Consider the following 110,523-nt stretch of genomic DNA (forward strand, 5'->3'; position numbering starts at 1 on the left):
ACTATGTGCTTTTCCCCATTGCTATGCAGCAGGCCTGAACTGTTGTGTGGATTTTTTTTTTTTAAAAAACCACCTCTTTTATTGGATTTGTGAGCTCTCTTTGTGGTTTGCCAAATGACCAGCATTAAAAATGACATTCTTTGGCTGTAGGTCTAAAGGTTGTGATAGCAAATCAGAATTTCAGTGTCGGAAATTGGGCCTCATAAGAAGCAGACATATAAATCAAGGCTGAGCTGATTAAATGTGCTCTTTTGCAAAGCTTTGTCGTGGGGCTAAATGCATTCCAGTTCTCAACTAAAGTTCCTGAGGGGTCAGAAAGCGTCGACCGCAAAGGAGGAAAGCATGTACTTAGGAATAGTGTTAAAGTGTTATTTGTCATTTGTATGGGTAAAATAGTATAATGAAGACCATGGAAAATCCACCATGGGTAGTACCAATGACCCTGCTGAACCTCCTGATGAGATGACAAATCTCCTAGCTGTAATTAGGACCAATAAGTCCTTAAGTCAGAGACAAACAAAGCCATTTGTGTTCAGTACTGGCCTCTTAAGATATTTTGCATTTGCATGGCAAGTGTGCACCTATGTTATTTTGGATACATAAGTAATGGGCAGCTGCAATCTCATGGGAGCATGCACGAATCACCGTAGCCTGCTCCGTTGGTGTGGGTTGTGCCGGCATCCAGGATGGGAGAGCCCACCGGCCTCGCTGTGCCTGGGGTGAGGCTGGGTGTGAGGAGCTGGCTTGGAGCATCAGTTCTCACCTGCCGCGTGACCCAGCCTGGCTGTGAACCCGCGAACCTTCTACCTGAGGTTGTGTCCTCTCTCCTCTAACTGCGTTTTTCTCCAAGGACTGTTTAACGCCAGCTCGGCGGTAGCAGCTCTGACTTCAGAGCTTCTGATTGCAGTGTTCTCCACATCAGATGCTTCAACTGAAACTTGCCTAAACAAAAGATTTACTTGTATTTTTGAGACGAAATGCATATCAGTCACTTCTCTCTTTTTTTGTTTCCATTTCCTCATTTCTTTTGGCAATCACTCTTTAGGCATTGAAAATGTTCTCTGTTCCAAAATATTCTTTCCAGTTGGACGGTGAGAATCGAATGAATTGTACTTTCCTCTTGTAGCTGTGAGACCTGTTGAGAGAAACATCGGGGATGTATTTATGAAAACAGAGGAGAAGGAAGCAGCGAAACATGTTTGAAAATGTTTGCAATTACATACTGTCTTGAAGACTCTCAAAAGACTTCCCTGACAGTAGTTCTCCTAAGACAGGGTGGGTTGCTACCCGCCGCAGAGGTGGGGCATCCGAGACGCAGAGCCTTTTACAGACGCACGTCAGTCCTGGTCTCCGGATGCGTTAAAACGATATTGTGTTAGCACAAACCTACACCAGTGACTGTACTTTTAATGAATATGCACTGTGCTCGGCATAAAATCTAGAGAGCTTCCCCAGAGACGTTTTCTTTTTTGACTGTTCCAAAATGCTCTTCGAGCACCTTTGAGTTAGTCATCCAACATCTGCTTGCTTCACGTTCCTCGGGATTCAGTCAGAGGCAAGCTCCTAGGGGTAACCTTTGCCAGTACTTGCCTAAATACTCCGTAGCGTGCAGGGAGCATAAGAGGGTGCACCAAGCCTTATGTTTCTCAAAACATTCAGATTTTTTTTTATATAATCCAGTGACTGCAGATTGACATTCGCAGTTTGATCCAGACTTGCGGGCCGGTCCTGTTCAGCGCGCTGCCGCTTCATGCAGGCTTCTGTAGGAACCCCAAGAAATCCGTTCGCCAAAGCTTCCCCAAATCCGTAGCCTGCAATAATTTGATTTATAGGTTGCTGGGACTGGGGAAACGGAAGGTCTGTGAGGGAAAACCGCTGCATCTAACTAGCCCGTGAGATGTAAGAAGGTGCAGCGGAGCTGCGTGTTGGGAGCAGAGGCCTTGATGTCACCTTCACTCAGGGGCTTGTTTCATTAGATGGAGCGCGGCAGCCATGAGAAAGCAACCGGTTCTGTCATTACGATCATAGTTCACTCTCTGTTCTGCGCCTTCGCCCTTGATGGTATTATTTTTGAGAATTCAGCTTAAGTCGCAGACTTCCTTGCTTCATTAAAACTGTTGTCCCCATTTGCCCTGGTTAGTCACTCTTAAATGAGCTGTTGCATTTGATGCTAACCTTGTGCTAATCTACTACTTCTTTTAATAATAGTAGAGTCGCAGCAAATAAAATGCTCCCTTGTACAAATCGCCCTTCCATCCTGCTACTTTGTACAAGATTTATTAGTAGCCCATCATTTTCCTCCCAGCCCCCTTTCCCGGCATGGGAAAGGACAGGGTTTTGCTGTCAGAAATGTGAGTTTTAGCAGGAGGAAGGAAGCGACTCTGTAGGCGAGGTGGAGGAGAGCACGCGGCCGGGCTTTTCGGGCTGCCCACTGTTTCCAGCTCGTGTGCCTTTTTATTGGGGTTAGACATAAAATTAAAAAAGGGGGAAATATCTCCAGATAGTGGAGACGCTTGGAGTCAAATCAAATCCTACTTTGTTTTGCTTCTTTTTTCAATCTGTCGTTGGTGTTCTGTTGTTTTTTGTTGTTGTTGTTGTTTTGTTTTTGTTTTTAACCAGTTAGGTTATGTGGTGACAAACGCAGCACAGCGATTGCCGTGGCGGATGGTTTCCAGTGCTAGAGCAACGTTCACTGTGCAGCAGAGCAAATTCTTTATTTGTAAAGAGGGTAAAACCAGGCCAGAGCAGAGACTGTTTTCCCCCGTTGCAGCCTGACATCTCCCTCCGTGGTGGCTGGTCTGCATCCCCTCGGCTTCAGTCCTGGGCCGAGTCTGGCAGCAGAGAAGCCGCCTTATACCAACTTGGGCGACAGAAAAGTGAGCATCTCTGTTTCAGCTGGCGCCTGATATCCCTTGGCCTGTGTTGCGGTAGAGGGTGCAGCGTGGCCTGGGTTTTGGTGGTAGTTATATGGAAGTTAATTCTTATTATGTGTACTTTGTTCTTGGTCGTCACCACGTGGTTTTTGCCCTGCAAACTAAACATAAGACATTGGGGGGGTGTTGCAATCTCAGGGGAGTAATTCTGCAATTTCCAGGCTGATGTTCTTTTGTCCTGGAATGAAAATGGTCGTCTTAGGTAACGGCTATTTTTATATAATCATTTGTTCACTAAGAACTGGATTGAGACCTCTAATAGCATATCATTGACTGCCAAACAGCCATCATGCAATTCAAATCACTTCTAAACTTGACTGTGTCATAGGCAAAGAAAGAAAGCCGGGTTTCAAACAAGCAGCTTATCTCTTCTTACTAACCCCTCTCAAGGCCCCACCTTTCCAATTCTGCCTCCTTTGTTTTGGTGTGATTAAGGAAATCTTCATCTTGGCTGACAGGTAGGGATATGTACGTTTTGTATTTTTGTACTGGTACAAAATTGTACAATAGTTGATTTTGTTGGGGGGGGGGGAGAAACCCAAACATTACCGCAATATCTTGTGGTAAGCGAGAAGGTCCAAAACACTCGGATGCACCCAACCTCAGGAAGTTTGCAGTGCAAGGGAGAGCAGGGGTTGCCCTGTTCACCCTGTAGGCAGCGCGTTTTGTGCAAGACGGCGCAGCGTCGGGGTTCAGACAGGGCTGCGGGGGAGAACGTCCGGACTGCGCGCGCCTGGGCTCGGGCTTGGGTTGAGCGCGCCTTGGAATTCGTGCAAGCCAGTAGAGTGAGATGATCTCGGAGCCCGCTGACCAGATCCCCGCTGTGCTGCCCGACGGACAACGCAGTCGCACCGGCAGGTCGGGCTCCCGGGACATCCACGGTGCAGAGGCTTCGCGAGCGTTGCTGGGGGCAATGCTTAGCCTCGGAGGGGCTCACCCATACGGGCAAGGAAACCGAGGCGGAGGTGGGGAGTCGGAGGCTTGGTGGTCGGTCGTGGCCTTGGGTCAGCAGACCGAGCTTCTGCTAAATTCACCGCTAAACGAGCCTTTTGGAGGTAACAGTAAAAGTACTGCAGCAAGCCAAGACCAAAACGCAGTTTGCCGAAAAGGAGCGAAAAGTCGAATGCTGTAAATTATCCGTATGTTTTTCAGTCAGCAGTGGAGATGCTGGAAATTATTGCTCAGGACCAGTGGTCTTTGGGTAACGCTGTTGAACAGACACCACTGTTGCTTTTTCAAGGCCTCTTTTATAGTGGATCCAGCCAAACCCTTTGGACACTGCATTAGCACTGCGCTGGCTTAGGGATCATGACGCTCTGAGGTTTGTATTAATCAGCGCTCCGCAGTCAGCGTATCGTTGCTTCATTAACCTACTTGTTTTTAAGTATCCGTAAATCACGAGGAGGAGAAGTCCTGCTGGCAGCTGAGAAAGCAGCCCCGTCTGTAGCATCTCTCCTCTCCGAATCCCGTTCCTGGTTAGCACTCAGTGATTCTTACCTGCGAGATCTGTGGTGGAGCCTGGAAGGACGTTTCAGAGTGTGTATCCAAAATTGCAAGTGCTGTTGCTTTTAACGTCTGAGATCCCCGGGGATATTTGGTTCTGGAATACATCTATTTTCTAAGTGTTATTTCCCTGCTCACAGTGTCGCTTGTAAGGTCTGTTGTTCAATAGGTAGATTTTATTTGTAAATATGCTGTAGCTTCCTAAAGAGGCAGGGAGCTACAGTAAATGTGATTTTTTTCCCCCCCCTTTAAGAGAATCGTTACTGGAGTTGTTAAAAGACTCTAATAAATATTACTAATAAAAATATTTACAGGATCTATAGGAAGAGAGGAAATTGAAGTCAGACGGTTTGGACTGTACGATCTAGCCGTGTTTACCTATTAATATTTCTGTGGCTCGCAGAGGTTAGTCAGTGGCAGTGCCCTGAACTTCTAAGGAAGACGAGGGGATGGGGAGGGAGAAGAAAGGGTTATTCTTGCCGTTGATAATGAAATTCATACGTTCATGATTGGAAATCACTGAACTCCTTTAGTGGTAGAATAGACTTGATACTCATTGTTACTCATCGTCTTTTTTAATATATCTCATTTTTACGCGGTGGCGCCCAAGGGCCTGTTTGGAAGGTTAGCGTCAAGCGGACCCAGCGTGGGGAGCGAGCTGGCGGCGTTTGCACCGATCTGCACCGCACACCCTGTTCTGGAGTTGGAAGCAAGTAACTCATAAGCTCGTGTTGTTTTTCCATTATTTCTTGGAATTGCAATGTCAAGATAATAGGGAGAAGCGGATGTTTTCTGTTTCATAGCCTTTATCAAATATTCTGTTGGTGCTTGGCTGTTGTTGTAATTGTAAGTGCTGACGAAAACTCTATTGTTTAAACTCTGGCAACTCAGAGTTAGGGCATAAAGCACCTACATATAATCAAACCCCAAACATGACTCATATTGGTAATTTCTAATTACAGGCACTGAGTGTGCAACGTACTTTCCTTTGAAGCACAGTCTATTATGCAACATAAGCTGACAAGTATATTTTTGAACATTTACTCTGACTACACATAAGCATCAGTTCTGAAATTTGGAGAACTTTATAATTGAATGATATTTTTTTAGGGAAATCAATTACGTATTAACAAAATTTTTTAAACATAATAAAGAATAATTGACCTTCAGTAGTATCTGATTACATTTTGTTTAAGTTTCAAAAATCAAATTTTCTTGCAGACTTAAATTGCAATTGCATTTATATATCTGTATTTTTGTGTCTTGTGCAAAGTGCCACATACTTTTTTGGAACCGCGGTGTTTGACTTGTGGATGAAACAATTCTAAATATGCAAAATAAATATGGATGATTTTTGTAAATCAGCAGTGAAGTATATTAATAATTCTTGTCGCCACTTACTAGCCTATTCCACCTGTTGAGAAACGGTCTATAATCTGTAAACATATGCTCCAGGTTATAATCTTCCCCAAACTACTGAAGAGTGTAAAATTTTCTCTAGGTTAATATTTAGACCAAATTTATTAAATGTGTATGACTTTTGCAGCACGGGCTTTAAAAAAATTAACTTATCAATCTTTTGCCTACTGCAGCAAAAAGGTAGAGGCAAGAGCATTTCTAAGGGAAATCTCTCTAGTATTTCGTCTTATTTTGGAGAAAAGTTTTTCCATTTGTTTAACTAAATGGTCATCTTGCATCATCACCATTTTTAGCCTTTCTGTACAGTCTTATTAAGTAGTTTGTCTTTTTTAATCTATAGACCTCAAAGCATCCTATACTTGGGGCTTTTTTTTTTTTTTTAACCCGTTAGTACAGATGAGCTAATGGATGCACCCAAAGATGTTTAACCTGCCCCAGGTAAGCAGAAGGTGCCGGGTGCTGGATGTGCCGCCACCTTTAGCGGGTTCGGAGAGGAGCCCTGAGCGCTAGGAAAGCAGCCGGGAGCGGTACCGGGTCCCCGCAGGGTGACGCCGCGGTTGTCGGCGTGTGCTGGGCCGTTGCTTCTTGCCGGGGACAGCGGCAGGCCGAGAGCCCTCGCGGCAGACGCGGGCTGCCGAGGAAGCCGCGGAGCGGTCCGGGGGCGCGGGCGCTGGCAGACCGGGGGTTCATAACGTGCGCTTCCTGCAGAGGAGCTGCAGCCGGTGCCTCCGAGGGTGCCGGCAATTTATGCGTTGCCTTGCCATTGCTGCCTTAAAAAGAAAGGAGCAATGCCCGCCGCACCCCAAACTCTACCAAATTAGGGGAGGCGGCGTTCAGCGCTTGGGCTCTTCAGCCTGGTCTGCTTGCGTGCAGAACCTGTCGAATCCTCTGCTCCGCAGCAGCGCTTGCGAGGCAGCTCCAAACCCCCTGCGCTGCGCGCGCGGACGCGTGCGGAGCTGCAAGGCTTTGGGGCTTCTTCTGACATATCCGCTTTCAGAAGGCATATGCACTGATTCGTCAGAAAGGTGACAGCTCATCATTAGCCAGTTTGGTCACATATGTTATGGTGGTGAAGGATGTTTGATCAAGTCAAGCCCAAGGTAAGACATGAAGCAATCGGTTGTACAGCATGCTTTGTTAATGCTGAGCATAGAGGTGGCTCCCTGGAATCTAATGCAAACATCTAATAGCTCCGATTTTATCTTCATCTCGCGAAATGTGCTGAGCTTAAGTGGAAGCAGCTGCCTCCTGCACAGAGAAAGAGAGACAGACGCCCCCCCTTACCCTCCCCAAAGCCTGCATTCAATTAGCTGCTGTTTTGCCTCCGAGTGCTGCAGTGTGACCACTCCTACTGTCAGAGACATTAGTAAATATGCAGCACAGTAATGAATTTGTAAATAGGGAGTGGGGCTAACGAGTGGCCTCAGCTCAGGAATGCGGTGGGTATATATTAAGCCAGGTGTATGGGGAAGGGAGAAAAAAAAAAGGCATCTCCAGGCTGGATTTTATAATTAGGGCACATGCTGTAACTCTTTTGTTTTGCAGAAGCCAGCTTTATTAATTGATGTAGAAGGTTGCTGTGTGCTATTCATTGTTTGATTAAAATGCCTGTATAAATAATTAGGCCTCTTCTGTTTGTTTTATTTTTGCACCCAATTTACATTTTCATACAGAATAAAAATGAATTAGTAAATGCATTTATTTTCCAAAATTTTTAACCCGTCGCTGTTCTTTGCTGGTCACCAGGCGCTGCGGTAATTGCGTGACCTTTGAGCAACGCTATTTGAGAGCTCAGTGACTCGCTGCTCTCTTTGGAGAAGCCTCCTTGTTCCTCCTCCCTCCTTTGTGTGGTTCTGGGGGGTTTCGGGCACGTGATCTCACGGTCCTCCTCGGAACAAATAAACACGTACGTCCAGTCACTCCTGGAAACATCGGGTCGGCTCCGTAGCTGGTGGGATTTTGTCGAAGAGGGGAGGCTTCCGCCAGGAATTTGCACCCGTCTGCTTTAAAGGCTACATAAACCAGGGGAAATGCTCCCGTTTTGTGCAGCAGCTGGAGAAACCATTGCACTTGCGGAATTACGGTTGCAAAGGTCCCTTTTGAAAGTGCCAGGAACTGTGTTGTTTATTATATCAGCGTCTGTCTTTCGACGTTAATACATTAAAAGTCTGCCTATTTTTAGTAAATTTGGAGCAGTCTTTAAGTCAAAATGAAATTTTGTCTGAGGCTGGAATTACTTTGAGTTGGTCACCAGTACAGTTAATTTCTTTCTTTATACATTTTTTTGCCCTTTTTTTCCCCCTGAGGAAACTGTCGTGAGGCAAGGCAGAACTTGCTCCGCCGCCGTGTGCTTGGTTGATATTTCCCTGTTATTACGTGGCACGTCGTGGGCGTCCGTGAGCTGCCTCTGCCCGCTCGCCGCCTCCAGCCCCGCGGCTGCAGTTCACACCGCAAAGGCAGCTGCGGGGAAGGTGGTTGTGTTGGTGCCCCCTTGATGCACTTTGAATTTGGGTGTACACACATGACTCCTTGTAACTGCGGAAGGGGCAGGGAAGGTGGCCGGGCTGCTCCGCTTGGGGCGAAGCGAGGAGACGCGCCGTCGCCCACCCGTTTGCGCCGCAGCCTGCGTTTACGCTGGCCAAAGGGTGCTGTGGTCCTTCGGCTGAAGCGTGGGCACGTCCCAGACGCTGCAGCCGTGGGTGGGAGCATCCGCGGAACGGAGATCGACATTCGCACCAGTCTCAGGGGCAAATGGGCTTAGCGAGCAAGGTTGCTCTGTAAATGTGGGAGTTGTGGCTTTTCAAGACCTGGATTTAGGCCTCTTTTTTCCCTCCTAGTCCAAATACATCTGTTTTTCTGCATTATATTGGGCACGTGTCTTTTAGACAAACTTAAGCGTAGCTCTAAAAATGTACTGTGATTTCCGCTATTCTAGACACTCTATGTAATTCGTCTTCCTCTTAATCAAGGCAGTGATTTTGCCATTTTTTTCCTCTTGCAGTTAAGCAGAGAAGTCTGAGTGCTCACCTCCATGGTGCCTACTTTTTCCTTTATACAAGGATAAGCCCTTCATGAATGCTTAAGGGACAGGGTGGACTGGTGGCCCAGGCAGCACTGTGGTCTGCGAAGAGCCGGGGTGGTTCTGGTTCCTGCTAGGCAGAGTAAGCGCTGAGGTTCTTCTGCCTATTCTCCTATTGACAAAGTTTGCAAAGCATGTTGAGGATGGGAATGGCGACATATGAAACAATTAATTTGGATGACTGCCCTGCTTAAAATGTTCTTAGCAAGTTCACATCTGAAAATAAGTGGCCTAAATGTTGATCTCCTATATTCTTCTGTTCGTAAGGACAAAAGTAAGCAGAAAATTTATACAGATTCTTGGTTCTTAAGAGTGAATAGCAGGGTCTTGCATGTCCTGTGCTTCATACCCGGAATCGGCTTTGCACAAAGAGCACTATAGTTAGAAAAGTGGGAGAACTTGGTTTTTTGCTCTTTTTCTTTTCCCTCCGTTTTTCCCTGGCCCACAGGTTGCATGAACTAATTCCTTCGTGTATAAAGAGAGTATCAAAAGAGCTTTTCTTTGGCAGGATGTGGAAGATTCTCCCTCCTGAAAGGGTTTGGCCAGGAGTGCCTGCTTTCTGAAGTTTTTTCAGACATGGATCGATAAGCGAGCACAGTTTAACAGCAGCTGCAACAACAACAACAGAGAAAGCTCGCTCTGTGCACTTGGTCCCTGGGGAGAACTGCAGAATTGTCGTCGTAATAAGAGAGACTCAGTTAGGAGTAAGTATCTCTCCCTGGGAAACGATGAAGCAGAGGTAAGGTAGCAATATAAAGAAGTACTGTTCGTCTCTCTCAACTCTCCAACCAAGCTTTGGTGCAGCCTGCGTCGTTACCTTCTCAGTTTGCCGGTAACGGTGATGGCATCTCGAGGGTTGCACTTACTGACAGAATATGCTGATGTAAAGAAGATAACTGAGTCAGAGCCTCCTGCCTTAAGGTCTGCAGCAGTGGCAACGCTCATATGTCAGTGAGTCACTCTGAAATTGTGCCGCTGTGATTTACACCAGTGTTTCGTGACCTTGCTGTGCAGGGTGAGCAGGTTGATTTGTGGCCCGAGCGGTCGCTGGCTTGGTAGAGTGCATCCTGGCCTGATGTCTTTTTCTCACCTTTCCTCATCCTTTTCAGTCCCTTTTCTCTTCCTCCTTTCGCCTCTCCTCTCCTCCGTTGTGTTTGGTCCTCTGTGCAGTGCGACTGCTGGGGCAACCATGGCCTCGCACCGCATCAGATGTGAACCTGGTTGTGGACACCTTGTAATATACCTAAGGTGGCAGATCCCCTACTTTGTTGGTTCACTCTCCATCTTCTTAGAAAGATAACAAAAATCCCCATACACGTGCGTTATGGAGGTGGAATATCATGATTATGTGACATGTTGAAAGTACACACTGAAGGGCCCCATCCTGGAGCTCTCTACGCACAGCTCTTCTTGACTTTGCTCGGAGTTGTCGGCTTGAGCAACGCAGAGGATTGAGTCCTCGGCCCAGAACACCGTGTCAGACGGTTGTACCGCTGCCCTGCTGGCAATACAAGCTGTGGTAGCCCACGTGAAACAGCTCCATTTCCCATGAGGCTGGAGGCCGAAAGCCAGGCCATGAGCTTTCGAAATCGTGAAGCTGAGCTGTGCGTTCAGGTGCACTCCCTGTGGCACTGGCAGCACCGCGGAGCGGTGTGATCCGAGCAAGGTTCTCTCTGCGGCTGGCGTCTCTGCTCGCGTGCCACTGTGCCCGAATGAGGTGATAACTCAGTTTCTGCTGCCGGCCCTGGTTGATTTAAAGTGGAAAAAGGGCGTCTGGTGCTCTAGTTAAGGTTTGCTGTCCACTGCTAGTTTGCTTGTGCATGTTGTAGAATTGCAGCATGCACAAAAAAATAGCCAGGCGGGAAGGAGAGAGACCCACGGCGCCTTGGCTGAGCGTTGGACGTCTCCTGCTCCCTGCTGTCGGGCTTCTGCCTGTGTGTATGGGGCAGAGCTTGAGCCCAGTCTTCCCTCCCTGCCTCGTTGCTCTAAACTTGCATTTCTTTGCTCAAATTTCTGCGTCGCATGCTGAGAACTCCTTGGGAGGAGTTCATTAGTGGCGCGTTACTCGACCCGTGAGCTGCAGGCAGCGGAGGCGTCCTGGAAGCCTTGGAGGGTAGCTGGTGAAATGATTGCTGGCCTCGCGGTGCTCTGCCGGCCTGCTGGCAGCCAGGGCTAGGAGCTACCTTCAAACTGTTGTCAAAGGCTGGCAAAGGTCAAACGGTTGTTACTATTTTTTAATTATTGATATTTTTAATTTGCAGTATTATAGCTAAAATTATTATTTGGAACAAAGATAGTGTATATATATATGTTTTTCTTTTTTTCCCCTACCTAGATGCTGCATCCCCTATTCGTTCCTTTTGCCTCCGCTGCCCAACGTGGTGTAGTCAATAGATGGATTTTTTTTTCCCCAAAAAATTCAGACTTTTCAATTGTAAAAAAAGAAGTTGGGAACATGGCGTTAAAACGTGTTGTGTACGGGTGTGTGTGCATACGTGTGTTGGTGGGTAAGTTGTAATGCACACAGCCAAATGGGAATGGCCCTGCCTTCACCTTTTCCTATCAGTCACATAAAAAGAGCCGTATGGATTGAGCCCGGCAGCCTGTCTCTAGCAATGGCTAATGGAAGTGCGTAGGGAAAGCGTGTGTAAGATGGTGCCTGTTTACCAGCATTGCAGGGCATGGATCTAGCTGCTGGGAGCTTGGACATCTGCCTTGCAACTCCTTGCTCAGCTGGTCTGCTGTCTTTGGTAAATCGCTTAATTTCCATCTGCAAAATGGAGAGAAGAATACTCATCTGATTTGGGGGCTGAAGGTTTAAAGTCATGTTTATAGTGTATTCGGAGATCCTCACCTTCAAAATCTCTAAGAACGTGGCGTTTGGTATGTAGCAGATGCATGTCCATTGTGGTGAATATGCATGCATCCCGTAAAATTGCACTTAATGTAGAAAGTCAAGTGCTGCAGTTTTATTATGTATGTCGTTATATTCATAAACTTCTCAAATAATTTACTTTGATGCCGCAAGCATTCTTTGTTGGGTCCTAGCTGAGAGGTTTGAGTAAAATATTGTCATTATAATTTGAATAGTAGGAAAACATGTTTTTCTGTTTAAAAGAAAAATTATAACATTTTTGCAGGGTTCTTGAAAAGTCTGAAATATAAAACTTGCAACTGTTCACATCGTTATCTTCACTGGAGAGTACGTTTCAGTTTCCGTGGTGTTTTGCTGCTGAAATGAGTTCTCGGTGAAAACCCGTCCTGCAAACAATTAACAATTTGCTGTAGCACATACAGTGATGTGATACTAGGTTTGGGGCTATTGGGTTGCATAGGTTAATTCTCCTTTTTTGGGACAGAATTACACTTTTGCTGCCTTTATCTTAGGATCATTTTAAGTTCTGGTTTTGCAGAAAAATGAAATGACGTAAACCTCCTCTACTGGAGGTAGGGCGTGAGTATTTTTAGTCCCTGGAAGCTGCAACACAGCATAGTTGGTTTTTGTTTTTTTTTTTCCTTTAAGAAAATTTTAAATGGAAAAGTATACCTTTAAAGGAACAGACGACTCCGTCATCGTCCTCCTGACAGTACCATGCCTGTGTTGTCCATGCAAATGTGTAGTTAGGCTTTAACTGGTGCCTGCCGCTTCCGCTCTGTTCGCGCTGTGCATGTTTCCAGCGTAGCGCTGTTTGGGCTTGCACCCCACAGATGTTAGAGGTGTTGTCTTAGGGCCTTACCAAAAATTGAGGAAAAAATCTAGGGAATTTAACAGTATGTTTAAACGCTTCCGTGCGGCTTTCAGGAGCTTCTAAGGCTGCAATCGCACAGGGCTTTTCTTCTCTGCCATCTAATGCAATCCATTCATATTAGAGAGGGCAAACCCCGGAGAAGCTCAAGTGCGGAGCTACGCTTTACAGCTTGGAGCCAGCTCTAATACAGACCGTATGCACCTAATAGATGGAAAATCTCTGGGCTGGGTGCGTGTGATGCCGCTCAGCGGGAAATTGTAGGGGGAAAGAGTTGGAGTTGCCTGGAAAGATGCTTGTTAATTTTCTTCCTTGTCGGTTCAGACACGGTTCTGTGCTAGTCTTTATGATCTTTAGCCATGCATTAATCTTGGCTCTGCTGAGTTTCACACCACTGCTCTCCCACCATTATGGTGCAAGGTTTCTGTGCATTCCAATTGGAAATAAATTTCTTTATTACAGATTCTTTGACCTTGGCATGTTTGTAACCCTTGTGATTATTAGAGGGAAAAAGGAGGACTTCTGGGAATAATTGCCTTGTTTGTTCTTTATCTCTGAAGCTTTGATACCTGCGGTTCTGTGCGGAGATAATTAAATCTTAGGATCACAATCACACCGAGAGAACCTTGCTGTTTCTGCAGGCATCGCTTCGTTTTTCTGTAGGTATAAAAGTGCATTTTTGATTTGCAAACTATCTACGGTGACTTTTGGAAAGCAGGTTATGCCGAATGTCCAGCTGGAAGCTCTTTGCTTTGAGATAAGAGCTCTGTGAAATAGATGCTCCAGTCACCTTTAAAAATAATTGTCTGAGAACATGTGCACGGGAGAGTAGTCAGGAATCGGGTGGCGCTTCTCAGTATCCATAGTGCAAACAATTTTAGAAACCACTCCTCTCATAAATACTGCATTTTTGGGATAGCTCTTCTTGTATTCTCTATTGCCAAGTGCATTGGCATGAAAGCAGCTTTCCTCAAAAATTAATCCATGCCTGCTGTCTTTTCCCTATGGGGTGACAAGAGCTGTTGTAAGCAGAGCTGATGAAGCTCCATGAGAAATTTAGGAAAAAATTAAGAACTCCAAAAGAAAATGTTCAGATAATTTGAAATTTTTCTTGATCAAACAGAAACTCCCGTTCCTTTTTGGGTTTTTTTTCCTTGTTTTTGTCCCTTTTCCACTTTGTCTTAGCGTGATCCTCCCTCCTTGATATTACACCATTTTAAGTTTTCTTTTTCCATTTAGCGGGAAATGATGAAAAATTAGCCAATTTTAGTTTTGCCTGAATTTTTAGGTGTGCAGGAAATACTGGCTTTATTTGCGAGGCCTCCAGGAGCGTCTAAGGGTGCAGTTCTGTGATTGCCTGAAGCCAGCAGAAAGGCAGGCTGCTGCGGAAAGGGCTGGTTTGCCGCTGTTGCTCGCGCCGGCTGTACGTTCCCGCTGCATCCCTCGTGCTGGCAGTACAGCTGTGCGACGGTGCCGCGAACCGCATTGGGGAACCGATCCGGGTAAAAACCAGCCTGGCAAGGAAAGCAGGGCTGGGTGGAGGATTTGGAGGGGAGGAGAGAGAAGCGGGGAGGGAAAATTGCCTCTTTCCATGTCAGCTGGCATTTATGTTGGGCTAAAGTGGTCGTGTAGCCACAGCCTCAAGCTTCCCGCTCCCGCCACGCACCAGACCGCTCCGTCTTGAGAGCATCTTTACAAAGCTTTTATTCGTCTTGGCGCTCAGTTTCTCTTTTGTAGCTTCGCTGGCAATCTTCTCGAGTAGGAGAGTGGAGCCGTTCTGTGGAGTTACCTCCCTCCCACTGTATTGCACAAAGTTAAAAACAATTTTTGTGCACCGTGTGACAGATTTTCAGAGGAGCCAGCCCATCGCATCCCTTTGTTTCCTCCCCTCTTCCCTTTCCCTAAGGACACAGGAAGATGTTCTTTCAGTGTAAGCCAAGTCATTTCAACATCTTGTTTTCTGGAACCCATGCTTTGTACTAAGAAACCTGTTTGTGCAGCACAGAATATTTAAAAAAAGAAGGAAAATCGGAGGCCTGTTAGTGGATAAGATAGACTTGCCAGGACGTGGGCCATGTTAGTATGGAAGCACACATCTATTTGGGCGGATGAAAAGCCACCCTGAGACATGGGATGGCCAGTGGTGTACTCGGCGTGCTCCTTAGTCTGACCAGAAAAGATCAGTGCTGTCCCACAGCTAAGGTCAGCTTGCGGGAATTAGCGGGCAAGAGCACTCAGCTCATCAAGAGGTTTCTGTCTGCCTTTCGGGTACCTGCCTTCAGGAGCAGGTAGGATCCCAGGCCAGCGGGCTGGTCGCAGAAAGCCACTGTAAAAGGCAGAAGCAAAATCCTCCCTCACAAAGGTAGAAGTTATTGTAGTATCTTGATATAATGCTGGAAAGGAGCATCATTGGACTTAATTGGTGACCCTATAATGGTGAAATGCCATTTTTAGCTCAGCAGCATCTCAGTTATAACCATTGTCTATTGTTTTATTGAGGTGATGAATCGTGGCAGGGAGACTGACCAAGAAAGCCATGGAAGTTGCTCTTGGATTAAGGAGATTGCACTTCCATATCAGAGGAAAAACTCTACTGTAGTGTCAACAGCAGGCATAGCCCCAGCGCACGCTGGGGGTTCAGTTTATGAGCTGTACCTTGTATCTGCATGGGCAAACAGAGGAATACATTGGCCTTGGCTTAGCCCTTGAGCTTAATTCTCAGTGCGACGTGTGAGGAAATTAGGGCCTTTATAAAGAGGCCAACTTGACACACAACCTGTAGCAGAAAGCACAGTGGGGCAGAACGCTTTGTAGAAAGAGAGAGAGCAAGACGCTTTGTCTGGCTGCTCTCATGGTGTTTGCCGAAACCCCACATGGTGAAGGTGTCTCATTACGAACCTAGAGTTTGCGCTTCACTGGCGCTGCACTGAAGGCTGCTCCAAATTGACCCCACGGTAAGTGGCTACCTGGATTTGGGGCTCCGGTTCAAGTCGGGGAGCTGTAATGCTATTTGCATCGCTTAGCTAGGTAGTGGGGGCTGCGGAGGTTGATGTTGAAGCAGGCTAGGCTAACCTGAGAAATGCCTAATGCTCAGGACAGCAGCCTTCCAAGTGTGATCATCTCATGTAGTGTCACCTGCCCATCAAAGGGAAGATCTATTCTCCCCTCTAGCTCAAGTTAACATTAGCGGAAGGATTAGTGAAGGAACACACCCTCCTAAGGTTCCCTGGGTTTTCCTCTTGACACCAGCGCTTGCTTCTTGCTAGCTGTGTCTTTGTATTGGGTGACAATTTCATAGAGTTTCAGTGTTTTTTGAGCTGCAAATGAGAACATCGTGTGTGAATATAACTGCTAAATCCGATTCTTTTTCATAAGGCCTTGCTTATTTGTTATCTCGTTTTCTCACACGTGTATATTGAGTTTCCAGCCGTATTCTTCACAGACTGAAGAATATGGGCCAGTCCTCCAGAAAGTGGCATGCTGCAGAGAGAAGCGAAGTGGGATTTTTCAGTTGACCGTTCTATATAGGGTACTAAATACTTTCTCTGGGAAGCTTTCACAGCTTTGCATCAGCAGTGATTGACATATCTGTGTCTGCTTTATTGCAACTTGTGGGCCATGTTTTCCAGAGGAAAACACTGTTCCCCCTTAAATTTGAAGGTGTGAAACAAGCTGCTTGGCTCACGCTCGCTGTAAATCTGGCCTCGGCAAGCAACAAACAGTGACATTTTCACACTGTAAAAGTTTTCCATCCCTCCTCGTAGCATTTTTGGGAGGGGAATTGCTTAAAAAGTTCACGTCTTTATTGTGATCTACCAAGGGACTGCTACGACCAAGCTACCGAGGATGGACACTACTTCTGCAGTGGTGTGAGGCTGGGAGGAATCATATGGATTAAAAAAAGGAAATTCCATGGAAAACTGCATAAGAACCTCAAACGTTTTTCATCATATTCCTCTGACTGAGTAAATAGGATATCGGGAGCTTGAGAGACTTATTGCCAGATTTTCAGTCGGATGCTAGAAGGGAGCCATGGTGTTTGCTGAAGGATGTTCAAACCTCCCTTTGTCATGATAATGAGGCCTTGCCTGGGCAGCGCACAAACTGCCAGCTACTGCAGTGTTTTTCTCCTGCTCTGATTCAGCCTGTTTGGAGAAAGGGAGAGAGAAAGGCCGCCGCATGTACGGTTGACCCAGTCTGAAGCACATCAATAAGCTATAAACACTGCTTTGTACAGATAGCCGAGAGCGTGCTGCTTTTTGTATTAGATGACCCCTCTTGCAGATTTTTTTTTCTTTTTTTGCAGTTTAATCTTTTATTGAAGTTCCTAGGAATATAAAAAGGGTACATAACTTATAGGGAAATAGGGGGGTGGTTTTATAGCGGAGGACTGGGAGTCGGGGAAGGTGGGTTTGTTCCTGTGTGTGGCTCAGGACGTGAATCCGGGAATCCTGATTCTCAGGTTTGCAATTTGGGTAGCTAAGTTGGGTCTGTTTCTGCCTTGACATTGCTTCCAAACAAAAGGCCGTTCTTTTAAGAGGGACAAATATATCTCATGTTATCACTGCTCTTGACTGCAGAAACGCACACCAAGGACAGCTTGGCAGTGAGTTTGCTGATGCAAAGGTATTGCCTAAATGGCAATTGCTTCTGCAGCATAGCAGGGAGGATTACAGCTGTTTTTTTTTGGTATGGGTCTTCCTAGCAAGTTGATTTTCCCCTGCTTGCCACTCTGGAGGACTCTTCTTTAAAGAAGAAAATCCATGTTTCAGTCCTTCAGATAACAACCTACAGGATGATGCAGCTTCCAAGCGTAGGTCTGACTTTAGTGGCAGCAGCCATTAAAAGATGGGGTAGGCTTGGGTCTGACGTCATTTAAATTTGTAATCATCTCCTTTTAATATAACGTTGACTTAAGTTAGTAGGTTTGCTGTGTAGTAAGTAGAAGGGTAGCAATGTGTCGGTGTTGAGTGTTTCCTGAGGTAAAGGCTGAATCTGACCCGGCAGGGTCTCCTTGGGCCAAGCTTCTCATTGACGAGAAGACTGTTTTCTTGATAAAGGTTTTGGCGCTCACTGGGAGGTGCCAGTGGGGCTTAGGTTGGTTAAAGCAGCAGTATTTAGATGCTGTGATAAATGGCTAAGATGTACCAACTTTCTTTACCTCCTCATACACATGATCTTACATGTTCTCCTGCCCTCCGACCTCCTTTATGGCATTCTTTGCTATTAGAGACCAGCTGGAGTTTGGGGAGAACAAGTGGGGACAGGATTTAATCCTTTGGTTTTAATTTACTTGGTGGTAGCCATGTGTATACACCTTTCCTTTTTTTTTAATTGCTGGTCCTGATCCTTCACATTCAGATACTTAGTGAAAGTCCATGAATGGACTTTCTATCAGTATCAAATAAGAGGAAAAGCAGATGTCAAAAACCAGAAATAGAAGTTCTGGAGTTATCTGTCCCAGTCCTGGTCATCGTGCAGTTATCCTTGTTGCACATTCATTAAGGTTTTGTCCAATCTAGTTTGGTTTCCTAGTGCTGGCATGTTCACCACATCCCTTGAGAATTTACTGTACATAGGGCAAGAAGATTTTCATCTTAAGTTTTCTTTTTTTTAGTAATTTCATTCCATTTTTTCCTACTAATAGCCCCCCATGCTGTTTTTTTTCTTCTTGTTTACACCTTTCAAAAACATATGGATTTCTATCTTGTCCTGCAGTGCTCTGCTCTGGCTTAGAGCTGGACGTAGTCAAATCTTTTGATCTTTCCTTAGAAATTTTTCCCTTCAAACCCTTAAACATTTTTGTTGTTTTCTTTGTACTCTGCTCAATTTGTCAATGTCTTTCTGGTAATGAGGTGTCCAGAAGTGAATACATTATTCCATTTATGGATTAATTACATCTGTAGAGAGAGGAGACTGTAACGTCCTGCTATGTGATACGCGTTTCTGTGTACTCTGCCTCTGAAGCTAAACTGTGCTTTTAGCTGCCACATCTTTGTGTGGTTTCATCTCAAGCTTTGTGCCCTCGGCCTTTCCAAGCCCCTGCTTGGACTGCTCCATTCCCAGCATCTCCTTCCCAGAGCGGGGCTCTGTTCTGGGGGATAGTCTCTTCAAAATTAGTTTTCATTTTTCCAAACAGAAAAATCTTCATGGGATTGTTTCCAACCTGCTTTCAAATCTGGCAGGTTTGGAAGAGTCTCATGAAGAGGACAGGGAAATTTCTCCTTTGAATGATGTCGATAAAGTGGTCCCAAAAGAAGATAGGCATCTTTCTTAAGATGTCCCAAACAACCAAAGCAATGCTTTCTTTGTGAATATTTTTTCCTCTCAAGTGCCGCAATGAATTTCAGTGCATAATAGGTGAAATTTAATAAACCATGTTCTTTCCTCTTCCAGATTGCTAATAAAGCCATTTAGATTAAATCTAACACAGATACATGCAATACCTTGGCAGTTTCTTCCAACTCTTTTATTTTGCAGGTCTTTAATCAGTTTTTAGTTATATAAATACATTGAGATTTGGATAGGTATGAATTCATTTTGGGTCTAATTTGTGTTTAATCCAGTAGAGGGCACGGACAGGGTCCTGTGGCTCTAAGCTGAGTGTCTGGCCTTTGGGGAAAAAACACTGCGGTGAGTTGGCCTCGATTCTTCTGCTGAATCTTCTAAAGGAGGGACAACTGGGGCTGCTCTGATTCTCGCATGATTCTTGCTTTTCATTTCAGGATTGAGTGTCAAAACCACTACCGAAATCCAAGTGGCATTTCCTTTTGTCTTTTAATTAAATAAATTATTTGTTCTAACAAACCAAATGTGCGTAACAAGAGGTGTTCTCTAAATCTGTACCTCTTATAGCTTGTTGATCTATCTGCAACTAATACTTTTTTCTTAATGTTATTTCCATTCTTTTACTAGGAATAGAAGTTAATTGCATCCATACATCTATGTAATTTCCAGAATTAGGTATTGGGACTTATGTTTTGCCAGAATTCGCTAAATTCTCCTTTTAAAAAGGAATTCTTCACAAATAACAACACTTGATTTCTTTGGTTAATTGCACAGATTGAGTGATTTGGCACATGTCTGCATTTTCCAAATACTCCCTTTTTCTCTCCTTCAGCGGTAGCTATTTTTATAAACTCACCATCACTCTCTGATAGTTCAGGCATCTTTTCTTAATTTACTTTTGAAGACGAATTTAATAAAGGAATTCCCTTTCTCAGCCATATTTGACTGATTCTTTTTATCTTGTCTTTTATTAATTCCCCTACTACTTCTTAACCAGGTTTTCATTCGTATGTTTATAAATAAGACCTCCTTCATGCCTTAATCCTTTTGCCTAGCATTAACTCATACTGTATTTTATTGTTAACATTTAATTGACTCTGTAAGAATTAAATGTCCACGTAGTACCTTGTTTGTTTGCTCTCATCTTTATTCACAGCGCTATTCTTTTTAGCACTCCAGCTCTTATGAAGGCATAGTGAATGGTTGGCGTTTTTGTTTTTTTCTGTTTTTGTGTTTGTTTTTAGGAAAGTTGTGTTAATTGTGATGTTCTTTAGAATTTGCCAGCTGTTTTCAGCAGAGGTAGAATTTATTTAATTTATTGCATTGGTATTACTGGCCCTGGAGATGCCAGATTCTGAAAGATATTGAGAAAGTCTTATAGAAATGCAGTTTAAGTTTCCTTTATGACTTTGCTTTGCAAAGGAAGCAAGTAATCTATTTTACCTGAATGATGTAGCTTGTGACTACTGGTCCTAAACTTTAGTAAGGACATGATTTAAAAATATATATATATACAGTTGAATTTTTTAACAGCTAGAATGCAAAATTACATCCTGGATAAATTAGGAATAACTTGGAGCCATCCTTAGTCACTGAAACCCCTCTGCAATGATTGGTCTGGATTTTTTAAATTCTTAATGTTTTTCAGTCCAGCTTTGGGTCTGCAGCAAATGGCTACAGACTCTTTCAGTTGTTTTTTTTTTCAGTGCTGATAACCGAATACAATAATTTAGTCAAACTGATCTTCCCTGTTGAATTTCAGTTTATTGGCACTATAATTAATTTTGACGTGTAACACCACCCCTCCAACTTTCACTCCCAAATCTATTAATGTCTAATGATGAAAAGTATGCTCTATGCATAATATTGTTTTAGAGTTATAGATCTACATCTTTGTTGTCTGAGAGTAAAAGAGCATAAATGCATTAAGTCCTATTAGCTATAGCTCATTGAAGACTGAAAATGATCTTAAGTTTCTTAGTTTGTGATGACAGCCTATCCTAGTTTAAAACATGATGTTAGCTATGTGTTTTATTAAAACTCGAGCTCAAGTGTTTCAGTTCAGTGTCTCTTCACTGTACCTTCTAATGCGCTAATTATAAAATACCGGACTGAATTACATCATGTCAGCTTCATCGCTTTCTAGGATTTATAGGATTGCAGCCTCTTTTTCTTGGTTTTCATCAACTTGGAAAATTTGATTAAGGCAGTCAGTGGCAAAAAAACACAACAAAACAAAACCAAAAAAACCTTGCTAGCATTTGTTACAAAGGCCATTAGCAATTACCTCACTGGCATGTAGTTAGATTTCATTTTGCTTCTGTACTTAGTAAAACTCCAGAAAGAATGCCCATGAGGAATTAAGCTATAAAGACTCTGGCGGAGGAAGTATGTTAAAAGCAATTAGCAGAAATTTAACAAAGCAGATGAAAATCAAATCTACGCTCTCTTAGAATTTTGGAGTCTCTGCGCCGTAATCCAGGCCGTTTGGTTTCCAGGAGGAAGCACGTTGGCTGGAGGGGGAGTTGTGCTGCAAACCGAGGAGGCTCTTCCCGGGAAGCACGTGTTTTCTCCCGGTTCTTCTCCATTTAAAGCGGGCAAGTCCTGCAGCCCAAAGGAGCCCCTGGAAAGTCCAGGGAATGGACGTTTTCTCAGCCAAGAGCCTTTTTGATGCTTTTGGGTTTTATGTTGCTGTCCTGACGGTGTGTTTGATGGAGATGCCAATTTCTGACTGTCTTTGTTTTTCGTTTCCCTCCCCCCTCTCCTTTTTTCTTATTAAAGGCAAAGGAAAATGGGCAGATTGTCCTGCCTGGGGAGCAAAGCCGAACAGCTGGTGTGGTTTGAGATCAGGAGGGGAGAAAGCGAGTGCTTGGAGAGAGCGAGCAAACATGTAGGGGAAAACCCGCTTCTCATTATTCCGCAAATAAAACGGAGCTTTGGCGAAAGCAGAGTGCCTGATCCGCTGAGAATCGGGGTGATGGGCTTAATGCTTTTCAAAATAACCGTTTACAGTGTGCCCTCCTCCTGGTGTGCATGTGAAGCGTAGCTCCAGCATTTGCAGTCTGTGTTATTTCTGTAATGGCAATGCAGTAGAAACCTACTATTGTTGCCACCAGATATGGAACCGGAGCACCCTTGGAAAGGTAACGAAGAGCGAAAAGGAAGAGATCTGACAAAGTGCTTTGGCTCCTGTAAGTTAGGTGTGCCAGTGCCTTGCTTGATCCTAGGAGGAGGATCCAAAGTTGTAGGCAGGTATGATGCTTCCTCCATAAACCTTAAGGAGAACTAGGTAAGGGACCGTTGAGAAAAAAACCCTACAGACTGAGTGGGGAAGAGGAGCTCGCACATAGTCATTGCTGAGGAACCACAGGTTTCTCTTTAAAAGAAGTGAGAAAGATGTGGCTGCTGAGGGAGGAGTTCATACTTCAGGACCGTGATAGTTCAGGGCTAGGGCGTTTGCTCAGGGGGTAGGATGCTCAGGGTTTGAACTGCTCTGGATTTGAAGAAGACCAAATCCAGATCCTCATCTCCAAAGGGAGGGTCTGGGTTGGGCGATCTGCCCCCGTCCGGTCATGGAGGGGCTGGAATACAAGAGGCGTGAGGTCCAGGTGGCTGCGCACCGAAGTGGGATTTTGGTAGTCTGGTGGTTAGGGTACTCGGCTGAGCTGCGGCGACCAGAGCAGTGGTCTTCGCTGGTAGGATTTTGTGGTTTCTGAACCCATCAGCCATTCTGAGGTACGGTTACGTCCCCTCTCAAGTGAGCACACTCAGCATTAGTGACAGGCCCAGTCCTGTCGATCTGTGAGAGCTTTGAGAAAGACTGAGCCCCTTGGATGATTTTAGAGCTCCTCCTCCTCCCCAAATACTAGCGGGTGAGCCAGGCGCCCGGCTGCCCCGGGCATGCACAGCACTGTGGCAGTTTGAAGAAACAATTGCGAGGAGCAGGAGGAAGGAGTGGGAGGAGGTTAGGGCATGTCTTTAGACAACCCTGAAGCTTGAACAGTCATGGTTCATGGCCATCCTTCTTCGCTGTGATGGCACGAGTAGGGTGCTGCTGTGCGACAGGCTGTGTCGGGAACCTGGTCTAGCTGCAGGGTGTCCCGGGAGGGTGGGAGCAGGAACTGTAAGCTGCCACTTCTGCCAAAAAGTTGTTTGAGCTAGGCAAGCGGGGAGGGGCTTCCAGGTGGGATGAACAAACAGGCCAAGCTGTTGTTTTTTTTTTCCCTAGTGCTAAAACAAACGCAAAAGTTCAGAAACACATGAATGTTTGAACCACATCAGCCATTTTACGCTGGCCTTTGGCAGATGTTCAAAAGAGCTAGGTTTAGTAGCACAGTGTTCTTCACAAAGCAACTTTCTGTTTCCTCCCAGCCGTCGCGGTTCAGATCAGCTATGGCCTGGAAACATCTCCAGTTACCAGACTCTCCATTATTCAGAACAATCTGCTGATTGTGTCCTTTGGCACGGTGCTGGAGGCAGAGGAACTGCCGTACCTCCCGCACAGCCGCAGCGTAAGATTTAAAAATTAATGTGGATGCAACTGTTTAGCATCCAGATTTCTGCCACAAACTCTGAAAACTCTCTGCCTTCCTGCGCTCGTGTTCCTGGGTTGTCAGTGAGGGCTAAAGCAGGGAAGAGAGTTCCTCGCTTTATCCGTAGCTGGAGACAGCATTTTGATATCATATGTAATGAAGTTGTCAAGCGTGCGATCTGGCAACAGACTGTTTCCTCTTTCGTGTTCTACTAACCTGAAAGGATGGGTCACTTCAAATGGCTCTTTTGGCCCAGAACTCATTATCCTATTATTAATTACTTTTAAAGCCTGATTCCTTACATTGATAGATGCTAAAGAGCTTGCCAGCGTTAAATAACAAACTCCTCCATCTTCCCTCTCACGTCCAACCTGGCTATTGAAGCAGAGAAGCATTTTATCCCTGTTTTATTTGGGAGCGCAGGGGGACAAAGGAAGGGTAAATGTTGCCCAGGGTCTCGGTTTACAGTGACGGAGTTGCAAAGAAACTCCGAGGATATCCAAGTCCGAAGCACTTGCTAGCACTCCTTGCTGTTGTTATAAACTTTGGGTCTGTAGTGAGAAATCATTTTCAAAAATGTACCTCCTGGCAGACATCATCCTTCTCAACCTTGCTGCAGAGCTATTACTCTTTAGCAGCCATTCTCTCAAAAACTCATGTATTCCATGTATTGTGAGTTTAATGTAAAGGTGTCAGGTATCTCTGAAGAGAAATTAAGAGAATGTCAAAGGTAAAACTAAACAAAAGGGCAGACACAAAAAGGCTGTAAATGAGGTGGAAATTACAGGCAAATAGACAAAAGAAGAAAGTTTAAGTAGCAATTTGTTCTCCTTTGCACAAGGAAATGCACTTCATTTAATATAAAAAAAAAATCTTTGAGGAAGCTGTACTTCTAAATACAGAACTAAATATACCCTGAAAAAGAACCAAACTGATTATTGTGCAACCCCTCCGAACGTGCACACAAGAAAACAAAAGTGAGTGTTGATTGACAGAGTTAATCTGTTCTTAATAGATGTTTTATTTAAATATTCATTTTTCTCATTTGCATAAGTTTTTGCTTCAGACCGTTTCTCACCACATTACCTTTTTCCTGGGTCCTCATCTGTGGGTAGTGTTGGGTGAGAATCGCAGCGGTGCCCTCGGTGGCCTGCAACAGCCGTGGTGACTCACTGAAGGGATCCTTGCAGCAGGCGTGTAAGCTTGGAGAGCCATTGAATTCTCCATGGAAGATCATTTTCTCCTTGAAATAGTAGTACGTGGTTTTTCTTATGACTTCATTTGAGATATAAGCAACAGGACTGGAAACTCATGAGGTGCAGAGCTGCCTCTGTAAGCTAAAGGTGCTTGATAATGATGATAGAAAAGAGAAAGTGAGAGACTGATGTACATTGAGACTAAATTTCTAAAGTGTTTCTCACAGTTCTTCATGGAGGAAAGGGAGGGGGGAGAGACTTTTGCTGCTCACTGTGCAACAGCGATTAAAGGCAAGTTCTCTTCGTGTTAAAAAATTCTGGAATTGGACTGGAGACTGTACACAAACTGGAGCCAAGGCAGGTCATCTCTGCCCCCTGCCCGGGCAGGGGCAGCCAGGTTGGATTCCTGACATCTCAGTATGACTGACAGGTCAAAAAACATCATGAGTGCTCTGTGCATTGACCGAAATCCACCTTAATCAGTAATCATCCAAGTCTGGCCACGGTGGCTGCTTTTTGTACAAATAATTAGTGAATTAAGTAAAAGGTCCGTCAAAATTGCAGCTGTAGGGCATATGGCGGTTGTTACTGACCAAGGGATACTTGAATTTGGTTCACATCCCAGTGGGAGAAGAACCATTTTTCCCTCCTTTTCTCCCTTCTTAATCCTTACTTGAGCCATAGCTTCACATCGGACCATTTCACATCCTCCTGAGGACAGACTCTTGATCATGCATGCTTGCTTAAAGAACAGGATGGCAGCATTTTTCTGTTGTATCTGCTAGGTGGCTGCAGAACAGGACCAAGTCACTTCCCAAGGTGCTGGAGAAACCCAGGCATTGATGGCAGTGGGACATCCTTGTTTTGCCAGCCAAGCAGAAAGGAGCTTTTGGTTTTTCAGGTGGGTTAGAAGAGGGTAAGCAAGATGCAGGCTGTGCCCGTTTCTGTGGCACACTGGTTGAGGTTTTAAGCACACACCAAATAGATATGTGCATCTTGATAGGTGAAGAAACTCACCCACCTTGTTTCCAACATCTTGGAATAGTTCTCTGTGATCTGACCTTGGCCAAGGCCTTTCAAATTTTGCGCTGGCCAACTGTCTTGGGGGCACGGAGTTGATCTGAATCTTACCTTCCCACCAGTGCCCAAATGCGTTGTTCTGTATATGAATATCTTTAACCTCACTGTTCTCAGTGGGAAATTTCTGACTACTTACTCTTCACAGCTCTAGAAATCCATTCACGTAATGTCTGTGACATGATGACTTTCTCTCCCCCGCTCCCATTTCCATGGCTTCCAGACATCCGTACATTTGTCCATGGGACAAGTTCTTCCCTTTGTAGAATAGATTTGGCAGAACCGTAGGGTGCTGGTGGGCACAAAACATTTCCATATAGTAGCGCAGAGGTCTTTGTGATTTTAGGTGAGAAATAAGTATCATAAATAATGCTAACTTGCATTAAAAAGAAGGCCAGGAAGAAGGCCAATATCCCCCTCTCTAAAAGCAACCAAAATGGGGGAACACCCCCCCCCCCCCCCCCACAAAACCTCCACCCGGTCTGATGTACATGTATGAGCTTGAATATCCACAGTTTCTTACATTTCTCTGTAAAGCTTCAGGAGCTCTTTGAAGCTCAGATTGCTTTTTCATATGCGAACTACTGATATGATTTCTGTAAGAAATGATGCAAAATTTGTTTAAAGGATCTAATGAGTCCTGGGTTGTCTGCATCACATAACATCTCCATACTGTGTGGTACATATCAGGCCTTGTTAAGTATGTCTGCATTTTTCTTCAAAAGATGCGATAACCATCAAAGATGCTTACTGTAAATGATTCCAAATGTGTGGATTTTTTCTTTTCAGCCAGATCTCCATGTGCAGTATATTAAAGAAAATGTATTTTTCTTGAAGATGTTTGTGTGATGGAGTTTTTCTTAGAACATTTGCAGAATCCATTTATTTTATCTTTATCTTATTTTACCTGTTAGTCTTTTTTTTTTTTTTTAATGAAGTTTAGTTCTAGGAACCGATTTATGGAACTGGAATAACACAAAGCTTAATCCTTGGTGATAATAAATATTGTGAGGAGATAGGACCGCATGTCGATTTGGCCGTAAGTAGCCCTTCCACATGGAGAAAGTCAGTTGAAACATAGTGCTTGAAGAGCAGTGGCTAACCCTGCTACTGCCTTTTTTTTCCTCCAAACTCTTCTGCACCTCAGATTAAAAATCAGTCTTGTTATTGATGTGCGGATAAAGAACAGATGCGTACAGTAAAATACAGCTTATTAAACTATGATTTTGATTGGTTAATTACTTTCTCTGCATTAATCGAGACTCAGGCCTGCGACTGTCGTTTTTAGAATTCAGCAGGTTCCTTTTTGCTTCTGTAGCAGTGAGTCAGTGCAGTTCCTGCTTTGATTTACAAAATTGGATTTTAATCTCTTTGAAACCATTATGCTAAATCAATTTTTAACATAGCAGAGCATGGAGGTACAAAGCCCCTCTTGTTCTCGAGTTGCTAACTCTTTGGATGAGTGAGCACCATATAAACAAGACTTAAACGACGTCTATGTGGCAGAGCTTTGCCGGTACAGAAATGCAGTATTGCTCTGTTACAGCAACTAGCTGCTCTGGTGTGGACAAAAAAATATAGGGGCAAAGCTGCGTTTGCTTCTCACCCCTTGGAAATACAAGAAGTGCACGAGGAGCCCATGACTGTGTGCTCCTATGTTAGTGGCTGCTGCTGGCTCAGCCTGGTCGACACCAAGGTGCTGGGCTGGGCAGAAAGCCCGTGCTGGGGTGGCTGTTTGGCAGGGCGTGAGAGGACTTGATGACGGGTTTTGTTTTTCTTTTCTTTTCCCCCTTAGCCCAGCTCCAGAGCTGTCAGGGAACGAGATGAATCACCCCTCTGATGTTTTGGATTTCTGGCAATGGTAGCAGCTGGGCGATCGTACAAATCCAGTGAGAGTACTGATAGTAATGAATGGGAAAGTCATATGATTTCATAAGAATAGTCTTAACAAGGCTGCATGTGCACACGCTTCTCCTTTAGCCTCCTCTTTCTTTCCGAAATTCATGGTATCTCTCTACTTAGCTTATAAATCAGACTGACTGCAGGGTGGGAGGGGACACAAACCCGTATGAAATACTAGGAACAGGCCCGAGCTGCAGCATTTTGGACTGCTCAAAATCTCTTAAGTTCAGTTTATTTAGACCCACTCTTCTTGCCCATTTTGAGGTGCAAATGTCACATCCTGTTTGTAATCCTCTCCCAGTGGCTACTCCTCTGCCCCCAGTGCTCCAGGGAAGCAAATCTGGAATAGGTCCTTCTCGTGGTCTTTTTGTATGTCTTCTAATTAAAAATGGAGCCTGAAACCTTTCAGAAAATTTCCCTGGTACTTTGCAACATCCATTGAAGGATGAAGTCATCTTGGAGGCTGCTGAGCCTGACTCCATCATTGTTTTTCTTTTTTTATGAAAATAACCTGGAAGATTCTGGGTTTTTTGTTTGTTTTTTTTTTACTCAGCTCTCAAGTGAAAAATGGTATATGGCAGATTATCCTTGGCCAAATTCTCTTTTGTAACACCCAGTGAAAACCATAAAAGTTAATTGCACAATGAATAGAATTATGCAGGAATATGAAGAGAGGATAAATTTTGTACTCCCTTAAAATCTCCTTTAGACAGAAGAAGGATGTCTGTGTTGCAAGACTTGGGCAATTTGCTACATAATAACTCTCATTGCCTAAAAGCTGAGGATATTAGTGAAACAATGATCCAGAAATGAAGTAGTTGTTTCAGCTGTATGTGATGGGTTAAATCCTTGGAATGCCAACATTAGCTCTCAGTTTTTGCACTGTCAGTGCACGGTGCCTCTTGAGTTACCGCATGACAATCTCTATTGGCTAAAAGCGGAGGGAATGAACAAATAAAGCATCCCTCTGCTCTTGCTTTCCTCTGCTTTGCCACTGCAATTAAAAGGGACATTACATTAATTTTTCTCCGTGGTAACCCACGTGGTGCCATCGTCTTGGGGTGCATGGGGTGCATTCAGGGTGGATGAGGAGAAGCAGCATGGTTAGAGGGGTTGGGGGAAAGGGCGGAGCAGGCTAATATCAGATGTCTGAATTCAAAGCAATAGAGAAGACTCATTTTTCTGGCAGAAATGCTGCCAGCCAAAGTGTGCAGTGGAGGGGTGAGTATAAAAATGAGAATATAATTTGGACTTGTAGAACTATATCATTTATATTTCTTTACCTATGAGCTTAAAGTATCATGTAGGTCTTGCTGAAAGTGCTCTCTTCCATAATGTTGAGGCTCCTCTGTCATGGATTTAGGCTAGTTGGCAGAGTCTGTGCTGTCTTCTGGTTTCAATGGAACAAGCCCCAAGGGGTCAGAGTTGCTGTCTTCAAGGAGAGCATCCAGGCTGACTGCAGCAGAGCTGACTTTGATTGTATATGCATGATTCAATGCTGGTGGTGGTTTCCAAAAGACGTGGCTTGTCTCCTGAAGCCCAGTTGCAATGCTTTCCCTTTAGCACAGCAGTGGACTAGGTCCTGCCAACTATTCTTGAGTTGCTTAAAGAAGTATTAGTATCTCCATACATGGCAGTGACAAGGATGCAGATTTGCCCATGTGTGCAGCTTCCAGCGTTCAAGGATCTTGGCATAAGACCATGCTCAAGGCTGAGGAAGGGCTTCCGAAAAGGTGGGGAACACAATGCAAAGATCTGAGCTCCCCATACGTGGAGTCAGAATTGAGAAGGGTAGGTCCCAACTGCGCTTGAGCGAGGCTGTCATGGTTACACTTCTGTTTTGTGGTGTTATATTTGTTGAAGTTCAAATGAAGAAGCCCTTTTAGTTAAGGAATTAAACCCGGATCCCACAAGGTAGGTTTGTGCTGCCCTTCCAGCTGCAGTGTTGCATCTAAGAGGGAGATGCTAAGTCTTGTGAGGCTGAAGGTACCAAGCAGCACAAGGAGAGACACTCACAGCAGGGTGGGCTCCAGGCTCAAGGCTGCTGCTGATCCAGCAACTGCAGCAGCTGGAGACACTTGGAAGAAAATAGTGGCGGAGTAAATTGAAAAGTGAGGATCATCAGAAGAACGGCCAGGATTGGGGCAGACAGTCTGGGAAGGGATCTTGCCCTAACAAATGAATTTTGGGTACATAACGATTCTGTGGGCCGTGGTGACACTGATGGGAAGGGGAGAGCACACATGGGCAGCTCTGTTCAGTTGTCCTCTCTGCAATATCGTTACAGTGTTAAGCATTTCTAGTTTAAGCTAGATCTCTTGGTTGTTGGACTGTTCCTCTCTCTCCCTCTACGTAAGAACGTTTTCGCGCCATTTGAATAGCAGCATAATTGAGTTCCTGTAGGCTTTTTCTTCATGCTAGAAAACTCAGTTCTGGTCCCCAGTTTAGGACAAAATGGCAACTTCTGTCCCGTTTTAAACTGCATCAGTTTGAGAGTGAACTCATACATTTTCTCATAATCTCTGATTATTCTATCCTACTACTGCAGTTTTAGAGGATGGATGCCATTGACACTCAGCAGATGAGTTATTCATTATTTTCTTTTATAATGTCTGCCCTTCACGCCAAATTTCTCAACAGCTTTTGGTCTACTTTGTTAGCATACTGTTTGACACTGGTTAGTTCTTTATGTTCCACTTTCCATATGTAGGTAATATTGTTAAGGATCAGAAGAAAAAAAAAACAGTTTCATTTACTTAGGCAACAGCTTTACCAGATAACCAGCTGCTGCCTCCTACTTCTTGTCATTCTGCAGGCTCAGGGATGTGCAGTGCCCTCACGATGGGCAGGTGGGCAGCCTAGCTGACTCTGGAGCAGCCCGAGCTAAATCATAGGGTAAGGCATAGTGTAAGACTAGCACAAAAGCTTACGTGACAGGTAAACAGACTAGAATCACTGTAACCTTGCAGTATTGCTGGTACTGGAATATAAAAAATATTCAAAAAGCTGCACTAAACTACTTTGTTTTGAACCAGGATCCCAAAATAACCACCTTTCAGTTGGTAAAATAAATTATGAGAGTCTGTCAGATCCAAAATGTAATGGTTGGGCAAATTAATCCATTGTTGTATTGTTATAGTGCTCTAATCATATTTTTATATATCCCAGGAGCTGGAACTAAGAAGCATTTTGCTGTCATTGCAAACACAATAATAAGAATAGTCTTAACAAAGTGACATGCACTAAGTTGACTTTCTGCAATACGTTTCAGCGGAAATTACAGATGCTTTTTACATTTCATTATCATTAAGGTACAAATAACTTTCTTGTATTGAAAACCAGGCCTACTTTATCTGGTTTAATAATTATACTGAGGCTCATTATGGACACCTTGTTTGTAATTCTCGCTTTTCTTATTGAATTCTAAATGTATTATTACAAAAGTATGTACTTTAACAGATGGAGTATATTATGGCAATGTTTAGTTCAAGTTGATCTTTTCCAAAGAATGTGCTGAATGATCTTGGGCTAAATAGAAACAAGTCAACATCTAGCTTGATTTTTACTACTGGTATTATTTAAGCAGAAAGCTAGAAATGCTGTTGAGTTAAACGCAGCAGGTGAAAGGAGCCGTAAGGTGGAATTATGAAGACCTCACGACTAGGAAGAGGTGCAGAACCTGCATCACAGGCAGCAGAAACTTTTCCAAGAAAATATCTTAGTTGATGTCAAGGTTGTCTCATTTGCCGGTGGGATATTGCTTTAATGGTGTTCTTTTTTCCTCTCCAGTTTACATAATGAGATCAAGCTAATTAAACCATGTCTAGCTCTGGGAAAAGATCAAAATGTGAGCTCTTTTTATTTCTTTTTATTAAAACCTTCACCCTGTAATAGAAGATTATAGGACATACTTTGCTACCAGTGCATCTTGCTCATCTCAAAAAAATTACAGATCTTTCTCTTTACTGGTATGTGTTTGCTTTTAATTGTTTTTTCTTCTAGTTTCTCATGTTTCAGGAACTTGCAGAAAGGTGCGTGCTTGCCATGGTCAGGGGGGCTAGCTAGAGAAGCAATAATAAGTAGATGCATTGAGGCGTGTTATTCAAAAGCCAGCTGTAATAAAACCTACTGAGAAGTGCTCTGTGACATATTGCACAAAGTTTTTGAGTAGTCACTTAGACTGGTTTGTATAACCCATTTCTCGTTATACGTAGCTGACCGTATATTGCCATGCAGTGGACTCAGGCTTCCCTGCTTCCTGGGAACTGAGATGTTTGAAAAAACATTTTTTACCACCTCCCCAAATTTGTAGGCTTTTTCCCTGTCAAATTTTGCTTTCCTGAAAATGCTTTTTTTTTCCTTCTTTTGAGATGAAAATACAGTGATTTTTATTGCTGGCTCCACACTGATTGCCGCGGTTGTGTTCCGGGCGCTGGGTGACCGCTGCAGCCAGCGCTTTGTAGCGCGGCGGCGATTCGGAGGTCGCAGTGCAGCAGTTGGGGTTTGCTTGGCAGCTCTTCCCCGCCTGCAGGTCACGGGTCCGAGCCCGTCGCTTCAGACCCAAGTTTCCCCGGTGTGTGAATACACACGAGCGTCTGTTGGTGTCAGCGGAGTCTTGCGCCGTTCACGCAGTGCTGCGTTGGGGTCCGGACCGGATGGGTGAGCTTCTCTCCGGAGCTCGCGGCGTGAAGCCGTTTCCGGCGGCGCTCGTGAGGCTCGGTTGTGAGAGGCTTCACAGAGCAGTGCTACGGCAAGGAGTTATTGCCAATATTAATATATTACTGTATTAGATCATGCTAATTATATTTTAAGCTAAAATGATTTTGGAAAGATTGAGAGGAAATGAGGGCTCTCCCATGCCTTCTCCCTCCTTAGAAGGAAGCAAGGTTCAAGTAGTATTTTCTGTTCCAGAGGGGAGGAACAGCTGTGTCGGAGCTCTGAAGTAAGTTTATAATGATTGAGTTGAATTGCAGAGTGCATTTTGGGTTGCATTCAAATCATGGCAATTTCCCTTCCCTCTGTGACAGCGCAAGGAGCTCTCCACTTTGATCGTTGATGTAGACTTGGAGAGAGGGGGGAAAAAGAGACGGGAAGCTTTTGTTTCCGGCATGTCGTGTTTTTTCACACATGACAGCGTGTCAGGGGTAGCTGTGCTCTGCCAGTTTTACATACTTTGTGCCGAGCCCCCCACGGAGCCAGAGGAGGAGAGCGGTTAAGGAGGGACGGTGGGGCTCGCAGGGAGACTGAGCTGCCTCTCGTACACCGTCTCGCCGACTCCAGGTGCTTTGTCGGTAATTGTACCATCTTCCGATGAATAAATTGGCTCTGTATGGAGGCAGAGCTTGATCCAAAGCTAGCTGGATTCGACAAGAGCCTCTGTGAACCTTTTGAGTTTTAGATTAGGCCCTGTAAAGACATTATTTGGGAATTTTTTCTGTTTAAGATCCTAAAATGTATTAGGGTTAATGAAAGCAAAAGCCGCGGTTCTTCCACCTCCCATTTGTACAGAGGAATGGAGAAGTACTATCTTTAATGGACTGGTGGCCAAAAGTACTGGGAGCACTGGTGTTGCACCAAGTAAATACTGTGGTTTGTGCATTGTGCAAACGTGCTTGTTGGTGACGAGCGTAGACCTGCATCGGTGACGTATGGCGGCAAAGTGAGCCGAGTTCCCGTGCTGCTCCACTCTAAGCTCAGCGCTGAGCCGAGCCTCCGTAAGCCAGGCCTTTGGCATGGGGAGGCTCTGCCCGTTTGCTCCACCTTAAGCTTCGCCTCCCGCTCTCACCCCATTTTAATAAATTTGATCCATTTCTTGGAGACAGCATCTGAGCTCCCAAAGAAAAAAAACAGCCTTTTTGGCTGTTCATATGATTTTGCTGCAGCAGCCTCAATGTTACAGGCTGTCATCATCCTACGGAGCTATTCCACCTGCCTTAAATCCCTAAAGGAAAACAGGATCCGAACCTGTCACACGGAGCCAGTTAGAGTCAATCATCGTCTCCAAGCTGGATTTGAATACCCTCTTTCGGGGTGTGTGCGAAAGGAGCCTTTCATGCTTGCCGCAGAGCGGATAAATAAATAAATCAATTCTCGTCATAATTAAACATATATGTGTGCTTTCGTTTTCTATACAACTTCAGCAGCTAACCAAATGCACTTAATAATGTTTTTCACTGTATTTCAGTGGTATGAATGTACATGAAAATTACAGCAAAGGCATCATTTTTTTAACAGCTGTGTTTAGTTGAATAACAGATTTAGAAAGTGCAGACTTTAATTAATCTGTGTTTTCTGCTGGGATTTCAGCACCATCTGATTTACTTTTCATGGCTGAAAAGTGTAATTGTAGTTTTTCTCTTTAGCTGCAAGTTTATCCTCCCAAGAAATTGATTTGGTTCTTCTTTTTCTTAAAGAAAACTCAATACCAAACTAATGGTACCTGGTAGGTAATACAGGTAATGTGCTCGCTCTGCCTGCTGAGGGTGGTGTTTGGGAGCGAGAACATGTCAGCCGGCGTGGTTTTGGGGAAATGCTGTCTCTCTTCCCCGTCTCACTGTACGTGGCACCAAGCCGCGCCGCGTCAGCTGCTCCGAAACCAAAGCCTGGATGTTATGGAAGGGCTGTGTTTGCCGCGAACGGTCAAATCCTGTTTCGTGCTTAGGGCTGGGGAACAGTCAGCCGAACAGAAAGCAAGGACAGGTGTTAGTGGAGAAACTCCGAGCAGGGAGTGTTTTCCCTGTGGTCGATGCAATGAAAATCAAGAAGTAATGCAGATATTATTTGGAATTTTTTTAAATTGGGATTAAAGTAAGACGACTCTTCTTTTTCGTGTGCGCTGCCTATTGCAGAATGAAGTTGTGCCAGACCGTTGCCGTAACTCTTCGCCCTCTTTGCAGAAGGTGTTGGTGTGTGTCTGTGTTTTCTGTATAGCAGTGGTGAAGGCTGGGTAATGAGTTGCAGAACCGTGGTGATAAATTGCATTTATCATGCACTGTTGTTCACTCATTACTCCATCTCTGCCGGGATTAACGTAAGCGTTACAAACACGCAAAGAGCTTCAGTGGGGGATTAGTTTGCTTTAAAAATCAACCTGCCACAGAAACGTTTCCTTTTCGCATCCCCACCCTTGCACTGGGATGCGGCTCCCTAAGCTGAGGGGATCGATTTTTGCCTACAGTCTGGCACAGGATGATCCAAATCATCCCAGCTCCTTTCAGTGTTTGCTCGAGATAACTTGCAGTGGAATGGCCTTATCTTGCAAACCCTCGTGTGACTGCATCCCTTCGTCGTTGGTTTTCTGGTGTAAAACCAGGGCCGCTGCGGAGGCCCTGCACCAACAGCGGTTTGCTTCCAGGCGTGCGTGCTCTGCCTTAGGCTAGAGGAAAGGAAGTGTGGGGAAATAAGGGTAGTACTTGTATTTTCAGAGGAAGTCTATGTAATTTCAGTTACTGTTAAATGTATTTTTTCCCCATTTTTATGTTATTAGGTTGGCATGGGTTTTGGTGTCTTAAGGGCTTTATGTGCAAAGCCCGCAACGTCTGAAGAGAAGCAGTACATTTAGATTCAGAGTGTCATCTTAGGATGGCTGCTAATCTGAATAAGATAAAAAATCTTGATGGGTTTTAAAACTTAATTAAGGTCTTTCCTTTCATCTTGCCAAAGCCCTGAATTAGCTCCTTCATTCTCCCACAAATACAAATAGTCCCTGTTGTGTCTAGGCCCTCTCTCCCTCATGGAGCTTCAGCAGAAGGACCAAAGCTGGATTCGGAAACGCAAAGGCTTGAAACGCAGAGGGAATTAAGGCAGGGGTTGGGAAAAGGAAAAAATTCCAGCTAACCAGCCGCCGGGGCGGTAGGCGGGAGGCTGCTGGAGTCCCGGCGGAGGCTCGCGCTCTCCGGTGCAGTTCAGGGCACGGGACGAGTGGCTGTCGTCCCCCCGTCTCTGGGAAGGTGCCTTCAGGGTTCGGTCACACCAGCAAGTCGAGTCAGCTGCTCTGAGGTAGCAAAACCTTGTGCCTCACGTCAAAACCGAGATAATGCAAGTTTTCGTAGCCCCGGGGAGGAGCTCCGCTGCGTCACCCCCCGCTCGCGGTGGCCTCAGCGTTTCAGCCAAGCGAGCTGAGCAGCAGAGCGGCAGCGGCCGGTGGATGCGCAGCAACGTGCCGCCCTGCGCGTGCCTTTGCTCGGCTGGGGGCTGCGCGGGGGCCTTGGATTGACCCATGAGATTTCTAATAAAACCAGCATATTCCTGCAAAACATTTTGGCCTTGCTGAATCGGGGTTTTTTTTGTCAGAAATTTCAGACTTCTGATAGTTCCAGGCTGGAGCCCTCCTGCATTTGCCGTGCTGCGTGAGGTTTTGCTCCGGCATCGTTTGCCTGATGCTAATGAGACCCTCTGGCTGGAAGGGCAGTCGGGATTGCGGTCCCCTCCAGTGCGGGGCGGTTTGGGCACGGTGGCGCGCTCGGGCCCTGGCTTTCCGCTCCCTTTCGGAGGGCGCGCGAGCTGCGAGGCGCTGTTTGGAGAGCCTGTGCGGCGGCGGGGTGACCCGCTCCGTGCAAAGTTTGGCCTCGGCCCGGTGCCAGCGAGAAACAAGCCTGACAAATAATCAGGAATCAAAGGAGCCACCTGCGCGCGGCGGGGAGTTGCTCACCGGGTGGTAAGCGAGCTTTGCCAGCGCTCGTCGCCGAGCCGCCTGCTTCAGCGCCGATCCCTCGCGCGCCGCGGCGGGGAGCCCGCTCGCTCCCGGCGCCCCTCTCCCTGTCGCCGGGCCCTCGCTCGCCCGAGATCGCGGAGGGGAGCGAGCCGGCCCCCCGCGCCGGGAGAGGCCGCCCGCCTCCTCCTCCTCCTCCTCCTCCTCCTCCTCCTCCTCCTCCCGCCGCGTGTTTTGGGGCAGGGGGAGCCGGGCGCGCGGCGGGGCTGGGCTCGAAGCGGCTTTGGCGGTGCTGGTGGCGCGGCAGAGGGACGGGACAGGACGGGACGGGACGAGATGGGACAGCCGGCCGTGCAACGCCGACGTCGTGGCTCCGTCGCTGCTCGCCGGGGCGAAATCCCCCCCCCGAACAGCCTGCGCCTTTGCCCGGCCGTCGCTGACAAATAGCCGCGGAGGAAAATTAGGTCTTTTTAAGAGCGTTTTTATCCTCTGCTGGTTCGTAAGAATGGACGCGGCGCGGGAGAGGAAGGCAGAGGGGTGGCGTGATATGCAGATGCCGGTGTCAGGCGCACGTGCATTGGCTGCCTTGGGAGATGTGTCGCCCGGCTCGCAGGCTGCCTGCTCGCGCGCGCTACTTCAGAGGGCAGATAGTATTTATTTTGGGGAGAGAGAGAGCGAAGGCGAAGCGTGCGCGCGCGCGTGTGTGCGTGCATGCGCGCCGTTGCTTGTTTTTTTTTATGTCTGGGAAGACATATTAAATCTGAACGTCCTCCCCGTTCCTCGCATTGCAGCCCAGAGTAAAGCCATGTGCGTAACCCGGAGAAGAATCGAGCCCAGCGTATCCGATTTTGGCCCCATCAGCCTTGATAGGATCTCTCTTAAACAGCTGGCAAGGGAAATTTAGTTGCCTGCCATTCTTTGCAGAGCGTGTAAGAGCGGATCCGAAGGACTCCCTTCCCTCCCCCAGATGCACGGGCTGGAAGGGAAGGGGGAAGCCAGTCTGCAAAGTGCAAGCACAGAGACTGTGAAAAGGAAAGTAGCGCTTGCAAAGGCGGGTAAAAAAATGGAGGCTTTTTTATAGCACGCAAATGTTACCTATGGCTATTTATACCTGCCTCCAAGGCTTTTTATACCCTCCTCCTGCTTTTTTGTGCTGGTGGCTGGAGAATATTTTTGTATTCTGTGTTTTTAGCAGCTCAGGGATAGTCTCCAGCCGTTGTCCGCATGCAGGACCGTGCATTTCCAATGCCGTTCCTGAAAGAAGAGGATGATTTGTGGCCTGTGACCTCTGTGTTGCTTTTCATTTATTGTAGTGTAAAATGAGAAACTGCCGTTGCAACATGTTATTTTTCATGCTCATATAAACAGCAGAAGATGCAGTCACGAATGAAGGGGTTAGACTGTAAGACTGAAACACTGAAGCACTCCTTAATTGGAATATTTAATACACTTTGTCACTGTAGTGGCTGATGAGAAGCGCAATGATACCTTTGCCTCCTGTTAGAAAAGATGACAGTGTTTGCCGGATGGATTCCATTTGTTACTATTAAAGGAATTAGGTTGTGTTTAGTGGCTGTTATTAACCCAAGCTAACGTCCCTGTCCATTGCATTTATTACCTTGCTGCCGCCCACGGACCTGCCGGGGCTGTGGAGGAAGTCCCGGCGTGCGTCCTCAGCTTTTTGGGAGTTCCCGCACGTCTTTGTGGCAGGTGTTTCCTAGGCCGTATCTCTTACCTTGGACACTGCTGCCTCCCTCCGCTGCCAGCCTGCTCCGTCTTGGCAACGCGGGAGCGAGAGGGCTGCTCTTCCTTGCTACTTAACTTGAGGTGATGCTGTTTCGTTTCCACTTATCATGCCTCTCTGATGCATAATTTTATGCCCAATAATAATAATATTAATAAGAACAAGCGATTCATATAGCTGAAAGAAGTAGCTCATTGCTTCGAAAGTCGGGAGTAAGTTTTCTCCTCGTTTACTGCACTGTGTGGCTGATCAGCAACAGCGTAAGGTTATTTTATTGTTTTGGGGAGCATTGGACCTAGCCATCCTGCCGGAGGTAGCAGTGCTTGCCTTACTGCATCGGTGATCCAGGCTCTTGCAGCAAATTCGTTATTCTTCTTAAATGGGGAGCCGCACTTACAGACAAAGCAAAAAGCTTTTAACGTTTCGGTGGCTGAAAGTGGCAAAACCGGCGGCTTTTGTCATCAGGGATATTGTCTTTGCTAAGCATTTGGGGAGCCATGTGCATATCCAAGGGAACGTGCTATTCAACAAGGGGGTTTTGAGAGTGATTTGAAAATGGGAATAGACTGCAGTTTCCCCTACGCTGAGTAAACGTGGGCTGGCTCCACCGAAGTCGCTGCAGTCGCATCCGACTTGTGCGACCGCCTCCGGAAGCCGGCTGGGGGTTTCTCTGACCTGCACCATAAAGTTTCCAGCTTTGACTCTACCGGGCAGCACAAACACGTCGAGTTTGTCAGCCGCCACTTTTACTGCGTTTTTGCAGTCATTTACGTTGCTTATTGCAGATAAAAACAACTGCTTTGTCTTTCTAAAACTGTCCTGTCCCATTAAAATATAGGCGTCAAGTGCAAGATTGGCTTTGGTTTTAAAAGTGCTGAAGTAATGGGTTTCTGTGCGCAGCTTTTCCCTGGAGAAGTCTCCGGGAGTGCGGAGCCCATTTTAGCTGCATTCAGAACGAACGCTTCGCCTCCCGCGTTGGATTTTTGTTCACGCTCGTGTCTTTGAGGAATTCGGCTCTCTTCTTTCTTTTAGTGCTGTTTATTTAAAATGTGTTTTAGCAGTTCTGCGTTGAACACGGCGGATCAGCGCTGCGGCTCGTGCTGTACTTCTGCAGTATAAGGGAAGAGGTGCGGTTTTTGTGTGGTTACCTCGTATTTTAAACATTTACGTTGCAATGGGGACGGGGACAGCTTTTATGCCGAATAGCGTGACTTTGGGCAGCAGCGCTCGCTCTGAGCTAGTGCTCGGAGTCATCCACCTCCTGCAGGTCAACCGCCGACCGTTGGGATAGCAGTACTACTGTACAATAACTTAGACTATAGGTTTTCCTGGGTTTAGCCAGACTGTTCCTGAGTTCCTCTGAAAGCTGTCTCTATCGCGGACTCTTGCTCCCTGCACCCATGCAACCACGTCCAGCGTGTCCGGGATGGAGGCGATAATCCCTGACGCTGTAAAGGGGAGAGAGATTCTGTCGCGTGTGCCATGTTTGCAAATTCTTGGCTTTCCTGTTTTTCTTCTTATTACATTTGTCCCATCTGCAACGAGACGACTCTTTTATTCTTTTTTTTTTTTTTAACGAAATAGCCGTCCGGCTCCTCCTGAACCCGCGAATGGATTTCTCAACCTCCAGCCATCCTAGGTGTAAATTAGATGTGAGAGGGGGCTTTGCACGAATCCTCTTCCCTGGCAGCCAGAGTAGCTGGCTTTCTGCGGACAGCCCAGGGGCGGTTTAATTTTGCATTTTTCTTCCATAGCATGGAGAGAGAGAGATATATATATATTTTTAATGCCCACCAAATCCATTACTAATTATTGCCGCTGACGAGCAGGTGCCGTTGTGTGCTTTTGGAAGCGCAGCCATTCCACAGCACGAGGGGCAAAGACCCCCAAATTCAGAGCAATCGTGATTTACTGTGCAGCTTGGGCAAAGTGCATTTGTTGCCTTGGAAACAAATAGCAGCAGTGAACAACTAAATGAAATTTATGGAATCAACTTCAATAAATCTTGATGATAAATGTGCAAAAACATACACAATTTGATGAAGATCTACAGTATGCAGATGTGAGAGATGATAGTAAGTTATATAACTGCTTTGGATACATTTTGGGACTGCCGCAAACAGGTTCCTATAATACATTTTTTTTTGTTGTTGTTTCTGAGGAAGCTGTCTGTTTCTTTTCATAGATATGGCATTTAATTTTAATTTCCAGGGTATCTTTTAGCTTAATTGGCACGCTGGATGATTACAGTGCGTTGTTTTGTCTTTTGCAAATCCTGATTCATATCTAACTCAGGATAAAAATAAAATTGAGAACTGTGGCAATATAAGAGAGCAAAATGCAGAGAGTGCCATGTCACACGCCTCCGAGTAGTGTGCAGAATATCACAGATTAATTAAAACATTTATACAGAACATTTCCCTCATTCCTTGTATGAATCTTTGTGTTTTATAGGGCAGGGAGAAGCTAGAGATTTCCTAGTTTCTGGGTAGCTCTGCTGCAGATTTTGTGCTTTGTGGAAAGGTCTCTATATCTACCCATGCATAGGGACTCGCTTTTTTGTTTTGTTTTGTTTTGTTTTTTGCACACAGAAGAAATCACAACTGATATTTTCCGAAACTGATATTTTTGTTTCTGGTTTGACCTGTGGATCGATACAGGTTTCAGAGTATCACTGGGCTTGCCTGGAGACTATGTTGTAAACCTTTAACACAGCCCCTAATGGAATTTGATGTTTTTCCATTAGTTCCCGTACCTCTTTTCGTTACAGTGTCTTATTTTCACATTTCTGCACCAGGTCAGAAAGTGTGGAGCATCTTTGCTTCTTCCTTTCCTGTGAGATCGGGCCACAGCTCGATGCCTCAGCTGCGATCAAGTGGATGGCCACGGCGGTGGTGATTTTTATTAAGTGCCTAACCTAATATTGGTGCTTTATTTTTGATGACTGTTAGCTGAAGCTGTACCTGACGGGCTGGTCCTGTCTTAATTTTGGCCCTCTCTTTTTCTTTTCTTCCAAATCTTTCCTCTCCTTGGCGTGCTCCTGGAGTACGGGATGGTTTCTGAACATAAAGAGCCTGTGTCAGGACCATCTTTGGATTATCAGCAGGTACGAAAGCACGTTGTAACTGAGGATCACGATCGTGCCTTAGAGCCTGGCGTGCTGCAGCTATTTCAGGTGTGTGGTGGTGCTTTGGTCTTTTTGTTACCTTTTTTTTTTTCTCTCACATTACTTGAGCGTAGTCGATTCAGAGACAGGTCCTTTACGTTGCTGCCTGTCTTCCACTCTTCCAGTCCCCAAAGTCGGTGCTTCACCATGTCAGCTGTAATCTTTTGTATGGATTTAGAAAATCCCTACACACGCTAAGTGTCTAGCCTGTAAATCATCCCAGTTCCGCACTGGTATCAGAATTTGCAAAAAGGTTAACGAAAATCATGTCTGGATGATGGAAAATGCACAACCAAGCCCTTGTACGGAGGTAATTACCGTGCTTTTTAATTTATTTTTACCGGGTGTTTTTATAATCTTGGCTAGGATCAAAATTCAAGTTTCGCTTAGATCAAGATGTAGAAGGCTGTAAACCTGAAAGGCTTCTCTCCAAAAATTCCTTGCACATATAATAATTCCTAAGCTGCGCTCTGATGTTTACAGAGTACTGTAGCTATTCACATTAACATACAACTGTATAAGACAGATTGAACTCCATTAGGAGCTAAATTTAGTGACTCGCTAGCTTCTTTTTGATATGTTTTTATAATTTCATTGTATTATGACACTTGGTTTTAAATTTGCATGAGTAAATGAGCCTCTCACCAAGTCAGGTAAAAAGATTTTTCACTTATCTACCATGAAATAAGGCCTTAAAAAAATAGTAAGAATAGAAAGCAATGTATCCTTGACATATTTAGTTTATATTTTTTTTCAGCTGTGCTGACTGAACATTTCTAACTATTAATGATACAATAAGGCTATTTGTACTGCATTTAACAGGCTAAATAATTTCACATTATGAAGAATTTTTGTAATTAACTTAGCATTTTGTGTGGGAACAGTATTTTTGAGAAATACGAATTTCCATTTAATTACATTCAAAATCTGAGTTCCGTGATACAGTGAATGAAAACTGGCCTGTTACAGTTCGCCGCAAGAGAAGGAGGAAGGCCATGGGCACGTCTGGAAATAAGGAGCAACTTTAACTGCCTCTCGCTGTCGGTGGGTTCGAGACCATCTGCTCGTTCTGGGTAGGCAACGAACGTTCGTTAGGTGGCAACGAGGCTCGTTCGTTACTGACCTGGGCTCTCGTTAGGCTGATGAGCTAAGGCAGAGGTGAAAGTCCCCGTGTCTAATTACCCAGCTCTTTGGCTCTCCCGGGCTCTTTTGACGTCACCGTTTTTAATCTGTTTGTGTTATTGATTTTTTGGGGGGGTGGTGATGGTGGTATTTCATTAATAGCGACAGCTGGTTTTAATTAAAAGAAAAAAAACAGCAAAACAAAACCCAGCCTAAAACAAAAGGAGAATATTCTAATGTGGCATGACATTATGCGGCAGAATGGCTTCTGGCATGCAAGGTACATGAAAGGTCATCTTCCATTGCTCCAGCCCTTTGCAATGGTGGAATTAAGTTCAAACTCGGGCTGGTTTTGAAGTCTTAAGTCTCTCTGGGGATTCCTTTCATAACATCTTCGAACTGGATAACACTACAGTAAATGAAATACACTGCACTGGATTAAAGGGTTATTTCCCCTGTGTGTCAAGCTGACACAGAATACTAAACCTCAGGTTGCCTCCGAGTTGTCTCTATCTGCTGATACCCTCTCTTCTTTACATAGCAGCTCGTGGAGTTTCTGCATGGAAGTTGGTGATTATTTAGTCAGCTTCACCGCTTTGTGAACGTGGAACAATTTTATGCAGCAAGAAACCAAAATAAAGCAACTAAATGGCAAGAAATTTAATGGGCTTAAAAAATGTGAGAGAACTGATGCAGGGAAGAGCAGAGCTGCCTCTTCAGTTCTATTATGCTGCTCTATAATTTATACTGAAATACAAAATATAGATCTCTCTGCATTGCCACTCATATGTTTAGCAGCACAGAGCTTGCAATAACAGCAGGGTATGATATATGCTCCCATGCTCTTATCTGACTGTACCAACAGTTAAAATTTGTTAAGGATCATTTGCAGTGTGTTTTGTTGTAGAACAAATGTTCATTTTGACTTTGAACTTGGTGTGTGCTTAGCTTGTGCAGATTGCATTTAGCACTGGGTAACCAAATCGCTGCCATCTGCCCGGTGCCAGAGACCACCGTGGCTGCGCTCCAGAGCAAGCCCCTCCGTCTCCACCGTGGGGAGCAGGCGTGTGGCTCGAAATTTTGGCCGGGAAGCCGGCGTCGGCTCCTCCTGCTCCATCCGGGATGTGTTGTAGCCCGTTACCCTGTCGCGCGGGGCCGAGTGCCGGGGTAGCAGGTCGGGCCTAGCAAAAGCGCAGTCTCTGCGTGCAGGGCGGCCAGCTCCGGCGGCTCCCTCTGAGCCTGCTCTGAAGCTGCAGAGCTTTTCCTTGTGCTTCCTTTCCCCCACCAAAACCACTGATGAAAGACCAAGCTGAAATATTTAATGGAGAGCCCACAACATGCCAGCTGTAAGCAAACCTTTCTGATACTTAAAAAAAAAAAAAAAAAGAAAAAAAAAAGCGCCGTTTCTTGTCCCTCCATGCTTCCTCCCGTTCTGTTTTGCCCAAGGAAGCCCAAGGCCTCCTGAGGTCATATTGAAAGCTGTAGTTATCTTGTGAAGAAGTGGTGTATATATAAGGTAAAATGCATTTTCCAGCTCTTGATATACATGGATTTGGTAAAAATGTGGTACTGTATGGAGAAGCGTATATCCCTTTATGGCAGGTCTACCTTTGATCCTGTTCGCTATATTGAGTCTGTCGTCTGTGTCTGTGTCTTAGCTGCCTTCTTCCTACTGTCCTTCTCTTTGGAGATACTTGCAGATACATGGTTACAGGGCTTAAAAAATAAAAAGTCATCCTGCTTTGTAATTCGCTGCTGGTGCCTAATGTGGGGGTTGCTGGCTTACAGCTCCGAAGACCCTCTCTTACCCCGACCTTCCAAAAAGGCTGCAGAGAGCTGAAGACGGGAGGCGGATCCGACCCCGGGAAACGCCGCCAGAGCAGCGGGCTTGCGCGGGGCGATAGCGGGGTCCCGGGAGCAGGCGTCGAAGCCAGGCTTGTTTTAGCTGGCTCCTTTTCGGGGGAGCTGGAGTAGGTATGGCCAAACCTGCGCGGCTGTCTCTGCCTTCGGGCCTCTTAACCCCTGAAAAGACTGACGACGTCGGCTGCTCCGCGCCGACGGCCACCAAACGCTCCCCCAGTTTACCCTACAGGACTTGCAAGGATTGTATTTGCTCTCGGCAGCGGCACTGTCCTACTACATGGGCCCTAGATGCTGGGTTGCAGCTAACACTGTAGAAGGACTGTCTAAAGTACCAATTTGTAACAGATGTTTTCCTGCTTGTGGCTGATGTAAAAAAGTAAGTGGGGGGGTTCTCTTTCAAGTCCTATTTTGCTACACTGTTAAAACTATAAATTTGAGTCCTGCAGGTTATGACTTTGCAGTCTGAGCCATCTAGGACAGAGCTGCAAAACCTTCTGCAACCTGGTGGAGGAATGAGACCACTTAACACCACAAGCTCCTCTGAAAATGTTGACCTAAACAATTTGAAAGCTAATTCATGCTGCTGAGAGGTGCTGGCTTGCCAGGCCGGAGTGCATTACTCCACCACAAGCAGGGCCTGGCACATCTTTCCTTTGCAAGGAAGGTGAGCAGCGCCGTTTCACTGGCCTGCTCAGGATCTCCTCCAAGGGGGTTTGTTCTTTGGAAGTTTATTGTTTGGAGCAGGACAGAGACCACTGTCTCTTTTTACATATAGTAGTGGACAGTCACCAGCTCACAGACTCGGGAATGGCTGCGTGTCTTCCTAGTGCTGCCCAGGATGTCCAGAAAATAGAGATGGGAATTAGCAGCACCTTGGGGAGGGCTGCTAAGGAGGATAAGGCCCTGGGAATGTTTTAGCTGAGTGTTTGGGTTCAAATTCTTGTCTTTTGGGTCCTAAGGTTCTTTCTATTAGTGCCACTTCTGCTTTGGGTTTCCTCTCTCTTTTTTTTGCCATGAATTTCAATCAACTGAGACTTCTGACTGTGCGCCACCAATGTGCCCTTGTGGCCAAGACGACCAATGGTATCCTGGGCTGCATCAGGAAGAGTGTTGCCAGCAGGTCGAGGGAGGTGATCCTCCCCCTCTCCTCAGCCCTGGTGAGGCCACATCTGGAGTGCTGCGTCCAGTTCTGGGCTCCCCAGTACAAGAGGGATGTGGCACTACTGGAGCAAGTCCAGTGAAGGGCTACAAAGATGATTAGGGGACTGGAGCATCTCTCATATGAGGAAAGGCTGAGAGAGCTGGGACTCTTCAGCCTAGAGAAGAGAAGATTGAGGGGGGATCTTATCAATGTGTACAAGTATCTGAAGGGAGGGTGTCAAGAGGATGGAGCCAGACTCTTTTCAGTGGTGCCCAGCAATAGGACAAGAGGCAATAGGCACCAACCGAAACACAGGAAGGTCCATCCGAACGTGAGGAAAAACTTCTTCACTGTGAGGGTGACAGAGCACTGGAAGAGGTTGCCCAGAGAGGTTGTGGAGTCTCCTTCCTTGGAGATACTCAAAAGCCATCTGGACACAATCCTGGGTAACATGCTCCAGATGACCCTGCTTGAGCAGGGGGGTTGGACTGGATGGTCTCCAGAGGTCCCTTCCGACCTCAGCCGTTCTGTGATTCTCTCCTACAAACTGATCTTCCTGTAGGACTCCAGGTTTAGACCTATCATATAAAACAGCAGATATTAAAAAAGCTATATATATTTAAATATACATTTAGTCTTTGTGGAAAGCCTTCCTAGCCAATCCAACTGATGCATTTGTCCTGTTGCCCCGTTGGATTAATTTAAAGGCGCAAATGTGGCTTGTCGTGGTTAGCTGTTGGGCTGAGGCGCAGGAGCTGCACGCTGCCCTTGGGCTCCATGGGAGTTGTTTGAGCAGGAGTAGCGTGTGCGTTTTTTTGTTGGAATACTTTTGGAGGAGATAGCTCTTCAGGCATCAGGTTCGACTGTTTCCAAGTGTTATTCACATATAAACACCCCCACACATTAAAAACATGTGGGAAATGATAGTTTCGGGTTGCTGCTGTCCATGAGTAATTCAAGTTGACTACATTTTTAGATTTCCCTCTTATTGAGCAATTTGGAGGGAGGAGCAAGGGCAGCAAATGTGAATATGCTGCTTTTCTATGGTGTCTGGGGGTATTTGTACACCCTCACCGCCTTGCTGCCGCTAAGACATTTTGCCTCCTTCCAGGAGATCCAAAATCTCACTGGAAGAGCTGGGACATATTGAAAAAATGCTCAGAGCTTTAGCACCTCCTCCAGATTATTTCTTCAAGTGTTTTAAAAATATATTTTATAACACTAAAATAAATGTTAATGAGTCTACACTGCTTACAGCTAACAATAGTATTTCTATTCCTATTTAAATACAGCAGTATAGCAGGGTGCTCAGCTGTGCAGGAGCTGCACTGGGACCCCGGGTTTTATTTCGAACGTGGTCCTTGCTGTCTCGAGCAGGGTTGCTCACCTGTGCTTTGCTTTCTCCATTCTGCTAAATAGAAATGGAAAGCTTCCTCGCTTTCTAGGGCACTCAGGATTTATTGTAGGCCACCGTGTAAGCGTTAAATACTGTGCTGCTTGCAGAAAGTGTTATTTAGTATTATGTTTATACTTCTTCAGTGTTTGCATGTATTTTTATATACTACTCGCAGTGACCTTTTCAAGGCAAATAATGGCAGTCCCTGACTCAGGCTCTTTACTAGCAGGCATAGTGTCTTCTAAGCAATTTTGTAAATACTCTTTTTTGGCTTCTTTCAGTATTAAGGCTGAGGCTAATTGTGCTGGAGATGCATTTGTATACAGAAGATTGGAGAGCGGTCTTGAAAAAAACAGTTACGTGGAAGTCAGCTCCTTTTATTTTCGTTCTTTTTTCAGTTGCCTAAAATGAAATTATATTTTAAGGATCTCAAACCGCGGTGTTAAATGAACGATGATTTTTGGAGGCAAGTGCAAGGGAGGTAGCCAAGGCGCTTCACCTGGTCGGTGGAGAGCCGTACAGAGTGTACGCGGGAGCCAAGTACGGAGCTGGTGGGAGAAGAGGTGCAGGAGGAAATAGGATGGCAGAAACGAAACCTTGGGATTGCGCCAAGGGTGCCGAGCCCTTCCCCGAGCAGCTGCGTGCCCCGTGCCCACGCGAAGCCAAGTGGCCCGTTTGTGGGTTTGCACAGATATGTGGGTCTGTGCGTGTCGGGGGGGAACTTCCTAACAGAAATTCTGCAGCTAAAGCAGATGGTAGGGGATTAATCTGATTTTTGGGGAGGTACTTGCTGGTGTGATGACCAAACTGTGGAAATTGTTAATTCCTTCTTATGAGACAAATCCTTTCATTGTTTCAGGATGCGGGGGAATTTTTGCCTGAGATTTGTGGCTATCCGAGTGGACTGTGTTTGGATTTCTTTTCTATTTGGCGAGGGCAGTGTGTGTGCATGGTACCGAAGCAAAGGCCTACGGATAATTTTCATTTCCGGGGTGACGGGTTTGGATCTTGCCCTAAGCTGAAGGCCCGGCAGAGTGTCCATGAGTGCATGTGTGCCCTTCCTGAAACTCTTAGCTCTTCCCCTGCGTTCTGGCCTGGCTGGCGCCCTGCGAATACGCGATGGAAGCCTCTTTGCTGCTGTTGCTGCTAGTAGCTCCAACGCTGCTGCTTTTGCTTGGGTTTTTTTCTTCCTCGTTTTTAAAATTGCTCTTTTTTTTTCCCCCCTGTATCACTGACAGCTGCATTCTCCTTGACAGTTGTGATATTTGTATGTGTGCATAAAAACAGTAGGAAGCATTTATGTAGGTGTCACTAATTTAATTTAATCTGATATGTATGTATATGGAGGACTGTTCTGCACTAAAGTGCTTCTCTTTTATTTTACAGTCTCCATCGTCATCAAATACAACTCCTTTCATTCTCCTCTTCCATTCACCTACCCAAAGACCAAATCTGGAAATAGTAACCAAAAGAGAAGCCCACATCGTACACAAAGCAGAGAAAGGTTGAAAGAGTTTCAGGGTAAGTAATTTTTTCCCCCTTATTCTAACTTGAAGCTTTGTGCACAGGCTAAAGCTACAGCAGTCAGTGCAAGGCCATGTAAAGAAGCAGCTGTTTAGCATATATGCAGCTGCTGTGTATGGGAAGTGAATAAATTGACTGATATGCTGAATTGATACTGAAAGCAAGGTATACAAGCATCTTCTGCAGGTGAGAAAGTGGCCCTGGTAGCAGCATGCTGGGACTTGTGGATGCTTCTACTGTTTCTTCTGGTCCTGCTTCAGCCTGTGCTCATGGCTGAGTGGCAGCAATTGCTCTGCACAGAAGCGTGGCCGTGGGCTTTAGGTTACTTTGGCTGATGTGAAAGAGCTTTCCGGTTAAGAGCGAGCTTGGAGTTGGGGTCTCCTGTTGCTGAAGCTCTGTTCTGTCATTTCCTTGTATTTTTTCCACTTAAGATGTTACTTAGATATGGTAGTGGGGGCATACCTGCTTGTTAGGATTGATCTGTTTGCGTTGAGCAGAATGTTTTGGCTTGCTGTTGCATCCTGAAATCCTCTTGGTTTCGTAGGTTTTGGTAGATTTTCCTAGAGAGCAACCTGAAAGTGTCTGTGCCAAGATTTGCAGAAGGCAAGCCTGGATGGGGGATGGAGGAGCAACCAACCTGTAGAGCAGAGCCAGGAGGGCCTCTCAGTGGAAGTGTTTGTCTTAAATGACTTAAAGCTTTTTTTTTGCTATGAGAGTGGTGAGTAAGATAGAATAAGATATGAAAGCAGCAGTAGTTGAATTCAGAGCCCTGATTGAACTACAGTTGGTGGGAAGCGTTATTAATCTCAAATGTTAGGGAAGGCATTTGCTCACCCTAGAACCGTATCTGTGCCTGCATATATTATATTTCCACACATGTTCTTTCATCGATGGACAGGATATGCATTTGCTTACATTTGAAAACTCAGCTTTAAACATCTGGGTTTTCTGTTTTATTGCTGCTTTTTTTTTCTGCAATGTTTGTTCATGCAAAATTCATATCTGGGAAGGGCATCTTAAATCCCTGCTTCTGAGTCAAAAAGGGAAAGTATGGAAGTGAAAAGAGAGATTGTATCATTTAAGAAATATGATTCATGAATTAATCCTCGTCTGCTACACCATCTGTGGCATGTGTTTCAATACAAAAATCCTGTTTTTATATCTCTTTAAAAAGCTTTCTTCTCGCTGGCTGCCTGAGTTTTCTGTAATGCTAACAGGGAATTAGCTTCTTTTTTGGGAGCAGAGTGGGCCCGGGGAGAGAGCGATCGTTGGTATTTGTGCGCTGGGCAAGCGGCCGCAGCGTGGGTCGGGGCTGGGGGAGGCTGGGGGGACGGTCGAGCCGCGTTTGGCGGTGTGCCGGGCAGCTGTCTGCGCAGCACCGGGGCGCCGGCTTCCCCACCAGGCCAGCGAGCAGTTGCGTTTGGAGGTGTGGTTGGGTCTTCTGCAGCGGTGCTGCCCGTGCGAGGGGTCGGTGAGCAGCGCCGCGCGGGAGCAGCGCGTGGGCCTCTGTGCGTGCAGATACCTAAATCCTTTCGGGTGGGAGGAGGTATTTCTGAAAGGTGGACTGTTAGCCCGTCTTGTGCGTGGTGCTCCAGGAAGTGAAGGGCTGCAGTATTCCCCATCCTCTGTTTTCCTGGTGGATTTTTTGTATGATCTCTTTGTAGATACAGTGAGAAATAGGATTTGCCTGTCATTGCCCTGAAGAGGAGCTGTAGTGCTGTGTGCGTGCGCGTGAAAGAGAGGAAGGAAGGGGGAATGACGGAGCACTAATGTTTGTCGGGGCATGACTGCAGAAGTGTCTTCCTCTGATTCAGTCCGTTGATTTGCTCTCCAGCTTTTTACAGGGAACTACATTCCCTTTTAAATGTGTTTCTCGGGTTTCTGTGCCTTCAACTTACGTATTACATCTTATTTACTTTTGGTGTCAGACCCGAGATGTCTGTGTGCCTCTTTCCCCCCCCGCCGCGTGCTTCCCAGATGGGGTCCCTGATCGGGGCAGCGTTTCGGCACGTGTGCAGGTGCCTTCCTAATGGGGACGCTCTCCTGTACGAGGCCCCGTCAGTCGTCTCCTCCGCCTCTTGCGGGGAGCCCGTAAAAGCTCGAGCGCTTTCCGTCTTTGCTCTCCAGTGAGATCTGTGCTAGCTGCCGGGAAACCTGAGGGGCCTGAGAAATCTCGAGCAACCTGGAGGTCTGCTCCCCCGTTGGCGCCTTCCACGGGCTTCCGCGCCGTGCCGTGCCGTGCCGTGGACGCGCAGCCACGTGGCCCCGGCCTCGCCTTCGCTGGAGTCACTAATGTACTGTAACTACAGCTCCGGTGAGATACCAGACACTGATAACACTGATAGATGGAGGTTATCCAGGAACTCAGTACCGACGGTGAAATATTGCGGGTTTATTGCCTTTCCATTCATTTTGTTTTCACGCCTTTCTGCCTCCCTGACTCATTGCCATTCGGCCTCGGCTTGCAATTTCTATTTGCTGCAGTAACACCCACTGGACAAGACAGGAGCACTCGCAAAGCACTGATGCTTGCAGCTGCTTTTGGAGGCTTTATTTATTTATTTATTTATTTATTTTTTTAATCGAGTAGCTGAAGTCAGGGTGGAGACAGAAAGGCAAACCTTCGCGATGCCTTTCGCCAGCGTAGGAAGCAGGAATGAAGTATTAAAAGGAGCCAGAAGCAGCAGAAACGCGTGTTGTGCTGTGCCCTGAAGGCTGTCAGGCTCGGGGTGGTGCAAGTTCTTCTGCCGAAACCCCCGCCGTGATCCCGATGGCCAAAGCGGCTCCGTCAGCAGAAGGCTCCCAGCTGACGTTTGCTGCGGCCACGGGGCCGATGATGGGAGATGGGCTTTTGCATAACCCAGTGCCAGGCCATTTTAGGTTCTTGCATTGCCACTAAGAAATGTTTCTCCTTTCCCCTCTGCTTTCACAAACCACGCTTTGCCTGCTGGTTGGGGAACCCTTGGCCTTAGAGGCGCTTTGCTGCTGCGAAGAGTGGAATAACTCCACAGCCGCTGTCCCAGTGCTCCCATAAATGGTGAAGTGTTAAGAGAAAATAATGTTAGCAGTGGTTAAGCAAACATTTAACCCAAATTGGGATTAAAGACTGAATTACATATTTCTGCATGGAAAATACCTGCAGGAGTGCAGACCAAAATCAATAGCCAGCTTTCTCCGTGCCTCTCTGTCGCTCAAAAACACACGTGCACCCCCCCCTTTGCTTTCATACCTTCCCTAGTCACTCCAGCTAGCTGATTTTATACCTTTCTAATATTTTGTAGCTGCCTTAAGAATTATTCCGTAAGCGTTTCAGTGATTTTTGATCCAAGTATTTAAATTTGTGTCATCACTCGTCTGCCCTGTCGTTTAGGAAATACAGGTTCCTTCGGTGTGTCCTGGGGCACCCTGTAAACCGCCAGCCCCTGTTAGGTGCACGCCCCCCCCCCGGCGCAGAGGGTTTCCTCTCGGGCTATCTACACCAGCCCTGTCGCGGGCAAGCACGCCGTGGGTTTCCCATCAAACGAGGATCGCAGGCTTTTCACCTTGAGACAGTCCCGCCTTCACTGCATGTTATTAGTATTTTGCCAGAAAGCTTTCAAGTCCCGCAGAAGATGTGCCGGTGAAAAATTAACAAATGGTAAAACTCCCAAATTCTAACAGAAATGGAAAAATAGCTGTTCGAACATTTTGATAAACGTATTTCATTAGCAATTATTTTTTTTTCTTTTGATTCCAAGTTCCGATTAAAATTCAACAGCTTTTTTTTTTTTTTTTTTTTTTTTAAAGAAATGTTTATGCCCCGAAAGGCTTGGTTTAGGGCCTCGTTTTCGCAGCAGCGGCTGCTGCTAAGCGAGGGGGCCCGGTGCGTACGCCAGTGGAATACCCCCTGGCTCATGCTCCGCCGCTTCGGGAGGTCTCCCCGGCTTAGCAAGGGCCGTCGATCGTTAGGTTGCAAGTGGCTCCTTCCTCCCAAACAGTCTGGTGCAGATGGGAGGGGTGACAAGTCGCGCTTGCAGTGTCAGCGCACAGAGGCAGAGGCCACGTGACGGCAGCCGATTCCTGCAGGAGGATAATGAGGAGCCGGGAAGCATCGATTCGTGATCTATTTGTTAGGACCCCAGCGAAACAGCTGTTTGTTTCTCATAAACAATTATGCCAAGACGGAAATTGGCTGGTGTCTGTACATACTTTTTTGGATGGGGAAAATTAAGCAGTAATAGCTGGAAAAATAATATGGGCTATGAGATAATAGATGCCTAAGGGATAAAATTAAACAGTACTTTACGATGAAGGAAGAGGTTTTGGCAATAAATAGTTTGCATTTGACTTCTTTTTGTGTGCCAAAGGACTGAGATTGTTTTGAAGAGGTTATCCTGCGCCGTATTTTGCAAATAGACGTAGGGATATTTTGAAGGTCTGTTTTCCTCCGGAGGAGGATGGTGCCAAGGATGGGCCGCAACTCAAACCGTCTGCGTTCGTTCTGTGAAAACCCAGCGCTTAATTTGGCCGCCGCTTTCTCTGATCGCCGCCGCCGCCCTGGCCTCTGAGACCGTGCCCTCGGGGCCCTCCTCGCCGGTCTGCCTGCGGCTGGAGCCGCGTCCTCGGGACTCTCCTTCGTGGCGGCGCCGTTGGGGCGGCCCATGACGCTCCGCGTTAGTCCTCTGCCCGGCCGCGTCCTTCGCTGGCCGGCGGCGGTGGGCTGCCGGTGCGGCGCGCTGAGCGCGTGATCCAGCGCCCGCGGTGCTGCAAACACCTGGGGGACTCGCTTACAGCAGTGGTCCAGCGCAGGACGTGGACCCGTGGCCTTCGCTTGGCGAATGTCGTTAGGCACCTTTGTGCGGGCGGAGGCTTGGAAGAGGACAGGACGGTCCACAAAGGCAAAGGGTAAGAGGTGCTGTTGCAAATACCGTCGGGTGCCGGGAAGCTGCCAGAGCGGGGCTCGCTCTCAGGAGTGGGAGACGGTATGTTTGGCACCCCGACGTGGTCCGAGAAGAGTTTATTCGCAATCTGCGTGCGTGCTGGAGTTTGCTGCTTGACTGGCTTTGGTCTATTCTCAGAAGCCCCTAACCATTAATTAAATGCCAGTCAGATTTGTGTTTGTGCTGCCATTCCTCCACTAAGTGCTTTTTCTTAAGTACCCTCTGAATACCTTGTTTAGGAGACTGTGCAGTAGCTTGAAAATGCTGTTTTCTCCATTTTGGGTGGCTTGCACTGCCATCTTCTTCGGCTCGTGCATGCAGGATGTGCAGGCTGAGGCCGGATGAACTCCTCGCGTTGCCTCCTGATGCCAACCGTCCCTGTCTACGGCTGCAAGCGGTAGGTGTCCTTGAGAGTGCAGGGCTTCGTCCTGACCCTCTGTCCCAAGTCCCTGGGATTGCATGGATGCGATTGCTGGCAGACCTTGGCACAGCCTCCTCTTTGCTGCGTGTGGAGCAAGAGAAAGATTGAAAGGACCCACAAGCCTTAATCCCACCTTTCTAAAGACAAATTTGAACCAGAATCCTGGGTTCGGTTGTCCCAGAACTGAGGGACAACAGTTAAATGCAGTTACGGATCTGAAATCTCTGGCTCAGGCTCATCTCTGCTATGAGCTTTTATTTTCACAAATCTCAGGGAAATCTTCCCCCCCGCCTCCTCCCCTCCAGGTAAGAGAATTTTCCTAAGTACATAAGGGGCTCGCAAGAGAGTCCCGACGTGCAAAGTGCCTGCAGTTCCCATTAACTTAAGTGGGACTCAGGGGTGCTCAGCACCTTTGCAAATGAGGCCAAACTGTCTAGTGTATTGAAAATGAAATCATTAAGTAGCTGTTGCATTAAGACTGTGTTTTTATTCATGGAGTGTAATGTGATTCATTTGCCCTTTTGCTCTCATGTAGAGAAGGCAGTCATCTCATATGCATCGCTGGCTGCTGGCTGCAGGGAGAGTTGTAGGGTTTTTTGCGAGGGAGCAGACATTTTCATCAAGCGCAGAGTAGCCACGCGGTGGTGAGGCTTGTCCGTTCTCTCCAGGAGATAAGAAGGGCGATGATCTCCAAGGAGAGCAGCAGGCCGTTGCCTGTTCCGCTCCTGCAGCCCGGTTCATGGAGGTGTTTCGAGTGGGTCATCTCTCTTGCTCGAAGCCTCAGGACACGGATCCTGGCTCTTGCTCTGGCACCTCGAAGCCTGGCGGCCGGGCTGGAGTGTTGCAGAGGAGTTGTGAGCGCCCCGGTTCTGCGGGGCTGCCCCTGCACGCGGCCGAGGGCCCGAGCCGGAGGCCTGAGGGACACGCAGGGGCCAGGGGTGCTCTGGGGCCAACAGGATCCTTTGGTGTCCCGGGGACACCAGGTCCCCTCATGTCCCTTGCGGAGGTCAGGCTATTCACAAGGGAGCTAAAGGCACCGCAGCACCCTCGGTCCCTTCCTTATGGATGTGGCATGGGATCTGATACCGGGTGGGACTCAGGACGGGTCCTGTAGCTCCTGCTGAAGCGAGTCCGGCAGCGATGGGTGAAGGAGACGGTGGGTCCTTGTTGCTGCAGGTAGCTGTTTGCAGTTAGGTGAGAAGTTAACTGCTGCCAAGGGAAATCATCCTTCCTTGGAATTAAAAGCACACCAATAGGAGGAAGAGTCTAGAATGCAAAAGAACAGAAAAATGCAGGTTTTTTAATGTTAGCATAGGGAGCACTAAGTAAGTCACTAATCCCAAATGGATGATAATGAGTAAGCTAGTTTGAGTCACTACTTTTCTTTCTGGACAGGATCGGAGTTGTTCAGCTCTGTATGTTGGATTTTAGCCTGAAAAACAAGAAGTAGAAAATTCCTCTTCAGCCCCAACAATAACGGTCTGTGCTTTTTAAGCAGAAAGAGCTGAATTCAGTCTCAGTGCTGCTGTCAAACTCCAAATGGCCATGATGCACAGCGTAGTGACAGTCTTGAAGTCCTTAGGTGACCCTGGATTTCTAACACTACTTTTTTCCTCACGGTCATAATATGTATCGAAATCAATAAATAATTATATAAATAATCATATTTTAGGAGTAAAGGGCAGGAGGGGAAATACTTCAGTGTGTTTCTTTTCTGTTGTCTTTTTTTTTTTTTTTTTTTAGTCAAAAATGCAAGGTCTGTAGGCAAAATCCGTGCGAGGAAGGACCGGCTAACCAGAGCACAGCTCATTGACAGTAAACAAGATCTGAGGTGCAGACAAGGGAGAAGGCTGTTCTGCAGGAGGGCATGAGCTGGGCGCTTAATTTGGTGATTTTCCTACGCTTTGTCAATGGGGAGGCTTAAGAAGACTGGATCGGTGAATAAAGATAAGGAAAAAGGGTTTTCAGAAGAGCTCGAGGCTGAGAGCTGTTTGAGGAGGGGAATTTTTTTGCCTCCAACGATTTGGGCAGACAAAAGTGGAAAGGCTACTTGGAAATGGGGAGGTGGTAATGCAGACCTTCTCTGCTCTTTGTTTTTGACCAAGAAATGCACAAATCACTGCTGATATTGCTGAGTGGTTTCCTGCTGTTTTGTGACTTGATTTGGATCTGCAGTCGTTCCTAGCCTGGTTCCTGAGTTAGCATTGCAGTAGCACAAAAAAGCAAGCAAATCTTGTCTTGTGGAATTGTAATTGTTTTGTGAGCCTGCCCAAAAGGAGGACGTTTTCATGAACACCTTCACCTTGCATCGTGCTTTAGATCCTAAATGGGTTTTGAGTAGATTAATGCATTTCAGAGCGTTCTAGAAAGGTCAAAAACAGCAAAAGGGATCTAATAGCAGTACAGCAGCCAGCTGGTTGTATTGGGTTTTATTTTACTGCCAGAGTAACATTATGAGCCATAGTGTTAATACCATGCCCACTGAATGCCATTTTCCCCCCTTTTTGTCAAAAGGCAAGCCCATAAGAAGATATTTTCTTCCTCGAGAATTTCTCCAAGGCACTAATAGGCTTTTTGGAGGGGCTGGTCCTTGTGCCCAAAGATGTAAGGTGTATAATTTACAAGGCAATGTGCAAATGCCAAATTGTTAGGCAGAACTGCTGCTGATTTAGAAGGCAGTTAATGCTATAAATGTGCCAAGTGCCAGTAGAGTGTTTCTACAGATGGAATAACTGGAAATATTGGAGAGATTCCAAAGGTTTAATCAAATTCAACCACTTTTTTTTTTTTTTTTTTTTACTGCAGAATTCTCTAAGGGATGAGCATTGAAATAGTAGATTATTCCATTGCTTTTAGTACCATGGGGGAGATTTTCATAGATGAGCATAAAACACATACTTTCAAACAAACCCATAGGTGGGCACAGAGATGAGGGCAACCGCAACACTGCGATGGAAACCTGTGTTGGTCGGGAGTGTCATCGTGAGCTATCGTGGTAGTAGGGACATGGGCAGGTGACTGAGGGATTTTTCGGTTGCGCAGGACAAAGGGAGCAGGAGAAGGGTTTGTTCAAGTGGCAAACAGCAGTGTAACAGGTCCCGTGTTGTAATTCTGTTGTGCCTGGGCAGATTTTGGTGGGATTCTGGGCATGACCGTCCTTTTTACGGCTCACTGTGCAAGGCTGGGGCATATGTTTCTGCACAGATGCACACCTTCCTCTAGTCTTGTTGACAGCCTTTTCTAGGGCTTCTTATTTAGCTAGACCATATGTGCCTGGGCACGGAGATGGTGTGATGCGGAAAGAGCATCGCTTCATCCTTGCACTGGAAGCACCAGCAGGAGCAATTTCAGAGTGAATTTTGTCTGCAAGGAGATCCAGAGCTCTTGAACTTAGATTATGTTCATGATAATCAAATGTGATTTTTTTTTCTTCTTGTTTGTCAAGCCCAGGTTCCAGTAAGCCATTTCTCTTTGTTCTGTCACAAAATTAGCTCTCCCTGTAGGTGCCTTCAGCCTTACGGCAAAGCATGGACAAGGCCATGAGGGAGAGGGGAGGCATTGCAACACGTCTCCAGGTAAAGCCTTGCTGTTGAAGAGGAGATATAGGGCCAAGCTGTGGCAGGGACTGGAGCTTATTCCATGGAGTTTCCCATGTAATTTGTATGGGAAATGAAGGGCCCTGCTCCTTTTTGGCATCCAGGTGGTCCAAAGATTGTGTATAGGGGTGAGGTGGCAGGGCTGTGAAGGACTCTACTTAACCTGGGCCCCAAGGCAATTCTGTGGCAGCACTGAAGCTTTTATCTCACTGGGATTTTTTCATGTAATGTTTCTTCAATGACAATTTTTTTTTGCAGGTGGCCTGATTGGCTCCATTAATTGTCATTTATTTAGTTTTGTAGGGGAAGAAGAGTTTCCTGCTTTTCCTGGAGTGTTTGCTATTGATTCTCTCTGTTCTCCACCACTCTGGAATCGGGGACTGTCTCCCTCCCGGGCACTGCCGTACTCTCTGCCTACTTTGTGCACAGACCCCCATGTTGCTCTATGCAGTATTTCTCACTGAATAAATTGCTACAAAGCTATTAGCCTCAATGCCACAGTCTGCTGCTCCTGCTTTTCTTCACCCACCTCCACCCCGTGATTGATCCAGCCCTGCTGTCTGTTTTCTGCAGTCAAGAATGCCTAGTGCCACTGCACATAAATTGCTTTAAAATTGAATTGTTTAAAAACATTTTATAAACATTACTTCCCCTTTGTGATGCTGTCCATCGTGCTGGCCAGAGCTGGGAGCTTTGAGATAATTTTACCTGGCCAGAGGAAGGGGGAAGATTTTCAATTTGTGATTTTAATTAAAGTCAATGTGGTATATGAAAAACTAAGTGATCACGTGGTCTCTGCTAAAGCTGTTGTCTGTGGTTCTGTGTCCTAGATTGCATATCATACTCAACTGATGAGCTCCTGGACCTCAGCTTCTCGCAAACTCTTGGCTTTTATGGGATTTGGGTTTCCTCTTTGCTCTCCACGCAGCTGAGCGCGTGCTGCCAGCTCCTCGCAGATGCAAGCCTCAGATGCTGTGCTGACGCGCCTGTGCAGCGCTCGCTGACGGTGTCGTCTTCCCAGCAGTTTTGTCTCAAGAGGCATTAGGATGATTGTTTTTCTATTGATGTGGCTGTGGTTTAACTAGAGGCATTTCAGAGATGGAGCCTATTTTGGTCTTTTTGGAGGTATGGGGCAAGAGCGGGGTGTTTAACTGTTAGAATATCCTGCTGCATACTGGCAGGTCAGCAGCAGTGTGAGGTTCCCGACGTCCAGGCTTTCAGAGCGCGTCCGTACATACATCCATGTGTACGTACACATCTGCAGTTCGTTTTCTGCGGGAGTACAAAAAAAACCCCCTTGGTATGTGGGTTCCTTCCCCTTCTGAAGGAAAGAAGAAAAGAGAAGATGGTTGGGGAAAAGCAAATACTTTTGCGGGGAGTTTTAAGTGTCACCCTGAGAAGGTCTGATTAAACAGAAGGTGGTACAGTGTTGCCAACAGTTGGTGATGTTCCTTTGTTTCTCTTTCTTTTTATCCCCTAAACTCCTCTTCACACCAAATACTAGTATAAGAGCCCTTCTGAAGCAACATTTATCTTGAGTGCTGCTATATCAGGATTCATCGATCTTGTCATAATATCATCCACACCTAACTGAAACTCTAAGGGTTGAAGAGTGGCACGTACACTCTGTTCCTGCAGGCCTGTTCTTTGATACTGCTGAGAGACTGACTCTGTGATAACACTCTTTTTGATCTTACTTTGCAAGATGACCCATCTCAGAACCTCCACGCCAAGGTATGGCACAGTTTGACACAATGATTTGTCTTGCGGAGATGCTGAGGGCCCAGCTAAGCAAACAGGTGGGGGTTGTTCTCCGTTCTCTGACATCCTTTTAGCCAGTTTGCAAATCCATGTGGAAATCTGCCTGATTTCAGTTCTCTTTTAGGGTTTTCGTTTTTTAAATGTTTTTTTTTTCCCACTTCTGCAGCACACTGCAGTTGTAATACTGAGTTGCTTGCTGCAGTGCACTGTGAGCTCTTCCTTCCCGTCCTTGCCTGATGTTCCCTGCATCCTGCAGTATCTGCCTTTGTACCCATTTTTCATTTTCCATTATGCAGTAGAGCATTTCCTGGTGAATACCCTGGTTGACTCTTTCAGATGTTTACATGCATGTTCCAGGGTTATGCTCAAAATGGTTTGAACACGTTCCCGCAGAAATATCTTCTGTGCCTTCAGATCCTTCTTAAACTCTTCTTTAACATCTTGTCTGCAAGAAATTATGGTCTAAAAAGGCAATAAACCCACTCACAGAGCTGTGTTAAAGTCTTACTGAATAAGTCTGTGACTTCAACCTTGTAACCTTTCTGTCCAGTCCTGCCTCCTGCTCCAGGGTCTGGTGATGGCAAACACAATGACACTGCATCAGATGGAATTTAGATTATATCATCCTGGCACCTGTACGTGGTTTTTTTGTCCTTAGTAATATTTTTGGGCACTTGACAATAATAATAATAATAATAGTAATAATAATATGAATTTATTGTGGTTAATGGGTCCTGTAGCAACAACCCTGAAGCCCATCCAGAGAACCCACCCAATTGGTGCAAATTTACTTATAAATTTTTGTTCAGGCAGGACCGCCTTCAAGAGGAGAGGGCAATTTCAATCTCTGCTTAGGTGTTGTCTTTTCTGTTGTACCATCAAGCTATCATGCCCCTGATGTTCATGGCTCAAAAACAGGCTCATCGATAAATAATCTCTGCAAAATCTTGGGTCACTGCTACTCTGGGTCCAGATTTGAACTAGAGGTGAGGTGCTCCTGTTACCATGTTCTAGTGTCAGCCCTGCTCCTCATCTGCAAACTCTTTCTTTGCTCCTCTCTTCTCCCAAGTACAAGAGAAGTAAATTTGAACAGACAATACCGTATATCTATATCTTACAGTGCTGACCTTGTGTGCCTCAGCTAGATGCCATTTCAAATCCGGAGTGAGGGCATCTGAACTTTGGCAAAGTGAGCACTTTTAGCTGAGTTTATACAAAGACAAGCAGCGTCAACAGAAGAGACTAGGAATCCCATCATCACCCAAAATAAGGTTATGAACCAAAGTCTCCTAATTTTGGGGAAGTGTCCTGGAGAACAGGGCTTTGTGAGAGGATCTCTGTCAGGTTTTCCTGTTAGAACTTGTTCACTTTTCACTGAATGCTTCAGTAATCTGTGGTCCAGAGAGAAACAGTGACTTTCCAGATGACTGAAGGACATCCTCCTGGAAGGAGGAATACTTGATGTTTCTGTCCATTTTTGCTTTTGCCAAGTGCAGCAACTCCACCATACCCTATTCTTTTGGTGCTTACGGCATTCTTGTAGAAGAAGGAAACATGGGCTGAAATCCCTCGGTTTAAAAGATGGTGGTCAGCCTGGCGTACAGCTCTGTGCACTGAGCTGTTGCTTAAGGGGAGTCCATGACCATCACCGTGACACCGCAGTAACCGTGTTGCAAGTTTGGTCCTCCACTTGTCTAACGAGGGCCTGCAAATGAAGTGTTTTCTTCAGGCTGAATGGAACATTGCTTTCAAAAGAAATAGAGGGTCGTGGGGGGTGTTTCAGTGAGAAAATGCAGGAGAAGAAAAATCTCTTCCAGCCTGCACTTATTTTATATTTTTTAGTTCAACAGCTGAACTGTTGCCATAGTTATTCGCCCTGCTTTGTGCCCCCCACGGGGGCATGGGATGTCTTTGGGACTGAGCACCCCACCTGTGAGCCGCTTCTGCTCTTCACTCTTCTTCTCTTCACACATGGTGTGGTGTTGGTCCTGTGGCTCTTGGCCAGATGAAGATTTTAGTATTCAGGAAATCAGGAAGCTTGGCTGTCCTTGGTCTAATTAGTTCGTTAAGCACAGGGGAGCTCAGATCACAGTTCAAATGACTGTAATTTGAGGAGCTTGAGACAATGTGATTAAGTAGTAAAATGGTGTCTATTACTTTGGCCAAAAAAATAACTGTTTAATTTGACTTGAATATTTAATTTTTGGAATTTAAGGGTTAGATATTAGTACGGGTTTGGAAGAGGGTTCATCACTTGTACAAATGTGCTTAGAGTTGTTCCACGTGCTGAGATCAATGACTTGAACTGAAGCATGGCTCTTGGAGATTCTGCTCTGAGCAAGTAATTGGTCTCAATGAAGAGGTGACTGGGTAAAATTTAATTGCTTGCTATTGTAGGAGGTCCTCTTAAATGATCTGGTGGTCCCTTCTGGTCTTAAATCCCGTGGATAGCTATGTTTTGGAGGTGACTTTCTTAAAGAGGGAATGGATTGCTGCATCGCAAGTATTTGGCTTCTGTTACCTGGCCTAATACCTTTGTGCTTGCTAAGAGAGATGAATCTGCATAGGCGACTTTCCGCTGGGGAGCGGGGAGGCATGGGAAGAGCTCCCCAAGTGAGCCCGTTAGAAATGCAAAGAGCCAACACCCAGGGGATTCAAAATAATGAAATTTGAAGCAAAAGTGTTCGCTTCTCTCCCTCTCAGTGACGGATGTGGGAATCCAGGTATTTTAGAGAATAGTTTGAAATGCTTGCAGTCTTTTACATACGCAATGTTCAGTTCAGCCCTTTCGAGAAAGCCCTGACATTTACTTGCTTTTAGTGGTATTGTATAGGGGACGGCTGAGGAAAAAAATTGCTTTACCCGCTTAAGATATGTAAGCAGAGTATGTTTGGTTTTTTTCTTTTTAATGTTGTGTATCTGCATCCATTTCAATACGGAAAAACAATCCGAACTGCAACATTTTAAGGGTTTTTGTAGTAAACGAGAACAAGCATTACTGAAAAATTTAAAGGGAACTTGGTCAAAATAATAGTGACAGTTTTAGTCAAAATATGAGAGTTTAGGGACTTCCAGGAGTGTTTTTAGTTAGCTTAAATTTGTTGAGTTTGGTAATAATAAAAGACAGTTCATGGCTGATTTCCGAGTTAGCTGAAATCGCAAGGCAACACGAGGAGCCTGTGATGCCGTCTGTTTAAAAGCAAGCTTTTCTTGCTAGTTCTCTTTATTTTTCCAGTGAAAGAAGTTAGTTTTGAGCGTAGCATAGTTAATTGATCTAAAGTACCTAATTTTGAGAGCTTTCTAATACTCAAGCATGCAATATTTTGACATAAAGAGCAGGGAGGTCTCCGTGGGGCAGCAGAGCGCAGGTGTTGGCGGGGCTGACGTTAGGTGGACGCCGGGGTTTGTTGCCTCCTCGCAGGTCTATCTCGTGGCAGCCCAGTCACAGGTGCATCGTTATGAGAATGAAACACGTCCCGCCACTAAATGTGGCTGGGGGATCGATCCATCGCGTGCGTGTTTGCTGTTGCACCGATTTCCACAAACTCGATGGACGTAGTAAGGTGTTACGTTAGCAGATCCTCTCTGGAACCAGGACCTTCATGTACAAGCCAGCTCTTGGATCGCAGGAAGCACCGAGTCACGTTCTTTCTGCCCTAAGTGGTCGTATTGCACCAAGGTACGTGCCTGGGTAGCACTAGAGGTGATAGCCTTTTCTTGATGGATGAAGTGGTTCCTATACGGACACTTAGTTTTTGGAAACCCTTTGGTTGAAAAAGTGTTGTAAAGAGTGAAGGGACACAAAAGCATGATAACGCCAACTCCAAACTTCTTTGAAGACCAGGTGGAGGTCATGTTCACTGCTTTTTCATTCTGGCCCATTTCTTCAGGTCTGCTCTGTGGCCCCACTAGCCCAGGAACTGAAAGCCCTTGCTTGCTCGGTCCTTGTCTTCTGTCGAGGCACAGAACCGGCAGAGGCTGTGTTGGCTTCCTGGTATTTCCTTCCTTTCTTCTATATTTGCTTCTTTGCTTGGAGGCCTGCTGTAGACAAGGGGTTAAAAGCATCCTTGTGGCTCTCCCAGTTACCCCATCAGGACTGTTTAAAAATTAGCTTCTCCCCACTTAGAGCACTATAATTAGGATACAGGAGTTGTGGGGAATGATTTCACAAAGTGACTTGGTGTACTCGCCCATGCACCCCAGGGAGCCAGGCAATTATGCATACATAATTCTACTCTTTGAATATTTTCTCTTTCTCTGCATAATTTCTCTCTATTCATCTTTCCAGTGTCCTTCTGAGATAAACTTAGAAGTCTCAGCTTTCAGCATTTAAAAAAAGATCCGATGACTGCCTGTTCACTATTTGCATTTAAACCAGCAGCCATTCTCGGGGATGGAGCCGAGGGGCGAGGGAAGGGGAGGGCGAAGGACCGTACAATAGGGAGCTGGAAAAGCCCTTCAATAACGTCGCGCTGCCTTTGTGACTGGCAAATGTTTGGAAAGAGAAGACCGGTTCATTCTTGAGCTCCAAATCCATTTGTCATTTAGTCTTTGCTAGGGCGAAGCTGCCGTTTTGCTGGGGCAGGTGCTTTGTGAAGGTTTCTCTGCTCCCCATAGATGTGGTCTTAAATTCGGCGCTTTCAGGTCCAAAACACGGGCCTCTAGCTCTGCAGAAAGGTCCCTGCAGCCGTCAGCAGTTCTTGGTTTCCTGCCACTTTCCTTGGGCCAAAAACATGACGTGACACTTGGTCTCCCATCCGTAGTCAATATTTTAGCTGTAAACTAATAGAGTTATTGCACTTTGCGTTGGGAGACATCAATCTTTACTGCGCAGACAGATGTCCGCGGCTTTCCTAACAGTTGGCATCCCGAGCTCCGTTTTAAACAAGAGCCTAAATTTGAGTTCCCCGGGGCGAAGCGCGGGCTCGCCCTTGAGGCGTTGCTGTTCGGGTGCCTGAATTGGGGCAAGCCCCCCGAGGCGAGGCGAGGCGAGGCGAGGGGTGCCGGTGGGGCAGGTTTTGCACTGCGCAGGCGGGGGCTCTCCCCGTGCGTGGGGGCCCTCGGCCGCTCCGGCCCGTCACCCGGGCGGGCGCTTGGCGCCTCGCCGTACCTGACTGCCCTTTAAGCGCAAGTGTACTTTTGTTTCTAATATCCTGTTTATACTATTTGCCGGGAATTTATTGCAGCGTGATAAGCAAAACACAAAGTAACTGCCAGTATATTCCCACTGTCTTCAGAGTCAGTTTATCTTTATCAACTTGCTGTTGACATGATGCAATTTCTCCCCATTGCAGTATAGCTGTATAGCAGCAAAGTTGTGATAAAAGACAACTTGTTGAAAGGAGTCTTTGTCATACTCCTGAATCATCTACAATTTCTTTCTTTCCCTGGTGCCAGAAGTGTGCTGGTGCTTTGCAATTATACCTACACTTGATTTCTTTTTTCTTTTTTTTCCCCCCCCTCAGCAATTCATGTTTTCTGTTGTACCCTCTTTCATTCTCTCTCTCTTTTGGTTTCTTCTTCTTCCTTTTTTTTTTCTTTTTTTTTCTTTTTTTCCCCCCAGTCCACCTTCTCCAGGCACTGAAGCTGTAACTGCTTCACTGTGGTCTTAGGAAAAGCTACCGTTCTACTGCCGACGAAAGCTCATTGTGTGGTGTCATGAAAAAGGCTTGAACAACGCGAGGGAATAAAGGCGCCACGTTTCTCTGAAAGTTTTTCTTTCTTTCCCTTTTTTTTCTTTTAAGGAATAATACATAAGCTGCTAGGAAAGGGCAAAAATGTCTCCTGCTTCTCTCTAGTCATGGCTGGGAGGCTGTGAAATTCTAAGGAAATCTGTCTTTTACGTAGGGGATTGAAAGCTAGACCACCCCACCTCCAAACCTTTGCCGTTCTCTGTATTAGCCACCTAAGTCTAACAATAAATCCTAGGATTGTTCCCAAACAGCACGGAATCCAAGCTTACAAGGCACTAGCATAATTGCTTGAGATAGATAGATAGATAGATAGATATACACACATACACACACACACACACACACTTTTTTGGTACCAGTTTATAGCAATCTTATGTAAGAAACTCAAGTACTTTCAAAAAGGTCTTTTTAATCGAGCAAGCTTAGTTATCCTGCTCTCAGCTTACACCCGTATAAATGAATGATGAATTTGGCTCGTGACTCGCAGTTGCGTTTTTGCAACCGATCTCTTTGTAGGTTGGACAGCTGCAGCGCGGATGGGAAAAGCATGAAGGACCAATACCAAATCCTGGCTCTTTCGTGACACCGGCCGCAAAACGGCGTCGTGGTATCGCTCGACGTGCGGCTCCCGTGAAGCCCTTTGCGCAAGCGGCCGGCGGGACCTGGGGAGCCCGGGGCTCTGGGCCGGGGGCTGCGCCCCAGCGCGGCGGGGAGGCTGCCTTCGCCTCCGCTGCCCGTGCCGGGCACCCCGCTCCTCACCGCCCACGCGACCCGGCGCCAGGCGCCGCGCTGCACGACCCCTCGCCGGAGGGTCCGGCACGATGCACCGGGGGGATAGCGCCAGGCGGTGCCGGTAGGGCGCGAGGTTAATATCCGTGCGTGCGCCGTTTTGTATCGCGTGCGTCGCGCGCCAGACTTCGGCGGCGGCGATGTGTCACCCGAACCACTCCCCGGCACGTAACGCTGAGCATCTGCTGTGTCAGACAGTGTGGGAGGCTGCAGCCTTCTCCCTCTCCAGGTGAACCGCTTCCTGGTGGGAAAGGCTTTGAGGCAGCGTTTGACTTAACTTTTTTCATTCCTCTCCTTCTTTTTCTCCCTCTGGGCGAATTCCACGCAGCTGCGCTGCTGCTACCCGCAGTGCCGAGCAGCAACGCCCGCGCGGCCAGCGGCCGGTGAATAAACTGCGGAGCTACAGCAGAGCGTGGCGGGTGTCAACTGCTCACGCCGGGCCTGTGCCTGTGCCTGTGCCGCGCATCTTGATCGGGAGCGATTCCCCGTCGCGGGAGTGATTCCCCGTCACGGGAGCGACCCTGCCGTCGTTGCGCCTGGGAGGTTTGGCACTTTGCTGTTGACATCGCTCTCTGGCTCTTGCAGGTTCGCCTGACGCTGCGGGTTTGGTTCGACTTCGGTGCAGAGGAGGGAAGTTCAAACAAAATAACCGTTTTAACTGAGCTAATAAAAAAGAAACATTTATCTGGATCGTAGCTCTGTAAAACAGTGGTTTTACTGAGCCTGAATTTGGACCCATGTATCCCTTTAAACATTATTCTTATTTATATTTGTGTTTTGCTTCCCCAGTAAATATGCATGGTGCAACAGGAAGAATGTTTCCATCTAGCAAAGACACGTCCCTCGGAGTACAATTAAAACGTTATTGTTCTGTTTCAAATAATACTGCAATCAGTGAATTTAGAGTTGTTTTAGTAATAACACACCAAAGAAATGTTACCTTATGTATTGGTATCCTAGTATCCATGGTAAACATGATGAAATAAGTGTCAGCTTTAAACAAAATAGCAGTTCAGTTTGCAAATTAGGAAACTACTCGGAGTTTGTGACTTGCTGGTGGTGCAGAAGAAAGCCAAAGCAGCGTTATGGGGCTGACTGGAGTCTCCCCATCACTCTGGCAAGAGCCCCTCAACTGCCTTTCTTCCTGTCTTTTCGCAGGAGCTACAGAAATGTAGCTATAATCTAACTGTAGTGATTGATCAGTGCTTAGAGACACCACGAAGTGAGCCTGATTCCTGTAATTTCTCCTATTCCCCCTACGAGATTGTGCCGCACGACGCTAGGAACGCCACCACCGTCGGAAAAAGGGGCTTTTCCGTTAGTCGTCTGTCCGCCGGTGAGCCTCGCCGGCCGCCTCGGCAGACCCAAGCACGGCTTGAGAGGCAGGCGACCCGGGGCGCGGGGGAAGGAGGCAGCGCTGATGCCGAGCCAAAAGCCCTAATTACCGTTCGGCTCGTTACGGAAGCGCGGAGCGCAGCCCTGCCTCTGCGGCCAGTCTGGGCTCGGAGAAGGGCTCTCCATGCTGGATCTTGGCAGGCGAGGGCTAGTGACAGATGCTTACTCTTTGTTTTTCGATTTTCCCCAGTATAAATAAATTTGGGCTTTTAAAGGTGGTTATTATTAGCATCGTCATTCAAGACTTTCCAGGACGAAGTGTCCCGGGTCCAGGAGCGACCGTGGCCCTCTCGTCATCTCGCTGGCTCCGTGGCTGACTTGCACCCGGGACCCTGGCGTGCCAGCTCGTTAGCTGCCTTCAGTAGAGGTGTCTTTGGGGGTTCACCTGTTGGTTTAAATCCCCCGGGAGGCAGTGACGCAAGTTTTGATACAGGTAGGTGTGTGTCAGGTGCTTTTTGGGTGCAGCTCTTCCGTGTTGTACGTGCGTGCCACGCGCAAGATGCAGTTTTTTGGTTGCGAGCAGCCCTACTGCTATGCCGTCTGCGTGATGGGATGAACGCCTTTCAGTGCAGCTTCCGACATCCGCACAAACACCGGCTGCCCGCTGCAGCTGCATATATCTAGCAGCTCTGCAGCCCCGTGGAGCGGCACGTTGCATAAATAGTGTTTCATTACATGCTTTCGTTATCCAAACTCGCGTGACCTATTTCTGCCATGGTGCCTATCAGTTGGCGGGAGGTAGGAACGCGCTGATATTTGTTTCATCGGCTTGTTTGCTTAACTTTTAACTGGCGTAGCACTTAAATAGAGCATCTCGCTGTACGCGGCTTGTCTGTCTGAGCGCTTGTTCCTGCTCGTGTTACTCTCCTCCTCCTCCTCCACCTCCTCACGTTCCCCTGCCTGTGCTGCAGCACCTGTTGCCTTTATGGCAAATTAGACGGTAAAACGTTCGCCACGGGGATAACTGGTGCCCGCACGGGTGCCCGGCTCCGCTCCGTTATCCACCGGCCACGGTCCGGTTCTGAAAACCGCGCGGTCAGAGCACGTCAGCAGGCATTTAACCTCACGCTCAGCACAACACAGCCCTTTTCCCTAGCAGCAGGGACTGGCATTAAGCGAAGGAGCAAAATGCAGCGTTTCTCCCTTGTTTTCCCGTTGACCCTCGAATGTGAAGGGATAACGGGGAATATCATTTTCAGAAGAAACAAGCACAAAACCCAGCACTTTGGAACGAGCATTGAAATGATTATTCGCCTTCCCGTTCGTTCCCTTTCCCGAAGATGTGAGCGTTCGTGAGGGTTTCGGGAATCCTGGAGCTGCCGCGCACGTACGGTTTTACGCGAGAAGGAATCATGCAGAGATTCACGACCGAGATTTCCGCGAGGGAATCTCACTGCCCTGGCTGCCTGCATAATGTGAAAGGTGGACACGCTGATAGCTCGGCTCTGCCAAAGGCAGCCCGACCAGCGGCCTTTCTTATCGCATTACTCTTTGATTAAGATCATTATAGCAACTGGTAGCAACACTAGTGTTACGACTGAGTTGGTATTTCTGTCTCACTGGGCTGCAACTCAGTGTTCAAGCTGTCAGCCCAGATGCATCTTAAAAAAAATTCATACTGAGAAAACGGTTTCAAGCCATTGAGGCATTTTAGAGTTGTGTTTTTAAAGGATAGGTTTTACCTTGTTCTGGAATGTTTTTATGGATGCTAAGCCTCTGCATGTTATAAGATTTTGGAGAGTATATGCCTTTAAAAAACTGTAGTGCTCCTTTAGTTTTTCTTTAGCTGTAGCAGAAGAAAATGCACAAGCACATAAAAAGGACCTTTGCATAATGAATTGAGACAAAATGTAACTATTATTTGCATATTAGTTTAAATCTAATTTGGATTGTCATCGCAAGGTTTTTTTGTTTGTTTGTTTAGCTTCAAACTCTGTAAGAAAGGGAAATAATACAATGTCTCGCAGCTGTGCGTCCCCAGGCAAATCGGTGTCGTTTCACGCGGTGGTGGCATCACGTAGGTGAACCAGAACAGGAGCCTTAGCGTGAGGATGAGCTCGGTGTAAAGTAAGAACAAACTAGATAGATGGTAGGAGAGAAGTAGCGACACGGCTAATCCTTACGTATTCAAAAGTCGTAAGACTGGCTTAAATCATATGACTTTAAAAAATCAAGTAAAAAAAAAATCTATATTCCTTTTATGTGGTTTTTGTTCTTTGAGCCTTCAGGTCACACTTGGGTCAGGTTTTCGAGCATCTCTCTGAGTCCAGTAGACTGGTCACATACTTTTGTTTTAGGGGGAAATTATCATGTTGTCACTTGACTCCAGGGGATCAAGCATTACAAAAAACACCAAACAGTTGAAGATGGTCATACTGGGGGAGCTAGAAGCGCTAAAATTAGTTCGTTTAGAATCCTGCACTTCCACAGTGCTGTTAGATTATTAACTGAGGTGAAAAAAATGGAAGTGCTCTGTGGGCTTCAAATTGATAGCATCCTTTTAAATCCTAGCAGAAATGCGGTGGCACTTCACCTCCCTCACACAATCGTATCTAAAGAGCGAGAGTAACGGTGTCACTTTTCCCCCCTGAACTCTACAAAGAACACATATCAGGGATATATTAATGAAATATTAGCAAATCAATGCCAAGAAAAGCAACAGCAAGCTAGAAAAGAAATCGGTGCTGGTAGGCAGCGAGTTGCAGCGGTGACCTGACACGCCTGAGCCGATTCAGCCCGGAGAGCTGGTTGATATCGAGCGAAAATATTGCTGCCTTAAAGAAAGCGGGCAGAAAGCCCTTCAAGACGGTGGAGTTGCACCGTCCGTGACCCCGCTTCCAGTAACGGGCGCAGCGTAGAGCAGGCAAAGAGACCGTGCGGCCAAGCACGCGCCGTTCGCCTTGCCGGGCAGAGGTTCCTTCCTGCAAGGCGCTGCTTTCGGTTCCTCCCTTGCACGCGCCTTCCCTTGGGAGCTGCATCTGGTTTGGACACAGATTTCCGTCGTTTTGGACACCTTTTTCCGAGCACGGTCGTTCTCCTGGGTACCAGCTCCCTTGCTCTTTCTCCTAGGACAGGGTTTGGCTGCAGGAGCATCGTGCCGCAGGGTGTCTGGGCACGTGGTGCCTCGTCCAGGGGGCTTTCTGCGGCTCCCGAATCCACTGCACCTCAGCGTGGTCCTTCCTACAGACTTATTCCCGTACAAATAGCAGTGAGACGGCTCGTTTCCTTGCGCAACCTATGCAGTGTTTTGCAATATTGTCGGACTTGCAAATCAACCTCTTCTAACACAATCCAGGCCTTGGAGACTCTGCGTCTCCAGGGGTGTGGGAGGCCTTGGCCGCTCCTGAGAGCTTCAATTTTCCTTTTGCCAGCGACAGCTTCCACCTCGCTGTGCCCAAGGTAAATTGGCTCTTTTTGAAACAACTCACATTTCTTTGGGGTCGGCTCCGGAGCTGCAGCCGTAAGGCCTGTTTATCGGTTCCCGCTCAGAGGTTTTTAGCATGCACCGGGACACGGCGTGGGTTTAGCAAACAGGCTGAGAGACACGCCGTCCAATACCTTCTCCATTAACCTCTCAAACGTGGCAAGCCAAAAGCCATCGCTTTAAACTGCCGCAGGCCTTGTCCTGCTGTGAGAGCAGGCTTTCCCCTGCTCTTTAGATATACTTGTACATGCCAATCCCCGTTTTTAAGATCCAGTGTGAAAAATCAGGCTCTGCCTGCTGTAGCGTTCGAGTTGTCATCTCTCCATGGTAATGGACAGGAATCCTCTAAGTGGCTTTAAGCTGTTGTGCTAACGTCTTTTTCTTAACAGGAGCTATGAGGACTAGTTTAAGACTTAATTTATGCGTTGCTGTTAAGTTTCTTCAGTGGGCTGTCACTTTGCTTCCCTCCCGCTGAAATGTAGGCTGGCTTTTTTAGCGGGCTGGCTTCTGCCAGTAGCTCCTTCCTGCTAGACCATGCGGGAGAACCTCTCCCTCTGTCGAATGAGCAAAACATCTTGAATTCAGAAGCAGAAATTCGCTGGATTTTGTGTTTAAATTCATAGTGCCGTGCTGGTCCAAGGCCAAATTCTCAGAATTTCGGAGTATTCACCTTCACTCTTGGTCCCCCTCATGGTTTTCCTCTGGACTAGAATTTACCAAGCTCACGTTTTGCGATTGCGTTTGGCCGTCCGGTTCAGCAAGGACGAGGTCGCAATCGATTCCCGCTTTAGACTCGTAAGCGCTTTAGCAGATGAAGTTCACCCGAGGTCCTGGGCCACCGCAGAGACCGGAGCTGCCTCCCGCCCTTCCCCTGCCGGTGGCTCAGCCCTTCGCTCCCGCTTTCACGGCGTCCGCCTTCCCCACCAGCCCCCACTGTGTCTGCTCCCGGAGGCAGGATTGCTTATTTTGCTGCACACCAAATGCCTACACATCATTTGCTTTAACTGAAATATCTTTGAAAGAATTTCTACAGCTTGAATTTGTAATGCACATTTGGGAGCCTTTTTTTCCCACCGTTATTAGCCGTGATGAAACCCCAGGTCATTTGTAGCTCACCTGATAGCTTTGTGAGCCGGAGTCCTTCCCTAATTTCCAGGAGTCTAAATCTTTAAAACTGACTTTTCTGATCTTGGGGTGGATACAGCATTTCCCAGTTACAGACACAGTTTATTTCCTCTGAAACGCAGGAAAAATCAAGGTACTAAAAATAATTTCTTCTCTCAGATTTCCCAGCCAGCATTTAACCAAAACATTTCTTTACCTATGTCTTTGTTTTTAAAAGCATCCTGCATGTTTTGAATGCATCCTTGGCTTTCAGCTCCATTTCCATGTTGTCTTTATGGTAGTGGGGTTTTTGTTGTTATTTCTTTTTTTATGCACACATACACACCCACAGCTCTACTAAAAACAGCGCCTAGCAAATCTCTTGCATGTTCTTGACTTTTGGATGGAGATTACTATTGTTTCAGGCTTCTGCTTTTGTGTAAGATCTTAATGCCTTCTTAAAGATCTCCGAAACAGACGGTGCTGGTTTACGCTGCATCCCTAACTGCATATTTCTCATGTGACATTAAAAAACGCGTAGAATTTGAGCTGCACTATGTAGCTGTGCAGTTCCTCTTTGATATAGCTAAGCCATAAAGGGGAAAGGCTACCATAAATGAATGATTCCCTAACCCAAAAGCTATGTTTCGGTGCATGTACGTATAGGGCTCTGTTTCGTCCCTGGACACCATTCCTCTTCATTAATTTCATTTAAATGAGGTTAAATAAAACCCACACAGTACGGTTTACTGGATAAATTGCTCAACAATAGCACCACTTCTAGTTCATACAAATCTGTCGTTCCACTCTCGCAGTGTGAAAGTAATTTATCAACAAGTGGTCCTTGTCCCTGTACCGTGTAAAGTCTTTGTGAAATATACTTTTTACAGCAGGCTGTGATTCGTACAGCATGTTTCTCCAGCTACAAACACACTGTGCTTCTTTTTTAAATGTTAAGATGTAGAAGAATGAGAACGAAGCATGCACAGTCTTGAATAATTTTTTAAGGGGAAAGCTATGCATTGTACAGGCGCTCACTGAAATGAATGGATCTTCATTAAAGGTGTTCTTGAACTTGGCTGTGGACATGGATTTGATCCATTGTAGAGGATGTTTTTCTGGTGTAGGTAAAATGCATGGAAGGGAGAACTGGGCGATTTATTCTTCTGTATCAATTCTGTGTTTGTCACCTGCTGGTGATGGTATTGTTCCCCTTCCTCTTTCATCTATTGTTTAGGCCAGTCCGTAATGGGGACACTCATGAGGATACAGGAGGCAGGTTCTTCTCCTTGAAGGATTTTAATCCACACAACAACCAGTTCCCAGCAGCATTTGCTGAGATTTGTTCCGTTTTGCCTGCCTGAGCCGGCGCCGGGAGCCAGCGGTTCCCATCACGCGGCAGCGTCCTGCGCCGGGCTCCGTTCCCTTTCCTCCAGCCCCAGCGAGCCCAAAGGAGAGGCAACAACGGCAGCTTGTTTCGGGATAGCTCGCACGTGACAGAGGCCAGGACCAACGTGGGTCTGTGGTCCTGCTTCGAGCCTGGAAGACGGTGGGGTGTAATTGGGACCTTCTACCTTGCCTGTGTTTAATGGCTCGCGCGCAGGGTAAAACGAGCAGCGTGGGGCAGCGGTGCTCCAATTCGAGCCGTGGTTGTCTTTGCTTTCCTCAAGACCAAATGCATTGCTTCTAGTGGAACGGTATGTTTTACTTTCCCTAAACACGCTGTTTGGTTTCTCCAAAGCAAAACTTTTCTCATCTTAACTGAATAGCTGGAAAATAACTTGGGTGGAACGTTGCAAACTTTTGCTTTGCAAAGCACGCTACAGGCGGTGAGCATCCCGGTGTCTGCGTGTCTGCACTTACCTGGCGGTGGGAGTGAGGCAGTCAGTGCCTCAAGCCCTCCAGATCTTCATGAGAGATGCTCTGATCTCACTCAGCCCCTGTGGAAAGGAGGAACCAGCTGCCTCCACTGGAGGTGGGAAAGCAGGAGGAAGCGCAGTCTTTCCTAGCAGGCTGTCAGGAAACCAGGGAAGAGCCAGCGCTCCCGACGGCTCCTTCACTTTGGAGCTGGAGCAACTTTCTTGAGGACAGTAACGGAGGAAGCCAGAGCCGCACGCTGCATAGGGGCTTGAGAGTAGATCCAGGTATCCATGTGCTTCTAGCAGGTTGCCGGCTTCCCTGTCTTGTCGGTGAGCCCTGGCTCCCCCTATCTCCAGCACAAGGATTTGGAGGAAACTTGGTATAAGAGGCATTTTAAATCTTCTCCTTATTCTGCATCTGTCGGGGTTTCCTTGGAGGGTTACATTATTTTTCAGCTGTATGAATGGCCTTTTCCAGGTACAATTGACGCTTGCGTTGTTTTAAAGAAAAAAAAAGCAAAAAAAATAAAAGCAAGGCACAGGGCTGCAGATCCGTACCGCTAAGTGATGTGTGCCGGCGGGCAGGTGGCACCAGGCAGGTGCCTCCAGTCTGGAAGGGCCAATGCCCACTGCTCGAGCGAGGCTGCCGCGAAACCAGCCGCTTTTCTGCAAACCTACCCCAGCGCTTAGGAAACAGAAAGCGTTGTTGAAATGCCGAGCGTTATTATTGTTGAATTGGTGAGCAGCCATCTGGAAACTCAAAAAAGATCATGGTGCAAAAATAATCCGGAGGCTGCAGGACCCGGATACAAGTGGGCAAGATGCAGATTCCAGGGCAGGAAACCTTAACTCAGCATTTCCTTGCTATTCTCACTTTCTGTCTCAGCGCTGATGTTATTTTAATATAGTTACATGGCTCGAGTTGCTGTGATTAGTGGAGCAATTTGCAGTGCATTCTTCAAAATTGCCAATCAATTTTAGCTCAAAATAGATGAAAGCCCCACGTAAGTGACGGCTGCTGTCCAAAAGAGCTAAACAGTTCTGCAGATCTGAAAGGAGCTTCGAGCTGTTTGTACAGGGCCTGTCCAAAGTGCAGCAGCTCTCCTGGTAGCCCCCAGACCCCCGCCGCGGGGGCCTTTGCATCGCGCAGAGGAGAGTGAGACTGTAAGCCTGAAAGGGAATATGCAAAGATCAAGGTGTTGCCTGGATTTTGCTAAATCCCTTGCAGTGGCTCAATTCTGGATGAATTGCAGCTGAAGGAGCTTGCAAAAACTCACCTGGTGGGAAAGCTTAATTAAACTGCAGCTTTGCGAGCTCTCCGGCCTGGTGCCTTCAGAGCCTCGTCGCTGGCAGGCGTCTCGGCTGCTGCCGCCGGGCTTCCGGGGAGCTCCCGTCCCCCCTCCTCTTTCCCCCGCAGCAGAGCTGGCTGTAGGTATTCGGGGGGAGCTCCTTGGTCCTCCCTGAGCTATTAAATGTGTGCATACACCATAAAATCACAGTTAGTTTGAGGTTTAGAGGTTGGGTTTTGCCGAGAGGAGGCCAGTTGCTTTGGCAGCACTTCCTCCAGTGCTAAAGCACCACAGGGGCCAGGTGGTCCCATGCAGCCACCATGGTGACACCGGGCCTCCCAGATGACATTGCTGCTGCCAAGCCAGAGGCCGTGGGCTCGATTTCCCTCTGTATTTGCCCTTTTGTTGCTGTTTATAGGGTGGCAAAATGAGTGTTGGACATCGTTGTGTTACTAGATGAGTGTAGACTTTGGTTTGGTGGCGCTGATACTCACAGGTGGGAATGGCAGTGTTATGGTGAAGGCCTGGAGAACTTTCAGCCGTCCATCACTCGGGTCCTTCTCTTGGTAACTGAGATGTGCTGCCCCTCCGGCAGTGTTTTAGCCATCTCCCGTGAGGGTGGTCCTCCCCGAGATCGCTGTATGCATGTGAGGTCCTGATCAGCACTGGCGAACGGTGGTGCGTGGACGGAGGACTTGCTAGCAAAGAGCATGGAAGAGGACAACCTCTAGGTAGCATCTTGCATGTCTTTTTTTTGCAAAATACTTGTTTTGTAGCTGTTGTGTGTGTTGCCGCAGTGATAGCAGATAACCTCACGTTCAGCGCTTTCATTTCAGAGTCAGATTGCTCTCTCCACGTTGGCTGTATTCGGGGCGCGCCAAGGCGATGAGGCTGGCGGTGGCCCCGGCGTGCTCTCTGTTGGACGTTTGCTGTGCTCAGTCGCTGGGCAGAGTTTGCCTTATTGGATTGCGTGTCATGATTGCTCGTCTTTGAAGAGCAGGCCCTTTTTCCAGCAAATATTCAGCCTGCCTTGTTGGAATCTGCAGGGCATGCCAGCAGATTCACTTTTATTGCAAATGATGAGTTAACCATGGTCTGCTCTTGATTTTCCAGGGGGATCAGGCTGGAGCCTCAAATTCTGCATTTTGTTTTGCTCTTCGTACCGTGAAACACTACTTACTGCTCTCAGCTTGTTTTTGACTTTGTCTCATCCTTTGTGGTGTGAGGCTCAGGAGAGATCCAGAAGTAAGAAGGGATTTTGACTGTTTTAAAATGTGTATTTTTAGCTTTTCCAGAAGAGAAGGCTTTTTTATTTTTAGCAATTCCTGTGGATTCCATCATTGCTACCGATTTGCCTGGGATGCTTTTATAGCCACAACACGAAATGTCCTTGAGAGGTTGAGAATACACCTCTGCTGATTTCTGGCAAAGTTTAAAAGAGGCAAATTATTTAGTTTTGAGACAACATGAAAAAATCCGGATTTGTGGAAAACAAGGTCCTCAGAAGGGTTTTGCATCAAGCAATGCCAAATCAGCAGCCTTCAAACGTACTGCATAGACATGTGTTGGGTTTTTTTTTCCTCAGTTACATCATTTCTTGCCTCACTACTATTGGGAGGACATATTTGGATACAAATTTTTTATTTTTACTGAGGAATTGATTTCATGGCTGCCTTAAGTGAGTAAAGCGGTGATATATTAACTAATGTCAGGCGGCGCATGTTTACCTATTTATCTCTGCCGCGGTATTGCCAGTAGGATTTTTTTTCCTCCATTCCCCAGGACTTGTTCATGTTGCCACCCGAACCAAAGTCCTCCTAAATGAAACAATCTTGGCAGCGCGGCTCGATGTGCAAGGACTAATACCTCCAGCAAAAGCTGACAAACGCCTCTCGGTGGTTGTTCTCCCCGCCACGGTCTCGTGGAGCGAGGACGGTGGAGCACGTTGGCTTCCTCTTAGCTTGACAAGGGTTGGCCAGAGGAAGAACGAGTGCTGGCCAACGCTAGCGGGGGAGAGGACGGCCACGGGACCCGCGGAGCGTCCCCGGGAGCCACGGCGCGGGCCAGGCGCTGCTGATCTCGCTGCGGGGGGACGATGCCGCAGCTATCTGCCCGATCATTAAGAGGTCTCCTACTCTCCGGCAGCGCAGTGGTGAAGGTGCCGGGCTGGGGAGGTGCCCGCATTTGACGGGTCCTCTGCCGGGCAGCGCTCTCCGTACCCGGAGATGGGTTTAAAGCATCAGATGTCTTGTCTTTACCTAAACTGGAGGAGTTTAGAGGGCAGAGAAGGGCATCGTCCGCGTAAGAAGGAGCGCTTGGGCTCCCGAGCTGCGTGGCGGGGGAGAGCCGCCTCGCGTGGGTGGGCGCAGGCGTAGGAGTGCGTGCGGCGGTACGTACCCCGCTGCGCCCCGAGCTTCCGCACGTCGGCCAGGGAGGCAGGCGGCTGGAAACGCAGGGGAGTGAGTTCATTCTAGGGGCCTTCTCCCGGAGGAGAGCGTCGCCGCTGCCATTTGTTCCTCTTGGCACCTCGCTTTCCGTGCGGGAGCCAGCGCTGGGAGCGCTTCCGTTGTGGGGGCCGTGGGAGCAGCTCGGTTGTTCGTGCGGCAGGAGCGTCTCGAGAGTCCCGGGCGCGCTGATTGTTGTAGCGGGGTTTGAGTTCTGCAGTGAATATGACTAATAATCCATGACCTCACTCTGATTATAGATGAAAGCAAGCTGATGAAGGGACCCTGCCGCTACACAGAAAGGAATTAGACATTGTCTAAAGCCAGGGCAGTACCGGAGCATTTGGATTTCACATCTGAGATTCACGGGTGAATAATTCAACACTTGAAAAAATGCTTCAGCCACAGTGTGACATCTCCACATCTTCTTTCAGTGATATCCAAGACTTTAACTAAACATTGCTTCCTAGGGAGCTGGGGCAGCTGTCCAGATATTTCTCCTCTTAAATATCAGCATTCCAGATTGTTACCTGGATACAGATGGAGATTTGGATTGATATCTTACAGGCTGCAATCTCTCTTAATGTGGGATTTTGCCTTTGGAAATGGCCTTCAGTGTTTGGCTGAACCCAAAATATGGCTAAGCGAAAATTAAGAGATCTATCTTTATGTTTAATTGACACTTTCATCTAATTGGGTGAATTGCTAGGGCATGAAGAGTTGTGGATAGGGTTGTTTGGGGATTTTAAATAAATGAACCAAATCTCAAAGGCAAATGTTGGCAGATTTATTAAACATCACTAGAATAATATAAGAAAAGTAGAACGTGTATAAAACGGCCCTGTAAAATTACTTGCTTTATAGCAGCCCTATAAATTAAACCAGCCAATCTGTGTTTTAAAGCCAAATACGATGCCATCACATCTCCCCATTCAAGTGGTTAAACTTCTAACAGTCCAGAAATGCAAGTGTTAAAGTGTTCACCCAACCTTAACTCTGCTTTCTTGAGCATATACATTATAATAAGTCTTTAAATAAATGATCACATATTATTTTTCAAATAATTCATCCTTTTCCTGAATCGCTAGCCAAAAATGGATAGTATCGCTTAATTGTCATCAGTTCAGACTCCTTATCGGGCCTACTAAATTCTTTTTGCTGTGCGATAAGTGTTTTGATCATTTGCTTTTCCTACCTACCCTTATTGCCTTTTAGTCAGAAGCATTAGCTCCTTTAGATGCGCGTCATGGGATGAGACTGTGAAGCTATTTTAAGTGTAAAATTTGGTGGTCCAGCTATGTCAGCTATGTGGAACTGCTTTATTACGCAAACGTGCTCGAGTCAGTAGGTACTGGACAGTCTGTACGTTTAAGTCTCTGAGATTCTCCGTGTCTGGTATACCCAATACACCGAGACGGTGTCTGGGAAAAATTGTACGGTGATGTCTTACGTAAGAACCGCTACCGGTTGGGTAAGTAAAGGCTGGGTGAAATTATCTGATATAAAAATACAGATAAGCAGCCCTTCTGCTTGCTGGGATTATCTTTTCGTCCAAGGTGGCTGTAATCCAGGGCGGCTAACTGGGTGCGTAGCCCGCTGCGTCCTCATCGCAGGGGCAGCTCGAGAGCCGGCTGCAGGCGGGCTGGCTCTTCGGGGCGGCCGTCGCCCGCCGCCGGCCCCCGGCTTTTGGGGCACTCTTGCTCGCAGGACTCTTGCTTGCACGGAGAGCGGAGCCCTATCCAGCACGAAGCCTCGCCGCCAGCGAGCGGGTTTGCTGCCAACAGGTATCCTCTGTGCAGGAGCCCTGCGAGCGGGTGTTTGTGTGAAATAAAAGATGAATAACCCTTTCCTCCCATTGCTCCAGCTTAATTTCTTCCTGGATCTAATCCAAGCCTTCAGTTGCTGCATCTTCCTTTCTGTACTTTGAAGCAAATTCTGTGCGTTTTAGAAATTAACACTTTTTATCCTGAGTCCGTATATGTTAATTGCTAATAAGAGACAAATGAGCTAATAAATGAGCTAATAAAGAGACAAAAGTTTTCTCTTTATAATAAAATTTCTAATTTGAAGATACTGGAAAAGAGAAATGTTCACCCCACTAGGGTTACAGCAGATATCCTGATGAACTTTCATTTCCTCCTCCAGTACCAGCAAGCCTAATTGCCCTCTTTAGTCCAAACTTTACTGTATTGCAGATTTTTACAGAGCAATTCCTTTTTTCTTTCTTCTTTTGTTAAACATGGCGGTTAAGAGGGATGAGAAGGAAATATTTCTATGTAGGGAATCTTAAGAAAACATAAACAAAGAAGTGATCTTAAATGCTTGGGACTGAGACTCTTCCTCAACGTACCTCTTCAAAATCCATTTCCAAAATCCTCATGCTACTCTGGCTCTGTATTAATCCATATCTCTAAAGAAAATTCTACACACCATCCTTCAGCTGAGTTATTTGATAATAGCCAGTGTGCAAGAGACTGTGAAACATCCCCTTTCTTAGAAAGCTTCTACAATATTAATGTACTTGACCTTGGTCTCTCATATTTCCCGATTAGGTTCACAGGAAGAGTTTGCTAAGCTTTTAAGATACTGTCTTGTGGACCTAAACGTAAATACTGAAGCAGGAGGAGAATTTTGTTAATAAGTTCATTTAAATTGAGTTGTTCTGCCCATCAAGAAATCTCCATCCTGAACTATTCTTTAATGGCTTTTGTTATTTTAGACTCGACTGATACATAATTAGCTTTGGAGAGGTCCTTGTGTTTTTGTGAGGTTAATACCCCAGTATCTCACTGAATTTTGAACCTTCTCAGATTTATAAGGTTTTGAGTTTTTAATCATTCCAGCCTAATTTGTTCAGAAATGCAGGCCCTTAACATTTCAGATTTGTCTTAACTTTATACCCAGCAATTGAGTGAAGACTACATGTTTGGAATACACTTGCTTTTAAGGAGAAAAGACCAGAAGGAACCTTACACTGCGTCTTTGGTCATCTTTTATTCTTCTACCTGCAGCGGCGAGAGATCCGGTGGGTAGAGCGTGGAGCCGTGGCAGCAGCAGGGCCCCCATTGCTAAGGTTGACCCCCTCGAGGTCCTTCCACGCACAGTGCCAGGTCTCCTTACAAAGCACAAGTGCAGATTCTCACATCACCTCCACAGAAGAATGTTTCTAATGCAGTATCCGCATTTTCTCACTCGGTCTGGGCAGGAGCGTTTCTGCACATCAGGACAGAGTATGCTGTCTTGAACGTTATTTTTATAAATATCATGTAGTGCGTTAAGTGCCCTCTTAATTTTATCTGTGGTTTGTCTGCCTACAATAAATCCTGAGTGATCTGGATTCACACACCTAACGCAGACACTGCATGGCTGCCTGCCAACATGTTGGCAAAGTGCTTGGCATTAACAGTTATTAATGAAGTGAGTCTATAGGACGGAAAGTTGGTACAATCTGTCACCTATATACTTACTACAGCTATCTTCGGTTCCTTCCAGTGGGAGGGAATATGTCCTCTGTGCAAAATCTCATTAAGCAGAGCCGTTAAAACATTTTAGAGCCTTTACAATTCAGCCGTAAACCCATTTGGATCTGCTAGCTTATTGATCTTAGATTCCTGAATGATCCTATCTACCTCCTCCTTTGTAGTGGGGCTGTTCAGGGATTTTCTCTTCTGTTTCTGGCTGAGGCAGGGGTTTACCTCTAAGATAAGCCTGAAATGCAGACAGCTGAGATAGGTGATCCTTTCTGAAGTTGTCCAAAGTGTCCGTTCCCTCTCTTAAGCTAAGCATCTGTTTTCTTTAGTATCCCTTAATGAATAGGATTGATTCCATTTTTTGCTTCTGTTTGGCTCGTGTAATATTTTTTTAGAGCTTAAACTTGTTTTTCTATACTAATTTTTCCAACAGTCAATTTACTTCTAATTTCCAGTGTTGGAGGAAATTTGGGGACCGGTCCGCCTGTTTTGTAATTCCAGGTCTGAAAAGGCTGCAGTCCTGGCCTACTCCCTTTTGGCTCTTGTTTTGCTTTTTCTTTACTGATGGTAGTGATGGTTTGTGTTCATTAATAAGCTTTGTTAATAAGCTACTTACTCTCATCAGGGCCTTGCCAGCTTTCCATAATAATTTCTTATCAATTTGCTCTTAGACATTTCTGAAAATCTTTGTATAGATCTTTCGCTTAGAGGGCAGCATAGAGTAGATTTGTATTCTTGAATACTGATTATATTTTGATTTCCTGTCTATTAAAATCAGATCTGCTAGAAAATAATGAGACCAGCTGATTTATGACCATCATGGAGCTATGGAACAGATCAGTCCTAAAATATGTGCCTGTGCCTGGAAAAGTGAGTTTATGGTTATTCCTCTTACAGATGCCTTCTGATCTTGCTCTTCTAACAGATATACCATTTCTTAAAATACTCCCTTTTCCTTGGTTCTTAACACTGAACTCCTCTCTTTCAGGAAATCACTGCAATCCTCTTTCCTCCCCCTCATCCTACCCCAGACAAAGATAACTTCTGCTTCTCTAAATGTATTTGTAATCCTAATAAGCTGTAAAAGAAGGGGGGAAAAAAGTGCTAACCCTGGTTGGATAGCTGTTAATTTTCTTCTGAGATGACCTTTGATCAGAGTCTATCAGAAGTCTTCATCCACCATCCCGACTGTTAAAACAGAAAGGATGTATTTAGCTAATAAAATTACAAACCTGTCCTGGGGAGCAATATGGTAGCTGTACCTGTGACAGGTTTCATCACTGATTTGTTAATAAGCTTGTAGCAACCGTATAATACTAGCTCTGTCTGTCTTCAATTGTGAAACCTTCTTTCTTTGGATAAGGCCATTCGTCTCTCTTAATTATTGTAGAAATATTTTCACTTTAGACCATCAGACGTACGACAACGTGTATATTCTTTTCCATTTTCAGGATGTGAATCTACCCCTCCGCTTGCCGCTGCTCTTAGAAACTCATTAGAGTGTCCCCAGCTGTGTAGTGCTTCATTTCCTTCCCCTTTTACAAAATGAGAGAGGATGACCAAAAAGAAACCTGGAGACCCTTCTTAATAGACCTGTCTTCCTTTCAGTGTCCGTGAATCCATTTTGACACTAAAATTCGGTGTACTCGCTGAAACCCTAACGAACCTACATGTATTTCCCTTACCCTTGCATTCCCTGACCCTTCTTATTGCCGAGGAATAACAGTCCTTATTACCCTTTCTTGTTTTGCCCTGCTCCAAAGTGTAGCTTCGCCCCACCTGTGTGGGGAAGAGGGATGTTTGCCTCTTGCTCGCCTGAAAAATGAACTTTTTGACAGATGCTTGGCCACCGTCTTTGGAGACGTTGTGTACTCCTCCAAAGCTGGGGTCGCTTTGCTTTCCATCTCCTGGCCTAGTTCTGGCTCTCCTTTTTCCTTGCCATTTGCTTTTCGACGCTGAAATACCCTTTTTGCTCCCATTTTCCCAGTCTTTCAGTTCTCAGCATTACCACTTTGACCTTATTTTATTTTTTTTTTCCATGCGAGCTTCCCCCTTTTCTCTGTTGCCGTTCAATCTCACACCAGGTGTGCTGAACAGCCAGAGTCTGGTGGGTTTTTTCAGCCCACTCTCTTTCTTTGCGTTTTGGTACTTTTGGGTTTAGCAGATATCCATTCTCTAATACAGTACAGTATTATGCTGAAATAAGCTGTATTTCAGACATTCCTTCATGCATTTCAGCTTCTCAAGGATTTTAATTGCCGCCCTTTTCCCTTTATGATATACTGCTGTTCTTGATGTGTGAGAATACATTTATAGAGAAGGCGCCGTCTGTATTTTACATGTGCTTTGTCAGGAAGGCTATAATTTTGTTCACTTCCTTCCTTTTTCCTTAAAGTTGTTTGTGACAGGTCTTGAAACACTTGCACCTGATGTCCTCCCAGCGTAAGGTCAGAAACTGTCATTTATTTCAGAATCTGCTCTAAAATAGTGTGCTGTTAATGTCGTATCTTGGGGTCTGCTGGAGTTGGGGCTTGGGCTCGGCAATAATTGTTGCATCTGCTTTCAGCTGTGAAAAAAGTGGAGGGCTTGCTATGAATATTAACAAGCCATCCATCCTTTACACCTTCTGGGAACACACTAGATCTTAAATTGTTTCTTCTTTTCATGATTTTTTGTGTTCTCCATTTTCTCTGCAAGCTCTTTTTTATCATCTTTGGGCTTTTGGTGCTTTTTTTTCCCCCCCAAATTTATTCCTAATCGGAGGGCTTTATCCATACTTATAACTAGGTTGCTGAACTTATTCTCAGTTAACTTTCATTCTGTCAAACCTTACCTCCGTTAAGGGTTTTAGATGTCTGGTTGCTGGGATTAGCTCACCAGGGCCTTCTTTGTTTTGTCTTTCTCCTTCCTCGCTCGTCCTCTTCTCCCACATGGCCACCATCTTTGATACCTAAGTGCCTGGGAACCGCTAGGAGGTAGGATTTCCTCGAGAGATTTTTCTGGGAAAATAACTTGGAAACTGGAGCCCTTAAATCTGGCATCCATTTCCCAGACAGGAGAAGCACTTTAGGAAGGGGATGGTTTCACCATACCTTTCCCTTGACGAATGTCACCCCTGGAGCCCCACCAGTTCTGGAAATCCCACATACTCCCCACAGAGGCGTCTTTGCATTTTTTTTTTTGCCATGGTACGAGGCAAAATTTGGAAACCCTTGGCCTAAATAAAAATGTGCATTCTTGGAAAAGTAGACTTATTGAAGGGGTGCTTCTAGGGAACCTCTTTTTAGAGACTTTGTAATAAAATATATCCCTGTCTACTGGTAAGTGAAGATTTTTATCAGTTCACCCACCAGATATGAAGTTAATGTTAAACTCAAGGATCAAATGGAGTCCTTAGAATAAGAGGGATTTGGGGAACTTTCAGAATCTGGTTGGAAAATGGAGATGTTCAGGTCGATTCTCAGCCTGGCATCATGGCACCGGCTCTCAGGAGCGTGGTGGGATCGGCAGAGTTCAGGTCGGTCACCCCATGACACCGTCTCTGAAAGAACTCCCTATCCTATGTTCTGCACAGATTCTCTCAGGGCTAAAATAAAGTACAATAAAAAAATAGGTATTTTTCTCTGCAGAGGCCTTGCTGCCCACTTTGTTAACCTAGGAAGAGGTGTGCAATGTGTTGGCCTTGCTTTAGAAAGGAGATGTGCGGTCAGGGATGCAGCCCAAAGAGTTGAGAGCAGCATTTCTGTGTCTTTTGGAGTGCCTTATTTCCATTTATGGCTGATTTGTGCAAGATGCCCCTGAACTCTGTTTTTTAATTCTGCGGGAGGGTTAATAAAGTCCAGCAAGGGCAGAGGACGTTGTTGTCCGCAAGAGCGCAGCGTGTACAGCATTCATTTGTACTGTGGATAAAGCTGAATTCGTTTCTACTATTACTCTACTGAATGTAAATATCTCGGAGACATTTACATGGTATTTCTTTTTAAGTATATAATGTTTTCATTCAAAAGTATCATAATTCTTAAAAGACCTGTCAGAGGCTCTGACATGTAATTAATTTCTCTAAAGCTCTTTTTCTGAAAGATAGAACTGCATATATGGAACTCATTCTAACACCTGCGCTTATTCACAACTCTGCAGAAAAAAGCCACATCTTCTGCTTCGCCTTCTTCCCCCACTTCTCCAGAAAAAGATTTTCCTTCGCTTTGGATACTCCCTCTCCCTCTACCCTCATCATCTCTAACAAATAAAAGCACTTGGTATGTAAAAGGTGGGTGAAAATAGGAGCTGGCATGTTGGGTTTTGTCTGGGTGCTAGTGGCCTTTTGTTTGTTCAGCTTTAAGCTAAAACACTGTTGCCACCTTAATTATGGAACAGCTATCACTAACCCATAATCTAGTCCATCTAATATAATTTCTATATGTGTAGGTGGGTTTTCAGTCAGTCTAGTAGGCTGTTTATTTTACCTGGTGGATTTTTTTCTCTGCTTGGGGGTGTATTAAGCTTCAACGGTATAATGCTGGTGCTCAGGAAATATGAACAAGGAGATGTTCAACTAGCCATGGATATACAGTTAAGCAGCCGAGCACTGGATTACGTGGCGGTCATGGCTAGTTGGCTTTCTTTATCCCCTGTAAGAGCTTCCAGGACATCACTGAGACCAGCACCGCTTTCGTTGAAAAACGCCATGAGCCAAATCACTGCTGCCTCCCAAAGAAGAGTCTGCAGAGGGAGTCCTGATGGGGAAGAAATGGCTCCAGCATGTCCCTCGACAGAATTTCTTCCTGGGCCGATGTTGGAGGGGGGCCCCCCGGCTCCTCTGGAAGCAGCAAGGTGGCTGACTCTTCTCCCTACCCTATCAACATCTGTTCGGGTCAGCCACGGGCAATACTGGAGGAGAAGGATGTTTTCTGGCTCACCGGCACCATTCGATTTCATTTTCTACAGAGAACGTTGCTTGTGTTAGCAGTGCGTTGCACAGTCTTTAACTTTATAGGAAAAGAAACAAGTCCTTTCCTCCAAAGAACCGATGGAAAGGTGTTCCACGCAGTGCCCTCTCTGTGCGTGGCAGGATCACTATTAGCAGCGAGGGCTAGAGGAACTTAATCTTGGGAATCGTGTTTCATTCTCTGACCACATCTGTCCACCGACACAGCTACCTCGACTCCAGCAATACCAATCCCCATAAAACTTCTTGAGTATCACACGGGGTTTTTAAAACAGTACAAAAAGTGCTTTGGGTTATGTGGCCATGTGGGCGGAAGGACATCAGCTCACAAGGAATGGGAGGACCAGTTCCAAGTGCCGCATTTTTATTCTTCCAGGCTTCTGCAAAAAAGCTTGTCACTAACAGCTTTAGGACAACCATTAGCATCCGTAGTGGGAAAATTTACAGGGAACATACGGAATGGAGAATTAGTTGTGATGCTGAGGGGTTTTAGGGGGTCTTACAATCCTGCATAGGTTCACCTGAAATCAGTCAGACGGCTGAAAGGGATTTCTCTAGGTCACTGAGTCCCCTGTACTGCTGTCACAGGCAACTGCATCCCGTCCTTCTGTCCATTCATTTGTCCAGCTCACACTTAAAACTAGTTGGGTTATTTTTTGGCCCCACTCTTTTCTTTCTGAGACCTCTTCCCTTCAGTCTCCTTTTTTAGCCAGTATCTTTTTCACTTACGGCAGCTGTGATCTTAGCAGATCCTTAAGTACATAGTGCAATCAAGAGAAGTCTTCCCTATGATTGAACCTCCTGAAACTGTCTTTATAGCACAATCTGCTAAGCTATGCTTCTGCCTCCTCCTCCTGAGACCTAGAGGATCAACTGGAGTTCACCTGACTCCGCATCTTGTACCGTCTTCTTTGGCCTGCCGTCATCTTCCTCAATCCACTCCACCTCTAGTCGAGTTCATAAAATTCAAGCTGGCGTCTGAATTTCCTCCTGTCGGTTCTTCATAATAGCTTGACCTCAGTCAGGTATATCTTCAGTGGCTTGACGCTGTATGAAATTCATATCCTCTCCCTTTCATTCTCCTGCCTGCCGCTGGTTCTGTGTTCGTTGCACTCTCGCTACCCCTTGTATAGTCACTGTCTGTAGCCTTTATACCCCACACCCTTGGTTCCTCTCTGCCTTCATTTAGTTTTCCTTTTCAGGGAACCAGCTGTTCTTCTCCTCTTTGTTATTCCCGGTCCTCTGTTTCTTCTTGTTCTCCAATGCATCGAGCCCCTTTGTCAGCTTTTCTTTCGCGCTAGCTCGTGTTCCCTCCCGTTCCCTGTGGGATCTGACCTTTCCTGGGTCACGCAGCTCCTAAAAGGTCCTCTTGTTCAACGGGTCCCTACAAACTTTAAATTGCCTGTCTCATCTCACCTCCTCTCTCTTCAGGCACATCCGAAGATCCCCAGCTGATCCCCTGTTCTTTCCAGCTTGCTTCTAGAGCTCAGATTTTTTCTCCGAGTTATCTCAGTCAATGCTCTTTATGTAAATAGTTATGCACAGGCACATCCCCTTAACTCTTACATTTCATCGTCTTTGTCGTATTTTCCCATCTTTGGATTGCGTCCACCTCCCTCCCCCTTATACACACATACTGCTAAAAACGATAATAAAAAGAGATGAAAAATCCCACAGACTTCCCACCTATGAACTCCCTTTTCCTGCCTCCGCTTGCTTGACCGCCTGCTTGCCCGTTGCTTGGCTCCACAGTCGTTTGCCCAAATTAGCCCTGCTCTCTCGCTGAAGTTTGGCAGTTAACTGTCTGTCAGAAGTAATTAAAGGCAGAAAGCCTCCCTCACATACTCACTTGCAAATCCCACTTACGACACACGCGGCTCCCAGACAGACTCTGAGAAATACAAACTGCAATCAAACCGCAGACTCTGCAAGCTACAACCAAAACAGCAAGCGGCGAGCAGGCAGAGGCGCAGATCCACGTACTCGCGAGTAAGGAGGCCTCGTGCCTTTCTTCTGCAGGAGACATCCCAGTGGTAACCGTGCAATGCTTTCTTAAAAATGCTTTATGTCCGCATTATTATTTTCTCTCTGGAGATGGTTTGTGCACTGCAAGTGACAAGTTTACATTATTGGAGAGTTATTGTTTCCACTTTTGTTCTATGTTTTATTCATTGCAAGCCATTATTTTAATATGGCTATGATTACGTTACCGGTTGCAAACAGGCCACCTGTGGCATTTTACACCAAATTGTTATAAACAGGTATATCCCGGCAAAACAGCAGCCAGCACTGAGGCGGTGCTTGTGCTTCTGAATGATGCAGGAAGATGGAAGACACAACCATGGGTCTCAGCTCATTTTGCTCATAAAGCAAAGACTTGACTGTTGCAGAATTAAGCTTTCTACAGCAACACTGGATCATCTCTTACCCCCTAACGTGGTTCCTGAGGGTTAAGCTTTGCTTGGAACAGTGAGAAAAAGCCAAGTAGTATCCTGATTTGGCTTATATACTTGGATAGCTCGAAATATTGCTATGATTCTCCCTATGAATATAAATATTACTATTAAATATTTATATGATGGTCATACTCCAAGTCCTCTCTAGGACTGAGGCTATATTTCTGTTGGAGCTGCAAAATGAGAAAACATTGCCCGTCCTTTGGGGAAAGGCAGGTTCAAACCAAACAAAAGCAGGTCCTTTCTTACACGGCACATAAACTGCCAAATGCCTAACCACAAGATGTTGTGGAAGCCAGCCTTGTAAACAAGGTAGAAAATGGTTAGGCAAATGAATAAAGCGTGGATATACTCTGTGAATCCAGAAGTCCCTTAGCTACAGATCGTTACAAGTTGAGGGGCTAGAGCAGGGCTTTCGCTTTGCACCTACTAGTGACTGTCAGCAAGAGTTGAGCCTGTGGACTAAGCGGTGGGTCAGTCTTGTCCAGTTCAGCCGTTCTTGCGCGATGGCTGGTTACGTGATTTGAGTCTGAGGGCCAACGTGGCGGGAGCTGGAGAGGCACTCGCTTACAGCTGTAGGGCTGATTTCTGCTCCGCATTACGTCCTGCTCCTTCAAGGAAGGAGGTGGTGCCACTGCTTGATCCTGCCCGAATAAGCCTTTATTAGAGCATCACCTCTGCGCTTCAGAAAGATGGTGGAGATCAGAGTGTACAGGAATGTTGATTATAACCCTCTGTATTTTGAAGATGTCACCTGACAGTCAGATCATCCACAAATGCTCTTTTGAGTGCTTTTTGAAGTGAGCACGTGAGCAGAGTTCAAATCTGTAAATGTGCATAGCCAAATATCCTCTACTCCAACTCTACCTGCCTGCAGTTAATTGAAATGAAAGATCTTAATACATTTATCTTCCACCTGGAAAACCACGAAGGTGCACAAAACACATTTATCTAATCACAACATATTTAAGCTCCTTACTTAATTCAGCTTTTCTTCCTCACACAGCAAACAGCCCACTCCCAAGAAGCCGTGCTGGCTCATTTAGTACTTTAGCCTCTGATTCTTCTGAACATATGTTTAATAGGCAGGAGATATTATTAAGGAGGCATGATGTTGTAGACTGTTCCTGGAAAATGCAGAGCAGCTTTCACACTTAAAAGTTAATCTTCTGCAAGTTACATGTAAATACTCAAAACGATGCATGATCTGTGATTTGGAATTTTGCTAGATATGATCTGAGTTGCTTCTGTTAAAATATGTCAGTGATTCTTCCGCTGAATGCGTTGGCTCCAGAAAGAAAGCTTTTGTCAACCACAGTAGGAGACCGGGGTGTTGAGAAGAGTGTGGATATTGGTGAGAGCGAGGAGTCTGACTTGCACACACTGATTCTCATTTTGAGAGCTCTGAAACACGGATTTGCATCAAAGTAAAACTCTCAGGGTTAGTTAAATATTCCTCTAAATATGCAAAGGAATGGAGTTACTGATGCTTGTTATTCTTATCTTACTCTTGGTGTCACAACATCTTTAAGTTCAGTGAAGGTTTCACTCACTAAGACGGTTGTAAAGATTTCACATTAATTAAGAGGACTCCACCGAAAATCTGAATATGAATGAAGTTCCTGTTCTGAACCCAGGGCAGTGAATACTGTGGGAAGATCAGACATTGACAAATGTTGATTTAAAGAAAAAAAAAACACCCTAAAACAAAAACTGTGTTTCAGCCTCGTACCTATTCCATGAGAGAAAAAGTTGAGTTTGAGTTGCCAGAAGGAAAAAATAGATTCTGCCTTTAATTTACAGCCAAAGAGGTGAAACTGTGATGCTCCTGCTGGCTGGGAGGCGTATCTCATGCGGCAGCGTTGGTGCCGGGTGCTCTCTGCGGTCCATGCGTGGGGATGCGAGCACGTCTTGCCGTTGCACGGTCTTGCACTTCTTGGACAGCCCATCATTTTCATGCAAGGGTTGGATAGATTTCTGCATCTTTAATGGAGAAAGGGAGAAAATATGGGCCTGATTCTGACCTCCGTTTTGTTGGTTTGAAGAAATGCCCAGCAAGTTCAGGGTGTCAGTCTAGATCGGTGCTCATGCAACCGAGATAAAATTTCAGCTAACAGGGAACAGTGAGCACAACAGTAGGTGGCATGTGGACAAGGCCAAATTCCAGAGGATGGATGATGAAGAAGTGTTTAAAATGAAAAATGAGGCTATGGATATGTTTCTCCTAAAAGTCTCAAGTTTTTTTCCTCCCTGTCTGTCCTGGGGTGAGCCCCTTCCTCTGTGTGTCTCTGCTAACCCATCTGCTAAGTGGAGATAATAATGTGCACCTGTTTTTGTAAAGCAATTTAAGATGATGTGAAAGATGTTGCTGAAGTGTAGAGCACCACTGAAAGGTCTAAAGAAGACCTTTGGGGAAGGAAATGGTGATCTATATCATTTTAACCCTGCTGAAATACATTGGGCTTAGCTTTTGGAGGGGGTAGGTGAAGATATGGTAGCCTTAATAAATAGTATCTGTCCTCTTAAGCAGGGAAGGGGCAGCATGTGATGTTGTGTGTGTGTGGGGGGGTTTATTGTTATTTTTTATTCACGGTTCCTTGAGCCGATTTTGGGAATTGTACTGACTGTGGTTATGTTTCTGGAAATGTGCAGGTTGGCCAGATGCAGTGGGGCATGGAATGAACAGAAAGAGGTTAAATTGATGGATGACCAACAAGAGCAGGATTGTGCCTCAGAAGACCAAGAAACTATCCTGATTAATGGGGTGAAAGAAAATGGTAAGGAACCTAATTACAGTACATGAGGGAGCAGCGACAACTTGCAAGCCAACTTATTTTCCTAATTCCTTTCATGTATTAAATTTTAGTGGTTTGCAGGTATCTCTAAAATGTAGAGCAGTAGGGTAAATGGGTATTTTCTGCAAAGATGTCACTCCAGCTATGAATCTACAGCTTTTTAAGTCTAACAAGTACTACTTTTGCCCATGCATATGCATAGTTGGAAATGTTTATGTGCACATGCAGTTTGAATTATGGATTTTTGCTTGGTTTCTCAGGGAAACAACTCATATGAGATCACGTTGCCCCTCTGTCTGTTGGGATCTTTTTCCTCTCTTCACGATTCCTTATGAAGCCGTTAGCTAATCTCAGCCAAATTTCACTGGAAGATACTCAGCCCCTACAAATTTGGGGAAAAGCAGAGGTTGGGTAGAAGAAACAGACCCAACTTAGCACCCACAGGGAGGGAAGGTCTGATCTGTGAGCCCGGAGATCTCTGTGCCACATGGGCACACGGGACCGTAGGACACAGATGTGCAAGGAAAGCAGGATTCATTAGTTCTGCTGCTTTCAGGGCCTTTTTGAAGCTGCACGTGCTGTTGTGATCGTTTCAGCAGCGCAGATCTTTTCAGTTTGCTGGCTGAAGATCCCGTTAGGATTCTGGCCACCTCTTCGGTGTATAAACACATGCTGCTAGTCGCAGTCATGATCCTCTGAACTACTAAGTCATTTCAGCTTTCACTGATATCGGTGGAGAATGATCAGCCTCTTCTAGGAGCCTGCCTGAAGTATCTAACTTTTTCTTTAGTCAATCTAATCTATTCCATGCTTGCTTTCAAAAGCAATAACTAATTAAAACCTGATTGAAATAAAAATTCCTCTGAGCATTTTCTCGAGGCATTTGGCCTTGCAGTTGTGAGCTGCAGTAAATTCTGCGGCATTCTGGTGTTGAGGCAAAGCTTGACATTTTTGTTCTTCACAACATTTTTGTGGAGCTGTTTGGTTAATTTCCTGGGTTTTTAGACATTGTATTAACCTATAAACCTTGCAATATATAAAAATATATAAGTAAACGCTTATGTATCAAGTTGACCCTGTTGGACATTCAGGACTCAGTCCTCTGCTGTCTTGTATGTTCAGACCCTTCTGTCTTATCAAAACAAGGTTTGCTCTAATGGAAACGTAGAGAGGCAAATTTTGTTTGCGTTTGTTATCCAAAAACCAGGAGTGACTTGAGACACGCGGGTGCCCGGCAGCCCCCGGAACATGCACTAGTGGCAGGCAAAACATTTGCTTGCGCTCTCCTGTATGAGGGGGTTTTGAATGTGTCTGCCTGTGTCAGCTCATCTTCTGCTTGAGTGTATCTAGACATGAATAAGGTAAAGCACCAGCTGAGAGCTGCTAGAGCTACAAGGAGATTTTCTAGCCGTGGTCCCTGTCTAATCTACTGATTCCTAGTAAAATCTGTGGCTACCTGGACAATAAAGACAGATTTGATTTCTAGAACCTGACACTGCTTCCCCAGAATTCAATTAAACGGGGCTTAAAAAGTGCCTTAATTAAACATTGCTGTGCAGGAGCTGGCGCTGAATCCGAGGCGGTGAGCAAGGCAAGAGCTGCCGTTCTCCTTTCCGAAGGCAGTGGTGCCCGGTAGGCAGCTCTGACGCCGCTCTCTCCCTCCCTGTTGCTGAAATTCGGGATGTGCCTGATGCTTTTTGCATCCTCGCACCCTAACTGCAAACTGAAGTTTGTGGTGCTGGCAGCGGTTAATTGAGAGCAGCCTTTAGGCTGCTCGTGCACAGTTAGGGATGCAGCGCACAGTTGTAGCGCTGGTTCCCAGCAGGATGGGTCAGTATTTTTCCTCTAAGACCACCCATATGCTCTTGGGCTGTAGTTGGGTTAAAACTGAAAAGGCCTTTTTGGTTCTCTGCTGTTGATTTGATTTTTAACTGCAGTCATTTTGGAGTATCGTTTACTTTAGAGCTTTAATGGAACACGCTCTTGATTGTAGGACAGTGCAGGCCCTAGAAAATCAAGTTTTGGCATTTGTACTTCACAGGAGACAATTTCATTCATACAGGTACAAACCTTAAAAAAATAAGAGAGTTTAATTTATAGAATAGTATCTCTGTGTATTGAATGCAGTATTTGAGGCCGACATTCAGCGTTCTGAGCAGTTTTGAATAAAAGCACTTGTCACAGGCGATCCCAGTAACCGTGGAGGTGCCAAATCTCTCTGTGTGCCCTGTGCTTGTGATGCTGGTGCTTCAGCTGGATTTTAAAGTGGTTGTCCCTTCTCCGAAAATGCCTACTATATCCACTGGATTCACAAAATCCTCGTGGCATTGCTGGTGGCTGCTCTTTTCTGTATTTGCTGGGTCCGCATCAGGCGTTTCCACCCCTCTGTTAGCAATGAGTAGAACCTTATCACTCCGCCAGCCCTGCTGATTTAAATGAAATTATCAAAAAGGTTAGATGTGTGCCAGTATAAAAGCATCAGGATTCAGCTCTAAGTTGGCAGAGGTCTTTGGATATCATAAATGCACGCATTTGTGTATTTTTTTTTTTATAAAGAGATATCAGAGCATGTTCATGCATGAAAAGACATTGTATTTAAATTTCAAGGGTCATATCATCCATTGAGCTGGAAGTCAGATGAAAGTATATTCATAATTTTGTTCTGCCATAAAATAGTGCTATGAGGTTAAAAAAAAAAAGAAAAGAAAAAAATCCTTAGATAAAAAGAATCCTTATGTTATGGAAAAGGCATTCTGCAGATTAGGAAAAATGGGAAGAATTGCAAAATAATAACAATTATAGTAAGAATTGTTTTAAACTCTTTGTGTTACTTTCTGTGTTTCTCTCAGCTTGGACAGTGACAAAACAACTACTTGTATTAAAAATAAATATAACTTTCTGACGCTCAAGCAGTAATGCAGTTCAGGTATGTTTAGGCTGCAGACGCTGCAGGGGGATGTTTTGTTTCTTTAAGAATCTTATTTTTCTATTAATTTTTTCAATGTTAATGGGAACATTTTTATTAGGCTTGTTTTGTTTTTTAATAACTGTGTCAGATTTGAAAGGCAGTATCCAGGTAACGGTATGTATATTAGAAAGAAAGAGCGGATGGTTTGGGTTTTTTTAAACATCATCTTGTACCTATTCCAGCTGGCTACAGGGGTGGCGTGTTTACCTCTTTGGTTTTTGTACGTCGTGAGATTAATTAGATACACAAATGAAAGATTGCGATCTTGCGGGGAAGAGCCTGCCGCCTCCCAAAGAGGAGGTTAGGAAAAGTCACCTCCCAGACCACGGAGAAGGGCAGAGGGGGAAAGAGCCGGAGCCGAATCGCGAGGTTTGTAAACTCTCTGTCTTTTCTCTCTTTTCCTTCCTCCCTTTTCTTTACATTCCTCCAGAATCACATGACCTGGCCAGCGATGAGAGGCCTTGCTCTGCTGCGGATGCTGTGGTTACGTTTCCAGCCTTGACAATAGCTCAGAAGGAAAATCAAGCGTGCCACCGAGCGCTGCCTCCTCTGACTTCAAAGAAGCCCTGTCTGCTGAGCCCGCCTTCTCCTCTGAGGCTCACCGATGTACCTGAGCACACTTCGGATGACTCCTCCGCGCACGCCATTTCCCTTACATCGTGCGTGACAAAGGGCATGAGCTCTTGGTCCCTGCCAGGCGACTGCGAGAAGGCTCCGTTCACAATTATGGAGCCCGGAGGCATGTCAGCTCTCACTGGTGACTGCTTGATGCAGCCGAGCCGGACCTGTCTGGGCTGCTTTATTGAATCAAAGGACGGCATTGATGCAGAGCCGGGAATAAGCCTGAAAGTGGGTGATATAAATAGGGATTATGACACCTGTTCAGTCTCTGATATAGGGATTCACTGCATGAGCACAGGAGAAACCATGAGATATGGGGATCAACTGCTTTCAGACCAGCTTTTAAGCTTCCCTATGCATAAATCGAGGGCAGCAGACAAAAGGGATGCAGAAAAATCTGACAGTGATTCAGAGGACCCCACTCAGAAAAATTATTACGAGGGATTACTACTAGACAAATGCAATGGTGAGGAACCTTTACTAACAAATCCCAACCAGGAATGGGGCTATTTTGAATCTTTCATTAGCGAAAGTAAAATTGAGCTGCTTGACCTTTGCTCCAAAAATGAGCTTTCTGTAAATCTGTTTTCGGAGGAAGATGTGGATAATTACATGTTTGATGATGATGATTCAACCTTGGGAAGCGACGTCTGCTCCTTAAAGATTAGATACGAATCTTTCCAGGACAATGTGCGGGAGAAGACCACCGCCCTACAAGAGGATGCCCAGTTCAACTTCTTCCCCAGCGTGTTTGGCAACTGCACTAAAAGGGACAGCAGGAGCACCCTGAAAAGGGGGCCGGGTGGTGCCACCGACCCTTCTCAATTCAAATCTGAAGAAGGCATCATCTGGGGGGAGGAGGAGGAGGACGGGGAGGAAGAGGATGGTGAGGAGGAGGAGAAAGCTGCCTTAAATAAATCGTGCAACAGTGCGGAGATGGTGCAGTACGTGGGCTCCAAAAGGAGCCACTTCTTGGACTCTGTGAATTCCACGGAGGACTCCGGGGAGTTCAGTGACGACAGCACTTGCACCGAGTCCTCCTACGACGTGCTGCGGGATATCAAGGACTGTAGCCGCTACCTGTCCAGGGAACACTCCAATTCCTTCATCCAGCAGAACTACGGCTTGCGGGCGAAGAGGAAAGTGCGATACAGCGATGATTACCTGTACGACGTGGACTCCATCGAGAACGAGAAGATCCTGGATAAGAAGGAGTGGCTCCCGGACGGGCCCAAGGAAGAAGACGATGATGAGTGGTGCCCAAAGAAAAGGCGAAAAGTCTCTCGCAAGGAGCCCCCCGTTATCATCAAGTACATCATCATTAACAGGTTTAAGGGGGAGAAGCATATGCTGGTGAAGCTGAGCAAAGTGGATGCCAATGAGACGACTGTCACCCTAAACGAGGAGCTGCTCAGCAAATATGAAAAGCTGGCCCCACTGAAGGGCTTCTGGCAGGAGAGGCAGCAGAGCCGGATGGATTTGCTCCGATCGTCTCTCTACCACAAGCAGAATTTCTATCTTAACGGCTCAGATGCTTCGTTCCTCCCTCACCCACGGAAGCGAAAATGCAAGCTAGCAAACAGGCACAGGATTCAGAGAATTAAAGCCATTGAGCAATCGGTGAACAAGCTGGGCTCTTGCTCCTCGGATCACAAGCAGCCTTGCAGCAGTAAGGAGGACGCGGGCCTGAAAGGGCTGCAGGCGTTAGCCATCGCCACCCCCAGCTGTGCAAACGGATTACATGTAAATGACATCACTGGCATCGCCTCAGTGAAATGCAAATCGCAGGAGCGGGAATATAAGGGGACGGAGAGGAAAGTGCTCCGCCGAATCAAATTCAAAAGTGAAGCCAGGTTGAAATGCAAGAAAATCAAAGCTGCTGCCAGTACGGTGGAGGGCTCCCCAGCTCTGGAAAACCAGGACTCTGCAGCTCGTTTGAAGGACGAAAATGTTCCTTGTGCTTCAGACAGCTCCCATCTTTCGGAGTGCCATGAGGATAAGATTGCTAAAAATGCTACTTTCCTACCATCCACCTCCTCTTCAGACAAGCCTCTACCATCTGCTAATATCACCACCAATGTACCCCTGATCCCCGGAGGGTATCTGCAGACATTGTTAGATGCTTCTGATTTGTCAAGCAACACTGGTATCTCATACTTCACCCAGCATCCCTCCGAGCAGCAGCATTCGCTCCCCAGCATCGTTCAGGCAGAGAAGCCGTTCTCGGCTCTGCAGCCTTCCCAGAGCTGCGTGCTCTCGCCGCCTTCGGAGTCGGAGCTGCAGCAGTCACCTGGCCACTTGGAAATGGAGCAGAACAACTTCGGTAGCGTGTGGCCGGCGAACAAGGCTGCTGGCAGCAACCAGCAGGAATTTCCGAGTGACATGAGGGAGGCTTCTGTGCTGTCAAACGAGTTTGGTGGCGCAGCGGGCGCAGACAACCTCCCAGCCTCTGGATACAGTCAAGTAAATCTGAATAGCAGCAAATTGCTCTACCAAAAAAATTACTTGCCAGATAACCAACAAGTGCAGTCTGATGATTCTTATCAGTCATGTCATTTTAATAATGGAGAGGGGCGCTTTCATTTCCAACGAGGTACACTAAGTACAGATGATGGCAGACTCATTAGTTTTGATTCAGTGGGTTCATTGTCAGTTAGTTCTAGCAATTACAGTTCTTTAAGTTTAAAGTCTTGTGAAAAGGACGGCGAAGATGATATTAATGACGATTTCTTGGCCCACTGCAGCCCCAAGCTAGTGATCCAACAAAGCATAGATGAAATAACCCCTCTGAAGGAGTCCACGGACCTTTTAGACATTTCCAACTTCACACCTGATAAGTTCCGTCAGTCCTCCCTGTCGGAGATGTCTCCTCCAGACACTCCCAACCTTTCCCCACAGATAACCGGCTCCGACGCCAAACCTCTGGGCACCCTGAAAGGCTTTCAGGAGAGCACCCAGGCTGTTCTCAACAGTTCTGAGAAGGTCAAGTGGAACTGTGGGGTCCTTCAGACTGAGGAGCAGGCAGATAATGGGTTTACTTTAAATAATCATCAGTTTCAGTTCCATATGTTCAACGATGAAGATTCTGTCAGCCTTCTTGAAAAAAGTCCGTGCTTGTCAACATTTAATGAGCCATCTGGTCAAATTAGCACCAATAGCAAAGTGTCAAAATCTAAGAGGAAAAGTTCATCCAGCAAGAATGCGGGTACAAACCAAAGCTCTTCCCAGAAAACCACTAGGAAAAAATCTCCCAAAACCAACAAAGGAACGGAAAAGCCGCAAGGTAAAAATTCCAGGCAGACACCCAAATCAACTCGGAAAGGGAAAAATGCGGCAGGAGTCAATGGGGAAAAGGCTCAAGCAGTTGGCAGCAGGGCAATCAATCAGTTAAATAACGCGGCCTCCACGACCAAGGGACTCGCTGAGAGCGTTCAGCATTGCAGCCCAACCGCTGTAAAAATAGGGAAGCATAACGGACTATCCGGTGAGTGGTCACTGGGAAAGGACCCCGGTACAGGCTGGTCAGAACCTAGCATAGGAAACACTAACAGTCTCCTGGATGATGATCAGAGGGAGTTTGAGGAACCTTCCAATATATTATCCAACATTGCATCAGGAATGGCAGACGTTCAGAGGTTTATGATGGCCTCCATCGAACCCCTGTGGGGACCTGTTGGCCATAACAGCGTGCCAGATATATTCCGGTCACCTGAATCGAACAGCCTGAAATTGAAAACCCTAAAAATTTTGGCAGGGACCTCACAAGAGTCTAAGAAAAAGGCCAACAGCAGTTCTCCAGGGACGGCAAAGAATCACAAGTCAAACAAGGGCTCAAGCAAAAACGGCAAAGCCACAACCTGTGATCCCAGTCGCCCCAACTGTTCGACTGGGTACAATACAGACATTCACTCTCCCTTTTTTGATAAAAACTATAGTAACCTGAGCACTTTAGGCAATAACGGACCTACCCATAAAAAACTGTACCGTCATAAATCAAGTTCTAAATCACTGAGGGATGAGAACTGTAAAATAAAGCGAACAGACCGTGAACAGACCCATAAGGACCCATCTGTGACAGCTTCTTTTGAAAAACTGAGGTAATGCTGCACCAAACTGGCTGGAATGCCCCTTTAACTTTCCTACTACCTGCTAAGCCCGCTGTTCCTCATTTTTTCCTTCCTGAAAGCAAAAGTTGCATGAAAAAGACATTCCCCTTTTACAGTTTTTTTGTTTTTTTTTTAATGCATGAAAATACTTATTACTTGCAAGCTACCTAAAAGAATGACCAATTTTCTGGCTTGGCTGAGGTTAAAAAACTAACAAGGCTACTCTTTTCTGCTGTTTGGCTTCTTCAGTTTTTAATTACTTATTTATTGGGGGAAAAAACAAAAACGAAAACGATTACATGCTCTTTTTAATGGTTTTGAAAAGGAAAGACTTTTTTTTGAACATTTTGTAAAAAATAAAACACAAAAAAGAGGTTATGCATCCAAAAGCCAAGATACCTAAACTAAAGGCTCTTTAGTTCGCAAATGAGAAACTCATTCATAATTGAGCTTCATGTGGCAATTTTGAGTGCTTTCTAGCCCCCTCTGCTGTTTATATCCTAACCTGCATCATAAAGCTTCATCTACTATAGCCGAGTTTAGAGCGTATGATCCTGTCGTGGTGACTCCACACAAGCTAACTAAGATGGCATAAAATGTTTGGTTTTTCTGCAGGGAATCAGACTCCATTCTTCTTAAAGCAGAAACAACATTTTTGGTTTTACCTGTATTTGAAGAAGAGACTCCCTTTTCTAGAAAGACGTTTGATGTTTGTTTCCCTTTTTTTTTGCGTTGGTTTTTTTTTCGTTCGTTCGTTCGTTTGTTCCTTTCAAAATATGCCTTGTGGTACGTTGACATGTAAGTGCTGAAATGAAGAGTTTGCAATTGTGGGATTTTCTTCTTTGAAAGCGAACCTAATCTGGTATTCTCTGTGAAAGACTGTTTTAAAAGTCATACTGTTGTACAGTAGTTTATGCACTATTACCCACAACAACAACAAAAAATTGTGCCAAACTATGAACAAGTGACTGTATTGTATATATTTTTACTTCTCTATCAACATTGGGTTGTGAGTGTTTTCTGCAGCTATGCCTTTTGATTTTACTATAAACATTCCAGTTATTATGTACTAACCACCCCCTTTGAAAGCACCTGTAACTCACAATGAAAACAATATTGTTCACTTATACAACTTACCAAAAGTTTTATGGACATGACTAAAAGTGTGCCAAATTTACTTACCTCATTTCATGGATTCACCCTGTGGTTTAAAGCTCATAAAGGAAAAAAAAAAGGAAAAAAAAACAGGAAAAAAAAAAGCAGAAAAAAGGAACTTTGAAACTGATGCTGGGAAATTGTAACGTCCTCTCTTTAAAATCATGAGCAGAAAAACATAACGGTGAAATTTTGAGTTTCATTATAGGAGAGAGTTGAAATGGTGGAGGAATTCAGAAAAATCACTCAAGGTAAGTTTGACAGGAACTCAAGTGTCTGCATCTAGAGACTACAAAACAGCTGCTTTTCAAGTGTCTGTTTTCTTAAAGCAAAACCTGTAGCTGAAGATCATTTGAAATGCAAAGTTACATTGCTAATTCTTTGTATCTCAGTTTTATATATTTTATAATAACCTGGGATAAATTCTAAAATAGTTATAAAAACGAAGCTAATGTTTCATACATTTATTGCTATTTACTTTTATTTTAAGTAGTTTCTTAAATATTTTTGATGCAGAGCCTGTCAAAAGCGCTCTCATATCATGGCTTTGGTGTTTCCTAAATGTCTAACCTTGCGATGCCAATATAGTTTGAAATTTTGAAAGCAAAATCATTAGTTTTAAACACAGCTCTGAACCTTTACTTTGATTGAGTACATAATATAAGAAAAAAATGGAACTATTTGTGATCTCACCAGTCAGGGCCGGATCATACATGACTGGACTTTATTAAGACAGCATTAAGTGTTGAATGCTAAATGTATTATCAAAAGGCCTTATTTGTAACCCTACTCACCACACCCTCGCCCTCCGAGAAAATCACGGAAACAAAAAAATCACGGTTTTTCCTCGTGCAACGGAGAGCCTGTGCATTTTGCTGCTGATTTATTATGAAACCTTGATATGCAAGAGACCTGCTAACGGGGAGCTGTTGGGAGCCGAGGGTTGTAAGGCTAGGACACATTTATGCAATAGAAAATGATGAGGAAGAGGAGCCTTAATAACAGCAGTCCAATCGAGCACTTTCTCACCAGTCGTGAGCCTAGAGGCGGTGTTTCGCAGAGGACAGAACTCGACTTGGTTTTCCCTGCGAGCAGGAAACGCTAGGGCAACATCAGAAGCAGTTAAGCCACTCGTTTTAAGTTAATTTAGCAAAAAAGCAGATTGTTTCTAATTGAACACTTGGAATTGAAGTGGAGTTGCAAAGTGGTGATTTGGAATCAAAATGTTTTCAGCTTTTGCAGGTACTCAAACCTTGGGGTAGAGCTCGCACGCGTTTCCGCACTCCAGCACAGCGCAGCAATGACATTTCATTTTATTTAACGGGCGACCGGCTTCGTAGCCCCTCTGCAGACCATCCGGGGGTTCGCTTGTCTAAGGGAGGAACGCAGCCGTGCTCGTGCCCGGCGTGAGCCGGCCGCTGGCCCCCGCGCGGGGCGGTCTGGTCCGGTCCGGTCCGGTCTGGGGCCGGCCGCGGCCAGGGCCGTGCTGGGGCTCCGTCCCCGGGCGCTGGGCTGCCCGCCGCCCTGCCGCCCCCCGCGTCGCCGGTGTCCCCCAGCGAGGCGAGGGCCCGCGCGCTGGAGGCTCCCGCGGCGCTGGCGGCCCTGGTTCTTGCAGTGTTCCGTGCGCTCCCGCGCGCTGAAGGGGCTGGCGGCAGGCTGCCGCCTGTGCTGCGGGATGCTCCGGCTGCTGCTCCCGTGGAGACGGCTCCGGTCCAGAGCTAGGAAACGGCAGTTTGCCGCTTCTTGACCCAGAACCGTCATTCGAAAGCACACGTCTGCCGGCCTGCGCCGCGTCATTTGTGCTGAACCTGACAATTCTGCGATTCGTAATAAAGTACGTGGTACTGAAACAGATAGCAATATTTATTGCATTTGAGAAATGTGCAATAGGGCATGAATATAAGACATAAAACGTATCGACTATTTTATTGTATGCTGAAAATCCATGAATACCCAGCTACCAGATGTTTCAGGACGGTGTTAATCACAAATACCAGCTGCCTTGATGCGCTCTCCTTCGGTCCTGCTGTCGCTCCCGTTTCTCTGCCGTCTTTGGCTCTCAGCCCGCTTCCTCCCCCAAATCCCTGCCCGCGATGACTTGCGAGAGCCCAGATCCCTCGCGGCGTGCCACTGGCCCCTCTCTGCGTCTGAAAAAGTTCCCCCTCTGCTAATTCTCTCCGAAACCTGGTTACCAAAACAGTCACTTCTGCAATTGCCTTGAGCCAAACGTTTGTCCTCCTCCCTTTTAATTTTGGTCGTCACTTGTCTATCACTACCTCAAGAATTTCATCGCTTTCCAGCTTTGCCTCATTCTTTGCCGTATAAACACGTTTTTTCCCCATGTAACCGGCTGAATTTCGGTCTTCTGTGGCGCTGCGCTCGGTTCAGGGAGGGCCTGGGCGGTAGGCTGCCGCCCTTCCTCGGCCGGGCGCTGCCTCCGGCCTCCCGTCGCACCCCGAGATGGCCCCGGGCTCGCGTCGCCCCTTCCCGGCTCCAGGCACATCCTCTTCTCCAGCCCCGGGACGCTCCCGGCCTCCTCTCTCATCTTTCAGTTGGGCTTCTGGCTATTCGGGGAGATGGATTCAAGCCGCTAAGAGGTGTTTATTCTGCGACGTCCCCTAAAATCCCTTTTGTACTTTATTGCGTTCCCACCGTAGAGGCGTTTCCCAGTTCTCTGTGTGAAAGAGCCTGTAGAAATCGCGTAGTATTTCGGGCCGCTTAAACCGTACCGTGCTGGCGCGTCTCCATTTTGGTGAGTTATAATCGTCAGCTAAATCAGAAAGCAGCAAGTCGCCAGTGGGAAAGGCGCCGTCGCAACCCGGCCGAGCCGCTGGGAGCCGGCCCAGCCCCGGTGCCCGTAGTTCTGCTGGAGGTACTTGCGTATAGAGGTTTTGCAAACAGGAAGACACCAGGGAGGGGGAATCCGAGGAAAATGCAAAAACAAGTCTATCAGGTTTGCGTGTTGGCTCTTTTTTTTTTCTTTTTTTTTTTTTGAAGCATGAGTAATTTTTGGAAGACAGGTCAAAGATACTGAATTAGCGAGCAGATTCAGCAAGGTGTTTTGCGAGGAGGAAGCCAGCGCGGCGGCGGAGGGGCTCTCCCTCGCCGGGGGCTTTAATACCCTGCTGCGCCGAGGTCTGCGCAGAGAGGAAAGGCTGAAGCCGGGTTCAGCCCGGTGGTGGTTGCTTTGTGAAACAGGTGCTGCGCGGCTTTTTTTTTTTTTTTTTTTTTTTAATCGAGATTGCTGTTATTTTTTGGCATTACAGCTCAAATCAACCAAGAACCAAAAGAAACATGTTTGAAGCATTTTAATCTTATACCTGCAGGGCCACCTTCTTCTTTCTCAGAGGTCCAAATCTAGCAAAGCACTTCAGCAGAGGCTTGGTTGGAAGCGTGTGCTGCAACACATGTTGGTTGGTGAGGTTCTTGCCTGCTTAAGTGCTTTCCTGGATCGCCTAAGTCAAGAGAGAAAAAAAAAAAGCTCCATTGGAGTCAGGGTCAGGAGAAGAGGACCAGGCGCGTGGACTTCAGCTGGTGCAGGAGCAGGCCCTTGCTCTTACCTTCTCAACTCGGTGTGTTGGACTGTGCCTGTGCAGCTCCCAGGAAGCGCGGTGGAAGTTGCAGGGCTCAAGCCGCTGGCATCTATTTGAGAACGTGCCTCTTTAGCTCTTCAGCGTGTAAAATAATGCAAAAAAACCCACTACTGATAACAATAATAATAATAATGATAATAAAAGCAAAGTACAATGTCTGTGGTAGAAGCAAGGCTTTTCAAATCCGTTTCTCAGGTAAACAAGTGACACTAATGACAGTGGAGTAACAGCCATCTAAGGGAATTTGGATGTAAACCAAGGAGGACGCCCTCCATCCCGCGGGCTGCTCGGGTTGCTAGACGCGTTTACTGAGCCTTTGAACACTTGGTGCGGAAGGAGACGAGAAACCAGTTGCATTCACTGCTGCCCTTCGATAGGTAGAGAGAGAGAGAGAGAAAAAAGTAACGTTTCAAAAGCACAAAGGGAAGACTTCAAACTAAAACGAAAAACAAAGCGCGATACCAGTTAAACTCCTTTTGTCTTTTACTCCCAGTGGGAAGCAGGGTAGGAAGCTAAGGAGATGCTCTGTGCCGCTGCCCGCAGCGCCGGCCGTGGACCTTTCGACCGCTGCCTGCAGAGATTTGAATGTACCGCTCCTTAAGTTAACTTCCAGAGGCACCTCTCTAGTACGTTGCTACTGTTTCATGGTGCTAACGGAAACTTTTCTCCCCCCTCGAGCGTTTAAGAAATATGAAATGGCCCTTTTTATGAATGTAACATATCCATTTCTGTTTAACATTTTACACTGCAATTTTAACATGTTTGGAAATTATTTGCCTTTTTTCTTTTAGAATAAGCTTTATAAATATTCTGTAGAGTCAATTGAAGTATAATTCTTAAGGATCACTCTAAGACGCCTACAAAATCTTGTATATTTTTAAGTGTGCCAATTTGTAAAATATTTTGTAAGTGTATATTTTTCTTAGGAAAGTGCTGTGAAGTGTTTGTATGTGTGAGGTTTCCCTTTTTTTGCACCTTCGGGTGTTAATAAAAGGATGTATACTTAAAAGTTTCTGGTTTTAAAAACCAAAATACAAAGAAAAAAATTAAACTTTTGTTGGGAATTTTGTAATAAAAAGAAATGTTGTGAAAGAGTGTAGTGATATTGTGTAAAGGAAACTGGAAAATTTGTGAGCGCTTTGCTGTTTTATAGATCCTCTTGTAAATTATTCTTGTAATATTTTTGGTTTTGTTGTTCTTGTTGCAAAGGTTTTAAATATTTGTGACTGACTCTGTATGGTGAAAACGTCATATTGTTAACTTGCTGAGTTTTGTTATATTGTTTATGGAATAAATAAAAAAATTAAAAATCTCATTTTAAGATCATGTATGAAGAAGAAATTAAAACTGCCGTTTATTGAATATTAGAAGCTGTTTCTTTAAGCAAATCATTGCTCTCGGAGATCATCGGAAGAGATTCTTCCTCCACGCACGCTCGAGGTTCGAGCCGGATTTAACCGGGCTTTCGGGAATTACTGTGCATCCCGTTCGAGACCGAGGTGGGTGAGGCGGACGGGAAGGACGGGGAAAGTTTCCCTATCGCTTTTTCTTCTCTAAGCCGCGTAGCCCCGAAGGCCGTGAGCGAAGCGCCCGCAGCGCCGCCTGCGAGCTGGGCGCCCGTCTCGCCTGGCAACGGCTTAGAAGTAACGTTGCCGTTCCCGCCGTTAGCGCGTCGCGTGGCGCGGGCGGCGGGGAAGGGCGGCGCGGCCCCGAGACGTTTCGGGGGGCAGCGCCGGCGCGAGGCGGGACGCGGGCGGCTCCGGAGGGTCCCCAGAGGAGACGGGGCGTCCCGCAGCCCCGCGCAGCGCAGGGTTTCCGTGGTTCCCGCAGGCGCTGTAAAACCCCGTTTGGCGGCCCGCAGCCCGGATCGCCTCGGAGGAGCGAGTCGCGGGAGCGCTGGGCCGCCAGCGCCCGTGGTGGCCGGGGGCATCGGCCTGCAGCAGCTGTTGGAAGCGCTGCTCGAGGACGGGCTGCCCCAAGCTGGCGCTGAAGGTGCCTGCTGCCTGCGGGCAAAGCGGGCAGCCTCGGGTCCGCTCCCGTTGCGAGAGCCGCGCTGACCCGGCCGCCTGGACGAGCTGTGCGGGACGCGTAGCCGCCGCGCGCTCTGCCGCCTCCGTGGGCCTGCCGCCGCCGCCGCCACCGCCGCCGCTCCGGCCCCTCAGCACCTGGTGCGCATCGAAAGCGGGATGCTGTTGCGCCAAGCGACGCCCCTGCCGGTGGGGCGACGTTCCAGCGCTGAGTCCCGCGCCGACACGGAAGCTCTCCAAACTCGAGGCGGAGCTGGCTCAAGGTGAGGCAGAGCTTCAGGCCTGCTCTGACCTACGGCCTCTGGCTCGCAGTTGCCCCAGGGCGCCGAGCCACGGGCCTCCCGCCGTCCCCGGCCCGCCTTGCTGCCTGCTCGCCTTCCTGCCGCCGTCGCGAGCCGCGCTGCGCTGCTGCCGGCTTCCCCGCGCGGCAAGCGGCGGCGCTGCTGGCAGCGGAGCCAGGCAGCACCCGGGGGCATCTTCTGGGCGTGCAAAGGCCTCTTGTGTCCCCCTCCTCCTCCTCCTCCTCCTCCTCCTTCTCCTCCTCCTCCTCTGCAGGGAAGGTGCTAACAGGACCTTGGTGGGGGAACGGGAGTCCCGTGGGATGGACGGGGAAGCCGATGCTCCTCTGAGCTGCTATTTCAGGCTGCCTCTACGATCAGGACTAGGTTGCTCTGCTGCTTTAGCTCAGAACCTGCTTTCACCGCTCCTACAAGCTTGTGGGGTTTGCAGTTGCGCTGCCGCAAGCGCGGGGGGCCCCAGCGCCGGGGCGGCAGCCGCAGCCGGCGGCGTGCAGCCGCGACGCCAGCGGTTCAGCCGAGGTGCTGCCCACGGCTGGCGAGAGGTGCCAGGGCCGCGCTGCCCTCCCGCGGGAAGCAAAGGCTTTCGTTCGGTTAGTCCAGCAGTGTAGGTACAATATAAACTGCGTGAATTATCCAGTAAAGCCGCGTAGCAGCTCAGGAGCAAATCCCTTGTTGTTCTGGCTGCGTGTAACCGTATGCAAAATAACCTCGCTTCGGCAGGGCTGCGCAAGGCAGGATTAGAGCCCAGCGCAGCCTCGTGCAGCCCGGGAAGTGCTTTGGAGGCAGGAGGGATCCCGTGGTGTCGCTGACCCCCCGTGACGTGCCGTCACCACCACTTAAGCACTGCCTCAGCGCCCGGGATTCGGTCCTGGCGAGGCTTCTGCGTGGAGGGGACGGCGTGCAGGCACAGACGGCTGCCACCCCGAGTGTGGTGGCCCAGGGGCGCCTCCGGCCGCGCGTCCCCCCCAGGCCTGGGGGCACGCAGGGCTTGGAGAGCGCTGCCTGGGGGAACGCGTATTTCAAGGCAAAATCGAGCGGGAGGGTGTAGCGGCCTCCGAACCGGGCTGAGGGCGGAGGGCGAGATGGCGTGTCCAGCTGGGCTAACGAGCAGGGGCTTCTGCAGCTCGTTGCCAGATATCCTGCCTCCAAAGCCTCGACTCTGCCGCCACTCCGAGCACACGCGTGGCCTGATCCAAATAACCGAATCAGCCAAATGGTTAGTAGATTTGCCGGCACGGTCTTGATGATAAACTTCGAAGCAGCCCCCCAAAGAAGGCTTGTATCGGATTCCCTGATGCGTCCAAACTAACCGATCCCAGAGGCTGTGGGAGTCTCTTGCCATGGACGAGCTTAAAATCCAGCCTTGCACCTAAGACCATTCGAACTCATGCCACGCCGCCGAGGGTGTGGGAGGGATCTCGCTTCCCAGCGCTGTGGATGATCGATTACTGAGCTTCGGCAGTGTTTCTGGATCCACCTCTGGTGTTCGGACCCTGCAAAGCCAAAACCAGGTCGCACAAGCTGACGTTTCCATTCCGGTAGCTGCCGCTTTCCATTTGGCCATTGGCCTTTTTCCAGCCGGCGATCCCAAGCGTGGCCCGATTGCAATGCCGGCCACGGTCGTGCACTGGGAATGCATGCAGAAAACCCATGCGATGGGTTTCTGGGTTAGTTATTTATTGCAGTCCTGACAAAGCCACAGATATACATATACATTGATCAACCGAGGTGCCTATGACTTGTGCTCAGGTGCCCTCTGCGCTTGGAAGGAGGCAGAGAAGAGGCAGCTCCCCTTTGCAATGTGTCCAGGCTGGCAAGGCAGAAAAATACCGTAGGTTACACAGGCACCGAGCTGAAGTTTAGCAAAACCTGCAAAATAATGCCATCTAAAAAGCGGCAATTAGCTAGGAGCATTTTGATCGGATTTGCCAAACAAGGCGCGGGTCAATGCACCAAAGCGAAGGAATGGCAGTTCTCTGTGAGAACATTTAATGAATCCTCTCGATTTTCAATAAACTCTCATCTCCTCCCGGTGTTTGCGTAGGGATGTTCTATGAGAATTGTGGCTTTGGAAGAAGCGTTGGCGAGCGGGATTCAAGTAAATTAGGTTCCAACTGTACCTTTGGGGTCCAGATTTGCTTCTAAAGTCCCAGCAGAGAGATTTATGATGTGCAGATTCCTCAGAAGTTTTAGCAGGATAAATGTAGCTGCCTCTGCTACAGCCTTTTAAAGGCAAAGGTTTTACCATCCTTGAAGAGGATAAATTCCCCTGCAAAAAAAAGGTAAAAGATGGTGAAAATTACCCTATAAAATGAGGCAGCTGTTAAATGTACAAAGCCACCACCTTTTACCCAAATAAAGCATATTTAATTGAACAGCAGAGGCTTCATATACCTGAGCAGTGCTACAGAAAAGGACCCGCTGAAGTGGTTTTGTGCGTATCATCTAACGCACCGACGTTACACGCACAGAGCGCTAATTAAAACGCTCGTAACTTCTGGGTGAGCCACCGTGGATCCGCGTGCAGGGCCCAGTGACTTCTTCTTGGGAAAGAAAGCAGAAGCAGATTTTAATGAGGACGCAATTTAGTACCCCAGGCTTCTAAATGTGGCTAACGAGGGCGGCTGTCTGCGTGGCGAGGGCCGGCCGGGGGACGAACCTTCCCGGCGTCGCAGGCGTCGCTCCCAAAGCCTGGGATTTTTCCTTTGTGTCTTGTTTTAAGTGACTTCAGGGGATCCCGAAGCAGCCGGATAATCTCGCGGCGGGCGCCGCGCTGGCGGGCTCGCGGGGCAGAGGCGCGGGAGCTGGTGGTGGGGGCTCGCGGCGCGGCCGCCAAGCGGAGCCGGGGCCGGCACGGGGCAGGCAACCGTCGCGGACGGGAGCTGGGTCCGCGGTCTGCAGAGCCTTTCGGTTCACACGCCGTGGCGCCGCCTTGGTTGGGTTGCTCGTGCGTCCCTTCCGAAAAGGGAAAGGCTGGCGGCAGCGTTCGCTCCCCCCGCCGAGCCTCGCCGCTGGCTTGCGCCGGCGCAGCTTGCGTGTGCAAACGTTTTTCGGGGCCTGGTGCAGGGGCTGGTGCCGGGATCGCTGATTAAAACTTCCCGCCGAGCCGCTGACCCGGCGCCGGCGCGCCGGCCGCTGACCCCCTCGGTCTCGTTAGCCGCAGTGAGTTAGCGCAAGGTGGGAATATTCGCATGAAACCGGATGGTGCTGAAGTGTTTGCAGGCTTGAGGCCTCTAGAGGGTGTCCGGTGATGATTTTCAATCATCTGTGGGGTTTTTTTTTTCCTTCTTCTTGCAAAAAAGTAAATACCAAAAACTGGGGAATTGCTTTTTGTCCGGTAGCCAGAAGTGCTTCTCTTAGATATTTTTCTAACTTAGAAATGACAGTGTTTCCGGGAACAATAAGCCAGGAGGCCTCCTACACCGCTGCGAGTGTGTCTCCGGGCCTCGCGGACCCCTTTAATCAGCAATACGCAGTGCAAACACGACCATCTGGGGACCGGTGCCGGCAAGGACGCAGCGTTCGGCTCACGTTTCATCCCTGCTAAGTCACAGCCGACGCGCAGACCGTGCCTTATGCCGCGTGCAGCGGCTCTTAGACGCTCTGAAGCCGAAATTGTTGTCGGGTTTGATAAACTGTCACGCTACACATTTACTTTACAGTAAATGCGTTAGATTCCCAGGCGCTGCCCACTGGAGCGATCATTTTCCAGGTGGAGTTGGGGTGTTCTAGTGGAAACCCCCATATGCTCTACAATTAGGCTTTTCTGGTTTCGTAATGTTTTATCGTTTGATAGTATCATACGTTTGCTGCAATGAAACAAAACCGAAGTCTTGGCTGTTGCAAGCTGTGGATCCCAAACGAGGGGTGGTTTTGAACGAGCGTAGTTAAGCTCCAGATCTGAAAAGCTGCACTACTTCTGCCCCCGCTTTCCTTTGCAGGGGATCTGCAGCCAATTCGTTAATAGGGGCGTAGCTCTGGGGTACCGGAGCGAGGAACGCGGCAGGGAAGCGCGCGACGAAACTAGTAACCGTGTCTTTGGAGCAGGGCTTGGACCGCGGGCAGTGAGGAAAGCCCAGAGCCACCCGCTGGACGTGAGGTTAAGAGGCAATCTCCGCCAGCGGCTCGTGAACCGAGCGACACTTAGTCCGTGCGCTAAGTGACGCCGGGACCTGCGGAAGTCGCTCGGCTTTCCCTGCCGGAGCCGGAGTCGCCGCGAGCGCAGCGTGGGACCGGCACGGCTCGTCACGCTCTCCAGCCCGTCGGCAGCACGTGCGAATCGTTTTTTATACACCGTAAAATTGCAGGGACGGACTGTCGGAACGGGCTGCATGTGGTTTGTGTTGATAAATACACCAAGGCTTCCCCAGTTAAGTTGCTGGGTTTTTGCGGGATTACACCTATCGCCGCTTCTGCTTCGCAATTAAACATATTTTGTATTGTAGCGAAGGCTCTGGTTCAATAAAGCACTTAAACACACACTTTATCTTAAGCATGTTAGAGATTATATCCCTCTTTAGCAAAGCATTTAAGTATGTGCTTAATTTAAGGATTTAATTAAGGATTTTAATTGTAGACTTCAGCATGTGCTTACCTGCTTGGCTGAATATGGGCGAGATTACTACATGCTGAAGATTTCCACATAAAGCAAATGGCTAATTCTTTCTGAATTAAGATGCCATATTTTTCTCGCACAATGCTGTTAAAATATAAATAGGAAAAAGGTAAGAGACAGTTAACTTGATTCCTCTAGTTGAAAGCAGTATTCACAACAAATCTGAGTTGATTAAAATCTAATATAATTAGTTTTAACCTTTAAAGTGGTTTTACAGATCAACAGAAGAGGGCACCTTAAAAATGAGTCTCAAGCTCATGAGCTTTAATTATGAGAAGCCTCTCTCATTTGGGATAGAGACCTTGAAACGTAAATGGCCAGTTTATCCATCCGCCAAGTAACGGGCTGTGATGCCCTTTCTCTAATCATTAGTTTTCTAGGCTGATTTCTGAAGGAAACAGGGCTTCTGCAATTCCATCATCAGCCTGCCTTTTGGGCTGTCTCCATGACTTTTGAGTTCCTTGATAAATCTCAACCCAGTTGGGTGAAAGGATGCCA

At 46.6% G+C, this 110,523-nt stretch overlaps 1 protein-coding gene across 3 annotated transcripts; it reads left to right on the forward strand.

Moving 5' to 3' along the window:
• Positions 1–36,769: 36,769 nt before the first annotated feature.
• Positions 36,770–104,406, forward strand: NEXMIF (neurite extension and migration factor). 3 transcript variants are annotated; one of them, XR_010885581.1, is made up of 6 exons: positions 36,770–36,789; positions 48,144–48,278; positions 90,499–90,623; positions 94,040–98,327; positions 98,952–99,742; positions 103,578–104,406. XR_010885581.1 is itself a non-coding variant. In XM_067304361.1 (5 exons), the coding sequence occupies exons 3-5, from the start codon at positions 90,548–90,550 to the stop codon at positions 99,136–99,138; spliced, it is 4,551 nt and encodes a 1,516-aa protein (XP_067160462.1). In that variant the 5' UTR covers positions 36,770–36,789; positions 48,144–48,278; positions 90,499–90,547; the 3' UTR covers positions 99,139–99,929. The 3 variants fall into 3 exon arrangements, 2 of the variants coding, with proteins under 2 accessions (XP_067160462.1, XP_067160463.1); XM_067304361.1 differs by lacking the exon at positions 103,578–104,406 and having other exon boundaries at positions 98,952–99,929; XM_067304362.1 differs by lacking the exon at positions 103,578–104,406 and having other exon boundaries at positions 94,040–99,035.
• The last annotated feature ends 6,117 nt before the right edge of the window (positions 104,407–110,523 follow it).

Source organism: Apteryx mantelli, chromosome 13, assembly GCF_036417845.1.
Source record: "Apteryx mantelli isolate bAptMan1 chromosome 13, bAptMan1.hap1, whole genome shotgun sequence".
Taxonomy (NCBI): Eukaryota; Metazoa; Chordata; class Aves; order Apterygiformes; family Apterygidae; genus Apteryx; species Apteryx mantelli.

Coding starts and splice junctions, on each gene's coding strand:
- NEXMIF (XM_067304361.1), top strand. CDS start 90,548: ATGGATGACCAACAAGAGCAGGATTGTGCCTCAGAAGACCAAGAAACT. Junction 90,624..94,039: donor TAATGGGGTGAAAGAAAATG/GTAAGGAACCTA, acceptor ACATTCCTCCAG/AATCACATGACCTGGCCAGC. Junction 98,328..98,951: donor GCTTCTTTTGAAAAACTGAG/GTAATGCTGCAC, acceptor GTTTTTCTGCAG/GGAATCAGACTCCATTCTTC.